Below are 144,179 nucleotides of genomic sequence, written 5' to 3'. Positions count from 1 at the left end.
GAAATGTATCTGCTACCAAAGTACATTTCCAAACATTAGAATTCGAACTTGCAAAAGTAGAAGGCGCCATCCACATGAGCAACCATTTTGGTGAACGGTATGCAAGTGAATGGGTTCTCTCACTTACAGTCATGAAAATTGTCCCTCAGAAAAATCCACCCACACAAGCATATTGTTTTCTGAATAGTCTAATTTGCTTTAAGTTGTTATCTGTAATCTGTTATCTGTCCAATAGCAGAAATTATTCACAGGTCACTCCTGCAAAATAGTACTGATTAAGTTATTTTTAGTATTCAATTTTTTAAAGATCGAGACAATTATCCGTTACTCAAATTTAATTTAAGAATTATAATTTTCACCAGAATACTAACATTACTCAAATGTGATAAACTTTCTGAACTTTGATAAAACCAGTGAATTGTCTTTTGAAATGCATATGATGAATGAGCAAATATCAGTTACTGATAGCTCTGCTAAAATAAGATGTTTAAGTTCGAATATAATGTAAAAATATTACAGTTTATCTTCCGCAAAAAAGGGACATTTTCTGCACATTACACACAACTGTGTTGGAGGATCCAACATTCGGCTTTGATGAATGACGGGAAAGATAAACTAACTCATCGCTAGCTCTACTGTGATGTGACGTCACTAAGCAGTCCACTGAAAGCATATTCATTATATGGCCATTAATATACTATCAATAAACCTCTAATCTCAATTGTCGAAACGTATAAAGTGTACTATTAGGTGATAATTATAGAATCAACCAATGCACCCTGTATCCATCACTCAAGCTGCTCAAAAGGGGAATTATCTAAATGTAATATTAGCATGTCGAAAGAAACAAGATTTACGACAGTTAAATCTTTAAAATAATTTGACCTCCACCGCATAGGTGGCCAGCCGTTTATCGGTGTGTTCCACTACAACCGGTAAAGAACATCGAATTAATTTTGTGTCTTTAATATTTGCGACAATAAATTGATGATTAATTGCTCGAAATTTAAGACCCATTACCATTAGCTGATCTTACCATTAGCAAAACTAATTACTACAAACATCATTAGCTGCAATGCATTAAACATTTGCCAATACTCTTTAGTTATAGTACACAACGGTTACGAACGCTATTACTCAAATCTACCTTGTCAGCTGAACTTGTTCGGTTAGCCAAGAAGACAAACTTCCTAATTTTAGTTACATTAGCTGTACAGAGGAGATTTATGCTCCGCGTAATAAAAATAAATTTCCTTTACGAACAGAAGCGATCAAAGCGCGCATTTGAATGAATATCAAACAATATTTAGCTTCTATTCTCTGCTCAACAATAAATCCTTCAGGGAGACATTAAAACACGATCTACAACTTTTTTTATCTATTTAGAATTCAATAACTGGGAAACGAACTTTAATAATACTGCTTCGCCACGTGATAAGACAAGTGTACAAATGTATTCTTAGGAAATCGAATTGACATAACATATATGGAAAATAGTGACACTAAATGATTAAACAGTCCTAGTTGCACACGGACGATATCAAAATTTGAGTTATGCCGAGGACTAAGAGGTTGAAATGCTACCTATCTGTTTCGCATGCATTTCAAAGTTTTTTTTTGTGTGTGTACGTGTGTGTGTGAGTGGGTGGGTGAAGGAACTTGAATTTCAGTATCCACAAGAGAAATACTCAAACACCCGGTTGTAAAGTTGTTTATTGCAAACACAGGATAAATAAATAAAAGATAAAGAGATCAGTGGTTAGCGTATACATTTTCCAACCAACAGGCACTGCGGGTTCGACTCCCACATGTAGGACCTGAATGTTTGTGATTATGTAGATGAGAGATGAATTTCATCACTCAGTGAGAGGCCTCCCCAATTGCCCGATTATTAAAGGCCTCAATGGATTGAAAAATTTCCCTGTTTGGTGTTTAGAGCAGAAGTCTCAAACTATGTAAAATATAAATAAAATTAATAAATATAGAAAATATGTTAACCCACAGTATGGATGATGTACTTACTATAGGTTTACAAAAAACTTTCTTGGGTGGGAGCCACATAAAAAAAAAAAACACTGATATATATAGATAGATAGATGTATCAGTGCGTCGCGTGCTCATTTCAGTTGGGTGTGCTGTCGTGTGGGTTGTGCAACCCGCGCTACAAATTTCACGTCAATTTGACCGTATGCACGGGCGTGCGTCCGCAGAAATTTTCCGGGGGGGGGGGGGGACTTGGAGACAAATAATTACATCAATAAATTTTTATAATTATTGATTTAATTAAATAATTACATCAGTATACGTCTTTTAGCTTTTTTTATGTAATTATTTGTCAATGTAAACTATAAATAGATTATATTTTCATTTTGCATCGATTTTAATGATCTTTAATTCTTGGGGGAAAAAAGGTATTCAGAATTAATAGTTTTTAGCACAATTTCATATACAAAAAAATTGAACGGCATATTTTTATTAAAAACCAATTAATTAATTAATCCTAAATTAAATTATTCAGTTTAAATTAAAAAAAAAACGACCAGCATATTTTATTAAAAATCAACTAATTAATTAATCCTAAATTAAATAAATCCAGTTTAAAGGCAAAAAAATCATAAAAATAACAGGTGAAATAATATTAAATTACCCTTACCTTTTAAAAATGTATTTTGCTGTTTAAATTTGTTTCACTATAAATTTACAATTCATACTTCACTCAGTGATTTACTAGACACAGAGAGCAAATTACTCAGTCACTGTTCACAAATCAGAAAAAGATGAACCAAAAACAGGAACACGCGTTTTATTGCTGCGATAAAACACGTGTTGTATGGCTACCCCACCGTGGGGAGGAGGTGATTATTGATTTGATTGGAGATTTAGCATTGCTCGTCTGATTTGATTGAGATTATTCTGATTGTTAGTGAATTAAGTGATTGAGTTTTAGATTATGATTTAGATTGTGATTAGGTAGATGGGATTGGAGTTTAATGTCTAGTGATTAGGGAAAAAGTATAAACAGTGATTACTTCAGGCAGGGCCAAGGATCTCCAAAGAGCAGAGAACTCGAAGAAACATATACTGGTTCCCTGATCGGATCAACCATGTAACCAGAACAATAACAGACCTCCGTGATCAAGGACTAAATGTGTAATGAAAGCATCTACCAAGGTAAGGCTTAATCAATTTAGTTTAAGCTCTATAGAAAGTTCGGAAATTTGCACCAACATCACAGCAGCAAAAATATACACGCGCTAGAAATGTATAGCTTTAACACCATCTAAACATAGATCAAGCACTAGAACTATTTAAATTAATACTTAAAAAATTAGACAAGGAATAGCCAGGCTTCCTAAACTTGTACACACAGACAGATGAACCCGAAGGCATCGAAGACAAAGATGAAGAGATCACAAAAAGAAACAACACGACACTTCCTCACCTGAGAACCACAGACAGACAGACCCCACAGAAGAACACACAAGCAACAGATGCAGAACCGCAGACGACTACATAGAAGACGACTCACCCTCACAAAAAGGGCCTGGAAAAAAGGAAAGTCCCCCGGTAATCCTCTGAGAAAAAGAAAAATGGACCACAGTTGCACAAAACCTGAGAGAACACAGCGTTGACTGTTCCTTGGCCAGAAACACAAAGAAGGGGTAAAAATCCAACCAACAACAGTCAAACTATAGAAAGATAACGAAAATCATGGACAACAACAAACCACAGTATTATCACACCTTCGCACTAAGCAGCGAAAGAAATCTTAAGGTTGTACTCCGAGGTGTCACTGAAGGCATCACCTCCGAGGAGATCGCAGCAGCCCTCACTAGAAAGGCCTAACACCAATCAAGGTCAACAGGATCACTAGATCCGACAAGCGACCAATGCCACTAGTTCTAGTGGAAGTCCCAAACACACAGAAAGAGATTTATGAAATAACCGCCGTCTGTGGTCTCAGAATAACCCCAGGACCACTCAGAAAGAGAGCATCAGCAGGACAATGCCACCGCTGCCAAAAGTTTGGCCATGCCAAAAAACTGTGCAAAGCTGAGTACAGATGTCGTAAATGGGTGAAAATCACCAAACCATCACCCTCCAAACCAAGAACCACACTAGCCAGATCTGCCAACGGCGGTGGACCCCATCCTACCAACTACAAAGGATGCACCAACCAGCATCCTAAAAACTGTGGGGCAACAAGACACCCTTCCCCAGACACCCGCTCCAATTACCACCCGAAGTTCACAGATTGATATTGATCAAATTAAAAATCAAAGAAATCTAAACCAAACAAGTCAGGAAAGACCACGACCCCCTTACCAAAACCTATGCAGAAGCAGCTCTCCCCAAGAATGCAGCACATACCACCCAAACAAGCCTCAACATAACGGCAATTCTGACCACCTCATTAGCCACTATTCTGCAAGAATTTAGTATAACTAACCCATCGCCATCCTCGACGAAGAGATTCCTGTAAGGGACCCACTACATACTAGCAGCCTCAACAATGAGCAAAACTAAAATATAACCAAACTCGCTCCTGATAACCGCCTGGAACGCCAATGGACTCACCAACAAGACACTAGAGCTACAAGAGTTCGCACTCAGACGAAACCCCGACATTATGCTGATCAGCAAGACCCACCTGAGACCTGCTAATAACACAAACGTAAGGAGATACACCATGTACCGAACAGATAGACCGGGTGCCAGCGGGGGAGACACAGCCATCTATATCAAGCCCTACCTCAACCACAATACTATACCCAACCCGCAAACTACCCAGCCAGGAGTAGAAGTGCACACCAAGATTGCTGGAAGTATGAAGATATATCAGCTTACAACCCACCCAGCAAACTCCTATTAATATCAGATCTAGACTCCATCCTTGGCTCTAGAGACTCCATTATCATGGCAAGGGATCTGAATGCTAAGCACACTGCCTGGTCCAGCTCCACAGTTAACACAAGTGGCCACACTCTACACAACTACACAGCAGTCAATTCGGCCATAGTTGCGGAACCTGTCGAGCCTATCCATCACAACCCTATTGGCAGATCGGAAGTACTAGACGTCGTTGTTTTAAAAAAATATCAAATATCAGTACCAGCTGGAAACAGTAAATGAATTGTTTTCAGACCATAATCCTATAGTACTTAAACTATTCACACCAGATTAATTCTCCCCCCCCTCCCCTGCATTCATTCATAGCATGGCACAAACTAGCCAAACTCCTCCCAGGGCACATCGGCCCAGTGCCTATCATACACAAAAAGGAGGAGTTAGACATTGACTCAAAAGCTTAACATACCCCATCAAGAAAGCAATTGCATCAGTCACCAGAACTACACACACACATCCATTCAACCGACAGAATCCCAGAGGAGATAACAAACTGAATCAGGACAAAGATTAAAGCCAGGAAGAGGTACCATGATACTAGGGCCCACAAGACAAAACGATCCTAAACAATCTAAACAAAAGTAAAAGACGCACTACAAAAACATAGAAACCAGGAGTGGGAAAAGAAGCTAACATCCCTAAACCCAGCTGATCATACTATATGAAAATTCTTGAAGATCTTCCATAGAAAAAATCAACCCTTACCCCCCATGCAGACTAAGCAGGAATAACACACTTGGATAGAGATAAAGCTGAGACTCTGGATGCCAGCCTGGAAGAGCAGTGAAGACCTGCGTATATAAACCTGAATATTAGTCACACATACAATATTCATAGTCAAGTCAGGCGTACTTTAAGGCAAACAGAGAACTACCCAGACACATCATTCCTACTCCCCAACAGAAATATATAACATCATCAAGAACTTATTTTCAAAAAAAAGAACCAGATGGAATCACCAATAAAATCATAAAGATTCTTCTCAGAAAGGCCATAGCTCATATAGTCACATAACAAATGCAATAATCACACTACAACATTTTCCTATAGCTTGGAAAATAGTTGACATAACACCTGCAAAAAATCCTGGAAATAATCCGCAACTTCCCTAAAGTTACAGGCCCATCAGTCTACTATTCAGCCTCGGAAAAATCGCACAGAAAATAATCCTCTCTAGACTACAAGATGCAACAGAGAAACTTAGAATCATCCCTAATGAATAATTTGGTTTCCGAAGGAGCACAGTACCGCTCAACAAATACCCTGCCTGGTAGAATACATCGCACTCGGTTTTAATTGGAAACAGCACACTGCAGCCGTAGGTTTGGATCTAACATTTGACAAAGTCTGGCACCAGGAAGGTGCCAGACTTTGTCGAATGTTACCCATAAACATCGTAAGGCTGATCAAATCTTATCTCTCAGACAGATACATGCAGATAAAAATCAATGGAAATGTATCACCCAGAAGAAAAATTCTGATAGGTGCATCTCAGGGCTTTATTCTGCCCCCCCCCCCCCCCACTCTTCTCGATCTACGTAGCTGATATCCCGCAAAAGCCATGAACAACCATCGCTGCCTTATATGCGGATGTTACGGCAATATTGACCAGATCTCTCAGCCCCAAGCTAGCAGTCAAAGATTCCAGGATAGCATCTCCACTCCTGCAAAATGGTTCTCGGATTGGAGGATTCAGGTCAATCCACAGAAAAGCGTACCTATGCTTTTTACCAGAAGAAAAGTGCTCATCAATGAGCACTTCCAACTCTATGGGAAAGACATCCAACTCTACGGGGAAAAGATTCCATGGAAAACAGAAAGCAACTATCTGAGAGTTCAACTGGACAAAAGACTTAGATTCACCAGTCACATTAAATTCATCTGCTGCAAGACATCCAGCGCCATAGCACAGCTTTACCCCATGATCAACCACAGAAGTAAGCTTCGTGTACAAAATAAACTGCTAATATACAAGATGGTAATACGTCCTATAATCATGTATGCCTCCTCAGCGTGGAGCCACACCTCACAGTCTAATATCCTAAAACTCCACATGATTCAAAATAAGTGCCTACGGATGATTTTGGACGCACCGTGGTATGTGAGAAACACCCAGATCCATCTGGAGACCAAAATCCCATACATCGCCCCCTACTACATGATATAGCAGAGATGTTTTTCACCAGAGCAATCACTCATCCTAATCCACTGATCAAACAAGCCTCAGAATACGATGAGACACTCTACAACCAGCACAAAAGACCAAAAGAAATCCTGCGCCCAGCTGAAATCAACTAACTACACTGCCCACAAAGGGAGAGCATAAAGCTCTAAACTAAACCATTCATCAGTTCACCTACCCAGACAAAGGGGAATTTAAAAGCATATTTGCTTCACCTATCCAGTCAGTAACGTTGAACATTGAACGTACCCCCCCCCATGGGCCAACCCATAATAAAATTTCAAGACAGACAAAGCTTCCTAGGGTCGAGGGTGTAGGATTGCATATCTCAATCAATTTTACGGTTACAATTTTTAGAAAATCTTAATCTATCCCAGGGGAAGTTCCCCCCCCCCTGCGGTGCCTATGACCCTGTGATTGCATTTTATCGATGTATGAAAGTGTTGAGAGTGCATAGCGCATCAGCGCTCATCTTAATTGGTACAATGCAATTAATTGCAGGATAACTTTGAATACTTCTGCGTAAAGTGGGGGAACAATCTGTTTTAGGATTTATTAGAAAACAGCAATGAAGGATGTCAATGAATATGTGAATTTATGATGGCGTAATTTAAAAAAAAACAACTTATGAAGAGAGAGAGAGAGAGTGTGTATTGCAGGAATAAATATAGTTTGATGAGCAGCAAATCCTCTCGTAAAATTTGTTGCACATATTACGTGTAACATGTTCTCTGGTTTGTGTATATTTCGCTCCGTTTTCCAAGAATTTTATTTTGTTTACTGAGACTCAGTATACATAACATTCAATCATTATCGAAATTATCCACACTTTCGGGAATCCTAAATTCATTATTTATTTGATTTATTATTATTATTATTATTATTATTAATTTTTTTTTTTTAGTATCAGCGGTTCTTCTGTCTTATCAATCTCACATATGCTGGTAATTTGTTGTAGATCAACAACGTCTTATAATACACACACTATTCATTTTTATTCAGGAATAGATATTTTTTACTGTATGTTGTTTCCAAAGACTAGAACAAAAATGTTTCTATACCTTTAAAAAACTTTGCAACCTCAACAAATGCTATACTGCACAAGCAAAAGAAAAAACAATTAGCATTTTTTTCCTAACATCCACTTTCAAATTTTCAGTTCCAGAAAACATGCATAATAACTGTTTGTAATACAGTCATCGGATACGAAAAGCGCTCAACTCCTGACAAGTGACAACGTTCAATTGGATTGGTTGACACAATAACTAATCACAGACGTTAGGTGCTGGATGAGTTCAAAATGTTAGTTCACCTAGCCCCGCCTTCTCAGTGGTTTAAAAATATTAGAAAGCTAAGAATTTGACCCGCTGCGCCCTCTTTACATATTGTCGAAGGGCTCAAAAGTGTATGCATTTCAAAAGAACACCCGAGCTATTAACGTGAATATGACGCAATATTTAAGCTGCGAAAAGTTCCCTCTTCATTAAGCATTAATGCTTTATTACTTTCATGAAGAGGACAATGAAGCATTATTATATTGTGTTCAATTTTAAGTCTGCAAACAATTAGGGGAGTCTTTAACGGGAATAAAAGCAAAATATAATATCGGTGATACTGATATTTCGTGAATGAGCACCGCACACCTAGTACACCCCCGGAATATTCGTCCCTGAAATTCCCTGTATGTATTGGAATCTGCAACCGTTCAGCAGTTACATATAACTGGATAGTTATCAAGGGCCACTTGTCATTTTAATCTTCGCAGACATATAGTAATAATAATATGTTAATATTATTAGTTTAAGCATCGAAATCTCTTAACAGAGGAGGGGGGGTTCGAGTATGACTAGTTTATCATCAAGAAGTTGCGCAATGAAATTAAAAAGGAGAGATCATGTAAAGAGAAATAACGATGTGGAAGTACGAACAGTCTTTCGGTATTGTTGATGTCGTTATGAATAACCGGTGTCTATCAATCAGAGCGACTTTTGATATTCTTAACCTTTCTTACCATGAGCGCTGTAATAAGATATAATGAATTAGGAATGAGTTAAATGTCAGCAAACTGAAGGAAAATACTCCTATCTGATCTCAAGTTCGGCTCGGTAAGACAAGGCGTGGATCTTCGCAAAAGTTTGCAAAAGTTAGATCCAAACAAATTGAGAAATTTGTTTGCGGCAGCCACGCATGAGCCTACATGAATCAGTTGAACCTCGAAATTAAATTACGGTGCAAACACTTCCATATTCCCATATCGTCATCGGAACATTTCGGTTATCATATTTTTGTCTGAAATAGATTTATAAGTTTAGTACTAATTGCATTAGCGAGTAATCCTACCAAAGTACATATGTTGTTGTCATAATTGGAATTTTATAACAGTGAGTATTCTGTTTCTAGATTCTGAGTTTAAATATTTTGTGTAATAAATCATAGCGTTTAAGTAAAATATGTTAGTTCTTTGTTTCCACCAGAATCGCATAAAATTTGATGGGATAAACTAATAAAGAGGGTAAATATGTACATACGATTTCATACGAAGAATATTAGTACTGTTATACTCTCAGAAGCCAAAATATTTATCGCCATACTGAATGAGAACCAGTAGTAATACACGTCTGACAATATGTTCCGGACTAACGGAGAGATATAATGCAGCATTTCCCAAAGTATGGTCCACCGCCTGATACCAGTCCGTGGAGAAATATAATTTTTTTTAAATATCAAATTTGTAAATCTTACAACATAAATAAATATATTATGAAAAAATACAAAAGAATGATAATGTTTTAAATTATCCCATGTAATTCAGAATGTCAGCTTATTGAACATGTTCTAAACACATTTGAGAACTATTTGTTTGGAGTTACCGTTCAAGCAGCTGAGACCAGTTTACTTCTTGTTTGTTCTTTCTGACCGGCTTAATAGAGAGCAAAGTTTAATAAAAACTGAAAGACTAATAGACAGCAAAGGAATAATCTGGTTTTGAAAGTTAATTTTTATCTGTATGATTGATTACTGGGGAATACGTTTGACTTCTAGGATAGTAATTCATTAAAAATTTTCCTCTCCTCTTCTCTACTAGCGACTGCATTCAGTCATCCGGAAGGATGACTGAATGAAAGAAAGGAGAATAATTGCATTCTGTTGTCAATGTCTTTATCACCGGTATTATTATCTTCAAAACCCAGAAGTAAATATTAAATGCATAGTTAAATTCCAGTTATAATAGTGTTCAGAAAGACTTGCTATTTGCAGGATCAATAAATAATGTAACGATAATTTTATGGCATTGAAAAACTATAGTCGTATAAAATACACTTTACGAAACATGAAAGCTGTCTCTTCGACATTAAACTATAAATAAAGAAATTACTCTTAAGGCATTCCTTATGTCAAACAAATCCATTAAATTAGATTTCTCGTGTTTAGAGTACCAGATATTTACACCAACAGAAAAAAGTGGTGTAAATATACATTAATAACCTTGTTACTTGTGAAGGTATGTAGTAAATTGCTTAGTGTCACAATTGTTGAAAATCATTCTCACTGATCACATAGTACATCTAATGTATGTTTCCATTCATAGCATCTAGTTACGGACTGAACATAAATCAGTAGTTGCCATAAGCAATAAGATATCGTCTTGGATGAAATATTTATGATAAACAATTCGCCATGTAGTAATTATGAAGAGAAATCACGAAGAAATCAATAAGCACTGCAATTTCTTAGTAATGCTTATAAACATGCTGACACACATGAAATTTCGTTGAGATTCTTGCCATTAAATGCTTGAAGCCCTATTTTCTGCATATTTTCTGGAGAGAATATCATGTAATGGTCTATTTTTCATCGAAAATACTTCTCGTGAAAAGTGTTGCGTAATGCATTCATGACATGGAAAGCCTGTTAAAGATAATTTCTTTGTTGTAATGATTTCGTTTGATAATTTGTGTCAATGCCTTACGAATGAGAGGTTCTGCCTTCCAAGGTGTGTTTATAGACTTTGTAGTGTTTGTAATTTCAAAACTTTAAAATATCTGCCTTTTCTTGTGGATAATTAACAGTTAAGAAATTAAAAGAATGAAATCAAAATTATTTAAAATCGAAACTCCTTGCATATATAAAGATTTAAGAGACTGGACTCTGGTTAATGGTACTTAAACAATCGTTTAGCGATTCGCATGATAAAAGCCAAATTGCTATTGAAAGATATCTAGGAAAATACACATCGAAAGGCAGCTGTTGATTTTATTATAACAGCCATTAGTTTCTGCATTGGTAGATGTGAAGAGTAGCGCGGTTTGCTATTCGTATCTTTCTAATGGACTTTTTAGTACTGCTAATGACATCGGAAAGTAAATAAGGGAATGTATTCCATATTTGAAGCGCATTTTTCTCGTTAATGGCTTCATATTGCCCTAATGGAATTATAGTTTGTTGATTCCAGTTGCAGGTATCTAAATTGAGGTAAGTTTGCAGAAATAATTAGTTAGCACAAGTAAAATCTCAAAACAGCAAGATGTTGCCACATGCTTTGTCAAAGCTGTTCCATATTTACCTTTTTGAAAAGCCACTAACCATGTGGTTTTAAAACACATAAATACTAGTGCTAACTAAGGAATTACATTACTAGTTTAACAAGCATTTCGATTAGTTTTTTCACAGAAACATTGCTTTAATAGTTTCATTGAAAACAGTGTGGAAATTATTCTAGAAATCTTACGTAGTTTCATAGTAGCAGAGTTGTTGATTGCACTGTTCATTACACCAACAACATAGAACTGTTTCAGCCAAGTTTCCTAAATGCATAAAACCTGTTAGATTTGTTTTCTCAGTTAATACGAAAGATATTAACTGAGAAAATTAAAGGATTCCTGCAGAAGATTTCTATAAACTGTATTTGGAATTCTTACAAAAATGTATCTTTTTTAGTCCCTCCAAATCTTTGATGATTCATCCTGAACACAGCTGTAGCGACTAAACATGTTGCTTTTTTTTCAGGCAACTTCAACCCTCCAGTACGTGGAGTGGTAGTTGCAGGCTTACCAAAGAAAATCATGCACCATCAAAATATTTTCAAGAGCATCCAGGTTCTTAAGCCTGATAGCTGCAGATTAGCAGATGATATTTGCTCATCCAACTAAGCTATCATATTACAATAACTTAGCTCTGCCTGAACGGAATTTAATAAAATTAATATTTTCATAAAGAAGTTGTTTTATCAGGAGAACCTTAGACATTAAAGACAAAACGTTGGTGACGTAGTTCAGTTTTGCTTTCAGTCGAATCACTTTTACTGACAAAACGTTTCGGCTTTTACTATTTCTTGGCTGGTAGCGCCTTCATAGCTCAGCCACGAGGACGAAACATTTCACCTGAATTTACCTGGATTCGTATCCCATCTAGATGAAGGCCTTCGTAATGGATTTTCATAATAAAGGTAAGTTAACGGACCTCATACATTGGTGAAGGAGTTATTCTCCTAGAAATTTTTTTTAATCTCCCAAAACAGACAATAACACATTCCCTTAATAAACATAATATTAGCCTTAATTAACAAGCCTTAGCTTCTGCAGTTTTTCCAGTCAAACCAAATCGCTGAATGGAAATTAAGCCAATTTAAATGCCAAGTTCTATCCTATTTGAGATGGCTATTAAAATTTGTTAAATTATTTTTCATAACCGAACCATTTTTTTAAAATAAAACTATTCGAAATCATATTAATAATAGTTTCCTACCTTTGTAGATCTAATCCTATTTGATATTTATTTGAAAATGTTCAAGAATCCCACATATCAAATTATCGAGATGGACATCCGAAAAAAAAAATAAATAAAACGAATTTAAATTATATGAAGCATTTGCGTGGTAAGCATTTTGCGAAACAACACACCTATAAAAAAAATGAATATGAAAATAAGTATTAAATATAAATAAACAAAGGTAGTAGCAGCTGCCTCTCACATTGAAGACAAATTTATCCCATCTTTTTTTACGACTAAGAACATGGTTCTCACGGCTAAGTTTATCAGCTTCTTAGAAATCTGATAGTACACGTACCTTCCAATGAATTAGAAATCTTTATACACGTAAATGGTGCTTTATGTACGTTATGAATTTTATGTATGTAAATTCACTTACACATATGACCATATGCTTCACAACTTGTTCTAGGAAACTATTTAAGAATGTTGCTTGTCAGTATTCATCAAAAGTGTTGATTACAATGGGAAAACAAAGTTTGATATAGGGTTTGTTTGTGGTTGGAGCAACGATTTTGAAAACAGCAGAGCTCACTAGTTTCTGAAAAAATGAGATATCCCAGGTGTTTAATCAATGGAATATTTTACCTCTGATTATCTAAGATCCACATTGCTTGTCTACGAGGCGTAACTGTTGTCCTAAGATAGGCTGTCAGGAACGAGATCGCCGTCATCTGAGAAGGCTTGTACGGACAAACAGAACTTCCTGTGTGCAGAAATTTACCGAAGCATTTAATGAAGACTGTTCCCGATCCATATCCCAACGAACTATGCGCAGGTTATTTGAAGAAGATTCGCATTGGCAGTCGCATGTCTATACGGAAACCACGTTATTAAATTAAAGTTTCTAATTCAGTAATCGGTATGTCTACTTATGATAGGGTAGATAATACTAACTACATCTTTTGCTATGGCTAAACTGCGTGTGTGTGTGTGTGTGTGTGTGTGTGTGTGTGTGTGTGTGTGTGTGTGTGTGTGTGTGTGTGTGTGTGTGTGTGTGTGTGTGTGTGTGTGTGTGTGTGTGTGTGTGTGTGTGTGTGAAATACAGAGTTTACAGAAAGTGGAAATCTTGCTGCCTACGTATGAAACCGACTAACGCACCTTTATTTGAAAAGTCGTTATGACTGTTCTTGGCCTCCTAGATGGGATTCAAAGATAGGTCTTTCCAACTAAAGTGTTCTGTCTATAAAACAAATTTATACCTCCTGGAAAGAATTTTGAATTCATTATTTCTATCATTACAGTTCGCCATAACCTTTAACACTTAATAGCACAAAATTACACTGCTGTAAATATGGAGTATTTTGTCTAAGAGATTATGAGAAAATGCTGTACTTGGCGTGTATATCACACAGAGGAAAAGCCTGCAAGAGTAAATTGAACTCTTCTGACACGTTTAGCTCTTGCTGTTGGTGAGCTCTAATTAAAGAGATTTTTTTTGTTTTCTAGGAATTATCGTTAACAAATTGTACTAGAGTCAGAAGCTTCAGAATGACAGCAGAAGTTATTTTTCCAGGAGGTTTTCGTCTGATTTTATTTCCTACAGTACCAGAGTGGTACGGAATTTTTTCTCAAGGAAAGAAAGCTTACGAGAAAGCTGGTATGTGTAGATGCCGTTTTCAGGAGGAAGTTTTAACCCCTTTCGCCCAAGAAACTTTATTACACTGGATTGAGCACGATCCCAGCACAAAATTGTCTTAATATTTTCAAATTATGTTCAATTTCAAATTATTTGAAATTATATTTTCAAATTATATATATATATATATAGCTGAATACTTTCAGACAAAGCTCAACAATAAAATTAAACCTGAAAACTTCAGTGGACACAATAATTATTTTAAATTTGCGTCTTTTTGCTTATACTCGTATAAGCAAAATTCTGGAAATATTCTGGAAATAATATTACTGCAGGATATGTTACCGGGAATGTCGTAGAAACATTATTAGAGTATTCAAAAATAGCAAGGCTGAAGTCGTTTAATTGAGCTTATTGCTGATATAAAATATCCATTAGCAAGTTTTTATTTATTATTTTTATTTTTAATATCAATGAGGAATCAAGTAGAGAAATAATATGAAATGCTAGTTATGAACCCTCTTATCGGAATCTTACTCCTGAATCTAACTCAATTAGATCAGGATTTTTTCTGGTTCTCCGTTCTGAATTAGACAAGTTCTTTATACATCGAAAAGCCAGATCAAAGGGGATGAATGTTGCAGCTTGGAGTTTTGTTTTTGGACTGCTTCTTCCATTTTCATATATAACAGTATATAGCTAGCTGTCGGAAACATTCTTCGTTCTCTAAGTTATTACGACGTTAGATAACCAGAAAAGCATTCTCTCTCTCTCTCTCTCTCTCTCTCTCTCTCTGTATATGCTATAGAAAGCATGATTTCACTATATAGTTAATACTTGCAAACATGGCTTTCATCTGACTTCGTGAGTTCATGTGTCGAGAAATAATGGATTAGGAAACAACAGCACGTAAAAACACGTAGCTAGCACATTTTCCTCTTTCTAAACTTGGCAACGGTCCAAAGAGAGAGAGAGAGAGAGAGAGAGAAAAAACAGTTCTTTTTCAGTGGTTTATTCTTTCTCTTCACCCTCCCCTCCCAGGAGAGCAGGGTCCATCTCTGGTACTAGATATGCCCTTTCCAACGATGGCAGAATGAAACCTCTCTCACTTCCGTAGCTCAAGGCGAAAAAGATATGGGCTTTTATGGCCGTGTTTATCTTGACCTTCGACGTGTTGAGGCGCAGAAATCCCAAGCCAATTCTTTCTGTCATCATCCTATTTCGAAGGTATATTTAAAACGTAACAATGAAAAACAGCGAAGGCAATGGAGAGAGGGACAGGAAAAAATGAGGGCGACCGTCCGTTGTTTCTTAGCCGGAGTCCCCAAGGCGTGCGTACACATACTCACGTGAACAGATTCAACGCCTCGAACCCTGCTTGGAGGTTGTGCACATTACTACCATCCTGATGAAATGCTACTACGTAGCTCGCCATTTTATCCCAAATAGACATTTCATAGGCGTCCCTAGGCAGCAGTGAAGGCTAGATGGCAGACAGCAAGTGTAAAGGAGGACGGAAAATATCGTATGTGATAGACTTTATTTTTTTGTGCTCATATATTGACGACATGAAAACTATATGTCGTCACAGCAACGAACTCCCCACCCCCCCACACACAGTGAAATCCCGTCTCTGATCAAGATGGATGGAGTTTGAGGGAAACCACATCTCCATCCGAAGCACAGTTTGCAGATATCACCACCGGTAAATATGGAATGAACTATTCCCCAGCGGCTCTATCAATGCCTCTCACTGCTCGTGCTAGGCGTTCGTGCGTGGCTTTTACTTTAAAAGAATTCTTTCAACTGTGCCTAGAATGCTTTGTTCGTGTAATATACTTTCGTAGGCACGGCCTGTCTCCAATCTTAGGTTTCTAGACGCTCTTGTTTGTGCGTATTTTATGGTCCTGTTTTTCTCTCCCCCTACTACTCCCAAATCTCACCCTACCCGCCTCTTTCGTTTACCGTCCTTACTAAACTTTGAAAACTCGCTTTCTTCGGTTTCAGACAGTGATGTGAATATTAAGTTTGAGCGAAAACAAAGATATTTTTCGCGCCTTGCTGGCTCGAAATCAGGCGTGATTTCAAAAAAGGTATGCATCCTTGGACGTCGTTTGTACACAGTATCCAATTCATCCAAAGGGAGCTGTATTTATGGCATCGGTGGTGATTCAAGTAAATTAAATGAACGATTGCTCATATTTTAAAAAGAAATGTTGAGCAAGTTAGTCATATAGATTTTTTGATTGTCTGCACAATATAAAATAAAGATTCCCTTTGAATGTTTCTTTTGAGAATGTGAACCAAAGTTTGTTGGACACCTCTGGCTCCTGAAATATGCTACACGTTCCACATTTTGTTTAATAATTCATTTCTAAACACAAACAGACCTTTGATCGTAGGTTCTGTAATTCCCAGCTTTTTTTCGTGTTAAAAATTAAATAAATAACTTAAACAAACAATACCGAAGCAACGCCAGTCAAACAATCTACCTAAATATTCAGTTCAAAAATCGGTTTCATGTTAAACAGCTCCTAAAGATGTCTCACTTGCCTTTGGACGAAGAATTGTCATTAAACACTTGCTAAATTCACTCGACATTCGATGTGGTTATCCTGTCAGTTACTCAATGGATAATTAATTTTAATTTATTGCAAATTAATAGTCTTGAAAGTAGGATTTATTGGTTCACATTAACGCCCTGTCTTCTTTAGGAGAGAAATCGTATTGGAAGTTTCATAATATTGAAGTAAATATGCATTGGCTGTAAATATGTCATTAACCACTTGACAACAAGGCTGGCAGTCCATGTGAAATGATGATACTTCCTTATAAGATTATATGTATATATCCACTCGAAATACTAAAAGTAACTGAAAATTAAGTCGGCTTGTTAAGACTCGGAATAAGCTCTTGCATAGAAATATGAGAATAAAATTTAAATTTTAAAAATTCGTAGATCACACGCTTAACACCATTTTATTAAATTAATATTCTCGATAAAAATGCTTGAAAGGGATTGTTGATTTTACGCCGAAAATGTTGGATTCGTGAGTAGTATTTATATTTCTAAAAGTATTGATTGCCAATAGGCTTCGGTGGATTTCTGCAATTTTATTACACACACACGCACGCACGCGCGCGCGTCATCTAGTTTAACCATTTATGTTGTTGTTCTTACCTGGTACCGCGCGGTTAGCCTAGTGGCTTTGCGCTTCGCAACCATATGCCTGGGAAAGGAGTGTCCCAGGTTCGATTCCCCTTGTAAACGTGAGGAATTTGAGGATCTTCCTCAGGCATAGCCAAGTTAGCCGGTCTTGGGCGCGGTCAGTAGGGTTTTTTCCGCCAGTTTATCTGGCGTTTTTCATCCCGCAAACTGGCAAACCGGCCCCGTGAACATACGCCTCTACAGCCAAAAATATATCCCCCCCCCCCCAGCGGCAGACCAGGCGACGGGTCGGTTGGGAGTAGTACTAACAAGAAGTCGCATCTAAAAGTAACACGCGGACCCTGCATGGGAAGTGGGAATAACGCGTAGAAGAAGAAGAGAAGAGTTGTTGTTCTTACTTGCCAAAATTTTGTTAAATCATTTGAGATAGGGAGAGAAAGAGATGCAGGATTGGAGTACATCAATAGTAATATTATTTTCAGATTCATTGACTGGTAAACTTTAGAAATAAAATTTCGATCTTAATTCTCACTCTGCTGCTCATGCTCAGTTACCTCCTCTATGTATTTTGCAATAAAGCTGTATAAGTAAAACAAGGAAATGCTTCCATCATTCGTATTTATTTAGTGAGCGAAATATATATATTTTTTATCTTCTAAAATCATGTAAAAGTAATTTGCAATGAAAGTTATAAAACTAATCCGAATTCGACGACACTAACACTTCCGGCGGAGATTCTTTGAAAGAGATTGTTTGTATAACAAACGACAGTAGAGAACAAAACAAATGAGAAATAAAGTCTGTCCAGAAACCATTTTACATGTCTTCTTGATAACACCCGGACTCTGGAGTCAGATTCACTCATTGTAAATGGATTTATACCGAGTTGGAAGTTTGCCAAACGATAATGTAACCTACAAACGCTGGTTTTAATTTCGCACATAAATAACAAATACTGAAGAAATTTATTAGGACCACAATGAATGAATGTCTGTTAGGTTTTGGCATGGGTGTTTCCGTTTCATCATCGCGGTTTCAACAGTAACTTCAATAATGCAGAATTAAGGAAAATTGAGGAACCCTTATACAGTAAACAGGAAGCGTTTCACTTCAATTTAAAGCGGCAAACTTTATCTTCTGGAAGATATTTTCTGAAGCATCAAGTTTACTTCAGTTTTGGTGCAAATTAATTTTTATAAAAATGCTTCACTGCACCGTGTAATTTATTGTATTGGACAGTTTTATAATCTTCACAAACATTCTTATAAACAAGCACCTCAAGAATTTAGGGTAACATTGTCAATTTTAGACATATTTAATAACTGTATATCGAAAATCATATGAATACAGATAAAATTAGTCAGAAAATGAAGTGTTTGTTGCTTTGTTGATCTCACCCACGTACGTTTCTACGCCTACAGCTCTTTTTACTATCAGGAAACTACACGTTAAATATCCAAGTCCTATTCATCTGGACGATACCAAATCTTGTATTTTTTCATGTACTATGTCTGGTTCCATGGTAACAGAAATTAATACTTTTTTTAAAACCACTTCTGGCCTCAAAGCAGCACTGCAGTCTCTCACATTTCCTGAAATACAAAGTAGTTTTCTACAGCACTTATGCAGGAGTTCGAGGAGAAAAACGATGAGAAAAGATACTTTTTACAGCTAGTGATGTTATGATGCATCCCCTTGGATGTGGGAGAAGTGGAAGCATAGATGAAAGATATTAAGAGCATGTATATTGAGAATAGACGCTGAAGGTTTTGAAAAGCCACACAATATGATGATTTCTTTACTCTGTATGATAATAAAACTTATCATTGTAAAAAAATATTATGATTATTATTATTCATTATTACTATTATTAGAGTGCGCTGTGTGGATATACGAATGGGCACACTGTTATATCGCAGTTACTGTTTAAAATGTTATATCGTTTACATAGTTTCAAAGTGATTCTTAGTTTTTAATTTTTTTAAAGTTAATTTTAAAGTTAATTTTTTTAAAGTTAAAATTAAAAATTAACTTTAAAAAAAGTTAATTTTTAATTTTTAAAAGTGGTGCAAAGTAATTCTACTTGTCATACTGAAGACAGTGATATACGAGGGTGGTCTAGAAAGCTCTCGACCATAGATGGCAACGCTACGGGCAAGATTTTTTTTTTCTAAGTTGGTACATCTGTCATAAGCATCCATGTGGAAATGCAAGTCATTCTATCAGTAGTTTGTTTTATACAGCTGTCTGAAGCAAAAGTGTTGTCTTTATCCCTTGAAATGGATGAAATTGAGTATCGTGCGGTTATAAAATTCTTTGTGAAAGAAGGTTTAACGCCAAAAGAAATTCGTTCGAAGTTCATAAAAGTTTATGAGCGCTTCTTTTCCTTCGTTTTCGACAATTAAGAAATGGACTGCAAAGTTTAAACGTGGTAGTACCACTCTTGAAGATGATCCACGTGAAGGACGTCCAAAAAAGTGTAACAATACCAGAAATCATTGATCAAGTGCACGATATGGTATTGGATGACAGGCGAGTCAAAACGCGTGAAATTGCTGAGACTATAGGCATTTCAAAAGAACATGTAGGATATATTTTGCATGAAGAATTTCAAAAGAAAAAGCTTTGCGCAAGATGGGTGCCGCGCCGATTTATTACTATGGATGAGACTTGAATTCAGCATTACACACCAGAATCCAAAAAGCAGTCAAAATGATGGACAGAAGCCGGTTGTTCAGTGCCAAAGAAGACAAAGTCAGTTCCATCAGCAGGAAAGGTCATGGCATCGTTGTTTTGGGATGCTAAAGGCATTTTGTTTATTAATTATCTTGAAAAGAGTAAAACAGTAACCGGGAATATTATTCCTATCTTTTAACCAAACTAGACGAAAATTTTCGTGAAAAAAGACCCAGTTTGCAGAAGAAAAAATCATCTTTCATCAGGACAGTGCACCTGCCCACAATTTTCTCATTCACAAAACACCTTTGTTTTGGCAATGAGAAAATTAAGGGATCTGCACTGTGAATTGTTGGAACATCCACCCTATTCCCCAGATTTGACTCCCTCTAACTTCTGTATCTTCCCAAAAATAAAACTCTTCCTCGCTGGTCTGCGTTTTTCTTCGAATCAAGAGGTGATTGCAGCTGTAGATGGGTATTTTGCTGATCTCACTGAGAACCATTACAGGGATGCAGTAATGGTTCATTGATATAGTGGCATTGGAGCATCGCTGGAATAAATGTATTAGTCTTAAGGGAGATTATGTTAAAAATATAAATAATTTTGAAATTATAAATTCGTTTTTTCATTGTTAGGCCAAGAACTTTTCAGACCACCCTCATATAATTCTCTGAAATAAGCTAAGTAGAATCCAAATTTTGAGCGCAGAAAATTGAATAGACTTCACTATGGTCATCAACGAGCGAAGATCAAATGACATCGCCATCTTCACAACGCTACAGTTACTCAAGGGAAGAAAGCTGAATCATTAAGTGCAAAAAGTGCCTGAAGGATTTATCGACGATGAAAATCATACGACCTGTAGAAAATGCCCAAGGAATCTTCACATTATGTGTTCTGGCTTGTTAAAAACAACCTGGCAGCGTAAATCCAATGCAAAACGAATGGAAGTGCCTATACTGCAGGGAGAACAAAGAAACGCTGCCCCCCCACACACACACACGGTGCAGCCGATGATTACACCGGAGGAAGAATCGACAAACTGAACACAAAAAATGCAGGTGAGTCTTATAATTTGAATTCCGTAAATTTATTACTAGAAAAAAGGTTCAGAGGCTATACAGTTCAGCTTAGTAGATCTTGTACAAGAACTCTTTGATAAGCAGAATGAATAAATAACCAAAATATTAGCGAATATGACGATTTTGTTAGAAGAAGAAGTGGAAGAACTCTTGCAAACGGTAGAAGACATTAAAATCAGTATTAAAGCACTAACTAACAGGCAACACAATTTGATGAAAGAGACATCCGAACTCTGTCAAGAAATTAATTACTTAAACCTACAATACGATCTTTCAAATCAGCAACAACATAAAGAAAATCTTGTCATAAACGGTCTTCCTGAAACTGCTGCCACAGAAAATCTCAGAGACGTAGTTTTAAAGTTAGGCCATGACATCCCACCTACGGCAAAACGTAGGTGGGATGTCAATCAATCTTTCTATCTCAGTATTTAACACCATTCAACCAGAATCTGTTGTATCAATCAAGAAAAGCAAAAAGAGAAAAAAAAAACTACTTTTGTGGATCCTAGACAGCAAAATATACTTGAGGAAGTCAAAAGCGTCAAAGTCGATACAAATCAAAGGCTCCGAAAACATAGATAGGTCCACAGTGAAACACAACACTCCTATTAAGATCAAAAAGAAGATCTCAACACAACAAAAATGAATGTGAACCATCAGAAAAAATGGAATGACACCAGATTACGTCATCATTTGTACTCTTGACTTGCGTGATGCATGGAAACAACACACAGTACAAACAAGAGGTCTCTCCATCCTGCATATTAATATCAGAAGCATTACAAAACATTGGTTAATTCTACAAGCTTATCTGAAGAATTATACCGGTGTTATTCCTATATTGGTCCTAAGAGAAGTATTTGTTAGTAATGATGAAGGATCTGCTTTCCAAATTCCAGACTTTCAAAACAAAGATCATGCCGCCAAACAAAAAGAGATGGTGGACTATTAATATATACCGAACATAACTTAATAGCAAAAGAAACTGTTTATCAGTTTGAGCATGTTAAAACCCTTTGCATCGAAATCATTAATACTGCTAATCTGCAGCATGCCATAATACTAAATTATATTTACAGGTCGCCGAACTTAAACGTGAAAAATGTTTTGCACAAACTCAATTGCTGGCTTTTACGCCAAGAATTATGATCAACCGAATACAAAATGATAATCGGTGATATAAACATACACATTGAAACAAAATCAGAACAACACTCTACAATACTTAGATACGATATCTAAACCTGCACACTAATATCCAAGAAATGCTGCTCATATGAAAAGCAACACAAACTAATAATAGACGAAGAAATAGTCAACAATGAAATAAGAAAAGTCGACTGGGAACACATGGCATCACAGATTCTACAGATATCTTATGTAGCAACATTAAACTCAGGCTGGAGGAAATATAAAATAAAGCTGCAAAGAAAATCAGAATTCGTTCAAAAACAAGCCAAAATCCTTAGATAACGCAAAATTTAATCCTAGATATGCACATAAAGGACATTTTAAGGAAACAATTAAAGTCATATCCAAATAACGCAGCTTTTAAAACTGAATATAAGATAACAAGGAATCGCCTTACAACGCAAATAAGAAATGCAAAAAGAAACTACTACAGAGACAAATTAACCTCTGCATAAAATAACATGAAACAAACCTGGAATCTGATCAACGAGATGCTAGATTGTGCTCCCAATACCACCGCCTCTGAAACCATAAAACACTGATTCATGAAAGACGCAAAATCTATCCAACAACTAGCAAATGACTTTAACTAATACTCTGTAGACTCCATCCAAGAATTACAGAGAAATATCCCTGCAATCACAGAACGTGATCCCCCACTCGGATCACAATCCAAACAGACAATATGATTCACAACCATAAAAGAAGCAGAACTTCTCTCTGTAATACATCAAATCAAACCAAACAAGGGCCCAGTAATTGATGGTATAAGACCTAAAGATATCAAGACACCAGCTAGCATAAGTCCTATCCTACTAAAAATAATAAATAAAATATTTAAAACCGGATAAAGAATCTTTTTAAGACTGCCATAATCACACTCATATACAAACATGGAAAAAGAAATTTATTCAGAAATTACAGACCAATAGCAACACTACCAATTATGAATCAAATTATGGAACGAATCGTATCAAGGAAACTCGCAACATATACAGATAACTCTAATATTATCTCTAAAACACAATAGGGTCTTCACAAAAATAAGTGAACAACATATCTCTTGGAAGCGTTTACAGATATAATTAATACCGCCTTAGATAAAAACAAAATTGCCATTGTAGTCTTTATCGATTTGACTAAAACATTTGACACACTCACACATCAAACCTTATTAGAAAAAATGCTTGAGATATGTTGGAATGGATATGCCTCTGGACAGGTGGTTTATAAACTACCTTCATAATAGAAAACATATCACACGTACCGGGTCAAACCGAAGTAGAAAGCTACCGGTAACCTGTGAAGTGCCATAGGGAGCTCTTCCCAAATTTATTCAACATTTATATGCACCAAATTAACCTTCTACCTCTCAAAGGCAAGATCTTCCAATACGCAGACGGTACAGCGTATCCATCCATAATAATGCATGCATAGCCCAAACAAATATGCAGCATGACTTAAATCTGCTCATTGACTGGCTCACCAAAAACTCCATACACCAAAACTTAGATAAGACAAAGTTAATTATATTCAGAAATCCACTGAGTCGACCAGTTTAAAAAATATATATAACCATCCAACATCCACTCTCCAACATAAAAAACACACAAAACAGTAAAACCCCTACCATCGCTCAGGTTAAAACAATACAATAACTTGGAACTGACTTCGATGCAGATATGAACTGGAATAGCCACATAAATCATCTACACAACAAACTCCGAACAATAACTGGCAAACTCTGCAGGTTAAAATACATAGTTCCCACACGCCTAAAAACACTAATATATTAATATACTAAAACACTATGCCAAAACATACTAAGACACGCTATAACAACGTATGCTTTCTGTATATACCGCAAACTAAATATGTTAATGTCATTACAGTACTAAATGATAAAACTGATCTTTTGAGAACAAAGAGACAATACCGACTTTATATACACTGTAATGTCAGAACACAAAATACTAACAACAAAACACATGTCACTATGCAGCTATGCTGAATGATTCTTTGGATGCCAACTACAGGGCATCCAGAAATATATACCGTACAACAAGACCTCAGGTAACTAATTATATCATATGTAAGTATAATAATCACTATGAAAATGCCACTCGAAGCTTCTACATCCCAGATATGCTAAATAAACTGCCTTTTGAATAGAGGAACCTTACAAACTTCAATAGGCTGAAAAGAGCCCTAAGGACATACTATGAACAAGAAGCACGTGCCCTACACACCTTACAAGCTGAATGAAACACAATATATTATTTGAGGCTTTCCAGTTAGGCGACGCGTCCTGACATTGAAAATTATCGCGTGCGTGCGTGCGTGTGTGTGTGTGTGTGTGTGTGTGTGTGTGTGTGTGTGTGTGTGTGTGTGTGTGTGTGTGTGTGTGTGTGTGCGTGCGTGCGCGCGAATTTCTTAACCTGTAGCGGATACCAGACCTATCAAACATCAGCCTTCTTCAAACTCAGCAATCTAACCGATAAACAATAACTAAACGGTATCTACCTTAGATAAGCTTAATATAAAGGCTTCAGAGATGCGAGCTGAGAAATTACATCTCAACCGAGATCAACAAAAAGGAAAAAAAAAAGAAGAAAGAAATCTATATATTACATTTAAGTGCTGTAGTTACAGCCCTTAAACATATTAAATCAAAAATTGTAAATATATATAACTAATCGTTATTGTATAAATGCTGAAAAATGCAATGTTTATTGAACAGCAACTATAAATTACCAACTACAATTACTATTATTAATACGTACATTATCCAAAAAAAAAATGAAATATTTGTAAGAATTTCATTGTTACAAAAAAAAACAAAAAAAAAAAACAGAATTATATGTGTTGTAAATTTGTAATGATATGTAAATCATGTGTTGTAAATATTTAATCACAATATGTAATCATAATTTTAATAATAATAAAAAATTCATTGAATTAAAGAAATATGTAATCGATGAATGTAACGTAATGTATCTATCATATGTAATGTAAATATGCAATCACAATATGTGATCATAATTTTAATAAAAAATTATTATTATTATAAAAAATTATATTAGTTATTTATTATACAAAAAATCTGTATAATCTTCATTGTGAATATTAGAAGAACATGCGTGTAAATACATAATATAGAGGGAAAAAAGTATCATTAAAATTTTTAATTAAATCCATGTTTAATTAAAAATTAAACACATGCAGCACTTTGAAAAATTATAAGTTTAAATGTCACTCAAGATGATTATTGTATATGTGTAAACATTTTAGAAATCAATAAAAATATACGAAAAATATTATTATTATAATTATCATTATTAAGTCAAGCGTTATTAAGTTATTCCAGAAATCATGGGATGAATTTTACTGAGATTTGATATTTGAAATCCTTGCAAAAATTTCTCGAACCTCCAATTTTCAGTTCAACTATATTCATTTCTACAAAAGGACAAGTGTCGAAATTATACACTGTGCTAGCTTTGCATTAGTAACACTCTCCCCGATTTACATGATCGACACGATAACGAAGTACTACATGGTGCGAATGTCATGTGTGGCTACTGTCAATGGCACACCTATCCGCTGTATGTCATCAATAAACGTTTGCCAGTAATGGGGAAACGTGGCGACGTAAGCAAACTTGACTACAGGCAGATAGTTGGAATCTGAAAAGAGGGTGCCAGTATTTCGGAAGCAGCCGCACTTGTTGGTTGCTCCCGCACTATTGTATCAAGGGTGTACCGGGACTGGATTAACCATGAATAAAACCATGACTAAAACCATGACATCCTGCAGAAGAGAAGACATCCTGCCGCTACTGGTATCTCAGCAAATACGTGCAACAGTCACAAAGCTTCCCCACCAGTAGAACAGCGGGGACGTCGACACATTTCCACATGCACCATGCGCCGAACCTTGTTTTGCCTAGGGTTCCACATCCAGAGACCAGCAAATGTACCCATGATGACGGCCAATCATTGCGAACAATTCCTTGCTGGGGCCAAGAAACGTCGACAATGAACGCTCGACGAAGTGATGAGTCTCATTTCCTGCTGCACAATGTTGATGGACAGGTTCGCATTTGGCATAAACAGCATGAAGCCCTATCCCCTGGTTGCACAGTAGCAAAGCCGCCTCTAGGAATTTTGCCGCCCTATGCAGTAGCATATTTTGCCGCCCCGTGCAAATGCACGTCTTGCACCGTCGGTAGAGCTGGCCCTGCACAGTAGGGGGTGCAATAGGCTGGTGGAGATGGTGTTATGATCTGGAGATCTTCTTCCCTTGGTCAGTTGGTTAGCATCCCACAAGCAATTAATGGTGAACGCTACAGGGACCTGTTAGCCGACCATCTCTATTCATATCTGCAGGAGGTTTACTCCGATCACAGTGCTATCTTTCAACAGGACAACGCCCCTTTTCATCTGGCTCGTACAACTGAGTGCTTGGAGGAGCACGACAAACACCACATTGCCCTGGGACCCAAAATTCCCTGACTGTAACCCAAATGGACATGTGTGGGATATGCTAGAATGGGATATGAGAACTGTTGATTCTTCTCCACGGAATGAGCGTGAACTGACGGAATTGCTGCAGTGAACATGGGTCGAGTTACGCATGGAGGATATTCGATACCGTGTGGAATCTGTTTCTAGGCGTCTGTCAGCCCTGATTGCACAGAGATGCAGGGCACCGAGTTATTACGTGGGTGTTCAAGTCTTTGAGTTGAAGTAATTCGATAAAGTTAAATTCGTCATTTAGTAAATGCACGTTAAGTTGTCTGAAAAATTCAATTTTAGTTACAACTAGTTCAATGGAAATTTTTTGGGAAAGAAATTTCGAAATGATATTAATATCATTTGGATAGATGAATTGTAAATAAATTTGTAGTTATAACTATATTAAAAACCAATTTTTTTTCGATCTGACCATTATTGCTGTGAATTTGTGTAGAGATAAATCACTATCTACAGAATAAAATAGCAGGTATGCTTACAGATTAAAGTTTTAAATTACAACAAAATACTTGTTACAAGTATCAGTGACGCCTACTTCGGTTGTCTTGTCTGCATTTTGGATAATGTTAGGTATTTTCACCGACCACTTTTAAACATGACTTAGAATAAAATTATTCTTTCGATAAATTATGAAAGGACTTCATCGAAAAATTATCGGTGAATTATTTTTCGTTCAATTGCTTTTGCGACTAATTATACGATCAAGTGTTGTTCGATTGACTGCTTATTCGACGAGTTGCTTTTTCGATGAATTGATATTCAGTAATCTGGGTTTCAGCCAACTGTTTTCGATGTATTCTCATTTAGCCTTTTATGATATTTTTGTATAGTGCTAATTTCTAATAAATAGACTGCATTTGGTTTTCCTTGTAGATTAGAAAAGCTTATATGTATACTTGATCATTTAGTTCTTTTAACTGAGATGTAAATTGTGTGTCCTCTGATTTATGAATTATTGCTTAGTGTCATTACCTAAATGAGTTCTTCATTGTTGTGTTTTACCCAATTCCTTTGAAAATGATGACTAAAGATTTTTGCTGTTGCTTCATGAATGGACTGTAACTATCCCCGCCACTAGTTATATACAATTTCTTTTGCGTTCCATCATGCCAAAACATCTTTCCTTTGCTTTCAGGATAGCTTCTATTGTACTTGTCTATACCTGTTCTCTTACTACACCGCATCTACTCACTCGAAATATACCACGCGCTGCCCAGTTCCCAGTTCTAAGTCACCTTCCTATGATTACACGACTGGTAGTAATGAATAACTTATGTGTTGCCGAAGATCTTGTCTTTTTCAATTACTCGATAGCCCGACAGGATCGAGCTTCGGCGACAGCAACGGCAGGGTTATTCCATTTTCGTTGCGAACAAAGGCCTTTATTTACTGTCTCTCTAGGCTAAAACATAGCTGAGGGCTTGAAAAGGCGACCTATCTTGGCGACTCATCGAGGCAAATTGAAACGGGGAATCTGCGAGATAAAAACGACTTTAAATTATTAAAACACACTCTCTTTTGGCGTATATTAGTTTTGAAAACATCAAACTTACTAACATGGACTGTAATGGAAACTAATGATCGTTGAAGGACAAAGACTTACTGCTCACCGGGACCACCGCAGCCTCAAATGCTGGCATTTACTGCCCATATTTCATAGTACTACGTGAAGTTAACTTTTGTTCCCATCGAAGAGCTGAATGCTTAAATATCCCAGCATTAAGAACATAAAGTTTTTAATGGAGCCCTGGGCTTGCTGGAAACCTGTGCTCCGTACTGACCTGCAACACTTGAAAAACTATACGCTCAGGAGAATAGAAGTATCGCAAATCATCAACTAGCTTTGCATCAGCAAGACAATATCGGTTGTTCTGAAGAATGCTTTCTCGGAATTTCATGATACAAAAATCTTTATTAATAAGGAAAATAAAATGAAATAGAAAGTCATTTTCACTCTCTCTGATGTCCACACGCTCAAGAATGAACCTATTAGAAGGACAATAAACGTGATGTCAATATTTTTTCTCTGAATCCATCCAAAAGAGGCTGTAGACTTATACAGTACATCAGTCACCCTTGGTGGAATTCAGCATTATATAATCCGAAAACGCTGACATAGAAACTAAAAATGGATTTTGTTCAAGAAAGAAACAAGATAATGAGTAACACTGGATGTTGAAATTGATCTACCACCAAAATATATTTAAAAAAATAGCCAACCTCAGGATTCTACCAAGCACCTCATAGGTTGGAAAGGAAGCGCTATCCACTCTGGCGACAAGTAGTATTTCCTGCAAACATATCAGTTTTTCCTAATGAATGATATCGATTTGTTTTTATTTGTTTTGAATTATGCCGAAGCAGCTAGGACTTCGAGTCTAGTAAGACCATATTCATTAAGGGTGTGTGTTCGCTACCCAGTTTTCCTCTTTTGCGAAATGAAACATCTGAAATATTTCAACCTTTCATCCAATACCACCATCATTATGAGACTGGCTGAATCACCCTGAATTAAAAACCCTTATAAAAGATTATTCGCGTCCTAAACAGGATTCGAACCCGGTCTTTCCAAAGGGGCTGAACTGATGACAAAGATACTTCTGCACAAGTAATACGGCAGCTCTGACAGATATTCTATATAGAGACGAATCATGAGACAATTAAGTGTGTTTCCGTTCTCAATATATATCAGTCGTTTATCTGGAAATGTTTGATTCATTTATTTCTTGTTCAAACTTTTGCTTAGATGGAGATTCCATCCAATACCACCAAACCTGTAGTGATTCCATCCAATACCACCAAACCTGTAGTGATTCCATCCAATACAACGGATTTTCATTCATTTGGTTGAATAACATCCGGGACTTCTTTTTAAACAATTTTTTTGCGTTCAGTATTAAAAGAATGAACATAATTTCTTTACTGATTAATAATTGCATGGGGAAATCATTGGAGTAATAATTTCGAGCACGCACGCACACACACACACACACACACACACACACACACACACACACACACACACACACACACACACACACACACACACACACACACACACACACACACACACACACACACACACACACACACACACACACACACACACACCAGGTATCACCTTCTCCAGATCAATCTAAAGATGCCACTTAATCATTTCAATCCACCAGTACGACCGGATCTCTAATCATTTTAACAGAAAAATCATCTCTTAAAGGGGATTTTTCATTTTCTTCTTCCTTAATGCTTCTTCAACTGCTGCCAGATTTTTTTCTTATTATCTCTTTCATCAATATATACTCATTACAGTTTATTTCAATGTATTACATCTTTGTTTAAGAGATCTCCTAATTAATTGCCACATCATCCAAATCTCTCTTCCGCTAGTCTCAGAATTTCCATTTATCATAAAACCTGGTTTCTTCATTGCTATTTTTTTATGTTGTTCATTAATCCACATAGCACTTTATTATTCCCATTAATATCCTCTTCTGATTTATGTGTAAATTCAAACCAGCGTTTTATCTTCTCATTTTCAATTTTTTTGCATGTCTCTTTCTCTGATTATGAACAATTCTATCATAATTTGTTCTTTATCTGTCTTATTTCTACCATTGCATCTCGAAACTGTTTTCCATTCCTCGTATTCATTATCGCTAATTAACTCATGGAAATCAAATGGAGAATATGTTTAGGAACTGCATGCACAACTTATGTCATTTTCTTTTCACAGTTAAAGATATTTATTCCTTACATTGATTTAAGCAGAACAGACTTATTTTATTTTTCTTGGGCTAGTATTGCATTATTCTTGAAAGAATCTCTCTAGTATTCTTCAGCTTTGTCTTGGGCGGGAGAGGTTTATGCAAGTACTAAGACATTTTTAAGTGCGCTCTCTATCACTTCGGTCATTTCATTTCTGTAATTAGTTCAGTCCTTTTCTTTCCACAGTTATGTGAAAAGGAATGAACTAACTACCGAATTTAGTCTTCATTGAAGATTTTAATATATGTGGTATACACATAGTAACTAGTAATCAGGTTAGTTTTCTGTAATTATTTCTTCAAATGGATAGCCGAAGTATTGGTTTGAAAAGTCCATGTTTTCTCCATGGGAAGGTAACTTATCTTTCTATACACATTGTAACTTCAATGTAATTTTATCCACCCTAATCTTTCGCGCCACTAATTATATAAGGCACAAATATTTAAGAGGACACTCAGCAGCGAAACGGATTCTTGCAGAATTGTTCATTTAAGTCTCAAAATGAAGAAACTTGTTTAACGATTATAAAAATTTGGAAACACTCACAATCCTTCCATAATTTCTTTATTCAGCTATTTGTTAGCTTTAAAGTGTGTCATTTGAAGCAAAAATGTAGTTCTGCTTAACAAAATAGTATCTTGGCGTTGTGTGCATAATCCCAGTGTACCCGCAATTCTCACAATTCTCACACTGCAACGTATCTGCATAGCTTTATTCTAAGAGGCTGTTTATTTATTCATCGCGAATCATATTACTTTATGCTGCTAAAACCACTAGAACTTTTGTTTTTAATATTCATGGAAATTTCGTAGATTTCTATTTATTAATGGTTTATAACAATCCATCTTTGTTATGTTCAGTGCTACCATTCATCAATTTAAAGAGAATAAGCAGAATTGTTTCTAAGCACAAAAAAATAACTTGTACGACGAGGCGAACATTCTTCGGTTGATGCATAGAAGTTAAGGAACCACAAGAATAATTGAAATGTCACCCCCCCAATAATGCTCTTACACGTACTTTTATGAAATTATAATTCCGTACCTTAAAACTTCTAGCAATGTTGTTTATCTTTTCCCTTAATAACTCTTGTTTTATTATGTAGCATGCATTGCTACCAGCCCCAGGTGGGATTTCATTAATAATTTATGTCGGCATTATCTAAATAATGTAGACTTTGAGTTTCTTCCGTTATTCCCAAAGCAGTTTCCATGTTTGCATATAATCTCGGAGAGGAACACATGTGTTTACTTGTTCAGTGTAGGTTGAAAACTGATCTTGATAAGATTTTTTAAAAACGAAAATAATGTCACTGATTTCAAAGGCAGGTAGTTGTTTGTGTTCAAGGGTTGTTTGTCGAACTAAGCACGCCTGAAAGACCGCAACAACATTTTCGACAATATTAGGATCCTAATTGTTTCCCGGGGTAATGATTTCACGTACTTCACCTGTTAAATTTAAAGAAAGTGTGATTTTGTTTGTTTAGATAAGATGCTATCTAAATCAAGAGTCAACCCTTAATAAAGGAATAATTAGCGATTCAACTTCACCCTGGTGCTCGTTGCAAATAGGCTTGCATTCGAGAATTTATTGAAAACACAATTCTTGTCATCTTTTGAAAGAATATTCTTTATTATTTTTTGCCGACATTTTTTTCGAATTTTCATATTCAGATATTTGTTTAACTTTCAGTTCTCTGTATGATTTGATTTGTATCATAGTATTTTAATATACATTATTTATTCAACTATCCCTCACCACACACACACACACACACACTTGCGATCTAACTTTTCAAGGCGGCATTTGTCATATTCATATTTGAAGTTTCTGACTAAATTTAGAAATTAAGTCTCATTGCAGATTTAAAAGTTGCAACGTTTTTTTTTTCAAGAATTCACTTCGAATAATAAACCATTTATGACGTTATTTAAGAGTTAAGAATTAAAGATTCAAGTAACTGAAAACATAGATTTTAAACACTCCAGTAGAAAAGCCTGGTCGCTACTTAAAAAGCTTGGCTCAAGCCCCTCTGTACCAAAGAAATCTCCTCTCGTCGATCCGAATCAGATAGCTGCTCATATTGTTTCTCTTTCTAGAGCTCCGATAGATAAAGAACATACTAAAGAGGTAAAACGCAAACTAAAGGCTATGAAGTATGTAACTCAAAAGAATTAACAATTCTCTTTGCCTTTTTCCCGTGAGGAAATATCCTCTGTGCTTCAAAACATCAAAATGGGTAAGGCTCCGGGATTTGACAATATTCATAATGAATTCCTGACCCACTGTGGACCTTATGCAAGATCGTGGCTGGCTAAGTTCTTTAACGATATACGTGAAAGTGGCTGCGTTCCTAAAGAATTTAAAAGGGCAAAAAGCATTTCTGTGTTAAAACCAGGTAAGCCAGCAGACAGAACTGAAAGATATCGCCCCATAGCCCTTTTAGGTGCAACCTACAAATTATTGGAGAGACTAATATTGAACTGGATCAGTGATAAAATTTTGGAACGTGTTCCAATAGAACATGCAGGGTTCAGAAGAGATCGCAGCTGCACAGATCAAGTTCTCAGCTTAACAACCTACATTGAAGCAGGATTTCAAAGATGCCTGAAGACTACTGCGGTCTTTATTGACTTAACAGCGGCTTACAATACTGTTTGGAGGTAGGGACTCATATATAAATTTCTTAAGGTCATCTCATAAAAAATATTGGGTCGTCTCCTAAACAGGTCGTTTCCTGTGTGATCGATATTTCAGAGTAGTCACCAGAGGAATATCAGTAAACAGAGAGTGTTTAAGAATGGATTATTCAGGGCTCAGGGCTCGCACTACTGCTTTTTAGCCTTTACATCGCAGATATTCCTGAAACAGCCAGCAGGAAGTTTGCTTATGCAGATGATCCAGCTTTGGCTATCAGCGACAGGTCTATCAAAAGAACTGAAGAAATATTGACAAATGATCTCTCGGCTTTATGGCAGTTCTATAAAAAATGGAGATTAACACCAAATTCTGGTAAAACCGAATGCTCTTGCTTTCACCTCAACAATAGACTTGTAAATCAAAAACCAGAGATATATGCTGATGGAACATTAATTTCGTTTAATCCAACACCTAAATATCTGGAAATAACTATGGATAGAACTCGACATATAAACAGCATATGATTAATATCGCTGCTAAAGTTCTCACCAGAAATAACATAGTTCAGAAGCTTTGTGGTACTATATGGGGCTCAAGTGCCACAAATCTGCGGTGCACTGCAATGGGTCTAGTTTACAGTGCAGCAGAGTATGGTGCTCCTGTCTGGCTCAATATTTACCATGTCAATAAACTAGATATCTCAACTTAACTCCACTCTGCGTTTAATAACAGGTTGGATTAGGAGTACACCCTTACAATGGCTCTCCACTTTGAGCCATATTGCTCCTCCGGAACTGCGACGACAGGAAGCCTTGCTTCGTGAATATAAAAGAATTTTAAATAACCAAAATCTCCCAATACATGAATTTATTCCAGATGCGTTATCTAATAGGCTAAAATCCAGAAGACCTACCATAAAAACCGGCCGTAATCTTCTTAGCCAGAATGACAGTATGGTGAGTAGGTTGGATGTACTGTGGTCCCAAGCAGTATCACCTGAAGTTCGTAATCATATAAACATCTTACAAAAACCATCTAGATTTGATCTGCCCAGGAATATATAGACGACGGCTAACAGGATTTGTACAGGCCATGGTGTATGTGGAGACTCACTTTCAAAGATACCAAATCCGCAATGTCCCTGTGGAGCCGAGACACAAACCATTCACAATATAGTACAGGAATGCGAGCTGACAGCATATCCAGGTGACTTTAAGGATATGATTGACCTATCCCCCCAGAGGCGATTAACTGGATTAAAAACCTAAATGTTAAAATATGACTAATCTTCTGTCTGATGCTTGTCATAAATTTCATATTTGTATTTTCCTGAATTTGGACGTTTTTTTTATCATATATGTGTATCTTATCTATATTAGTGTGTATTATATCTTATTGTCTTTTAACCATGTGTACAATCCATAAAATAAATAAATAAATTAAGAGTTAACAGTGCATTGAATAAAGAGGAGTGTCAACTACTTTCCCTCTGTGCACAAGAGATTCACAAACGGTTCATCATCTGCACAGCGCAGCTGTTTGAACTGCATGGCTCTATGGTTGGAAATACCTCCGTATAAATCTGTCAAAGACACGGGACCGCTCTAGAGGCTTTTCAACTAAAAATTATATTAACTGGTCTCGGCGGATGGCAAACTATATTAACATGGCGGATGGCAAAGTTTGTCTTTGTAATAATAGTGTTTTAATTTTGCAAAACAGAGAACTCGGCCGAGGCTTGATACACAAGGCTGATAATAATACATTCTCTCACAATGCTAGTTGCTTTGGCATTATTCTAGCTCAGTGTTTCTCGACCTGTGGTCCGCGACGATGGGACAGGTGGTCCGCAGGCAGACTTAAATTATTTAAAAGCTATATATATATTTTTTAGTTATCCAAACAAATTAAAATTGAATAAGTAAGTAAAAATTATTGAAATCAAATGGAGACTTAAAAAAACAACAAATAGCGTCAGAAAGTTCAAAGGCGAAAGTAATAAAACTATATTGTTGTTCACTTCGCCCTACTCTTCATTCTGGAGTTACAATAATTTGTAGCAGCAGAATGACGAATAATAAGAGGGGTGAAGTGAACAACAATATAGTTTTATTGCTTCCGCCTTCCCTTGCTGTTTTGTCAGATTTTAAGTGAACATGTGTTATCCACATTTCAACCAATTGCTTGTTGTTTATTGATTTTTATTGCTCAAGGTGTTCCAAGGTTCTCCTTTAACCAAGGCTCAGTATACCTTCAGAAGTGCTAAATGATACTTGGACAAAGTGTGTCGTGAATTAACACCAGTATTTATATATTTTTCGGAAACCTTTTTAAATAATGCAAAAGTGGCTTAGAACTAGGACTTTGAAAAGAAGAGCAAATAAAACATGTGATGCTAACCCTTATTTTGATACACGTGTTGTAACGGCGAGTAAATCTGATACTATTAAAGTAGAAGAAACAAGCAGTTCAAAGAAAAAATACAGCAGGAAATATAACAGTTCATATTTGGAATTCGGGTTTACTTGGTGTAGAGATGAAAGTGAACAGAAACCTTAGTGTGTTTTGTGTTATGAAATGTTGTCGAACTAGTGCATGAAACCTGCGAAACTCCAGAAACTTTTAGAAACTGTTAGAAACTAAACATTGTGATGTAAAAAATAAGCAAATTGAAAAAAAAAAAGCCAATTTCAGCGACGCTTAGCGACATTAAATCATGGGAAAGATGTAGTTTCGACCATGGGTTCGATTAATAGCAAGGCAGTGGAAACATCTATCTCTTAAGTTTGCGCATAGCGAAAACAGGGAAACCTCATTCTATCGGGGAAAATTTACTACTTTCATCTATAAAAGATGTGGTAAAATTATGTTTTGCAACAAGTTACTAAAAGATGTTGATTTACCTCCTATTTCAATGACACCGTAGGTCGCAGAATTAATGATATGGCAGGTGATGTAGAATCTCAGTTAATCGAAAGAGTTAAGAAGAGCCCTTATTATGCGTTAGAAATAGACGAGACTATCGATGTTACAGATGATGCGCAGTTAATATGCTACGTAAGATATGCATATGATAACAACATTCATAATGATATTCTGATTTGTAGAACTTTTTCATCCTGAACAACCGGAACAGAAAATTTCACACTCTCAATAATTACATAATACACAAAAGGATCCAGTGAGGAAAATGCATGGGCTTCTGTTCGGATGGAGCTCGCGCCCTTACTGGCAGGCGTAGTTGGGGGTTGTTTCTATGGTCAAGGAAGTGGCTCCGGATATGAATCGGGTATATTGTTTCATTCATAGGGTAAGGTTGGCCTCCAAAGGAATGCCACCAGAATTTAAAACTGTGCTATAAAACGCTGTAAAGCTACTTAATTTTATTAAGGCTCGACCATTAAATAACAGATTATTTTCAGTACTCTGCGATGAAATGGGCAGTGAATATATACAACTTTTGCTTCATTCTGAAATTCGCTGGCTTTCCATGGGCAAAGTACTAACAAGATCATTTCAACTAAGGCATGAAGTTTTATTTACAGTTAAATTCTTTAACTGTTCTTGATGCCTACGACAAAATAAAGGCATTCAAGAAACAAAAAACTGGTGTTGTGCATTAATTATGTAAAAGACAGATAATTTGCACCTTTTCCAACACTGGAATCATTTCTAGTGGAAAATGATATTTTTGTTGATTCTGAGTTTCTGGAAAGGGTTTGTGACTACCTCAAAACTCTGAAAAGAATTTTAAAACATATTTTTCGAATAACTTTTATAAGAAATTTCTGTGGATTTGAGATCTATTTCAGGCTTATAGTCACGAGAACGACCTTTCGTTATCGAAAAAACAATTAATTGAGCTTTCAAGTGATAGCGAGCTTAAAATGCAATTTCGTGATGTTGGTTTGGCTCGATTCTGGATCTCACCTTCAGTGAGAAGTAAATTTCCCGAATTATCTGAAGAACATTGAAAATTGACATGCAGTTTTCTACAATTTTGTGAGAAAGGATTTTCATCGCTCCTTCAAATAAAAACAAAATACAGAAATCGTCTTAGTGTGTGTGTGTGTATGTGCCGATCTCCGACTGAAGTTGACCAATATTGAGCCAAATATCCAGCAACTCTGCAAAGGCCGAGAAGCTGAACCATCTCATTAAAAGTAAGTAGTAACATAATTATATAATATTATTTATTTGGACTACAGTTTCCGATTATTCTCGTTACTGGTTTTGGAATTAATCCATTTCCAAAATCGGATAAAATCGGGCATGAAACGAAAGTTACGCAAAATGACGTCACGATGAGGATGGCGACGAGGAGAGCTGCCTGCATCCCGTTTAGCGAAGTTCCGTATCTTGTACGGCCACTTGCGGGCATATGCAGCCGAGCACATCGAATCCGTCGCATGCAGACAACAACATCCGTGCGATCATGAATTGTACAGAAACACACATCACAACGTAATGAATACAAGCAGCACACAGGACGGATATAAATAAAACCATCACATAATTAATGAATCTGCCAGATTTACGACGACCACTTTTGTGCCTCTGGATAGAACAGGACGGATATAATTAAAACCACCATCATAACACGATTAGTACAAATCACATGCGTACGGTATATACGGCATATGGTCGCTGGCTGGAAAATGCGCGCAACCATGTGGATGGCACTTTGTGACTGACATCGTAGGTTGGACTGTTTACAGAACCTCACGTAACAGGATGTCTTGAATTTTTTTTGCTGGTCATGGAAAACTCATCAGGGAAATAAGGCGATTCGTATCGGCTGGAAGTGTGTGTGTGTGTGGATGGGGGACATTAATGGCTTTGGGATGTTCTGAGGGGATGGGTTGGACAGGACAAGGGATGTCATCCATGATGGAATCCATGGATGTCAAGTTCGTATTCAGCATTATGATGAATGGAGTAAGATAAGAAACCTTTCCCCCTTGTCTCACAACGCACTTTGCGAATGGAACAGTTTACATGTTGCAGGTCGAATCAGAGAGTGCCTGAAGAAAACATTTGTTATGGGGCCAGCTTAATGACTATGGGTAGATGAATGAGGATAACATATAAAATATAAAAGTTGCTGTGGGCAGATGAATGGGGATTAAAGATAAACGTCGTTGTGGGCAGATGAATGAAAGTATCAGCGCTACGGCGCTGAAATTCCCATTCATTTGCCCATTGCGCCAACGGAGCTAAAAACGTTGTTGTGGGGTAAACTTAATGAGTGGGGCAGATGAATGGGGTTACCTCGGGACGGCGCTGATATATCCATTCATTTTCCCACAGCAAATCCGAAACTGATACCTTTATTTGTTTAATAAAAATTAAAACTTTGTCCAGTGATGATACACTTTTAATCGTTTACTTCCAATTAATTATGTAACCATAAGTATTCAAAACATGCTTTTAGATTTATTATTATAAAAGGCACAGTTTTTCAAAAATGTTGGTAATGCCCACATACATTAAAAAATAGATAACTTAGTGGTCCGTAGAATTGTTTTAGGCATTTTACTGGTCCTTGGGCTTAGAAAGGTTGAGAAACGCTGTTCGAGATGATTCTGAACCCTTTCATTCCCTAGTCATTCATTAACATAAATTGACCTTGCGAACTAAGATCTCTAAACTTTGCTACATTTTTTGTTTTCTAATATGGATGATATTTTGGCTAAATATTGTGCGTACAAAAGAAAACTTAAATAAGACTGAGTAGCCTACTTCACTTATTGTTATCAAAGAAATCGTGTAAATATGAAATTTTATCAATTTACTAGAATGTATAATATACATATGTAAATAATCAGCAATAAAGATTGATATTAAAGATATTATCATCGAATACCCAACCAAAATGTTTTCATAATTATTGCTGTTTGTGCGATGGCACTAGATGAACTTCTTTCTGTAGTTGTATATTTTATATATTAAGAAGCAGCTGATTGGTTGCAGTATTTATTGTCTGTCATAATTTAACTTCAGTCTGGAGATATTCCTATAAAATTCATAATTTTCGTTTTCTTTACTGATATTTCCTTTCAAATTTTTTTGGAATCATGTTTAAGGAATTGGGTCTTTGAAATTCATCATCACTATTTGCATGGTGATTAGGTTATCGGTGGTGGTGGTGATGTATTACGTATAGTTCCACGATCCACTTGAAATGCTAATTTTTATATTTCTTCCATTTTTTTTTATTATTTCTGGTACTTTATGTGACTCAAACCCAAGAAAGGTTGTAAATCTGTAGAGCATTAGTACCGTGAAAGAACTAAGGATATTTTCTGTTTTTTTACTAATTATACCTTTTTGTATTTTAATTTTTTCTAAAATCCAGAAATCCTGCTCTAGAGATCAACATGATACTTTTATAACCACTTCAGGCCTCCGGTAACCGCGACAATAGTCTCACAGTCTAGATGATGGAATTCATCTCCTACCGAAGAACAATCATATTCACGGCGGTATTTGAAACTTTAACCTGTGGGATGGAGTGGATGCGTGAAACAATCGGCCAACGAGACTGACAACAACAGTGGTGACAATTAGTATCCTAGCGCCTCTGTTCATCTGTTTCCTTTCCATGACCTTTCATTGACTCTTATATCTATTTGGTTGTTTTAGTACATGTTTCTTACTGCTGAGACTAGCTTATTTCGGATGTTTAAATTCTTGAGTATTAGCCAAAATGCTTTCCTTGTTATGTTTTCACTGCCTATAAGGTAATTTGCAAATGTTATATGTGCTTTTTGCGTTGATTTCACAACGATTTTCCATTAGAATTGTTTAGGTAAAAGTTGACTCAGTGCATGAGCATCCTTTTCGGAGTATACACTGCTTAGAAAGAAGTTTAAGGGACACTATAGTGTGAAGAACAAACAAACAAACGAAGTCGTTACATCTCACGATGTAACTTGCCCATGGGCCTGTCCGTTGACTTTTTTCCAAGCAGTATATTTTACTCTTCATAAAGTTTTCTTTTATGTACTGCTTGGATAGAAGTCAACGGACATCCCCATAGGCAAGGTGCATCGTTCCACGTAACGAGTCACGTGTTTGTAGCCGGTATAAATATGAGGAATATGATGCTCCCAAATCAATGCAAACACACGGCAATGTCCAGTTGAATGACTGCGGGAAGAAACTGATGGAGTTTGAAAGAGGTGTTGTAATAGGATGCCATGTTGCCGGCCTATATGTTCGGCAAATTGTTGACAAATCGGAGCATCCGAGTTCAACAGTCAGTGATAGCACACTGATATTGAAGTGCAGGGAGTCAACTGAAAGTGCTATCAGCAGTGAACGATTCAATTCACTCACTGAACGTGACCGTAGGGTGCTACGAAGGATATGTAAAAAAAAAAAAAAAAAATCACTATTCTTCTGCCGTTGAACTTCATATTCAGCGTAACTTCATATTCAACGTCAAGACGTTGAATATGAAGTTACGCTCATCGACTGGATCATTAATATGTGCAAACTTATTCAGAACCGGGTCTCACAACTTGGGTTTCCATGATAAGACCGCAATATGCAAGTTCGCATTACCTGAACAAACATACAGACTCGTGTCAGTGGAGCAAAGAGCGTGTACAGTGGGATGAGGAATCTTGGAAAGCTGTGTGATGAAGGAACGAATATGCTACACCGTATACCGAGCAGATGGACTTGTGTGTTGGGGGGGGGGGCAGCAGATATCCATTGAATATCTCTTATCAGAGTGCGTAACCCCCAACTATGAAAACCAAAGGTTGCGGTGTGATGATATGGTCCTGTTTTTCCTGGTTTGGCTTCTGACCTCTGTTTGTGGTGCTACGAACATTGAACTATGAGAGGTATCTTAACATTCTGGACAATGCAATATTTCCTGCTTTGTGGCGTTTCTACGGAACTGACCATTGTCTCTTTCAGAAAGATAATGCAATGTGTCATAACACTGCTGCTGCTGCTGTAACTGCGTGGTTTGTGGGCATGAATGTTACTACACCTGACTGGTATCTGTGGGATGAATTGGAGCTTGGGGACGTCTACCCCACAACAATCCAAGACTTCATTACATGCCTACAGGAAGAATGGTACACAATTCCCATTGATCTCTATCGAGCACTTGTGGAAACTATGGCCCGTAGAATTGCTGCAGTCATCGCAGCGAAAGAAGTTCCCACATCTTATTAAGGTGGGTGCCATGGCTGTTTGTTCCTCACAGTCCGACGACTTCTTTCCAAGCAGTACATATACATTGAGTTTCAAAGTTATTCGTGTGCAGCTTATAACCAATATTTAGGAAACTTCCTCTTTTATAGGTTAAGCAGTTATACTTATTGAAAGTATGTAAATTGGAATAATAATGATGTTAAAAATTCTTAGTTGACTTGTGAACGCTGACATTTGCCTAAGTTAAATGTCTTTTTTTTATATGAAAGAAACGTTAGCTAAATATTAACACACAACCGAAAATAGAAAGAAGACTATGAGTAGGTTCTTTCACTTTCTGTTTTCACGGATGTTGATTCCTCTCCGTTTAGACTATCAACTAGCACCGCCTTTAACTATCAGTTATGAATAATTTGTGATTGTGAATATTTGTATTTCAAAGGGTAATTCGCAAACTCGATTATATTGTTTTCTGAACTACCTCATTATGGTGGCTTGAACACTCAATGGATAGCGCAGATAATTGATTTATTCATGCTTATTTCTTTTTATACGTTAGTGATTTATGACGAAAAATGAATTTCATTGGGTGTGCAATGATATATTATAGCTAACAACATAAAAGATATTTTCATCTGAAGGTGAGTTAGCTAGTCTGATGCCGCGGTGGAGGATTTATCCTGAAGAAAACTGAGGTTTCTCAGTTTTCGTCAGGTTTCTGAGGTTTCTCATCCAGCAAAAGAGGCAAACTGACCAGAAGAGCACATGCAGTTTACAGATAAAGTACACTAGGCCTCATATTTAAATCAAATCAGGGCAGTAAATAAAAACACACACACACATAACGTAATCATCTAAAATATTCAATTCATTTCAAACATTCTGAAATTAAACAAATTGCCTGAATTTTAGAAAGGTGTTGCTCTGAGGAGGGTACAAACCGCTAAAATTTTATCAAAAGGTCTTCTGGTATGGTAAGATTTAGTGCATTCTAACTTTTAATTGTGCATTAATGTACATTTCAATTATACATTACAAAATGAATAAGTTCTGTGTTTATTAAATAACGTAATTGGATATTCATTTAAATATTAATTTTAATTATAAATTAACTCTGTTTAACTATAATTTTAATTCTTAAGAAGGAAGAACATCAAATTTAATTCAACTTTCCAAGGCTGCGCAGTTGAAAATTTTGTAAGTCTGGTTTAAGTTAAAAACCGGATCATTCATCGTAAACAAAAGGAAACTCTTTTGCAAAACAGATATCTGTCTCTTACTTTAACCAAATTACCATTTAATAAAAGCAATGAGCGGTATATACATCAATGTATAAAGTTTATAAAGTTATAAACTCAGTTAAAAAAAAAGATAAACAAAAACCGAGAGTATAATGCATAGAATACTAATTACAGGATTTCATCCATTATGGCATCCTGAAATAAATAAAACAATCGATGCACAATCTGCAACCAGTTTAAATTTAAACTATAACTATTGTAGTTTAAACAACAATTATTGTGCTTAAACTGCAAACGCTGTAGTTTAAATATACTCGCGTGGATATCCTTAATCTTAAATATACCAATGAGTAATCATAAATCTTCCTATTTGCATAATTCAGGTTAACACACATTTTTGAAAAATCGCCAAAGATTAGCTAGTCAATCATAGTTCTGAAAATTACCTCAACGAAGTAATAAGATAGAAATCCCATGTGTAGATTCAGACCTTGAATTTCATTACTTAAATCAGATATCTTTTTAAATAGGCATTAGATGTAAGAGGCATTTATCGGTTTTACGGTTTACAGTTTGAAGAAGAGGTCATCAAGTACATTATATGTTCGTTGCCTTGCGGAAAGAGAGAAATGGTTGCTTGGCGAGTACTTTCAATATTGCTCATAAGAACCCAATTTGCATTCGACGATTTCTGGGAATAGGCATAGATTACACACTTATATAAAAAGCAAGCAGAGGTCTGGGGGAAGTAGAATGCCAGTGTCTAATGTCTCTCTTGAAATCTTTATCGTACAAATCATCATTGAAAATTACTGACTTATTCTAATATCTTCCATTCACGAAATCAGCACCCGCCCTGATAGAAAGGATTAATAGTGTAACCTAATTAGAAAGTAATAGATCATTCTGTCCTTACCCATCTCTCTCTCTCTCTCTCTCTCTCTCTCTCTCTCTCTCGATGTCTCTTAGTAAGATAAATTATCCAGAAATGTCGAGTTGGGAAAGTTATATAATTAAGTTAGTTTCCATAAAACTATTTTTATAATACTATGTAAATGTAGAAACGTAACAGCTTCATTACTCTCCCTTCCAACGCACATTTCAGTTTTCGTACATCGTCTGCATTGCTCCATATATCAATGTATTTCATTATTGTAATCAGATGCCGCTATATTTATTAACGTTTTGGACTCTATCAAGATGAAAAATATATACATAATGTGGCCTTTGTTATAATATTTTCATTAAAATATTCTTCCGAATTCAGATTAGGAAGAGAGAGAGAGAGAGAGAGAGAGAGAGAGCACTTCCACCTAAAGGAAAACGGGTAGAGGGTAGAAACTTCGAACCTCAAGCTAATCCTCATGTTCTCATGGTGCACCCTCTTATTAGATCCTTCTGAGTTTCTGAGTAGTATTTAATAAGCAGATGGATATGGAGCGAATAAGAACACGCTTTCATTATGGAATTTAGCCGACTAATTTGTATTCTGTATTAACTTAAAACTACAGACAAGTATGATAGGTCAGTATGAACGAATATAGTGTAGGATAGAATGTGGCACAATTAAATAAAGTTCCTCTATTTTCCTCAGGGTAACAATGCGAGAATCGAATCGGTTGCTATTGAAAAAACTGCAAATGAACACCAAAATAAATAAATAAATAGCGAAAAAGTAACAAAAGTACACAAAATTCCATACAAAAAATACATATTTGCTTTCTGAACATTTCTTGACCTAAACTTAACACGCTTAATGCGCTTACAAACTATAGACAAGATGACTTACTGACATCCATTATCAGACTTAATCACTTACCGACATCCACTTCCAACCTTTTCTCAAAACACAGCTTTATTCAACGAGTTACCTTTCTTTTCCAACTTCACTGACCAAGATTAGTGATTCTACAGAAGTATTTGCTATTAGCAGTGAACAAATGCAACTATTCTACTAATTCATCAGAATTTTCATCACCGCCTTCCTAACTGTTAGACATTTTACCATTCTTCACAGTTTACTATAGCTATTATCTCTCCTCTTGAAAAGTAAGATCAAGAGTTTCGTGAAGCTTCCTTTGCAACTGAATACCTTTCCTCGGCCGCTTTGTTTTCTATTATTTAGCACAATAGTGACAAGCAGAAATGAACGAGTTTTGCAAGATTTCTTTTCCGTAGTTCCGCTTCTACTATTCTGATCCAAATGCTTGTTCTTATCAAGTTATATCAATAATTCATTTGGGTTGAAGCTTCCCATCTTTCATTTTACTTAAATTTCCACCTAACTATCTACATTTATTCTTCAAGAAGTATGCTAAGCAAACAAAGAAGGCAAAAATTTTGGAAGTGTCATGTGACAAAAGTTCCAGCTTCACATTCAGCCCTTCAATGAAGCCTGCTACATCTGCAAAAATAAACTATCAAAAGATCCCATCTAACTTAAAAAAAAGTAAAAGACACTGAACTCGCCTCTTTCTTAAACGACAACCAGTGAGTTTTGCCTACTGATCCTTCGGCATGGCAAATGGCACGACTATTGTCTTTCCATGTTTATACCTCTCGCATCCGGAAAGTATTATTGCAATGACCGAAAGAGAAGTCTGATCTCCTAGCATATTTCCACGCAATTCCCTTCCTATCACTTCCAACATATCATTTCCTATCATAAAGTACACCTCATGCTTTGTTTTTTCCTCAACCCACATCACCCAACATGGTCCGATATAGAGAAAGGTGTATAAATTTTCTTTGATATTTCCAATGTCTTCCATAGAGACTAACTTAGAACACGGTCATGAAATAACTTCCACCCTTCATTTCGCAGTGTTCAAAGGATTCAGATCTTCACTCACACTCTTTCCTCTGTAAGTAAATGACAGCCTCTTTTAAAAACAAGTCGAATTCTATCAATGGCATGACGCTATTCAGAAATATTCAATTCGGTTAACCTGATTAGCTGGCTAAAGGAAAACTAATTATTTTTATCTCAAATATTTCCTACCGCTTCTAACCTTTTCTACAGGTACCTCTATGGAAATTGTTGTTCTTCTAAGATCCCTTTTTTTAATTTTTTAACTTTTTGTCGTTCACGTACTGCAATTTGTTTTTTATTTGTATTTTGTATTAGATTGTTTTAGTTTTAGATTGTAAAAACTAAATTCCACTGCAATTTGTTTTATGCAACCTATTCTGTGTGATTAATATACGTATAAAAATACATGAAATGCATAACTATAAGGACTTAGAGTTAAGTTTAACCAGTTCATTGAGTCATCCTTAAATTCTACTGCTCTTTTAAAAAATTCAAACCTTAGAAATATGTGGAAAGAGGCGACAATTTTTTATGGTGATCTCAACTATCAGCGGCTATCCTATATATTTACTATAGTCGTGATTAGGCAGAAAGTTAAGATAAAGTGTGTTAATATTAGATTTGAAAATATGAAAATCTTTCTTTTTGAGAAATAGAAACGACGGATTGTTTCAATACTAAAAGCATATTATTGAATACAGGGAAAAAAATTAAAAATTAAAAATATAAAAATAAGTAATTTCGAGTTGAACGGTGCTAGTTTTTAACAGATTTAGAAGATAATAGAAATATTACTGATGAGCACCAATGAACTATTTTGTTAAAGATAGGAGTGAATCTAACAGTGAAAAATTCAGTAATCAACCTAATTACTCCAGTAATGAGCCAAGGATTTTAGAGATTTTTAGGAGCACAGATAGAACACGGTCATTTTACCAGCGGAAGAGAATGGTATCTTAAATTTATAAACGGTTACTCACTGTTGTTCTCTACAGGATCTTCAGAGTTGGGTAAGCATCTACTGCGGTTGGCTAAATTTGTGATTTGTATATGATCAACAGATTAAACTTAAAAGAGAAAAAGTTTCTTGAAAAATATGACAGGTTCGTGACTAGAAATTTGATAACAAGTAATTTAAATCAGTGCCGAAGATCGGCTCTAGAGACGAGACTTTGTTACTTTCAATTAATGAAATTCAGTTTATTATTCATTATAAATACCATAGTCGAAAAAAACTTTTAGCATTTCTCTTCTTGCTGCACATATAGACAAGTTTTTAATTAATATCTTCACGTTAAAACTGACTTCTCATTTAGATTTATAAAGAAAATGATTGTTTAGGATATGGGAAGGAAGAGTATGAATATGTGAACTAATGTTAGAAGCGATCTGACAAGCGAAAAGACATGCCTCTTGCTAGGCAACTAGTGTGAAAGTTTTATACTTTCGAGAATGGTATCTTAAATTTATAAACGGTTACTCACTGTTGTTCTCTACAGGATCTTCAGAGTTGGGTAGAGTTATGTTTTTTTGTTTTTTTTAATGCACTTTTCTCGTGCTTGTTCGTCACACCACTCAGAACCTAGCACGCAACATTGAAACGATAATGAAAGAAGAAAGCAAGAAAAACGTTAAACATATAACTATGTCTTTTATAATAATCATTGAATTTTTACCAGCGGAAGTCGGCAGTCTCTTTCCTGCCCATTATACTCGGAACAAGTTCATTAGTTTGGCGGCGAGGTTCCCATATTTTTACTCCTTTCTGTTATATATCATCTTCCAGTGTTAATTATCCCGTATCTGTAGGAACATCGTACGCCTGGCTGCGAGTAATTCACTCGCGAAGTAGACAAACAACAGTTTCTTAATTTCGAAAGACGTTTGGTTTCGTATTTTAATTTAGCCCATAAAAAATGTGTGGCATCCTATAGAAGAGGCGTGACCCATCTAAGTAAACATTATGGGGAGGGGGATTTCTGACGCCGCGAGTGTGTGTGCGTGCACGACAGTGTAATGAACTTTGACAAAAACTTATTGATCTCTGTAAGTGAAAGCGAGAAAGGAATCATGGGTAATGAGATATCAGACAGTGCTACGTTATTTCATAATTACATCATTCTTTACCCGAAACGTTAGCCCAGAAAATGTGTAATGACTTTTGGGCAAGTCTCATGCCGTTTCCATCACACGGAAAGCGAGAGATGTTTCCTTTACCACGCCATGACGGCAAAACAAAGTTTTGACATGTTGCGAATACATTTTAAAATGTAGCTTACAAAGAACAGACGCACACAATATCAATATCTTCTGTCTCTTTTCATTATCATTATATTTTCATCAAATTTAGAATACCGTTATCCTCCGATATTATTTGTTCATCTTATCAGAATATGAATGGTCGTCAATCCTTTTTCACAAGATCAGTTAAGATTTTCAATATTTTTCACAAGCTTATATTGCAAATCATTTGAAAATTAATTACACTGTTAATTTCATATTCTTAGAAACGTACTGTTTTAATAAAAGTCCTGGGATTTTTAGATATAAACAAAACATAACTTTTCATAGTGATTTTCTTCCTTGACTACTTGTATAATAACTAAAACACTTTTTTGAATGTTAGTCAAGGGGGTTTTAATTTATTGTCCTACATGTTTCGCCGATTTTTGCTATCGGCATCTTCAGGGATTACAATTGGTAAGCTATATGAAGGTAACAGAACTAGGTTTTAACTGACAAAATTCATACAAAATTAGTATTGTGCGAGACAATGCGCGTGTCTCGGGAACATGATTTATTTGTTAAGAGACATAATGTAAATGGCGTGAAAGTTAATTTCTTGATGTTTAGTGATCTGATTAAAGCTTTCCAAATTTCCGGTAGGATTAGACCATGATTCTTAGTTAGGTTTCCTGTTGAACGGGCTACCGTAGCAGCCTCCTTGAAGGTTCTGGAATGGTAGTTCTCTTCTATATAGGGAATATGACTCTTATCCCTCTCAATGAGATGGTTGGTAGAGGCAAGAAAGGCCTGAAATATCTTGTCTGTTGTTTCTGACATATCCTATGTGTTCTTTCTGTCTCGTTTCGAAGCTTCTAGAGGTCTGACCAACTAACGCCACAGGAGCAAGGTATATTATATAAAAACAAACATTCCAGTTGTGGAAGTCATCAAAATCTTAGACAACATGTTCTCAAGAAACATCAAAACATTGTTCAATAATTGTATAACTTCGAACTATTTCATTTGGCAAAAACAGTCTACAAACAACTTACCGGATTAGCCATGGGTAGCCCCCTCTCTCCTTCTTGTGCTGACTTATTCATGGAAGACCTAGAGGATAAAATCTTATCCCAAATTACCCCAAAACCGAAAACTTGGTACAGATATGTTGATGACATATTTATCATTTGGAATCATACAAAAGAAGAACTAATGGATTATCTCAACCAAAGCAATAGTTTCCACCATACCATTAAATTCACATTAGAAATTGAAAAAGATGAAAAACTTCCATTTCCAGACATCTTAATAAAAAAACAATCCAATAACAGTATCAACCTGTCTGTGTATAGAAAACTTACGAATACTGGACGTTACCTCCATTTCAACTCGTCTCATCATATACTCGTCTCATCCCAGAAACTTAGCATTATCCATATGCTTAAGAAAAGAGCTATACATTACACAACATACCAATATGACTTAGAAAAAGAATTAACTACAATATCCAGAGAGCTATCCTAAAATGGTTATCCACAAAGACTCTGCAACAATATCCTCTTTTCGGATATACCACAAAGACAACGTGATAACTATTCCATTTGTCAGCAGTATTTCCAAAAAATTGGCTATCCTTCTAAAACCACACAATATTAGAGTAGCATTCAAGCCAGTCGGAAATTTTTAAGATCACCGAAAGACCCTCATCCATTCTACAAGTACTCTGGAGTATATAATATACCTTGCTCCTGTGGTGTTAGTTACGTTGGTCAGACCTCTAGAAGCTTCGAAACGAGACAGAAAGAACACATAGGATATGTCAGAAACAACAGACAAGATATTTCAGGCCTTTCTGGCCACTTTGCCTCTACCAACCATCTCACTGAGAGGGATAAGGGTCATATGCCCTATATAGAAGAGAACTACCATTCCAGAACCTTCAAGGAGGCTGCTACGGTAGCCCGTTCAACAGGAAACCTAAATAAGAATCGAGGTCTAATCCTACCGGAAATTTGGAAAGCTTTAATCAGATCACTAAACATCAAAGAAATTAACTTTAACGCCAATTACATTTTATCTCTTAACAAATAAATCATGTTCCCGAGACACGCGCATTGTCTCGCACAATACTAATTTTGTATGAATTAGAACTGTCAGTTAAAAGCTAGTCTGTTACCTTCATATAGCTTACCAATTGTATTTCCTGAAGATGCCGATAGCAAAAATCGACGAAGCATGTAGGACAATAAACCCAATTGACTAACATTCAAAAAAAGTGTTTTAGTTAAAACATAACTTTATTGACAAAATTATTAATGTGTTTTCCGCCTTTGGCAGGAATGACTGCTGCAATATATCGTGCAAGCTGCCTACTAATTTCGGTCAGACAGTGTTATTATGCTTCCCTTCTACTTTAAAGCATTCATACGCTCTACAATCGAACAGGACTGTATATTCTGTGCCGTCCTAATTCTGCTTTCAGGGTTATGTGTTGGCCAGTAAAATTCCCCAATGTGTTTTTTATTCAGGCCACTTGTTTACGAGTACAGTCATTGTTTTTGGATGTAAGGTGTTGTTTTGGAACGCGTAAGGGTAAATACCATAGACTTTTACAATGTGGGACATTCAGTTGTTCAGAAGATAGATTATGGTATGTGGTAAAGCAACGAAAGTCAAAGACAAGTATTAAATACGTATTAATTATAGAATAGATAACGATTATGTGTTGTCCGTTCCAAAACTCTCCTTCCTTTGAAAACACCTCATAATGGTTCCTCACAAAGGATATGAGGAACCACTAATGGCATTCTAACTATATCTTGTCAACAGAAGAGCAACTGTTATATTGTTTTATGAAACTTCGATAATATGACTGTCCAGAATGTCAATATATTTGTGCGATGATCCATGCCTTTGTTCAAAGTATTACACTGAAAACAGCCTCACTCCATCGCACTTTTATCACTAACTTTATCGTCAGATGGTAACATTTCGATAAAAAGCCCAGGTTATGTTTACTCCAGCTTATGCCATTCGACAATACATATATATATATTGTTAACAAATGAAACCATCATTATGGATTGTAGTGAACGATCGGAGTGAAAAACTGGAGATTCAGTGAGAAAGTATCAAAGTTTAATAATAATTAGAAAACTTGGGAGTAGCCGCCGCTATAAAAAACCGATTAAATGCCACAGAAGTTTCAGTTGCGAAAACATGTTTACCAAAACATTTCCTTTGCTTTATGTTGAAAACGTAAGATTGGCTAGAAAATCTGCGGTACAGCGAGAGTGACTGACTTCCGAAAAGTGAAAATGTTGGCCGTTGGTAACATCCTCCACTATTTTTGAGAGGAGTGAATATTCATAAGTGGAATAGGATGATAGTGAGATGGGAAAGATGTATATTGGCTGACTTTGATGTTGTTGGATAGATTCCAGACGAGTACAACAGCTTCGTAAGACAATCTGAAATTGGTGATAATTCTGCATCTCAAAATTTTATCAGAGTTTTACGCGCAATAGTCATCCGAGGTTTGAGATTTGCTGGTGTCCAAACAATCAAAAATACTTTTGATATCTTTCTAAAATAATTCGGAGAGGCATACAAAGGGCTTCTTGGTATAGTGATCTACATTGGTTGTTCATACAAGATATTCAAGAAAATATCGAGAGGAGGAAGTCAGTCTTAACTCAAGGTGATGCTGCAAAAATATACCGTTTTATGTGTTAGAGAGACAGAGATTTAAATCTGGATGATGAGAAGTTGTTCCTAAATATCTTTGTCGAGGGACAAAGATATTTAGGAACTTTAAGATCATATCACTGATCTTAAAGTAGGAAGACGCATGTTCTCTGCATTTTGTATATTTCAAAGATTCAATTTTTATTTCATTATTTCTTCAATACCTTCAATAGGCTAAAAAAAGGATATGCTAAGCGCGAGATTGTTATTTTGACTTAAGGTATTTAAGATTTGTCAAATTTTATCACACACGCTGGCACGTTTGTTGGAGAACCAACGTTTGGACTGTTGTAGATAGTTGTGGATATAATGAAATGAAGATCCCATTCTAGAATGATTATTTCATATATTTGTTTGGAGAAAGTTTGTATCAGGGAAGCGAGACTAGTAATCATATCACTAAACACAGATGCAATACACTATTCCCTATATATTGCTCTAACTGATCAACAGTTTGATTTTCAGGTATAATTGTACACCTTACAATTCAAACTAAATGCTATCGATTTCGTTTTTATAATATCATATAATTAAAATATAATTGAAATTAAAATATCTTCGTAATGCATTTTCATCACTACATTGTCCGCGCGGTTAGGCCTAGTGGCTTTGCGCTTTGCAACCATATGCCTGGGGAAGGAGTGTCCTGGATTCGATTCCCGTCGCCGACGTGAGGAGCGTAAGGATCTTCCCCAGTCATAGCCAAGTTAGCTGGTCTTGGGCGTGGACAGCAGGGTCCCCCCCCCACAGTTTATCTGGGGTTTTTCATTACGCAAGCAGGCAAACCGGCCCCGTGAACACACACGGATCTACAGACATAAATACTTAATCCCCCATGAGGGGCTCAAATCGCCACAATAGGGACGGGGGATAAAAGTGCGGAAACTCCATATGAATAAATAAATAAATCACTACATTAAATCACTTGGTCATCTGCAAACGCAAGAAGATGCAATGTTGTGAAAACCACATTTTGAGTAAAAACAAATCAAACTATGGCTAGTTTTGACATCTGGTCAAAACGCCTTAATGCACATGTCACTCTTTCTAATCAGTGAATAACTTAAAGTGTACACTATCTACCAATTAGTCCGAACATTTTAGCAATTTACAATTGATACCAGCAAGCGAATCCTAATATCAAGTATATCCACCTTTGGTACTGATCACCTCCTCCAACTCTTGAGGGAAGCTTTCGACCAATGTGCGAAGGCATCAGGTGGTAATTGTCTCATTTCCTCCATCACAACAGCACTGAGTTCAGCGACCGATCGAAGACGTGCTGCTCTGGACCTCAATCGCCGCTCCAATTACGTCCTTAACCCCCATCGAACAATTACGTGTTCGATGGGGGTTAAGGTCAGGACTCTGCGCAGGCCAGGACAATCGTTTAACACCCATCTCTTCATACCATTCCATAACAGCTGCAGCTTTGTGGCATGGGGCATTGTCGTCTTTAGAGTAACACGGGTCCGTTCCATAAAAACTCCACAGTGTAGGCAACACGTTATTATCCAGAATATCAAGGCACTGAGCTGCCGTCATGGAATCACGGACAACGATCATTGGTCAAATTCCAAACCAGCTGAATGCACCCCACAAAATTACTCCTCCATCACCAAACTTTACTGTGGATAGAACATACTTTGGTAACAAGCATTCATCAGGCTGCCTCCACACTCACACCTTATCATTAGACTGAAACAGGTGAACCTTGATTCATTGAGTTGATATAAGAATATTCTTAAGAATACTCTTAAGAATAAGAGTGCCTTTTCCACTGGTTCCGTTCACACACTCTTTGTACTAGGCTACACAAGTCGCCTTGTTCGTTGTCGTGATGTTCGATTTTTTGTGTGATGCTGCCCTTAGTGGAAACCCAGTAAATGGAGTTCTTTTCTTACAGTATTAATGATCACCATGGTGTTATTACTGGCGCTCTGGAACATATCACGGATGGTGTGTGCCGATTACACCCTCCTGTCTCTGTCAGTAATTTTCGGCAGCCGCCCTGGTTGTTTTCTTGCACTACTGATGCCAGAATGTCTCCGTTTGTTGATCACATCGCCAACAGTTGCTTTTCTGGATGCTCCAGTTGAGCGGTCATGGGATGTATGAACATGCCACCAATGGACAGCCCACAATGGCACCTTTCTCGGAGTCACTGAGTTCACGTCGTCAAATACTTCCTATTATCTGTACGCCGGTTTTTATGTTATTAACTAACCCGCAATATTCTATAACTTCAAAGAACAGGGGTGTCCGGACAATTATTTGTAGATAGTATACTTTCGGAGTGAGTGAGATTTGGTATTATACGTAGTTTTTCAGAAGTGAAATAAAGAACAAAATACGAAGTGCTCTTTGTTTATTTTATACATGTATTTACGTCAAAAGTATAATAATAACAAATTCATAAATAAATAAAAATAAGTAGTCACACATTTCCAAAAGTACACTCTTAATTTTTTCCGATAGATGATTTTTCGCAAATCGTTTAAGAATTTTAAGACGATTTACAAACAAATTCTTAGAAATATTTTCGATATTATTGGCCTCCAATTATCAAATCAGTATACATTTCGTATTTAAAATCTTTGGGACATATATATCTTTGAAATGCTGTTGATTTATCCAGTGCGTGTGCTTTTGAAACAAAGAATTAATTTCGTGAATTGGATTTGCAGCCGACCTTACACGTTTTATTGATATAAGAATAAGAAATGTTAGTGTATAACTGCGTAACTAAAGTCAAAAGACAAGCATATCCTTTATACAGTATTATTCGTGGGTGTTAATACCTTTTTAGAGGAGCTGTGTTTCTTTTGAGGAAAAAAAGAAATACTATCGCGTTTATGAGAATACAGAAGAAGACGAGAAAAGAGGTACATGAATATAATCCTCAGGTATTTTCAGCGAGTGTTCGATACTTAAATTAGTTATGCAGTTTAAAAAAAAATTCGTTGTGTATTTGCTTCTAAATAGTTTAAAACATCGTTCCGTTTTAACAATGAATAATTAGGGTTATTGATAGATTGATTTAGATTTTCGTTAACATTTCATATTAACGTTTCATTTTTTATCATTTCATATTTCATTTCGTATTAACATTTCATATCCAGCGTATTTTCATTAATTTCAGAAAGTCAAGAAGAATGCGCTGTATGATAAACTGTTTTAGCAAAATGTACACAATTACTTCTTTCTATGCTTTATTTTCATACGGTACTCATTATACTACAATGTCTAATAGGATATTCTTCCGGATACTCAAAATTTCATCTGAACAACAGAGAAAGTATACATGCAATTAACAGACATAATACACTGAACTCATCGACTTAGCTAATTAGTTTGATTAAAGCCACGCCGAAACTTGAAGGGAGAAAACGAAATATGTATTGCATCTTTCAATTATTTTAATGAAGTTTTCTCCAAAAAGCTACGTGTAAAGGGATTTTCAGACTTAGTAGAATGAAGTAATTTTTGTTATTTTATTATATTTTAAACAGTATAAACGAGGAAACTTCCTTACAGACAAAAAGAGAACTTCGCAAAAAGAAGAAAATTAAGATTTATGCATAGCTAATCTGCAGGCAACATACTTCGAATCTATTCGAGTGAAACAGACAAAGTACACGGTCATTATCACCGATACATGCACATGGTTATCCTCTCTCTCCCTCTCGTTGGCTGGATGGATGCATGCGCTCATACACGCATGCAAACGCTAGCTGTTGGGTTTCATTCCCTGCTTACTCAATACCCGATTTGTGATGATCAAGTAATATTCCAATGTAATAAACAACAGTTAAGAAAAAGTTCTTCGGGAAATTCTTTTTCCCATGTTTTAAATAGGTTGCAAAGAATTCTTCCTGACGTCAAATTCTTTAGCAATTTACCCTCTCTCAGCGTCAGCACGCGAGCATCGGTGAAACGTTTTATGGCCGATCACTACTTTCTAGATGCTGACGAGCGCCGTCGGGCAGTTTAGACTTGCACTTGACTCGTTTTCACCAATAGACCGGCGAGCAGAATGCACGTTACCTCACTGCGTATAAGCATAGGTGTCTCAAGACGCTATTTCTACGACGGTATCATCCTAGAGGGAATGAGGAGAAATAGGCTGATCTCTCTCAGAAAATGTATTTTCGGGGAGATCATAGACAGGAATGGCCTCCGTACCCCATTTCGACGATTCCGAGTATTAGGAACGATGTACAAAATCCCTAAGATGTGTCGCCTTGTCATTTGCTTCTGACGTCAACACTCCGCAAGGAACGCTAGAGACGCTCAAGAGTCGATCGCTTCCGTCAGTGGTTCGTGCGTAGCAACATAAAACAACACCCTCCAAACTACAAGAATGACACATTAGAGCAAAAATGATTTAGGATCTTGGAAGATGTTATTTGGATTTTTACCATATTTGCGTTATATATTAGCATCCTCTTGTCTTCTTATTCCTACCCTTAACTGCGACTACTTTCAGAAGAAGCGGAAAACGATCAGGTGACGGAAATGAAGAAATTAGAATGCAGCACCACTGCCTCACTCCTTTTCGTTGTTGCGGTTTTTACGAATAAAACGGGAGCTCCTTCTATCACTCGTTTTTCCGATTAGCTGAACAAGAATTAACGAATGCAAAATTTATTCTACTTAAGGGGAAAAAAATACAAAAAAAAGAATTCATTAAAATTATTTAGTGAGAACTCTTTTAATACTTTTTACGCAGTTTTTCTCCGTTACTTATTGATATATGGATATAACGTATTTCTTGGTTTTTTTTTCTCAAGTTCAAACTACAAGCGCATTTTGACTTTATAGTAATTATATCTTATAATGAATTGTAATAAAATGGAATTTTATTATAGTTCATTATGCGCATTTATTATTGTTGTCTTTATTAATTTATTTGGTCAGAAAACGATTCTAACTTTAATATTCTATTAGGAGACATAAGTTCTTTGTGTGTGTGTGTGTGACTTCGATTTAAAGAGATTTTTCCATTAAAATACAGCTCGTTTTTGTGGTTTTTGCTAAGTTTGGGTTGGCTAGACAATTGTCAAAGCTTTATGAAAATGTAAGTATTTATTAATTTTAAAAAAGAAGTTACTTGTCTATTCGTCATAGACAGAAAATCGAAAAGCTGCAGATTACTATATATATATATATATATATATTAAAAACAGCTACTTCGCTTCTAGAAATTGCATAAAAGGAACCGATTTGCAAAAACGAATTCAAAATTAACGGAATTAACTGACACATTTGAGCAGATTTACATGCAAAGACCGAGCAAAAATAAGTACTTTCAGCGAACATACTCAGGCACTAATATGATATTGACCGAGTTTCCTCCTCGAGTATTGCTCAGACGCTTCTAAGCATATGCTACGAACAAACATTGGAATGCGTACAACTCGCTGTCCTGACCGCTGCCGCCACCTAGTAACAATTCACATGACTAAAATATCCCAATATGAAACGCCGATGTAAAAATAACTTTACAAATGCAAACTTTCCTTTGTCAGCCTGCTGTTTTAATGAAATCCAATGGCTTCCGCTTTCATGCACATCCTGTTAACGGTAACACAAGAAAACCGTTTGTCAATAATCCTATTATTTAAAGTGCTAAGCCATTTGTGTCGCAATGCTCGAAAGTAATTCTTTCAAGAATTTTCAGAATGGATTCTTTCCCTGCTACGTCACGCTAAAAGAATAGTAACAAGAAGAAAAACATAGTGCAGATAAGATTGTTGAAAGGGGAGGGCAAGTACATTTCCAAATTAAAACACAATGAAGTGATTTAAATCAGGGCCATCCGTCTTGCGTGCTGGTTGAAAATGTCACTCGGTATCGGCCCGCAAACTTAGGAATGATGGGAGATAAATGTCTCTACTATTCCAAAAAACAAATCGTCTCCAGTTGGGCATGTAAGGTTGTTTTGCCGATCGCCAACGTTATGTCGCATCTACATTTCTCTCCGTTTCAATTTCTTGTCGTCGATCAAGTGCTAGCTTGACTGATGAGCTTTCTCGTATTGAATTACCTTAGAGTGGTCTGCGATAACGTCGGGCTCTTCTAGAACGCTAGCAAAACAGGTAAGCGAAATTTCGCTGCAACATCATACGGGTAGCTAAAGTGAGGATGGCATCGAGGACTTTAACATTTGTTACTGTGCAGAATATGAACGTGCGAGTCACCGCCACTTGTTATACTGCCTTGCAAATTTTTTCCCTTTGCGTTACTTATACAGCCGTCTGCTCGGAACAAATGCTAGAAACAAGAGACGACAATCATGCGAATATCTAGTTTCATCCAAATCCCATCGTCGGTAAATCTGCTTGTGATCTTCATCGTAGTAGGCGACCGAAGGGAAAGAGAGTGATCGATCCGAAATCAATCTGTCTCACGTCTTTACTCTGTTCGCTGCTGGAGTGACTATGCGACCGACATCGTCAAGAATTCGGCAATTCATTCCCGAACGCTTATTGCAAACTGTACGTTAGTCTATGACGAAGGGCAACCGATAGTGTTTAATTCCAATAGTTTTAAACACTAGCTATTGTTATCCTTTTCCTGCCTCCCCTCCTGCTTCAAAATCTTTTTTTTTCTTCTTTTCACAATGTATTGATTCACGATCCTTCTGGAATCGGATGTTTCGTACAGAAGTTATCAATCGATAGCCAAATAGTGGTTCGACTAGCAAGAGAAGTGGTAAACTCTCAGTCTCGCGTTCGATATATGTCCGTAAGTATGAAATGACAAACATGTCTTCAGCACACCTGTCACCACCAATTCACAGAGTCTCTTCTTACGATGCGGTAACAAAGGAGATCAATCCTACAAGGAGAAGTCATGACACATGCTAGAAGCAAACTCACAGGATCACCATAAAGAGGAAGAGAAAAGATAAAAGTGTGTTTTATGGTTCATTTTTTGAATGCGAAACCATTTGAAAGAAAAGAAACAGGAATAATTTTTGCGGGTTTCTAAGCAAAAAAAAAAGAGAAAAACTTGGAGGCATAATGCACCTTGCAGTGCAGCTGGAATGTTTTTACGAGACTTTTTTTTTTTCATAACACGTTGTTCTTATAAAGTATGTATAATTTATTATCTAGAGATTCGTCTGCCATATCAGAAAGAGCAGCTGACTACTTATAAAGTTTAAGACCAAAAAAAAAAAAAAACACCGAGAACTTCTTATAGTTGTTCGAGAGTTTTCATAAGTACGAAAAGTTTACTTAATTATCGTACTATACTTTGGGGAGCTGAAACAGTACAAAAAGGGTCTAATAGAGAAAAAGCGTTACAGCTCAAGATACCATATTTTTATTTTTCTTAAATTGAACAACCTCTTTCCTCACGTATCTAGAGTGCTTATGATAGCGATGCTTGAAATTCTTGAAGTTTTGTTATTCATCAGTCTGAAGACTTTTATACAAGTAAACGAAATATCTTCATCTTACTGGTATTTCCATATCTTCAGAATATATGGACATATATTATTTAAAAACCATAACCTCCCCATCATATTTGGCTTGCATTTTATTGTTGTTTTACATTCTTCCATTTACAAGTTCGCTGCAACAACTATAATGCCGCTCAAATTCAGTTCATCTTTTCTAGTAAGAAGCAAATGTAGTTTTCTTTCTTTAATTAAATAGGAGAATTATAATAGTGGAAACAGATGTAGTTTTCTGAATTACGGAACATTCCATTCCTATTTTTTTTCCTTGACTAACAGAAGCGACTAACATGTAGGTACGCCCTACATGTTAGTCGCTGGAGTACTAGAGTACATGGTGTCAGTCTAGCATTAATGAATTCTTCTGCAACCCCCCCCCCCTTCCATTTTGAAGAAGAAAGATACTATTAGTACTTTGAAAGAGGATACATATGTGTCATTCTGTTTTTCTTATTACATTAACTGCAAAGCTGATTTCATCTAGTCAGGTGATGCTATTACGTAATCGTAGCGTCTGATAAGTCTGCTAATGTTGTACTAAGCAAATAAATTTACAACTCTGCACGAAAAAAAGAAAAAAAAAGAAAGGGACTTTCACGATTTCGTAACTTTTTCTTATTTCATCCATAGTTTTCAAATCTATATATGTTTCATGAATTTTTAAATTGTTGAAATATCGACTGTTTAAATTAAAAAAAAAAAAAAAGATTTAGCACTTTCTTGAAAGCAAAGAAGTAAAGTAGAGTAGAGTAGAGTAGTAAAATGTATTATTATCTTCGTTGTTTTTTTTAAGTTATAACAATGATTTTGTTTTTCTGTATTATCTTTTTTTTGATATATTTTATATATATTTTTGATCTATATTATCAATATTGAGTATATTTAGAAAAGTGAGCAAGTAATACTGCTACTGTATTATTTAACTGGGTCAGAAATGAACTAAGCCAAGTGCAATAATTATTTAATAGAGATGCTGGACTTCATTGCAGTTCCGCCATTTGTCCCGTATTGGAATAGATCGACGGATCCCTTTGGAAACAACTCGTTTCGCTTGTACCACATACTCAAACGAAGTAAGATTCAAGAGAAGTATGACACAATCAATCATCATCATGCCCATAGCAACTATCAGCATCTTGGGAAGTGCATAATATGCTTTTAGAAGTAACTGTTACTAGATGGATAAAAATTAGGGCTGCAGTAATATATCTATGATTCAATAGTGTTCGAGGAGGCAGTGCCATTCAAACATCACCATTGGAATCAGGGAAATTAATGTGTGCATCATCCCTACACCGTAGCATTACAACACAGTCTGACTACTGATTCATGCTGCCATCACCATCCTGATCAGTCCAAGCTGACAGCATTGGCTAATATTAGCATGGCTTAATGAGAATTACGGAATTTCTATAACCACCAATATTCCTATTGGCACATGTTAAATTTCTATATTGATACTAAACTCAATGGCCTATCACATCCAAGAAACTTAGTATCATATAAACCTAATTAATGCTATGACAGGGAGGATTAAGTTTAACTCGTGCATTTTCACGTCTGTCAGATCTTACGTGTGTTCCTTATCTAGTTTGCCTGTTTTGCGAGTTAAAATAAGTTTCTAAAAGAAAAATTCTTACTGCCTCTCTATGGGACGGAATAAACTCACCTTCCGATGATAAGACATTTTAAATGTCACTTTTAAAGCTTCTTCGTGTCTATACTAGATTCAAACCAAGATCTTTGCAACCAGAGGATTTCGTCCTTACCAAGAGAACTAAGGAGGTTTAGCTTTTGATTATTTTTTTTTAAATTAATTTTTCATTTAGTACTAACCCTTGAGGGATTTAGCTTTTGAAAATAAAAATATTTTTCCGAAATATAATAAGTATTACTACGGATTGTAATTTCTCTGGACTGCTGTCTAGTTTTAGTATTATAGTTATTTAAGCTAAGTAATCGCTAGAGTATTAATATTCACCAATGTTGAAAAGACTGCCACTTTAAATTCCCTAATTAAATAGACAAAGTGAAAAAGTACTTTTTTGCATGATTATTAAAGTAAAGCAGTATTATTAATAATAGTAATAATAATAATAATAATAATAATAATAATAATAATAATAAGAGAATGAAAAATACAACAAAAACACTGCCATACATTTGATCTAATTGATAGTATTGTAAAAATAAAAAATAAAAAAATGCTCACATTATATTTCTTCAAGATGCCACTTAAACAAGAAAATATAACGGCTCTCTCACTTGATCACGAGATTTTACGAGCAGTTGAGCTTTGCTATCGTTATCTTGGAAATCAATGGTTACAGCGGTTTTTTGACAGGACATATCTTCTTTGCCTAGTATGTGTCGAATTTCAATTGCCGTTTCCTTGTTTTCATTAAAATCTTCCCCCATTTTTTTCACCATGATGATTTTGGATTGGATTCGTACAGTCGCAGAAGTTTCTTAAAGACCACCCGAACTGGGGGAACCATAAAAGCGATGGGCAATCGGAATGTAACATTTTTTATTGTAAATTGTACCATGAAAGATCGAAAAGCTGTCATAGATTATATATCCCCGTTAGGCTAAAGTTAGATAATCCAGAAAAACATGTTATTTTTTTCCAAAATATTTCAGGCGTCCAATATACAATGATGATGGCTCATACCACACGAGTAACATCCCTTACTTCTAAAGACATTGACAAACCCATCACATTGTAGGATTCGAATCACAGTATGATGGGTTTGAGAGCGGTGACAATATAAATTCGCAACCAACCAAAGAACATAAATGTATACACAATGCTAAATGGATATTAATTTAAATGCTCTTAGGATTCTATATGTGCTTAAATTTCAGGTTTTTCTAATCAAATTGCATGGTGTCATTCTTTCAACGGATATGCCCTTTTCTATTCTTAGGGAAAAACTCGCCACATTCTAGTGACTAATTCAACAAGACCTATCGGCCGTATAAAATAGAAAACACTAACAGTTTTTTTTTTGAGATATGTGAAGAACATCAGAACTAAAAGAAATACATTTGGACCTGTGTTTAATTTCTCTCATTCAACCAGAACTCTGTTCTATTATTCACACTTTTTAATAGGTAGACACTACGTTATTTGGGCATTAGAAATTTGAAACATTAATTTGCAGTTCACACATGAGTAGTATACCGGCCACTAGTGACAAGATCAAGTTCAAGATAAGATACGGAATCGTGACGTCATTAGGGAATAAGATCATTGACGTCATTGTGTGTGATTTTGTGCTTAACATCATGAGTGTGGAATGTTTGGAATTTCCCTGGGGGAGAATGTGTCATCGACGTCACGTCGTGTGTTTTAGTTCGTGTATGGAATTGTGGCTGATGGTTCGAGATAAGACAGAGTATTGAATCCTTGGAATTTTGCAGGGTGACACACATCCGTCATTGACGTCACGTTGTGTCTGTTTTTGTTCGCTTATGGGATTGTGAGTGATGGTTAGAAATAAGATCGAGTATGGAATCCTTGGAATTTCGCTGGGGGGGGCTCATCTACCATTGACGTTACGTTTAGAGTCACGAGTGGGCATCAGCATTTAGACATTTTCTATATAATTAATTACTGGGTATCAAAAGTGTCCCCACACTACCTTCAAGCACACACACACACATACACTCACACACTTGTTTTTTCCATATAATATAACTCATCCGAATATTTTGATTCGTCTAAATTTTTAAGATCTTAAACTTCATTACTTTTCCAATTAAATATTATCTTTAATTACAAAGTCTAAGCAAAATAACTGAGCAAAAAAATAAATAAATTGTGTGTGAATTCGCTGTGATTTCAAACATGTATGTGGTCTTACTTAAATTTGAATAACACAACAACGACACCAAGTTGTTGATTTAAGTTTACACATTTTATTTGACTAAAATATTATTAACAATATTGTATTTTCTGAATCTAACATACAAAAATTAAATAAAGTGAAAAATACACTCTATTTTTTGTTCCTTAATCTTCTTATTTTTAACGCGTTTTTGTTGTGGGTATGTGTGACTTCCTGTTTTTGAAATTCTGGGTGATGGTTACAGTATGGAATTCTGACAAGTGAAATGTGCTTCTTTTTTTTTTACTTTACGGGATGCACAACACAGTACAGTACAGTACAACACACACACACACACACACACACACACACACACACACACACACACACACACACACACACACACACCTTTCTTTAATTTCTTGTTCACAATTTCTAAAATAATTAACTACTGGAATCTTAGATGAAAAGCCAAACGGCTATTTTTTTTATCCCCTATTATTTTTATCCCCTTTACTTACTGGAATCTTAGTTAGAAATTCTAAGCAGAATAAATATTCTTTAATATGAATAACACATCAACGATACCTTAATTGTTCATTTAAGTTTACAAATACACATTTATTTGACTGAAAAAATTTTACAAGTATATACACAATGAAAATTAGAACATATAATTACCTAGAAATATTTTACAAGATTTGTCTTTATTGCTATTTTCCTGAAGAAAGAAAAATTCCAAAGGGTTTTGGGTTCGCTCATTTTTTTTTTTTTTTTTACTTTATGTGATACACAAAACAGCACGACACACACATACACAAGGCCTGAAAGAACGAATTGCTGTAGATAACCTGAAAATGCATTTGACTCTTGTTCCTTAGCACAAAATCTTTGCTTATGTTCCCAATAACAATTATAAGAATTGCACGATATGTTTTCACGTTTTGGGCAACAAATATCATTTAAATCAAGAACAGGTCTTGTTCATGATACAGAGAATGAATATTAGCTCTCTAAAGAGCTAATATTCATTTGAAATAATAAAGAAAAACCTATTTATTTTTGCTGGCAAAAGACGTTTCTAATAAGAAATCACTAACGGTGAGTTCCAAAACCTTGTTTGTCTGATTTCCTTTACTTAAACTTACTAATGCTCAAGAAAAAACTAAAATAAAATTTCAGTTACAGAAGTAGGTTTGAAGCACAAGGAATCAAAGGTAAAATTAATAGTCAAAGAAGGACAGCCAGTTCATCATAGTTTTGTAAGAAAAAGCAGTTTGTGTATAGTAACTAAGGAAACATAAAAACTAGATTTTGAAAAACATATTTTGAATTTTTAAAAGTAAAATAGCGAAAAATAACCAATCAGATTGAAAAAAAAAAAAAAAAAATATATATATATATAGAACCATATCAAAAGTCCGCATCGAGAGATACGAATTTTCGGGTCGCCGGAGGGAGGATAAGAGTCATGATTAGACAAGTTGAGTTTTACGCTCACCTAAACATATCACTATAGTCTAAAGTTTTAAATGTTTGGAACTTTTAAGGAACCTAGCAATTATGGGTTTTTTAATGAATAGAATACAAAATAAATTAAATGGTGACAATTTTGTTACTATATTAGATCTGTCCATCAGATTAGAATAGAAAAAGCAAAAGAAATATTAATTATTTTCGAAAATGTGAACATGAAAGAAAAAAAAATGTCATTACCACAATAGATGCCACCATATAAAGATCAAAAGGGAAGAGAAAAATCAAAAACATTAACGAGGTTAATAGGCAGACCTGTTCTTGATTTAAATGATATTGGTTGCCCAAAACATGAAAAAATACCATGCAATTCTTATAATTGTTATTGGAAACAAAAGCAATATTTCTTTCTTCATGAAAATAGCAAGAACGACAAATCTTGTGAAATGTTTCTAGGTAATTATATGTTCTAATTTTCATTGTGAACATACTTGTAAATAATATTTCAGTCAAATAAATGTGCACTTGCAAACAATTAAGGTATTGTTGATGTGTTCTCCATATTTAAGAATATTTATTTTGCTTGGAATTTCTAACTGAGATTTCAGTAGTTAATTAGTGTTTTTAAAATGTCTAACTACAACCTATTGACAAGAGAAACGTGAAAGAAAAAAAAAGCAGTAAAACTGAGATTCCAGTAGTTAATTATTTTGGAAAATGTGAACAAGAAAGAAAGAAAAAAAAACGTGTGTATATGTGTGTGTGTGTTGTACTGTACTGTTTTGTGTATCGCGTAAAGCAAAAAAAAACTCATTTCACTTGTCAGAATTCCATACTCTAACCATCACCCAGAATTCCAAAAACAGGAAGTCACACATACCCACAACAAAAGCACATTTCCACTTCATCTCTATGATGTCACTTTGGACAGAAACCTATAAGGAATAATAATTGAGTGCATTTTCCGTTTCCACGATCGCAAGTGAATATTTACTGCAATTCGTTCTATCACCCTGCAAATCATCGTGTGTGTGTGTGCGCGCGTGCGTGTGCGTGTGTGTTGTGAATATATGGTTATAATTTAACTATTTTGTAATATCTATTTGCATTCAAGATGAGCCATTCTGGAGAGAAAGTAAGTTAATGTTTCTTTTGTGTAGTTTAAACATAACAATGGTCATTTGAAAATATTAATATCAGTTGAGATTTTTACTTTATCATATACACCCAAAACAGACAATATTTATTGAGTGCAGTTACTTTATATGATATTTATAATTTCAAATGACCACTGCTTGTATGATTTTGGTAAGCACAATTGGTGAGGGGAAACCAATGATAGCCTGTAAATAATTGTTACGAATATATCTAAATGTATCTCTTGACTCTTAACTAAAAATTCCAATAGCCAAAAACTTTGTAATAAGGATGAGATTTAATTAGAAAAAAGTAATGGACTTTAAGATCTTAAAATTTTAGACAAATCAAAATATTCGGATAAGTTATGCAATATGGGAAAGAAACATAACCAAACATTTTGTGCATATATCAATGCTCAAAAATATATGTATTGGTTTTAAAAAAAATAAAAATATAAGCCTTAATTTTACTACAGTAACAAATTCTTACGATCACAAATGAATAAACGTTCGCAGATGAGGGTCACATTGTAGAAAGTCACGTGAAAGTCACTTCGGCAATCATTGGAAAGCATCCACAACAGTAGGAAATCATCCACTTTGAACAACAGCACAAATTTAACAATAAGAAGATTTAGGAACAAAAATAGAGTATATTTTTCACTTTATTTAATTTCTGTAGGTTAGATTCAGAAAATGCAATATTGTTAATAATATTTCAGTCAAATAAAATGTGTCAACTTAAATCAACAACTTGGTGATGTGTTATGTAAATTTAATTAAGACCACATATATTTTTGAAATCACAGCGAATTCACACACAATTTATAATTATTTTTTTGCTCGGTTATTCTTCTTATACTTTTTAATTAAAGATAACATTTAATTGGAAAAGTAATGAAGTTTAAGATCTTAAATATTTAGACAAATTAAAATATTCGGATGAGTTATGTATATGGATAAAAAAGCGTGAGTGTGTGTACTTGAGGGTAGTGTAGGGACAACTTTGATACCTAGTAATTAATTATTTAGAAAATGTCTAAATGCTGATGCCCACTCTTGATTCTAAACCTGACGTCAATGACAGATGGGGATCCCAGCGAAATTCCAAGGATTCCATACTCAATCTTATCTCTAAGTCATCGCCCACAATTCCATACGCGAACAAAATCACACTACGTGACGTCTATGACAGATTTGGCCCCATAGAAATTCCAAACATTCTATACTCTATCTTATCTCTAACCATCACACACAATCCCATACACGAACAAAAACGCACAACGTGACGTCAATGACAGATGTGTGTCACCCTGCAAAATTCCAAGGAATCAATACTCTATCTTATCTCTAACCATCTCCCACAATTCCAAGGGCGAACAAAAACACAAGATATGACGTCACTGACACATGTTCCTCCCCAGGGAAATTCCGAACATTCCACACTCATGATGCCACATACAGAATCACACACAATGACGTCAGTGATCTTATCACACAATGACGTCACGATTCCTTATCTTATCTTGATCTTGTCACTAGTGGCTTGTATGTTACTTACATGAAGTTACAGAAACATTTTACACGAAGTTGACCTGGTATTGTACTTGGTATAAGTAAATAAATATATACCACGTACAATATCAAGTCAACTTCATGAGTGTTCATGTAACTTCATGTATGCTCCGTAAATTTTCTTTGAATATTCAAACCACTTGCTTTCAAATCCATGGAACATGGATTTGAAAAAATATAGCTTCCATGAATGTCTTCTCCTCCTTCTGCCATCCCTATAAAATAAAACTTCTATCCACTGGTATTCTGTATGATCTTTTAAAAATTTGTCTCAGTCTTTCTCTGTTTGCTAGTACCTACAATCCACAAATTCTCAATCTATTTTCCTATTTTTCATTGCACAATAATTATACCATCTTTAACACTCTCCACTGTATCAGAATCACCACAGAAACCAAGAGACCAAACCTGCACACAATAGTCCAATGATATCATGACCTTGTAAAGAGGCAAATATGACTTCCTTATCCTTTGATGTTATGGTTCGTTTCAGGATTGCAATTATCCTCTGAGTTGTATTCGCAAACTTTGATATATGGTCCTTCAATTTATTATCTACTAAAACTCCAAGATCCCCTAGCCTAATTTTTTTTTCTTGCATAATCCCACCAGTATAATACATATATTGGATATCTCATTACAACAAATTGCATGACTTTACATTTAACTAAGTCATTTTTAATTGAATTGATAGCCATTTTATAACCACACTTCGTCCATTGAATAACAGTGGATCAGCAGTGGTGTACCCTGTGATACACCAACGGTGGTTTTAAATATTGCAGACGCATAGCCACCATATACAACTTTTTTTATATCTCTCAGTCAGTTACCCTCTAATCGACGATAATATTTTATAAATCTATTTCCATATTCTCCAATTTATGCAACAGTCTCTCATGATGTATCCTGTTCAAAGCCTTAACAAAGTCTAAAAGTATCACAGTATGCTCATTCCTCATGTCTAACTCAAGTGTAGCATTATTATAAAATGTGAACAAGTTGTTCAAACATGACCTGTCTTATTAAACCCAGACTGTCCATTGAAAAATATTGATTCTTTGTAAAACTATTTTCTGTATATAGACATTATATAACTTTTTACCACCACTCCATAGATATTGTCTATGGAGTGGTGGTAAACAAGTTGATAGTTGGACACACTGCACCACCCTTATGCGATGATATTATCATTGTATTATGATACATTCCTTCAGGTTCTGTGGAATGTTCACTGTTCTGGGTCTCAAATTATATAGCTTGGTCAACTGAACCCTCTTTTAGCATCCGTGCTGATATCCCACCAACTCGTATTTCCGAATTTTTACTGAGTTTGTATAACAGCTGCAGTACCTCCTCCTCATATACCCGAGTTCCTTCATCCAGTGAAAAGATAGCAGCGATCTCAATGTTATATATACCAGATTGGCAGCTTTTAACTAAACGGGCACTCATTAAATGACATAATTGCTATACACACAACACACACAGCATTCCTTCTACATCCTGTTTTTTTTTTTTTAAGAATCACTTGCTTAATCAGATTAAACATATATAGACATTTTATTAATTCATTTGATTAAGAGCTTCCACGACCTTACAATAGACACATTTATAAACATTCTATAAATGATTTATAAATGTTTATAAATCATCATTTCGCATAAGAATGGCTTAAATATTGAAATTCACTACGATATTGTGGTCCCAAAAGTGTTATAAACTATACATTTGAACATTTCTTTCTTACTGTAAGTCACTCAACAGGAGGCAGCATCGTAAACTTGTTTGCACTCACCGCTGTGCAGCGTTAGTGCACCGATGAGCGTGTTTCTCTCAACACCAAAATACGCTAGGTATGTTTATTGAAATCTAGCTCGCTTTTTTTTATTGTGTGTGTGTGTGTGTGTGTGTGTGTGTGTGTGTGTGTGTGTGTGTGTGTGTGTGTGTGTTTGCGTGCGCGTCACATAACTTTTACGTAGCTGATTCTTCTTGGAATATCGTGATGCAATTTCCGTACTATACATGATTGAAATCAAAGGGGCATACGATTCTACAACTTAAAAAAAAAAGAAATTATGTCAAACAAAGGGAGTAAATAAAAGCAGTCGGAAGAAATCAATAATAATTTAATTTTAAATATATAAAACCCTCTCGATATTGAGCTAATTAATAGTACCATACTTTGGTTGAAAAAAAGTCCTAGAAAAATAAAAGAAAAGAAAAAGAAAGATAACCTCTTAAGAGATATAAAACCTTTTACCCGTATGAAATTTTTGCCTCTAACTGAAATTTTCTTTAAAGTTTAGCATGAGAACAGAGCACTCACAAAGACAGTAATAATGAATTTTTAGACAAATTAAAGAATTCATTAATTTACAAATGTTCGTATGCAGTTTGCATATCTCCATGCTGCATGTTTGCACGTATGCAGATATGCATATCTGCATTCACAGTTATGTAACTTGAATATCTCTGAATGCTGAAAACAAAACTAAACGAATAGAAGCAATGTTTTTAGGAGCAATGATCAGTTCTTTTGAATATGCTGCTCATGCTGGACTCTTTTAAACTTATAATTAATGTGAAAGAGTCAAATAAAGGCACGCTCATTTGTTTCCTTTTTTGTATCTTTTCCAATAAACGTTGCTGCAATAAACTGAAAAGAACACATCTTTCGTAAAGGTAAAGTTTTCGTGAAACATTCTTGCTTTTAGATATCATTACACCTGTTTTCATACTACAATTTGATATACATTATTGAAATCTAATTATGAAACCAAACGAACTACTTGCTTACCACAAAACTGAAGACAAAAGATTACCCTGGTATCTGCATTTTAGGGATAAACTGAAAGAGTGTTCTGAGAAGTTTTGAGCACTTTTGGCATCTGTTAACTGAATTCTGCAATTCTTCTCTTAGGTATAATCTAGTCTTTTCTCACGACACAAAATATCATCTCTCACCTAGTCCACAATCTGGAGAGAAAAACTATGATTTGAAATGATTGAGCTATTTCAGTCCGTTTTTGACATTGTCTGAGAGATAAAAAATGGGAGGGGATAATAAATATGAAATGTCAGTGTCGGTGATTTATGGCAGTAGCTGCGAAGGTACCTAAAAACTTAGTTCTCTCTGTAAAAGTATTGATGGCCCAGATTGATAGACGACCGATTATGTCAATACTAGTAATAGTACAGATATCGATTGCAAGTCATCTTTGAACAAGTGGTCTTTACTACATTCTAATATAATCTTCGGAAAAGAAGAAATATACAGAACTTCCCGAGCTCCCCATCACCAAACTACAGTAATTACAATTTTAAGAAACCTTTCAGAAACCCCCCTTCTCTTTTCTGTTCCTTATTACAGTAATTGCAGCTAAACAATAAAAAAATGAGAAGAATATTTATAATGATTCACAAAATATTAAATCAGTTTCTCTATTACCTTGATTCAAAATGACAATCTAAATTGTCACTATGTTAATTGCTACTATGTTATATATCGCATAATATAGTAAACATAATGCAATTACGTCGTGCTTTAAGCTTCAAGAAAATTCCCGCTTCACTTAATTTCAATCCTACGGCCATTTTGTCGTTAATAAAATCAAAATGTTTCTTTTCTAGGAAAGAATATTTTAGAAATATTGTTCGAAAGTGAAATAAAATCGTTTCACTTAAATGAGACATTAAAGGTTTAAGTTTTTTTTATTATATTGCAACCTGTATTTGTCCATTGCATAGCATTTCACTGATAAAACTTTGCGATGACTCCTCACAAATTTCTGAAATAACGAGGATTCATTATTACCATCATTTTAATTTGCATCCAAAAATGATAACTATAAGTGATTTTGTTGAGAAAGTCTTTCCATCATGATGGAAACCATCGTGATGAGTTCCAGAGTGCCAGTAATATGCTGATACTGTACGAAATACTGTAGGAAAAGGACTCCATTTACTGGGTTTCTACGGAAGAGCAGCGACACACACACACACACACACACACACAAGCCGAATAACAACGAACAAGCTCCTCTGGCCTGGTGTAAAGAGCGTGTGAACTGGACAATTGACCAGTGGAAAACGGTACTGTGGAGCGATAAATCAAGGTTCACCTGTTACTAGTCTTATGGCAGGGTGTGGTTGTGGAGGCAGCCTGGTGAACGTTTTTTACCACAATATGCTGTACCCACAGTAAAGTTTGGTAGTGTAGAAATCATGATGTGGGGCGCATTCAGCTTCCCCACATCCTTCATGTTAACCATGGATAACATTCCTTATCCGTGGTTACATGAAGGCAGGGCATTACCTTGATATTCTGGATAATCAGGTACTGCCTACACTGTGGAGTTTTTATTGAACGGAACGGTGTTGCTATAAAGACGACAATTCCCCATGCCACAATGGGAGCTGCAGCTGTTATGGAATGCTATGAAGAGATGTGTGTTAAATGACTGCCCTGGTCTGTGCAGAGTCCTGACCTCAACTCCATCGAACACCTGTGGGAAGAATTAGAGCGATGATTGAGGTCCAGAGCAGCACGTCCACGATCTTTCGCTGAACTCAGTGCTGCTTTGATGGAGGAATGGAGACAGATTCCATCTGATGTCTACCGTACATTGGTGGAAAGGCTTCCTGAAAGGATGCAGAAGGTGATCAAAGCCAAAGGTGGACATATCCGATATTAGGGTTCGACTGCTGGTATCAATTGTAAATTGCTAAAATATCCTGACAATTATTTGGTAGATGGCTTATATATACAGTATATAATTTTTTTTTTTTTTTTTTTTTTTTTTTTGCTAAGCAGTATTTTCCACTTGTCAGCAGCTGCTAGTTATCAGATTTCGTTCTCTAAGATTTTCCAATCCCCAGCTCCTATGTCTCTTTTCTCCTTAGTTCTCAAAATCATCTCTCTCTCTCTCTCTCTCTCTCTCTCTCTCTCTCTCTCTCTCTTGCTCTCTCTCTTTCTCTCTCTCTCCACGTATCTCTTCGTCTTCCTTTTCATCATTTCAGGAGGATAACCAAATCAAAATTCTCGATGACCATCGTTCTTCTCTCATTTTTGGATGCGTTAATATCATTGTAAATAATTGCCTCCATCCTCTCCATGATAGATTCTTCTATTTCCATCTCTGTTCGCATATATGCATTCCGCAGGTGATCCATATGGTGGCTCTTATATTTTGTCTAAAGCAATATATCTTCACAACTTCTACTTGTTTCCTTCAGCTGTTAGTGAGGGTCTAACACTCATATTCGTGAGCCGTTATACTTTCTGTAATCACCCGATACAGAATCTTCTGCTTTACGTTGAAACCTTATCTTCTTCTTACTCTGCGTGTTTCCAGCTTCCATTGCAGGGTCCGCGTGTTACGTAGATACGACTCTTGTTAGTACAATCCCCAGCCGGCCTGTCGCCGAGCCTGCCGCTGAGGGGAAATGTACTTTTGACTGTAGCAGCGTCTGTCCACGGGGCCGGTTTGCCTACTTACGGGATAAAATCCTGCTGTCCATGCCCAAGACCGGCTAACTTGGCTATGGTTGAGAAAGATCCTTAAGCTCCTCACGTCTTCGACGAGAATGGAACCTACGACACTCCTTCCCCAGGCATATGGTTGCAAAGCGCACAGCCAATAGGCTAACTGCGCGGACTATATTGAAACCTTATAATTCCATAAAAAGGCATTCATGTTTCTAATAGCTGCTTATGCCTGTCTCTTCGTAATGCTATATTTACTTCATATTGGCTAGACTTACTCATCATAGAGATCATATACTTGAAAGCATTCCTGATTTTATGGTTCCTATCTCTGACTCAAGTCATAAAAGTACCACTGTCATAAAAGTATTTCGCTTCTTAGATGTAATATCAGGACACACAATCACACTATTACTATAAAATGATCTACCACACATTTAGCTTCACCAAAGAAACATTCTCGCATATTACATTTCTTTTCTCTTGTCGGACTATCACCAGATATATTATTGATTCCAGACCACTAGTTGGTTGGAATCCATGTAAACGAATGTATATCTTTGTGTTCATAATTGCCACTTCGTATCTGATACTTCTCATTTTCACACATCTAGATCAACGATCGCCAGTTGCCATTAATACGATCTTCACCATGATGCTGCAACACAATGATTAACACTCCCCCAACTGGACTATCAAAGTCTCCTTACATTAATAATTCCTTGCGTCTAACTGTTGATTCAGTCACTTCAATCTTCTTCTTAATACTCTTCCTTTTCATCATGTGAGGCATCTTCACACGTGGTATAATTTCCAATAAGTAAAAATTCCAATCCATGTACTTGAACAATTACTTTTATGAACCTTTTATCTACTTCTTCTCAACTTCTAACATCGTTCTTCACATTTGCTTCTTATAAAGATACACACCCCTGGTTAAGCCCTTCTGCTGTTCATTTACTCCATTACAAATGTACAGATACTTATTTAGTTTTTCAAAACGTTTGTCTATTTTCTTTGTTTCTGTTATGACCATACCATTCACTTTTCCTACTTTCTGAAAGACTTCATGATATTTAGCATTTAGACTTCGTACATTCCATGTCCTAAAAAACGAACCATTGACATAACTTTGTCTAATTTTGCCATTAAAACATTCTGACTGCAAGGAGCTCCCAAGTTTTCATCGGAATCCTGAATACCACAGTTCATTAAATTCCATCGGGCCAGTTTGGAATTATTACTATCATTTTGAACTTTTGAATACAAATTTTTCAATGAAAATTATGTTGAAACGGCAGTTGAAACCGTGGACATATTCTACTTTATAATCCAAATACTAAATATTACCCAATTCCATTAATCTGGAGACAAGTTATTATTATATATTTTCGAAATATTTATGCCAGTAGTAGGGGTGGCACTTTGAACAAGATCAAGATCAAGATAAGATAACGAATCGTGACGTGATTGTTTGTTCAACTGATGACGTCATTGTGTGTCTGTATCGTACTGTGTGCAGAAACCAAAAATACAAATTTTGGGGAATGAGAAAACAGGATAAAGAAGAAATAGACAGAAAACACTTATGCTGTTTCCAAAAATAAAGAGAAGGTACATTTTTTCCCCACACAACTGTAGATGATAAAAGTTAAAATCTAGTGACTTGAGTACGAGTCGAAACTTATTTCACAACTTTACCACCCATACTATTTTAGTGTTGGGAAATTAAAAACAGAGGTCATAGCAAATAACAGGCAGTCGAAATTTTTTTTTTTTCAAAACTTAACACATAATATTCCATTAGGGGAACGGAAAAAAAGTGGGGAAACTGATACTAACGAAACTGAAACTGGTACGAAATACTAACGGCACGACTGTTAGATTTTTGTGATTTTAAAGCGAGACAGTGTATATTTTAACCCATCACATTACTAAAACTCTTAAAAAGTTTGGCACAGAAAAAAAAGGTATCGTACTCTGTCGGAATGTGTGTTGCCGGAGGAACATATGGTTTTGCTTGACACCACCCCCATCGCTAACGTGTTAAAACTAAGAAATATATAGTGAATGTGTTTCAGATATTATGGAATTCGGTTGAAGGAAATTAGCATCTCAACTCAACTGTTGAAATGCTAATTTGTCTATGGTTCGCGCGATCTTTTGTTAATAATCATATGCAGTTCTTCACTACTCTACGTATCTCAAGTCTTGTAAATTACTGGTAATTTTTGCTTGAAATAATGGGAAAGAAGATGACGCTATTTGGGTAGATGACTTTGATAATACACACAAAGAAACTGTTCTCGATGCCAAAAGTAGTGACAGCGAGTAGAAGCTTCTTGGTAAGTTGCACCATTTTCAGTTTTATTCTGAAAACTTTAGTTTCCGAAAATTCCCCGCACGTATCTCGCAATACGATTTTTTAACTTTAATCTTGGGAAAAAAGTTACAGTTATATTCGAGTAAATACAGTATTTTATTTTAGTTTTCAAATTCTTACGTATGGATCATTGGTTAAAGATCGGATTTGTAAAACCCTCCAAAGAGAGCAATATAGCAAATACAAGTAGCTGTAAACAAAAAGAAAACGTTGATATTGCATCTGCATCAAATGAAATTGATAAGAGTGTGTCGTCTGACATCTCTACAGAACCAAAATTTAAAAATAAATCATATTTTTTGTTTACATGAACATATAAATTCAAATAAAATAGATATTTAATTTTAATTAATTTTTAAATTAATTAAGTAATTTTTAAATTAATTAATTAATTTATTTATTTAAAATGACGTCATCAGCTGAACAAACAATCACATCACGATTCCTTATCTTATCTTGATCTTGTCCAAAGTGCCACCCTACTACTTATGCCTCTTTGAAAAAAATATTTCTCATTTTGTTCATCTTTCAAGAGAGAGCTGCATTTCAACCACTGGACATTTAATCGTGATAACTGCAAAGGGAATTTATCCAGTTAGTCGGAATACAACTTATCCTAAAATTAAACGATCGATGTTTTACTTTCTGCTGGAGATTTAAGCTACAAAATTTATATATCAATCTCAAAGGTTGTAAAATCCACGTACGTACATCAGTGCTCTTTGTAGCAATAAAAATTTTTGACGCATCCTAATCATCAAAATAAATATGAGGTACTTTTAGTATTTATTTCAAGAATAGTAGCAAGATATCCAACATATATAACAACAAAGAACATTGAGAAAATGTCTGTTTTGAATATGGAAAATAATTTGCAAAATTTGTCAATTATTAAGAAATTATTAACTGAGAAAATTTCAGGAATCATAATAGCCTAAAACAAAGCAATTTGCATTTACCAAGGAATGCTATTTAACCCTTCTCTAAATGTGTGATGAATGTTTATGCAATTCGGTGAAAAGAAGTTTGTATGAGATGTGAAAGAAACACCGACTGAAGTTCTAAATAAATAGTTTAATTCAATAACAAACTGGTATATAAATACAATGGTCAAAAACATGAGATCAAAATGAGATTGTCGAAGCGCCTCAAAAAGAAGTGTGATCACTCTTCATCCTAACACAGCACTCACAACGATCTTTCATATTGTTTATAATGGGTCTAGGAGTTCATTTGGTAATAAAAACCATTGCTTCTGCAAAGCTCTCCTAAGTCCCTCAAGGCTTTAAAAAAAGGTTTTCAGAGCACCAATACTTCAACATCGAACATCCCAACCATGCTCAATAGGATTAAGATCTGGAGATCTGGCGATCTAGTCAATACGTACGGTTATCTCATCTTAAAGATATTGGTCCAAGAGCTACGCTCGATGAGGATGAGCATTATCGTCTTGTGAGAAAAATGTCTTCCTATAGCACTCGCATATGGACAGATATAGGAGTCGAGGGAGCTCATCTCTATAAATTGCACCATGAATTTATAGAGTAAGCACATACAGGTCGGTGCGTCCACCAAACGAGATGCCTCCCAAACCATCATACTACATCCGCCATAAGCGTTCTTTCCACGGATATTAAAGAGTTTATACCAGTCCCTAGTTCTATCCATATCACACCAGGGATGGTTTCTCTTTGTAGAGAAAATTGAGACTCGTCGGTAAACAATATCAACTCCCATTTGTGTGTTTAATCCACTTGACGTGGAATCGAAATGACGTGATGTAAACCACAGAGTTGTTGAAGTCTGCAGCAGCAAGAACTAATGCTTCTTTTGTCTTGAGCGGGGCATACACGCTCATGAACCTTGTGATGCAGCTTCGGTACTTTCAGTCTATGGCTAATATCCTCTGCATCCCTTTGGATGTTATGGAAAGCTTCCAAGAGTGGCGCTAGCATCAATGCCGCAACTTTGGCGCTGTATGTGTTGTAACAATGATACACAGTGTTGTTCGATGAGGATACTTATAACTTAATATTTTCATTTCTCTGAAGTGGTGAAAGTGCCTATTGCAGGATCAATAGTCTGATGATCGAAAAGTCATTTAGATAATTATGTTCTATCTTGGTCCTTGATTATTCTTTGTTTTACATATCTGATTAAGGAAAACTTATTCAGATATGTAAATTCGTAGGAAGCAAAAAGTATTCTTCTCCCTGCAGGCCTAATTCAAACTGTGAAAATGAGATTGCCTGGACTTCAGACTCGTGTTTGTTGTTTATAATTTTGATGGTAATTAATTTCACTTCATCCACAACTGCAGCAGTTGTTTAATTGTGATCTCGTGTATCTTTTAATCTTGCTTTGATCGAGTCTTTTGTAGAAGATGGATAGTTTGATTAAGCACACTATTCGTATGAAGCAAAAACGTATTCTTCTCCCTGCAGGTCTGATTCAAACTGTGAACATGAGATTGCCAGGACTTCAGACTCGTGTTTATTGTTTTTAATTTTGATGGTAACTAATTTCAATTAGTTACCATCTCTGACTATAATATTTCGCTCATAGATTTTCTAGTTCTGGACTTCTGTTTCTGTTTTGGTTTCGAAGCTGGATTTTCTTCTTTTCTCTTGGCTACTTTGGATTGTTCTATTGTTGTTCTATTGAAGCTCGGGTGGTTCTTTGATCTTCCTATCCTCAGCATGTATTTCTTTTTGTGTGAGGATCATGGAAAATGTAGGGAGTGTTGTCCTCAGATTCCTCTGTAAACATTTTGCTGGCTAGGTGGTGTCAGTTCTGAAGAAGATGTGATGTAATTACAGCGGATGTGTTTGAATTGACTGACAAGTTGACAGGTGAAGTTACCTTCTTCACTTTTCTGAGTATATTTAAAAACGTTTCTCTCTACTGTCTTTGGTGGAAAGTTCTGGAAAGTCCCTACTCGCACGGTAAATGTGTACAGTGGAAAGCAGGTGATTCGTAGTTCCGAACTGTTGCATATTCTACAGAGACTCGGACACAGGCTGGTGACGTGCTCGACACTGACGCAGTTGAATCATTTCGCTTAGGGTCAGTCATTACCCAGATGTTCGACCAAGCTGTAGACCAGACACTGTCTCTGTATTCCGTGCTGGTTCATCATTACCCTCAATGTAACAATGGTGACGGGATTGGGCATTGGTGAATGCATTTGCATAGTGAATGCCACTTCAATGGGTCTTTTTCGAAATACTCCTCTTAATGCTACCCACCTTATCTCACTTTGAAATTAATACACTGTCTGCGAATTCGATGTACTCTATGGAGAACTTTTCGATTTTAATTGTCCTCATTTGACTTCCAGTTATCATTGGTATAATATGCCTTCATTTTTCAAAACCAGAAAAGAAACAGAAGTCTTTCCAATTCGCCTTGAAAATTTTCATTTCCAAATTGAATGATCCATCATTTATTCTACCAAACAGCTCACCTACTTTCTCTCCACTGAATGTCTTGTAGTAATCGTAAGTCATTTTAGTCAAACTAGTTATATTTGATTTAGTAAGTACAATGCGATGTGATCCTTCTGTGAGAAATCCTCGAGAAGTTGAGCTTTCAAATCAATATTGTTCACGAGAATTAAACATTTTCCTACACAGTATTGCTGAAAGTATAGTTTTCTTGAACACCGATTATTTTCTTAATATTTTAGTGAGAACTCTTTCCCTCATCCCGTGGAACCTCAGTACCGAATTCTGTGGTTATCAGAGAACCGGGGCCATTTTACTTATTATTACTACTCTGCATTGAAAAGATACAAGGGAAAGATTTTTTTATTGTAAACATAACAATATTATGTACAGGATTAACTGGTTTTTGGTTCTATGCAGTCAGGCAGAGAGGATACATGCTCATACTCTTGTTGAGGTATGTTACATCGAAATATCAGTTATAAGGTGAATTACAATTTTTTTTTTTAAATTTAAGCCATTAACAGTTATTTTGACATGATACTGTATAAGAACATAAACTCGGACATGTATGTGGGAGAGCATAACAGTTGCTATAGGACAATATTATCTATTTACATGAGAGTGACAACTGATTAATATTCGCACTGTTAAGCACAAAAAATCTTTCTTCTCCCTTTCTTTGGAGGGAAATGATGTCGCTTCTATGCTGGAAAGTGGCCTATGATGCAGTCGCCCTGCACACCCAGGAGTTGATTCCATGGATTTCAGTCTTGGTGGAAAAGATCTAAAGGTGTTGTTTTGCCTGCGGTGGTGATGCTCGTGTAGGATCCGACTTCTCACCTTTTGTTTGGAGGCTGCAAGGAGATGGTCAGCTGCCTCTCTCTGTGAAGTTGCTGTGCTGTCTGGTCTTGTATGTCTGAGGTAGAAGCTGTATACTACTGCTTTCGCAGTGATGAAGAGGTAATTGCAGAATGAATGATTATTTGACTCTGCATGGACAAGATTGAAATACTCCTCTTCTGTATGAAGACTACCACAGGTGAGAGCTGCCGTTTCCCCAGACAAACTGATTAATTGGCTGTTGACTGGGCATTCGAAGTAGATATGCCGGACTGCTCCTGATCGGTAGCAGAACAGGCAGTTATCTGAGACATCTGAGTTAAATTTTCGTAATATAGTTGGAGTGCGTAATAATACATTGTGCCACATTCTCCACTGAATATCTGCGTCGGGTTTGATGACTCTTGTGCGACAAGCGCCATCAAACGGTAGGTCCCATTGAAATGGTGTTTGGTGGGATGATGCAGAATTTTCCAATAAAGTGCTTTGGTTCGACTGTTGTATTAGAGTGCTGTAGACTTTGTTGGTGTTGCTAGGTGTAAGTTTCTCGAATGAATTATTGTTTTTATCAGAAAGATAAGCATCGGATATTCTGAGTTGAGTTTGGAGGGCTACGCCCCTCTTCCGTTATGCTATCAGGCATAGCGGCTCGAAAAGCGGCTTTACACTGTGTATCTGCTCAGACTGATTCCCGTATTCCAGGTTTTCTAGCGATTTTGGAAAGCACCAGGTGAGGCTCTTTCCTCCATGGAGGAAAGAAAATATCTTTCTCAGTGGTCGGGTTTCTTACCATCGTGTTGTGGAAGATGGGTTCCTTGAGGATTTCAGGAAGGGAGGCTGTCTTCACTGTGTGCTGGAGGTTTAGCTTCTTCCATCTTCTAAAGACATCTTTGTAGAAGTTTGTTAGATGCACTGGCGCACGTGCCAGTGCATCTAGCATAATAGGAAATCCAATAAAATCCATAACAATAGGAGAGCCGGTTTGTGTTGTTCCATATGAATCGATAGATGGTTGACTTTATTTGTTTGATGAATTTCACTGGTGGCGTGAGAATATTTAGTGTATGCCAAAGGATGTTTGGAAAGCACCAGGTGAGAGCTGAAATAGCCACCTCACCTGGTGGCTATTTGGAAGCGTGTTTCCTAGGTAAATCCCCAGGTATTTGTTTCCCTCTTAGGACCAGTGACCAAGCATTGGGGAATCGGTTCGGTGTTTCCATTTGCCACACCACACCACAGTCCTGTGGTTTTATGTGCGTTTAGTTTAGCTCCTGAAGCTGCTTGGTATTGTTGGTATGCTGTTTGTAGGTTAAGGAAATCCCCTTCTTTGCGGGCTATAATTGTAACATCGTCAGCATATGCTGTTAGGGTTATGGTTTGGTAGGAAAGTTTTGGATGAGATGTCCTAAGCAGCATGCTTAACCTACACAAAAAAGGCTCTATGGCAAATGTATAAAGAAGATTGGAAAGTGGACAGCCTTGTTTAATACCTCTGCTGTATAGTACAGTTACGGTAAGTCTGTTGTTTATCTTCATGCAAAAGTGTGCTTTCGCATACAACATCTTGATAGAATGAATGATGCCTGAGCCAAAGCCAAAGACTTTCAAGCAGCTGAATAGGTACAGGTGTTCAATGCGGTCGAAAGCTTTTTCTTGGTCTCGTGTTACAAGACACATTGTTTCATTGTTGCTGTTGGCCATGCTTATGAGATCCCTTATGAGGTGTGAGTTTCCGTGAATAGATCGTCCACGAATGGAATAGCTCTGATGCCTATTTATTATTTCGTTCAGAGCGGGTTTAAGTTTGTTGGCAATGGCGTTTGATATAATTTTACAGTCGGTGTTTATGATAGAGATGGGTCTCCAGTTTCCTAATTTCGTCGCGACTCCTTTCTTTGGAATTAGTTTAATAACAGATGTTGTCATATTGAGTGGGAAGCCATTAGTATTCGCGTCGACATATACTCTGTAGTGGATAGGTCCAAGCCAGAAGGACTGGTAAAATTCAGTGGTGAGCCCATCTATGCCAGGATATTTATCTTTAGGTAAGGAGGTTCAGGCAGTTGTCAAATCGTGTAGAGTGCTGGGGAGTTCTGTGTTACGCCTAGTTGCTGGTGAGAGTCTTTTCACATCGGAGAGAAATATATTCGTGGCATCCATAGATGTTGAGTTTGCTTGGTATAAATTTTTGTCGTACTGCAAGGTATATAAGGGGATTTCGTCATGATTTTCTATGATGTTTCCACTACCTGTTGTTATAGCACATATAGTGTGCACTCTTGTTGGCGCTTCTCCAGTGAGAAGAAATACTTTGTGGGTGCATCTGTGAAGTTAATGTGTTTGCGTCGTGCTCTTATTAGTGCTCCTCTTGCAGAGTGCTCTAGGTGTGAGCGTATGGCTACTTCTAAGGACTGATATTCCTCAGATTCCGGATAATGTAAATGCTGTTGTTGTTGCAGATTTTTAAGGACTGAATGCTGATTCAAATTCCTATGGTGACTATATTTTTGGCTAAATACCATAACTTTGGATTTAAAGAGTGACCACGACTCGAAAATTGATTGCGAAGTAGGTATATCTCTGATGAGAGTTTCGATATAGTTTTTAAAGATTCTGAGATAATCTCTATCCTTTAGTAGGCTGTTATTGAATATCCAGTATGCTTCTCCTTTGTGTCTAGGAATGCAAATACTCAGAAGGATGGAATCATGGTGTGATGCATGAGAAGGATGTATGCGACTCTCCTTACGTAGAGTATTGTGTGCATAGATGTGTAGTATCTATCGAGATAGGGAAATATAGATATTTAAAAAAATTTTTTTTTTATTCAACTTGTTAAAATATACATTAGACGATAGGTAACAAGGACTATTTACATATAAGTATATATATTACAGAGAAAGAATCATTTTTCCTTTCGGGTATACAATAGAGAATGCAATAAATGAATTCAAAATTTACAGTTCAGTTTCAGTCTGAGTTATCTTTCAGATGAAGCGTATTGTCGTCGTCAATCCAGAAGAGGTTCCAGTTGGATTCCACTCCTCTATGAATTTCACGACAGTTCTTGTTTCTTTGAAGTATTCAAGTTCCAATAAAAGCCTGCTTTTTAGTTTCAGACGGAGGATATACATGAGGGTTTGTGCAGTTTCAGTGATGGATGGATGTGTGCTGGTTATTTCTTGTCTGTTTTAGGTAGAAGCTATAGATGACGGTCTTAGCACAGATGAAGAGGAAATTGCATGTTCTGTGTCTAATTTCTTCTGTGTGGACTACATTCCAGTAGTCTTCTTGGCTGTGTGCGTAGTTACAGGTGTTAGAGGCAGTATTCAGGAAGTAGGTGATCATCGCTTTGTTTGGGGGACAGGTCAGATATGTGTGTTCCAAGGTACCTGAGACGTCACAGAATAGACATAGATCCGTTTCTCTTAGCTGAAATTTGTAGAGCTTTGAAGGAGTTGGCAAGATGTTATGCCATAGTCACCACTGTATGTGGGAATCTGGTTTGGCACACTTTGATTTATATGGCAAATCCCACTGAAAACTGAGTGGCATATCCAGCCTTGTAAATGAGAGGGTCAAGGTTTAAAATAAGAAGGGCGAGATTGGAGACACTGACATGAGGAAGTGGTATATTTTCTTGTAGTTGGAGGGAAGAATTGGAAGTGAGGCTGATTGTACAAGATGAAATATCGGCCCCGAGCAGTTTCTAGAAGGAACACGGATTTCCTGAGGTGTAGCGATATCTGGATAGGCTTTTATAATGGAGGCTTGCAGCTGTTGATATTGCTTTTCAGTTTTTCGGTCCTTCATTGGTAGGTTTGGGAATGCTTTCCACTTTAGGGTCTGGGTTAGGAGGTCCCCTATGACTCTTATTCCTGCCCAGTTCCATGTAGGGAAAAGAAAAGGCTGACCAGTTGTGAGACTTGTTATGTTTTTGTTCGAAAATAGTGGTTCTGTAAGTACAGCTGACTCTGTTGATCCTGTAAGTGTGTGATGAAGTCCTGTGTTTTTCCACCGCTGTAGAGCATCTTTGTAAAAATGAGGTAGTTTAGGAGGAGATGGTGCAGGACTGGAAATTTGGAGGATTGTGAAAAGTGTAATTCCTCTGGTGGATGGTTTCGTGATGTAATCGAATGTGGTTACATAAGTGTGATTGCATTGAAGTGTCTTTAGGAGGAGGATTATCCTGAAGGATCTAATCAGGGAAATCAGGTCTTGACCTTCCTTGTGGAGTGGCTTCCAGAGTTGAGGGTATGTTGTCCAGTGAGTTTTGTTCCAGAGGAAACGTTTGATTTCATTTTGAATGTGGTAGAGAAATTCTTCAGGAGGTGTGAGTACTTTGAGAATATGCCATAAGACACTCGCAGCCATAGAGTACTAATTACTAATAGTTAATTAGTACTTTTCCACTCGCAGCCATTCGTGGAAGAGTACTAATTAACTATTAGTACTCTTCCACGAAGTGAAGACATGGAACGTACGCTGTTCCGTTTACCTAGCACCTGTTTAAAACGGTTGTGCAGCAGTGTCCAGTTCAGTGTGTTATATATTTTGGTGTTGCCAAGGTGCACACCTAAGTATCTTTGTCCTTCGCTTGACCAGGTACATTCGATCGGAGAATCATTTCTAGACTTCCATCTGCCTGACCACAAGCCCGTGGTTTTTGAAGAATTTAATTTGGCCTGAAGCTTGTGCATATAGTCTGTGTACTTCCTCGGTTACTATCATTTATTCTTCATTTCAGATTATTAAATGACGTCATTGGCATATGCTTATAGGGTAATTTTTTGATGTGGCCCTATTATGCTGGTTCGTTTGGAGATGATGGTGTCGTGTGCTCTTTTTAACAAGGGGTCTATGGCTAGTGTGTATAATTGACCAGAGAGGGGATACCTTTGCTTGATCCCTCGAGAGTATGACAAAGTGCGAGTGAGCCTGTTGTTGATTTTTAAACAGAAGTGTGCATCTCTGTAAAGCAATTGCACTGTTTCAATGATGAGAGGACCATAGCCAAATGCCTTTAGAACTTCATAAAGGTACTCGTGCTCTACCCTGTCGAAAGCCTTCTTCTGATCAAGGCTGACGAGTGCTAGCTTTTCATGTTGGCTGTTTGCGCTGTGGATGAGATCCCTTATAAAATGGAAGTTATCATGTATTGATCTTCCTGGGACAGAGTACGTTTGATGTTGGCCAATAACTTCAGGCAGTGTTGGCTTTATTCGATTTACTATAACTTTGGAAATGATTTTGCAATCGGTATTAATTAGGGAGATAGGACGCCAGTTTCGAATATCCGTGTGGTCTCCCTTCTTTGGTATCAATCGTGCTACTGAGGTCGTGAAGGATTGCGGGAGGCCATTGATATAGGCTTCTTGCAGTGTTGAGGAGAAGTGGTCTGAGTTGATTCCAGAAGACTTGAAAAAAACTCTGACGCGAGACCATCAAAGCCAGGAGATTTGTTCTTTGGCAAAGATGTACATGCTGTTTTCAGTTCATCTAGCGTGATTTTGTTTTCTAAGTGGTTCCGATCTGTTGCAGATATTTTTTTTGTTTCTTCAGTATTTCGTGAATGGCATGATGGGATATTCCTGCAGTGCTGTATGAATTCTTGTAGTATTTTAGAGGTGATTTTACTTGGATCTTCTGTGATGCTGTCATCTTTAAGTCTGATAGCAGAAATGGAATTTGCTGCTTGGCATTTGTTTTCCAAAGAGAAAAAATATTTTGTGGGGACGTCTGAAATATTTATTTGTGTATGCCGCCATCTAAGCAGGGCACCTTTTGCCGATAATTCTGCCTGTCTTTAGCTTGGAAGGCCGAATGATGTTCAGGGCTTTCTTCTGGGAGATACTTGAGCTGTTCTTCAAGTTATAGGATTCTAATGCTCCTCTGTTGATTTTTATGATGGCTGTAGATCTGTGTAAAGGATTTTATTCGTGATTTTAAGTCGGGCCACTATGTTTTCATTGGTTCTGTATCCACTTTCGAGTGAGTGAGGTCGGTTATTAAAGCCTGAGTGTTTATTATACAAGCTGGATATTTCAGGAGAGTATTGTTGAAGATCCAATAGGCACTTCCTGATTTGGATGCTTCCAAAGATAATGAAAGTTACAGCTTGACGAAGCAACGATCTGAAATGTAGGAAGGGATGTGTGAGATGTTTTTAACTAGAGGCAAGGTGTATTTGGAAATGTAGTATCTGTCCAGTCGTGCTTGGTAGAGTTGCCTATTTGTCGCTGTGATTGCTGACCTCCATGTGTAGGATTTCTCATCAGGATATTGATGCCGAAAGACGCCGATGAGTTCATTATCGTTTATCAGTGTTTAAAGTTTGTTTATTAATTGGCTACGCTGTTCAGCATACTGAAGTCTGTCTTTTTCTTGGTCAAGAGTGCAAGTAAAGTCTCCAGCTATTATGATATGTTCTTGGTCTATACTAGAAAGATGGTTTTGAACGAAATCCAGGATTTGTGATGGCAGAGCATCCCGCTGTGGTATATAGATGTTGAACACATGCAGGGTATTATGGTTGGGTGCTATTATGTGAGCATACCAGGCATATCCTGGTATATCAGTAATCACTTTTAGTTTGTAGGGAGATCTATGATGTACACCTCAGCTAACTCCTGCTCCATGATGTTGCTGGGTTGCAGAGTGCTGTAAGTAATAAGGCAACTCTTCCCATCTTCTGGATAAATTGGATGAGGAGCTGATGTTTGTTTCTTGCAGAAGTATTAGGTCTATATGATATTTTTGTACCTGGTCAAGGACTATTCTGTTGCGTAGAGCAGAGGCACATCCTCTTGAATTGAGAGAGAAAAGGCTTATAGACATTATGATTTATGAAAGTTTGATTGTAAGTTTAATCTAATATTGGTCCTGGTACTGTATTTGTAGCCTATTAATTAGGTAATAGATTCGCTTACTCCTGTTAACCTCTGCCCTTTTTACATTTCAGTTTCGAGGGTAGGTCCTGAAGTTGAGATATTAGTTCCAGGATTCTTGTGGTGTATTTAAGGTCTATAGTAGTTTGTGAGGAGAGCCTTGCACTTTCTGTATGAAGGGCGACAGCTGCTTCATGGTTAGGGGACCCTCAGTGTGGGGAAGTTCGCCCTCAGCTTCCTCTTCTTCTAGGTCGTCGTGTGGAAATACAGTTTCCTCATCGTCTGGGAACTCTGTTTCTCCTTGGCTGGCTGCAGGTGATGAAAGGCCATTTTGAGTAGTTTCTTCCATAAGATGTTTTGAATTAATGGGAGGCTGGGTTGGTGATTCTGGTTGCTGGGTCTGGGGATTGCTTTTAATTAGTTCGTACTTGTCATCTCTGTTGGGAGGATCTGTGTTTTCGTGCACTGAGACTTCGTTATCAGAGCCTTGGATCTCATTACTTGGCAGGCGTTCAAGAGCGACATGAGCGCTGTCTTTTCCAGTTCTGGATTTTCTTTCCTCTGAAGTTCGTGATGGGGAGAGAATTTTTGGTTTACTTTTTCCTATGCTTTGATTTTCTTCATGTACGATGTTAATCTGTTCAACTGGTTTGCTATTCTGGGCAGCGATGTTTGTTGATGAACTGTTGGTAATATAGGGACACTGTTTCCTAATGTGATCATCTTCATGACAGAAGAAGCACGGTGATGAAGAAGATAAGTAGAAAGTGTAGGTTACTCCATTTATGTCCGTGTTGATTAATTTGGGGAGGTCGTGTAGTTCATTGTTTGGAAAGTGCATTAATGCCTGTCTTCGAAAGCTTTTGAAATGGGCAAATTCGGGCCTCTTCGTGGCTGCTGACAATGTCCGTATTTTTCCTGCGACAGAACCGTATCTTGATAACATGGATCTGATGAGTTGATGAGGAATTTCAGGGGGAACATTTGATATTGTTACTTTTGTCGGGGCCAGTGCTATTGGGGCTGCTTCGAAGTGATAATCGCAGATATCGACGCCTTTTTGCAGTACCGTTTGTGCCCATGAGATATGGCTAAAATATACCTGCACAGTTCCAGATACGCGGGAAACCTCAGTAATATTTTTTGCGGGTACAATTTTGGCGATCGCGGTCAGATAATCTTCGAATGTGATGTTCTTATTTTGGTGGCGAAAATAACAATTTCATTTTCTCGGGAAATGGCGTTGGTAACAGTGGTAGTTATTTTTGCCAGCAGAAAACCGATTAACGCTTTTTGCGTTAATCGGTTTTCTGCTGGCTGATGTGGCATTCGTGTGTGAAATCAGTGTTTTGGGAGACGATAGGATATTTGCATCAGATACAACATTAGCGTAAGATTTTGAATTGACTGACCTGTTTTCCATGTACATAACTCAGGTGAACTTTGCTCTTCCTTCCGGGTCCGAAGTCGTAGGGGATCTTTGAATTGCTAAATCCTTGGTAGTACATGAATGTGCAGTTGCCATGGCGGGTAATCCTTCGCCGGCTATAGCCTCAGGTGAGGGGTGCAGGTGTCGGAGAAGGAATTATGGCGTCGAAATTGAAAATAAATAGGAACTCTTACACCAGGAGAAGAACACTGTCATAAATCACTTATCACTAAACTTACACGTACACGACTAGTATGAGTAGATAGCTCTCAGATTGGAGAATATACCTATATAAAAAAGTAAGTCCTTCCTTGCGGATAAACGTATAAAAGGTGGGGGAAGGCAGGAGCGGAATGAACGCATGTGCAACACCTTGGCCACCATATAGATAGATGAAAGATAGATAGATAGAGAGAGAGAATTTTCGAAGATAAATCTTCCATTCCAAATATTTGTATCTCTTATCCTTACTAAGAGATACTTAAAATACCGTAGTTGTATCTAAAGCAATTTAAAGGATACCTGTAATATTTGAAAATAACTGTTTCACTAGCGCCAGCAAAGTTAGTAAACGATATGTAAAACATTAGGGTTGTATAGCAAATTTAGTAAGCGACAAACGTTTCAGAAAGAAACGTTCAGTAGAGAGGCTGCCGATACTTGAGCTACCCCCCCCCCCCACGTCCTGTGTTTTCATGTCTTCTCCCTCTCTTTCTGCTGTTAACGAGGGCTGTTATATACCTTAATATTTGCATGATGTAGCAATTTTGCGCCACAAGTCATGACATGTTACTGAACGATCTTGGCAGTTTGAGAGAATTAAGTTGTGAGTGATTTTCTCTCCCATAAATGAATTCTAAGGCGGCGGGACTATGAATTGTTAGGCGATCATAATATTTTGATTGGACTATGTACTTTAATACATGATAAACTTTGAACTCAGAGGAGTATTCTCTCATGTGTAATACATATTATAGAAATTCAGTGTATTCAAATACATACCATAAGTATTCAGCAGCCATAAAAGGAAAAGTTATTTCTTAATAATTTGAGAGGAATATATTATCTTAGCAATATTTTCAAGATTTTGGGTATGATAAATAACTGGGTTATTTAAGAATAGTGAATCGTTTAAAATTAAAATTCTATAAATTACTGTTACTATCAAAGGTCTATAAATTACTATTGTAATTTATAGAACTGTCTAGTAATAAACGTCTAAGAAAAAAAATCTAGTAATAAATTACTAGAATTTTTTGTTCTGCTGCCTCCTTTCATAGGAGCAGAAGAAATCCAAGAGTAACTCACTATTTGAGCAAGGGCAAACTCAAAACTGCACACTATAAAAGGACCTGGGAATTACTGTGAAGCCCATCGTTCTGAACAATGTGGTAAAATAGCCTTGCAGAAACTTTACTAGTAGGCGAAAAGTTAAAATTACTGGAGTGTCTATCTCAGGAAAGATATTGACGTGTTGAAGAAAGATTGCTAGAGAACGATTGATATCTACAGTAACTTTTAGGTTACTTTTATGAAGAAACTCGATTATGTAGGCTTTCAGTTGTCTAAGGTTTTAGAGATAAACCGAATGCAGTATATTTGACTGAAGTATATGAAACGGTTAAAGGAGCAAACAAGTTGAATTATATGGATATTTTTTCTTTTACATTTTCCCAGGAATTGGAAAATGTAAAGAATATCGTTGTTTTTACACAAGAATTATCATGGGAGGGACGCCAGAAACATTTTGTTCTTCATTAGTGGTTCCCAAAGTGGGCTAAGGCGCCCGGAGGCGCCCAAAAATTTGATTTGATTGTTCAAAATATGCACTTAGTTAATATTATTTACATAAATTGTTTGTGAATTTGCAATGCATATTTCATTTATTTTTTTAACTTCGCTAAAAGAAAATAAATATCTATATTTATTTGATTGATATCTGCAGTTATTAAATTACTAAATATATATAAAATGTATTTAAGTAATTTAATAAAATAATTAGCATATTTACATTGCATTATCTCTCTCTGTCTCTTACACACAAAGAGAGAGGGGGAGAGAGAGTGAAAAAAAAAATGAAAATATCACGCGACATTCATAGACTATTTTAAGCTACCAACAGTTGAATATTCTCTGATGCTGCATAACTGGATGTACTGATAATCATAATTCTGTTTTCATTTCCAAAATTGCTTTTCAAGTTTCCCCCTACTTCGTTTTCCATTTTAGTTTAATAATTATGAATTCTGAGAGATAAATGATATTTTCTCATTGCAGTCATCCCTCGACTTACGTCCGTTTGACTTACCTCCTTTCAAAAATACGTCCTTGATCCCATAATGGAATAAATAACATTTTATACTACACTTTCGAACAAGACACAAGCGAGCATAAAGTAAAAGGCTTTAGTAGTAGGGTAGGCGCTTTTAACAAGATCAAGATAAAGATAAGATAAGGACTCATGACGTGATTGGTTGTTCAGATGATGATGTCATTTTGTGTGACGTCATGTGTTTGGAATTTTTATAAGGCCATCTGTGTGTATGACGTCACGTTGTTTGTTTTGTTCGCGTATGGAATTGTGGGTGGGTAGGTAATAAGGATTCGTGTCGTGATTGCTGGAGCACTCTGAACAAGATCAAGATAAGATAAGGAATCATGTCATAGATGTGTGTTGTTATCAGATGATGATAAGTGGCGTCAGTTGTTCGTTGTAAATAAGTGACGTTATTGTTTTGAATGGAAAAGGAAGATATATTAGTGGATATGGATTCGTGGTATGATTGGTGGGACAATTTAAACCAAACAGGGGTAGGGTGAATGGAGGAGCATCGTCCGTGTCATGGATGTGTGTTGTTATGAGTTGTAGATAAGGAATCGTGACGTTATGTGTTTGGAAATTTCTGGGGAACATATGTCTCTCTGAAATAATGTGATGTTTTGTTTTTCCTATGGAATTGTGGGCGATGTTTTTGAGTTTAGATATCTTGGAATTTTCCCAGGGTGACACACACATCTGTCATTGTCTTCAAGTTTAGTGTTTGGTTGCCTATAGATGGAAGTACTAATTTTCCAATATAGTTTGGGGTATTTCTTTCCTGTTGAATAATATGGGAATTCATAGAGTAGAGTAGAGTATAGTAGAGTATAAATGGCAGCAGCATTTAGCCTTTTCTGAATTTAATTATATACTGGTGTCCCTCACACACACACACTTTTTTCTCATATACATAACTCATCCGAATATTTTGATTTGTCTACATTAAGATCTTAAACTTCATTACTTTTGCTAATTAAAGTTATCTTTTTCTACAAATGTTTTGACTATTGGTATTTTTAGTTTACAGTCAAGAGATTTTTAAATACCAAACGGTATTTAAAAAATAAATTAAAATAAACGGAGACTTAAATTGATAACGTTTGTATGTAGTCTAGAAATTGTAATGATAATTTAAATTACTTACAGTCTTTCCGGAATGGGGACATCTTGGAACTATCGAGGTTTTCTGACGATTCGAAATTGTTGATTTTAACATATATTCACAGCACAAAACACAAAAGCACAAGGTCTGAAATGCACTTGACTCTTTTCCCTTATAGGTTAATATGTGCTTCATTTCTTTCCTTCACTCATGGTAGCGCCGTGTCATTTCCCTTAGCCAATTTGTTGTCCTTACTTTTGAACTTTTCTGACTGGGGGGTTGGAATTCTCATGGTCTTATTTGAGAATTTGATAATACTTCCCAAATGACAATCCAAACTTCACCTTTTTCATGACTCACATCCCCCTTTGATGTTTTGCGTAGTATTATCAGTTTGGGGTTTGAGTATGTGAACGAAATGTTTATAGATAACTCAAAGATTGTGAATAGGTAGCATTAGAAAATTTTTTTAAAAATTAATTACAGGATATCAGTTTCCCCAGTTTTTTGTTTTTTGTTGACTAATGCAACATACATGACTAATATAACATACAGAAAGTAAATAAAGTGAAAACTACAATTTATTCTGTGTTCCTTAATCTTCTTATTGTTAAATTTGCACTGTTGTTCAAAGGTTCTTCCCATGCTAGCAGAATTGTCATCATGTTGTTTTTGACAATGTGACTCTCATCTGAAAGTTTATTTACATTTTGTGATCACTGAGAATTTGTTACTGTATGGCACCACAAATAAACAGTTATTTCTTATATTTATTATTTCACTGATTATTAGCTCTCATCTTATATTTTATGTTAACTTTCTGTTACAAAATTATAAACAATTAGAACTTTTCACAAAGAAACTTTCAAATAATTTTGTAGCTCACCCATTATTTTTACTTAAAATCGATCTTTGTTTAGGAAGAGTAGAGAAACAGGTTTTTATGTTGAACTATCGTAAAATTCTTCTTAGTTTTGTGGAGACCGAGCTGATGTATGGTAAGGAGATATAAACGTTGGGATTGTCTTTTGTTTCTGAGTTGTTTTGATGGTGGTGGATAGATGCTTATTAATAGTTTTCGACAAGTAGCAAATACAAACAAGCTCACAACCATCTACAATTCCCAGGAGTGTACAAAATCACATGTAACTGCGGGAAGCAATACTATGGCCAAACTGAAAAATCCATCCTCCTATGTCTGGAAGAACACCAGAGGGACATTGTCTACAAAAGAACTAGAGCAAGTGCCCTGTCAAGCCATGTACTGTTTTCAGTAAACACAAATGATGAAGGCCGTCAACATGAGATAAACTGGACAACAACCTCAAACTTTCATATATGTCGTGACAAGGTGGAGCGCCGCATAGTCAAGTCTAAGGAAATTGTTATGGACCTTCATCACATAAATAATAACCTTAGCTATAATCTACCAGACTCTTTCAGCTCTGCTATCTGATATTGGCACACTCGTGAAATGAAACGCAGGCAACTGCGTAACAACAGAACTTCAACACGGATTATAGCTACAGTTCAAAGCTAACTGAATTTTATAATAGTCGTTTGTTTTGATATATGATGTTTCTTATAGTGTTTATTTGCTTTCCATATTCCCAAGCCTGAAGAAGTCAGACAATCCGATGGAACATGTTGGATTTTGAATATAAATTTAATTGTTATTCTAGTCTCGGTTATAGTCAGTAGTCAGTATATATAAATATGAACATATCCCAATACGAAGTTAATACTACAAATTGCTATATATATATATATATATGAAATATATATATATATATATAAAATATATATAAAATATATATATATATATATGAGAAAGTAGTTTTTTAAAGTCTGATTTTGAGGGCTGATGTTTAGTAAAATTGTGTTGGTGACATCATTGCATAGTGTTAGAAGTGCAAAAACACTTGAAAATATTTCAAACTGTTTTTGTTTTAAGTGAAAATAGCATTAGTCATTATATTTTTATATTTTTATTTATTTTTTTGCTTGTTTTGCTTGTTAGTGATTGGAGAAAGATACTGAGGGCTAATGTTTAGTAAAATAGTGTTAGTAAAACATCATGATGTAGTGTTGAAATCACAAAATTACCTTATGATTTTTTATTTCTGAACAATATTTCTGAAATCTAGATAGTAATTTTTTTTAATAGCGATCATCTGTTATTCGTTTTGTTGATGGGGATGGGAATATTTTTTTGTAGAGGTTGATTTGACAGGAGAAAATGGTGGAGAAAATGAATAAAGCACAGGTGTTAATCCTCATGTAACAATCGCTGGTGTGGTTGGAGGAAGTCATGACCCCCCAAAAATTTATATAATTTACATTCAGTTTCTGGATGTGAAACTAAAGTCTCTACTTCTACTATTGACCCCACACTGTACAGGGATTTTTATAATGTTTTGTTGTGCTGGTCATGGTTCTCTATCAAATATCAAACTCATCAAATGGAGTACCAAGTTAGATTTCGTGATCTTGAACTCCACCCACCAGAGTGTTTTTCTAATTTTTTCGAGATATGCTTAATGAGATCATTCAGAGTTTAGGAACTTTTTCTCACATTTGGTTGGGCATTAGTGCATCCAGTTTAGAAAGCAACATTAACTTACCATTCATATTACTTTCTGAACTAAGTATCCAAAGCATAGTTGATGCTTTTTATGCTGTTGCCCAATTGAAACGTGAGTTTCTTTTTGCAAATGATCTTGTCTTCGATGTTGTACTGATTAACATCTGTAACAATGGTGGTGGAATAACCAATGTTAAAAGAAGAACGCTGCTTAGCCTGGATGAATTTGTGAAAATAAAAAAGCTATTGTGAAAATTACCAACAAAGACAATCTTTGCATGGCCCAAGCACTTGTTCTGGGTGTTTCTGCACTCACTGATGATGCCCAAACATACAGACAAGTGCAGTTATATCATAAATGTTACAAACAAAGAGGGCTTTAACTCTCCACAAAATTGCAGGGGTTCTGCTCATTTCTTGTGGTATTCCAGAAGCAGATCTCTTTCAAAAGCATTTGACTCCAGAATACCAAATCGTAAGTTTTTCAGCAGATGCTGATTTTTCAGTGGTATTTTGTGGTCCAAATGCAAGTAAATAGATCTGTCTTTTGTACCGCAGCTCTCATTATGATTTTGTGCATAGTATGCCAGCTCTGTTTGCAGGTTTCTATTATTGCCCCAGCTGCTTAAAAACATTCAAAGAATAAATCCATATGCAAATGCATAGATGTAAAAATGTGTGTACCTGATGCCACACAAATGCTAATCAGTGTGCAGAACCTTCTTTTGTGTGAGTGATGCAATAGATTTTTCTAGGGCGACGAATGTCTGAATTTGCACATAATAATATTTGTTCAAAATTCCGTCGTCGTGGACAGTGTTGGGTACTTTCTCTACAGATAAAAGCCACGTCTGCCCACCTAAAAATTTCTGCAGTCACTGCAAGTTAGTTCACCCAAAACAAATGTGTTTTGTACAAAAATTGGAGGTTTTGTACAAAAATCTGAAATAAGGAGATTTTTATGATTTTTTGACACAGAGACTATTGCTAAAAATCATTGTAATGTTCCGGTATTATGTATAGCTGATTTTGGTAGTCACGAAAGCAAGTTCTGTGGTGAAAACTGTGTGGATCAGTTTCTAGATGAGTTGTTTTCTGTCAAAAATATCATGAAACGAGGACAAGATGACAGGATCCTTCAGACTGTCAAACCAAAATACGAAAATGCCAGTGTGATTGCACACAATTTTCGTGGTTTTGACAGGTACTTTATTTTGGAATATATTTTCAAAAAATTTCTAACCCCGTGTAGTGTTTGACAGATTGAAGATACTTGCTATCTATTATGACCCATTAAACATATTTCTTTACAGTTTTTCCTACATTAGTGTTGCTTTTAGTAAACTACAAGCCATGTTCGATCTCCCAGAAGTTCGTAAGGGTTTCTTTCCTCATAAGTTTCACACATCCGATTCTTTGGATTATCATGGAGTCATCCGCAAAAAATCTTATTTCCAGCCGGAATTTATGAACAAAGAAACTCGTACAGAGTTCGAGACTTGGTACGAAAATCGGCTAGACACTAAATACTGTCTGAAAGCGGAACTTTTAGCTTATACGAAAGATGACGTGCATGTTTTGCATGACAGTTGCCATACTTTTTGCACTCTCTTCATACAGCTCACCCAGATTGATCCCTTTCTCCATGACATCACAGTTGCAGTAGTATGTTTGATAGTATTTCTCCAAAACATTTTGAAACCTAACACATTGGCCATGCTTCCTGCTTGGGGCTACATAAGGGCAAACGTGCAAAGTCGAAAGGGTTTGGTTTAGCTCAAGAACAACAGAACCACATAACCATACAACATGCACGATCTGTGGGAGGGGTCTGCATCGGACCTTATTTTGTCGATGGGAAATGTGGAAGCTTAATTTATGAATATTACGATTGCTTCTTCCATGGGTGTCAAAATTGCTATAGAGCAAAAACTTACCAACCACACAGAAATACAAACATGATAACCCTTTTTGAGCAAACAAAGGATCGCAAAAACTATTTTCATAACCAAGGATTCGATGTGATCTCAATTTGGGAATGTCAGTTTAATACAGAAATTTCTGAAAACACAGCCTTGAAAAACTTTATTGCTGTTCTTAATATTCCAGATCCCATTTAACCTCACAGTGCTCTGCATGGTGGCAGAACCGACTGCTACAAAATGTATCACAAAATTCAGTCAAAAGGGGAAGTTATTCGCTATTTGGACTTCAATAGCCTTTATCCATGGGTAATGAAATACCATGTATTTCCTATGGGGCATCCCGAAGTTATTCTCGATAATTTTGACTATTCCCCTGGGGAATACTTTGGTATTTGCCATGCAAAAGTGGAAGCACCTATCGATCTCTTTTTACTGGTTTTGCCCATCACAGTTAACGAAAAATTTATCTTCCCCCTGTGTGGAAAGTGTGCATCTGAAATGGCCCCATTGTGCTCTCATACGGACTGATCTTTTACAGGTTATTGGTGCACTCCAGAATTAGATTTAGCACGTGCTCGCGGTTATAAAGTTATAGAATTTTACGAGGTGTGGCATTTTTCTCAAAAATTTGAATGGGAAGAAAACTTCTTTGCTCACTACATTGATACCTTTCTGAAGCTGAAACAGGAAGCAGCTGGATGGCCTGAAGGTCAAAACTGACAGGCTCATCTGGACGAGATTTTGCTAAGGGAAGGTGTTATGTTAAATAGTGAACACGTTAGTAAAAACCCTGGTAAACGTTCACTTGTTAAGCTTTGTTTGAACTCTCTATGGGGAAGGCTTGGCATGAGAATGTTAAGAACTCAGACCCAGGTGATTTCCTCTTATGAAGACCTCATAGAACTTTTTTTAGATAACAGCAAAGTTATCCAAGATGCCAGGTTAGGTTCAGAAGAGCAGACGTTGGTTGCCTACTCTCCTATTGAAGGCAATGAGCCTGAAAATAGGAAAGGGAATGCTGTGATCTCCTCATTTGTAGCTGCCTACGGAAGGATAAAGTTATATGAGGTCATGGAGCCTTTGCAAAGATGGATTTATACACAGATACCGATTCTGTCATTTTCAGTGAAAAACGGGCGATTACTCACCGTCCACTGGTGAGACGGTGAGTAAATAACCTCGGGGAGCTAGGTGACGAACTCGATGGTGACTTTATAGTTGAGTTTGTTACCACGGGCCCCAAATTTTTCTTTTTTTCTTCGAATTTAAAAGAAAAAATTCGTCTTGGCATGATCACTTGGTGACTGTGATATAAAAAAAAATCTTGAAGGGGAGATTTTTTGATATTAAAATCAATTATATATTTGTTTTTATATGATCTCTGATTATATAAAAATAATCACAGTCTAATTATGTTATGATTTTCGATATGTTCACAGATCTATTTACATGCATTATTTCTAGAGCCACTCGGTCTGGAAAAACAACATTCGCGTTGCTCTCATAGAACATTGTAATCAACTAATCAAACCACCACCAGAGCGAATCGTTTACTGTTACAATGAAAAACAGGATAAATTTAAAAAATTTACCAACATAAAATTCGTGAATGGTTTGAAGTTACCTGAATTTGTTTCTAATCAGAGAAATTTACTCATAGTCGATGATTTGGTTCACGAGGCTAAGGACAGCACGGAAATAGCTGATGTTTTTATAAAAGGTTCACATCACCGTAACCTTGGTGTCATTCTGCTGAAACAAAATTTATTGTGTAAGGGTACACATTTTCGTACAATTTCTCTCAATAGTCATTATGTTATTGCTTTTAAAAATCCCCGAGACTCTTTACAGTTTTCTCATTTAGCTTCCCAAGAATTTCCATGACAAACGAACGTTTTAGTTCAGATTTATAAAGATGCAACACAGGAACCAAACTCATATTTACTTTTAGACTTTAGACAGGAAACACCTGATATTTTACGCTTAAGGTCACGGATTTTGCCAGGAGAAGAACCCAATACAGTATTTATCCCTGAATGGCTGATAGACATAAACGCTATGAATATCTCATCAAGTACTTATCTCATTCCTCTCCAAAACAAGCAAATGATGCTTTAACACTTTCATTGCCAAGCTGAAAATTGGAATTTCGTGTGGTGGCCAAATTTTTTTTATTTTTTTTTATTTAGTTAGCGACGTCCACGCGATAACGCGTGATCGGCAACGAACATGTTAAAACACTGCACTTCCAATCAAATCACCACACTCTGTCAAATCTGCAAAAATGTTTTATGTTGAAATATTCCACTAAAACATAATCAGAAGTCAAGCCTACGAAGGAAAAAAAAAATTATAAGAGCACTAAGTAACAAATCGCTTCTCTTCATTACTAGAAGAAAACTAGTTTTACAGCACGAGGGAGCACTGTTCCCATTATTAGGCAGTATCATTGTTCCTTTATTGAGTTCGCTTATTAGAAAATGAATATGTTTAAAAAATTTACACTACTCCATTCACCAGGGGAGCGTGAACTGTACACATTAAAAGATGAAATGAGTGCCATTTTAAAAATAAGAAATAAACATGCAGATGAAAAAGTAAAAGCATATTTAAATGTTCTGCAAAAGTATTTCGATTTGAAAAAAACAGTTGGCTCACACAGAAGGTGAGCAACAGGAACATAGACTGCCACGTCCAGAACTTTCTCTGAACAAACCGAATACCCAGAACCATTCCCATCAACCATCAACATCAGCCAGTCCGAGTGAGGAAAATGCTTCCACTCCAATCCCTGCCCGCAAGAGAGCTCTAAGAAGTACCAAATTCATCTCTTTATCTCCTCGAAAGCAGCGTGGGAATAAGAAACTGGTACGGAAAAAATGGTAAGTGAAAAAAAAAATTGTTTTTATTTGTTTTTTATTTTCAGTAAATGATATGTAACGGCATAAGTTACTACAATATCATTTAACCACAAATCCTTAGAATAACATTTGCTAATAATATTTTCCATAGAATGACCACGACATCTCAATATTAAAAAATATTCACAATGCAAAGCACCCGCGATAGATTCCTTAGCTTGTACAGCTACAGAATTATAATGCCATTTATTAGTGTTGATATTCAGAAAGTTAACAATATCGTTTTCAGGTGGACGACCGAAGCTATCGAAAAAATCACCGTGTTTGTCTTTAATATAGATAGCTTGTCAATGTTGTCCTGGCAACCAGGTCGGATCTGTGTTCACGACGAACATCGACTGTTGTTTTCTGATCGAATGTTGTAGCAATTCATCACGAGCACAAACTCCTAAACCCACTTTTCTTGTGGTGGGTTCTAACTCTAGTATGCTTACTAATTGTTCAGTGTTCATAGTCCAGTAACACAGAACGATCCTTTGTTACGGATAACGTACACTCAAATTCTGCATAAAGAACCACTGTGATGTTTTCAGGAAGAGGTTGAGCAAATTTGACTTCGAGTCGCACACTTCCTCTTCTTAATAGGCTGACATTGGGGGGATAACTGCATTTTGATCTGGCGATAAGTCAGATCCATATAGAACGTTTCCCTTTACGTATTCCTCATAAGTTCCATCTGTTTACATTAGCGATGTGAACAGTGACATGTAACATCTTTGTTTGTAACATGCCTTTCTTTGAAGTTCGGAGTCAAAGGTTGTGAGAGATACTGAATGCCGGCAGCTGTCACTAATAGAAAATTCAGATTGAAATGATGAAAATTAAATGGATTTCTGTTGAAAGTGCCATTAAATCCATCACTAGCGACCAGTCCAATAATTAATCTACATGGTATTTCACCTAGATACGGATTGTCTCGTGTGGTATCAGACATATCCTTGGGAATCGAAAAATAAGACACTTCCACACGATTGATGGGATATATCATGTTTGACTTGTCTAACACAGACAGGTGAGCCAGTTGAATCTTTGGATTTATTTTGATTTTGGTACCAAAAGTGTAGCCTCTTCAATTTGCATTTTAGCCTTAGATCAGCATTTGCAGTCAGTAAACAAAATTCGGAGGAGAACTGCGAACCATACGAACACGAACAGTACCGTTGTTGATCAAGTACCGGTCTTGATGCATGATGCCAGCGTGTATTCGCCGAAGCATCTCGACACTTTTCGATTGGTTAATTCGAGCTTGTCGTCTACGCTTCCCACATTCACTTTTGGTAAACATATCACTAACATTAGCCACATCATCTTTAACAAATAGTTCATTTATCAGTTGACTGTTTTTAGCATCCCTCTCATAATTTAGTAGGTTTTCAATATAAGCCATATAAGGATAGGTGTCTGATGCCACATTCACTAGTTTATCTTGGAGAAAAAAGTCAATTTGACTGAACAGGAAATGGAAAAAATTATTCACAACACCAACTGAAGAATCTTCGATAGGTTTATCATTGTCATTGTCAGTCATGCGCACACGAACGCGTAGGTATGATTTTCCCAAATCCAAGTATTCTTCAGATATACCTGGTATGCAAAACTCCACAGGACCTCCACTGTCAGTACTGGATATTGGTTGGTAGGTGACATAAGAACTTCTTTCCACATACATGTTGACACGAGGGTGGGAAAAAAGATCTAACTCTGACATCATATCCTCAGCAAAAGATGTCATCTCGCTTGCGCTTTTTAGTATTCGTTTTTTTTTCTTGCTTCCTTGACCTCTCTGAAATAATCGGCTCTGAGCGTTTACAGCAATGGTTTTCCCAGCTTCTGATGCTCTGTTTATAAAGGCTCGACGTACAGGTACCCCTTCCAATACATCTCCTATCATACGCTGACCGGCTTTTAAGGCTTGACGACCAACAAATTCAGCTGCAGGTTTTAAAAGTGGACTTAGAAAGGAGAAGGCACTTCTGAAAATGCTACCTAATCCGTACCCACGCTGTATTTGGGGGCCCGTGAACATTTAATCCCCACCTGCCTTCATTGTGTAATACATGAGATAATCAGTCATCCTTCACTTGTCGGAACTGTAATTTAACTATTGTCTTGCCGCCACGAAAGTGGAACAACTCGCCGCTGTCAGAACGAATTTCAATGCTAATTGACTGAAATGTTTATTTTCGTAACGGATAATAATCAGGTTGAGCAAAAACAAAGGAACACTTGGTGCTGCACTGAACAACTCGTATCAATGGTGCACATGTATCACCAACTACCTGTTCTTGGATTAAATCAGAATAAACAAAATATGCGGCTTCACCTCTCTTTATATCAACTGGATATTTCCCTGTGATTGTACCTTTCTGTTTAACACCAATCTGATTAAAACGCAGTAGAAGGCCCAAACCTGAGGCCTCCTTGGGAAACAACAAGTTGTAATCTTTTGGGACTGTCAGAGAAATGATGTTGTTTGGGTCCTTTTTTTCCAGTAATCACAGAACTCACATCAAATACTGTTTGAAGAAGTTCAGAGGGTGAATTGTAACTGCCGGGAATCTTGCACGCTTTGTAAAATCATTCTTTAAACTTTTCGAAAACTTTATTTCCTGTGATGTTTTTGTAGTCGATATTGTTGACTCCTCCTCGTCCTCCAACTGCACGTATCATATGAACCTCATCGTAACCGGAATCGATGTTATTAAATTTTCCCGGAAAATGAATTTCGACAAGAGCAACTTCCCATTTACCTTTACGTCTGATCTCGTGTGGTAATTCCACTTGAAATTTCGTTTGCGTGTTTGTAGGAAACATTTTCATACTGGCGTTACTGGGAAGGATTAAGTAAAACATCTTCGCTACGAACCCAAGAATTATACGATGAGGGATAACCGAGCCACTTAACAAAAAAATTAAGCTTTCCTTTCTGTTTGCAGTGTTTAAGTACTTGTTTGATTAGATACACATCTTCCGGAAGTTCATTGGGTGTATCAGCCTTTTGCAGTTGAAGTTCATAGAAAGTTCACTCCACTATCTCTCCGTCCCGACTGCGAACTCTTTATACTACAGGGTTTCTATTAATAACCTGAGAAAGAGTGAACAATTCTCGTATCCAGTTACCCCAATACCCCTTTCTAAATTTGTAGGTATCACCACTTAAAACGAAACTATCACCTACTTGAAATTTTGGTTTCGTAGTCTCCTCTTGGATTTCGTACAAATATTTCCAAACACGATCCTCGTTGTGAAGGTTAACTTCCGAAGGAGCCATACCGATAGTGCGGTGTTGTGTGAGGTTATAAGTATGTACAAGGGTCGGCAAAACCTTTGTATAACTTTTGCTTTGAGTATACGTCATCCATTTGTAGATCTTTGTTTTCAATGTTCTGATAAATCTTTCTGCAATGAGTGCTTTCATTTCGCTCCTGGTCATGTAGAAATGAATACTATGGTTCTTAAACAATGCACGAACTTTCTTGTTGCAAAACTCTTTTCCTTGATCAGTGTTTAGCTAACATGGCACTTCCTCTTTAAAAATAGACTCGAAAGCATTAAGAATAGCGTCTGCTGATTTCTTCTTCACTGTTCGAACCCACGCAAATCGGGAAAAACAATCAATACACACAAGAAGGAAATACACCCCCCCATTCTCTTTTGCATGGGATGACATATCTGCCAAATCACATTGAAAAGTGTGTAAAAGTGTCGGGACTTTGATTTGATTGGTTTAAACTTTCTTCTAATGGGTTTATGTCTCACATACGTAGGCTGTGTTGCTAACCAACTTTTCACAGTTTCATGTGGCAAATTTATGTTTCTGTAAAGTTTTGATACTTCCAAAACTAACTGCTGTATTAAGATTATAGTAATCTGCTAACTTTTTCATTACTATCAATGATTTTTTTCCTTGCAGGTGAAAATCAAGAACCATCGCAAAAGTGGCAGATACTTGCGTTTATAGCAGTACTGCTAATATTAGTGTACGCGGAAATTTCGATAATCATCTGGGAAGCAGTATCAAAATCAGGAAATCAAACATGCCTCATCAAAAAAATGTTACGACAAGAAAAACACCATATGCATTTGTGATATCTGTAAATTCCTATTTCTGCATATTGCATTGTAAATAATATCTGTGAAACAAATATGTGAACTTAAAAGAACAAACAGTGTCGTTGATGCGTTATGTATGTTTAAGTAAGATCACTTCTGAAATCACCTTGAATTCACACAAGATTTATTTATTTATTGAACTTTAAGATCTTAATTTTAGAGAAATCAAAATATTCGGATGAATTATGAATAAATATGAATTTGAATTAGAATATGAATGTAGAAGAAAATATGGATGAGCTATGGAAGAAAAAAAAGTGTGTGTTTGAGGGACACCAGTATATAATTAAATAATTCAGAAAAGCGAAACACTGCCGCCATCACAACTTACTCTAAGAATTCCCACTCTTTAACAGGAAAGAAATACCCCAAAATTTATTGGAAAATTAGTACAGCCATCTATAGAAGAAAAAAAAACTGCATGTTTAAGGGACACCAGCATATAATTAAATTATTCAAAAAATCCTAAACACGGCCGCCATCACGACTCTACTCTACTCTAAAAATTCCCACCCTTTAACAGGAAAGAAATGCCCCAAAATGTATAGAGGGTGGGGACCAGGAGATGTTGAGACAGTTGAGTGTGGCAAGTGCAAGAATAATGATTATTATGGGAGATTTTAACTACAGTATATATTGGGGCGAGGAACATGCATGTAGCAATAAATGAATGGAATTTCTAGAATTATTGAGGGACAAATGTCTTAGGCAACATGTAACAGAGGGAACAAGAGGTTCAACAGTTTTGGATTTGGTCATAGCATCAGAAGAGTTGATAATAACTGAGTTATATGGTTTTGACATGGAAGATGAATAGACATGCAGGAGTATCAAAGAGACGGGGAGTATTGGAAAATTAGTACAGCCATCTATAGATAACCAAAGACAAAACATGACGACAATGAGGGATGTGTGTCACCCTGGGAAAATTCCAGGATATGTTATCTCAAAAACATCGCCCGCAATTCCATAGCCAAACCAAAACACCATGTGATATTACAGAGAGACATATGGTCCCCAGAAATTTCCAAACACAACGTCACGATTCTTATATCTCTAAATAACACCCACAATGCTTTAAACGAACCAAACACACGACGTGATGTCCCTGACAGATGAGGGCCCCAGCGAAATTCCAAACATTCCAAACTTTATAACAACAAACATTCACGTCATGATTCCTTATCTTATCTTGATCTTGATCTGATCAGAAGTGTCCCACCAATCACGACACAATTCCTTATCCAGTAATATATCTCCCTTTTCCATTCAAAACAATAACGTCACTTATTTACAACTAACAAATGACGTCACTTATCTTCGTCTGATAATAACACACACCTACGACTCGATTCCTTATCTTATCTTGATCTTGATCTGGTTCAATGTGTCCCACCAATCACAACACGAATCCTTATCTGTACCATCACCCATAATTCCATACGCGAACCAAAACAAAGGAACTTACGTCACTGACACATATGGCCTCAGGGAAATTCCTAACATTCCAATCTCATGACGTCACGCCCACAATGACGTGATCATCTCAACAACCAATCACGTGTGGTTTAAAGTGACCCACATCCTACTATTGTTAAATATTTTGTGCAACTTGGCCCCTACACGCCCAATTAAAAAACCTAGTGAAGAATCACAAAAAAAGAACGAGCAATTAATCTTGAAACGAAGTTGCAAGTTCAACGATAGTGACGAAGTAACTACAAGGTCTTATCAGTGACTGGAAAAGCTACTTCCATCATGCATAGAGGACCTGAACCAAAAGCGCATACCCCTTAGCACTATGACCATAACCGCTAAGGCCCTAAGTCTCTTCAACATGTTGAAGGAAAAAGCAGGTCCAATTACGACTACGAATTTAACCCTTCTTCCTGTTGGTTCACGAGATTCGAGCAGAGTTTTGCGCTGCGATATAATGTGAAAATGAATTGGAGTCTGCAAGTGCCGTGAAGTTTGTGGAGAAATTTGATAAAATTATTACGGAGGAAATTTATTTGCCACAGCATATATTTAATAGATGACACGTTGCTTTGGAGAAACAAATGCCCCACCGGACATTTATCCACAAAAAACTAAAGTCTATGCCTGGTTTCAAAGCTCTTAAAGACCGTGTTATGATTCCGTTAGGGGCTAATGTAGCTGGATATAAACTAAAACCATTCGTGATATGGCACATGGACCCCAATGTTGAACGCTACGTATTAGTAGAAAGGAAAGTACATGATGCATTTCCTTGCTATAAATAAATTTATCATGAAAAGAAGAAGAGGAATAAGCAAAGAACATTGGATATTTTCATAAAAAAAAAAAAAGTTACACCAGAAGAGCCGCAGCCTTGTCCTTCACATAGGGAAGATAATGAAGATATGATTGTGGAGGAAGATTTGGGTGATTTCTCCTATTTTATAATGGCAATAATACATAGTACAGTTTTATAAGGCTTAAAAATTAAAATGACAGTATACTTATTACGGTTAAGTCCCTAACCCCTATAACTGTGTTTGTTTAATGTATCGACTTACGTCCTTCCTGATGGAACGGAACTCCGACGTAAGTCGAGGGATGACTGTATTTCAAGTTGTTCTCGTTTACTAAGTCTCAACGCCACCCAGTTTTTAAAACGATCCCTTCATGAGTATCTTAAGATGTTATGGAACGGGATATTTCAAAGCAGGTGATTGAGTCATGTTATTTTCGGCTTAGGCTAATTCTCGAACCAATCAAGTAATAGTGTTATACTAGTTGCATAATGAAGTTTAAATTTAGTCTTTAATGAAAGAGGAGATTTCCCTATAGGACCATAATTTATCATTAAATATAATGGCTAATTTTCTTCTAATTTTGCCGTAGTTTTGTTTCTAGATTCTAAGATATTTGGAAACTCTTCAACAGTTTGTAGGATTTGATTAATGAGAGGTTGATGCTTTCAAAATCTACAAATATTATTTCGGAATTGTTGGTATTCGTATCACATTCACATGCATGTCACCTTCTATAACTCCGGTATATGCGATAAACAAATCGTTTGTTATCAGAGATTCTAGCATTGCATGTGGGATCTTGAATTAATTTACTCGTCAGGATGCATGTAATTAATCAAGTTATCCTTTTAATCAATAAAATACAGTATGAATTATAGATTTATCTCTCGATCTACTTCTGTGAGTCTTTAGTCATAGAGGAAGATCGATAAAGAAAATTTAAAAATTTTAATTAGTGTAAATTTAAACCCTTTTAAAATCATCTGCTGTACTTTCAGCAAGGATAATAAATGACTTTCAGTTCTATTAAAAAGCTGTCTCTAAGCTAGCAAATGTTTTCTTTTAAAAGTAATGAAGCGTACTAGTTCTTATTTCACCCAAGCCTGGGGAAATAATTATGATACATATACGGAAATATTACTTCTACCATTGTATTATTCTCACTCTCATTTATTATCGACGATTCTGTTTGATTATGAAAGACAAGTCGAGGAAGGGAATAATTTTCATAAGGGTTTTTCATATGATGAGTTAGTCAGCCATATGGTGGTTGTAGGGTTTTTTCCTCCTTCAATTTCGGTTTTTCATCTTGCAGTACAGAAAAACCAGTTGGTAAAACACAACGTTTTCACACCATATTGAAGGATGGCGTGTAGTCCAGCGTTTAGAGCACTCAGTGTAAGTGATCTTGAAGCATGATATGTTTGAGCACTGACAGATTTGTCGTGTGGGTAGGATGAGTTGCGAGTGTTATTTATGTTATTTATCAGAAAAACTGCTGATGGGATTTGAGGTCAGTGAAAAAAAGGTCTTTTATATATATGAAATGGAAGGTGGTTGAAATAGCAGAATTTTGAGGAATACCAGCATTAATCGGAAAATACAAAGAAAGAGAGCGAGAGAGAGAGAAACATTCTCTTCTGCAAGATACTTGATTCTACTGCAAGGCAACACTGCTCCGAACCTGAGTTGTACTCAACAGCAGGCAAGAGGCCCGCACCACTCTACAGAAGCTCAACTCTGCATGGTGCTGGATATAATCCCACATTAATCGCCCTCTGGGAGATTAAGGATCATTCCTAATAAGAGGTCATGTTATTATCAATGGAATAGTACTGATAATAACAACAAATAAGTCTTGTGATAATATTCTTACTATCGATGAACGCTGTATTCCTGGAGACAATGAGATTAGACTACTGCCGAAGCAACTAAAACTATGAGGCCATTTTATTATGTCTGTTAAATGTGTATGTTTTTTGCTGCTCTGTCTGTACAGGAGGATGAAAAACTCTACCACTCCGTATGAAACTATCAAATTAGCTTCAAATGAAAAAAAAAACATCAAAGTCCTTCCCGAAATCCGGTTTGAAGGACATGCGTGCAATTTCACTCTCAGGCGATTATTTGAATTAATTTGAAATTAATTGAATGGAAGAAGCCATATTTCAATATACAAGTAACATAATGATGTATCCTTATGATAAAAGAACTCAGAATTAGAGAAAATGCCGCATGTTTTTTTCCTGCTAGGCAGTAATTTTAATGGACAAGAAATGCTATTCTGCTCATCCTCATTTTTCCTAAGTGAAAAGAAACAAAAATTTGCACATGAATATTTTCACAAATAACCACTTGAATATGTTTGCAGGCAACATCCAGTTTCCTAGTAGAATCGCAAAATACGCAGCAATATAAGACATGGATGTGCATTACGTATTATCCCATAAGAAATATTATACACTCCCTTATTTGGTATATAAAATGTCATGCATTTTTGAAGAGTAACTTCCTATATCAATCTCGATCTTTATTTCTACTGTTCGAGCTATGGTTGATGAAAATTCAATAATGGTAATAATGTAGAGAGTGTTTATTCGAGACAAAGAGATTCGGAGTGATAATGTACGACTAAGTACAATCAGTAATTTGCACGGAACAGTCTAACAGTTGAACCAACTATCCTGAATAATTAGATAGAGTGATCAGATGGATAATTTCATCCGACTCTTACAGAACCATGATAGAATTCTTTGAACTTTTTAAAATCCTGAAAAATTGTTTCAACTTATTAAAGGATCTTGTAGTGATCCTTCTCATAATGCATAGTATTGCAAATGTGCGATAAGGTAGTGTGCAGTTTAGTCGAATGATATGGAAGTCAACTGCTTCTTTATACAAGTAGTGAAAATATTTCCCAATCAAACTTTGGCCGACTCACTCTTGGAAAAAAATATGCATGAAAAGAACCTAATTTATTATAAAGTATAACTTAGACCAGTTTTATTTTTGAACGATACCATTGCTGATGAAAACAGAAGTATTCCTCTAATTTTCCAATTTCTTTAGGTACTTTCTTTGAAATAGGGACAAATGAAAATGTGTCCTTGATTACTGAGCTAGACAGTGAAGGATTCCAAATCAGTTTGTTAGTTTATGTAAAATTAAGATGATTTTGACAAAGCCACGAGGTATCTGAAAATTCATAATTTCTTAGGTTCATTCTTATAAGGAAAAGATCGAAAAATGGAAAGAGACTTTCTCTTTTCATTTGCCTTAGAGACTTCTCTATGAAAACCATCTCAGTACTCCTTCACCGAAAATCGCTTAGAAAATTTCCACTGTAACGAAAGAGAGTGGTGGTGCATAAAGGAAGCGAATTAAGTTGTTAAGCGTGAAGGAATGAAGACGTCAGTTTATGAGAAAATCAAGGGCATTCTTGAAGGTTTACGGACAACATTCAAGCACATATGTTCCCACTTTTTTACGAATTTCAGATTCATTTGTAACAATGTATATTGTAATAATTTGTAATAATATATCGCCTATAGTCCTTTAAAGACTTACTCTAGAATATCAGAGCATCCTTGTATATTACAAATAGCGCGTCTCTCCAGTTTTCTCATTTTTTCTTATGTTATCTTTAAATGCGATGTGAAAGCTGGTTTTCTGTATAAATAAATAAGCCAATGACGATGTGTATGGCATGGATTTCGGGTAGACAGTTTCATCCTTTGTTAATTAGTCGTTTCATTAAAAGACCAATGTATCTGCTTGGAGGTGCTCAATTTCACATAATATGTTTGTTTAGAATGACAAATATATAATAACAGAACTCACGTTCATTAGCGGAACTAACGACAGCGATTTCTACCTTAGCCTGTTAACATTCCATTGTGTACTGATATAAACTGGCGCTTCTGCAAAGATGACACATATTAAAGGATTTTAGTTGACGCATACACACACACTAGTTTGTGAGCTGTGATTCAGCAGAAAAGAAGATCCAAAACGTCAAGGAAATAAGAAAATCAGTTCTGTTCTTATGTGAAACCGCTTGATTATTCATAAGAAAGTACAGACACAGCATTCCACAAATGACGGTATGACAGACGTGAGATTCTGTGGTGCCGCTCCCACCGACGTGCTTGTTTGACTTAGCTGACAGTACGTTGCCTGCGGCCATTCTCAGAAGAATTTCTTGAAAGATATGCTGAGGTTTTCTGAACACTGCCTTTTCACTGTTTGCTGTAGAGTGGCAATCAGAGTGGGCGCATGCATCTGAATCGATAGGTGCTGCACTAGTGCCGATATTTCGACCCTTCCCTCAGCGACAACATTACCCAACACTTCACTGGGCGAGGAAAACGTTCTTAATTCTCTGAAGTAGGGCTGATTGTGATGAACTGACTGCGAAGACAGGACAGCTCGCTAAGGAAGCTTATTCACTAATATTATAAAATGTTTTGATCAAATTCGCACTCTTCTTGATCAAATCTGCAGTACTTGAATATCGGCTTGAAATAAAGGCGTTAAAATATGCGCTAATTAAGTTTTATATACTAAGCTGTTTAACTGCAGTTTTATTAAATTAGAATATTTCTGGAAAATACACATATCAGTTATCATTGACGACGGATAAAAAGGTTTCACCAAAAGAGAAAAAAGAAATCTACGGTAAAATTTATGTTACTTCACTGGCCTTCCTTCAATGTAAAATATTCTACTTTTATTTTATAATTTTTTTTATGAGGAACCGATCCTCGTGAGGGTGGTCACTAGTACTGGTACCATGGATGAGAAAGAAGGAACATGTCCACATTTATCTTTAAGAGCTGTAGATTGTATTCCTTGCGAAACACATAAGACAGCTGACTGTTCCAGTGGGAAGCAGTGGAAAGGATGAGCGAAGAGGAGAAGAAATTTGTTCTGTTAGTTTAAAGATGCACTGTAAGGGAGTGTTGGTTAGTTACCGCACGCGTTTGAACTGCTTTGACAGAGTGTGGGGATATTATTAATGCTAAATCTGTTGAACAGTGGCCATAGACGTTTTTGTAGAAGATGAGAGCAGAGAAAACTGAGAGCCTGTGTGAAAATGAGTGAAGTGTATTAGTCAGTGAGGGGCGATTGATCCGTGTGTCATTTTCTGTACAGAGTCCAGTATCTTTAGGAAGCTCTTAGGGGCACCACCCCAGGTATGGGAGCAATATTCAATAGTCCGACGGATATGTGAATTCTATAAAGTAAGCTGTTGTTTGGTATTAAAGTAACGCCTCGAGCGAAAACGAAAACTATTTTTTGGAGTCAGAGGAGGAAATATTTGTAATATGTTTGTGATAAGAGAGTATTAAGGTTAGTGAATTTTTACCCCCATCTGTCTTATTACTACTTCATTTAACCAGCAGCCTATTTTAATGCAAGTCAAAATTAGTGGACGAGTTAATGAAAATCACACACGTCTATAAGATCCTGTGCTTTTTGTTTTTCATGTAGATTATTTTAGTAACGAAATTATAAGTTCAACAGCAGAATAATTATTAAGCGAAAAAAGAATTTGAGAACATTGTTCAAATTATAACAGCAGTTTGAAGCAGTTAAAATGCCGTTTAACCATAACTATTTAAATTATGTTCATTGACAATCCATAACATAATAATGTTTCCGTATTTAGTGAAAGTAAAACGGTAATTATTTCATGCTTAATTAGTGAAGGCTAATTAAAACGAACGATGCGAAATATTCATACATTTGTAGCACTAAATATTTCATGTACTAATGAAAAATTTCACAAGATCTATTAAGTAAATGTTCCAACTGACTTGACACAGCAATTTCGAAGTGAATGGTTTTACTTTTTGAAGTCAGATTCTTTAGTTGCTTAGCGAACGCCAGGTGATGAAGTCACGAGGTATGAGTATTACGTCAAACAGTGGGATTGGTCTACCAACCTGTTTGCCTAGCTCAGGAATTAAAAACTCGAACTACTATGAAGAAGATTATTTTCCAAATTTTTGAGCATTTTTCGGATTTCTTCTGCACTGCCTTTGTGGCAACTCAGCAGAAATCTTTGTTCAGAATCAGGATCAGACAATCGCAAAAAGAACTACGTATTCTCCATTTAGCACACATGAGAATCTTTGTCTATCTTCACACCCTCATTATTCGATGTTCTGGAGAAGTTTAGAAATTTCGATGTGTTGCACTTGACATTGCCCGGAAAGACCAGTGTTCAAATCCCATCGATCGTAAACAAGCCTACACAGTGGCTACTTAGATGAAGATGAATGTGCCAGCCTCATATGGATGGAACAGAATTTTTCCATGAGAATAGATAAACCGACCAGAAAGATCGCACGCAATAAAGACCTAATATACCGCCGTTACAGCCTTAGTTTACGTGAGCCGTAACTTTGCACAACCCAAGCCAGCTTTTGACATTTTGGATCTCTTTCTCTCTCTCTCTTCTTTCTCTAACTAAATCACTGTGGGTCTCTCATAGATCATAATGGGGGATTTTCAACTTAAAAGAGAGTACCCGGTCTCATACGTGGCGATAGGTTTTTCCTTCTGGAAAGTTCTTTTTTTTTTTTTTTCCCCTCTTCATTTTATTTAACCCATGTAACCATGTAACCAAGTGATAAGTCCTACATAAATAACAGTGAGAAATGAAATCAAAAAGGACTACAACATACAAACCTTCTCGATTTTGGTTTTTGGTTTACGAATTGGTCGATTTGGGTTCCAACTTCTTGCTAATTTAACTGTTCTTTTTAAATCTTTGAATTCATTATAATGCTTTAAGTTGAAGGGATATCATTCAAACAAAAAGACTTTATTTATTTATTTTTTTATTTTTGGAACTAAACTAAGATTTTTTTTTCTTTCTGATGTCTTTGTAGCAAAAGACAGACGGGCGAATGAATTGTTGGCGGAATTACCATATCAACATGTCAACATGTTATTTTCTTTTGTCTTGCGATTTTATGAAGCAGTGCAGTTACCAAGTTAATATGACCATTAACAGTATTTCAGTGTCGATTTCGATGAGACTGTCTGTTTGTTATTGATTTATACTTTCTTCCACTTATGCCCTTGTTTGTTTACGACTTTGCCTGTTTTCTCTCTTTCTTAAATAAACCTATGCACTCTTTACGACACTTAATTACTTTTATGTCTGTTTTCAACATGAAACTAACAATTCTTCAATAAACAGAAGGGAGAATGAGAAACGCGAGTTTTGACCTATTCTATTCTCAGTGTCCTTGTGTCCTCCTTTAACGGTGGTCAGCAGTGATGTTTGACTTCGATCTACAAGGTTTCTTCAGCAACCTGCCGCGTTAATTACCCTGGCTCATTGGAAATCGACAATGTAATTATCGGAACGCTAATGGGTGGCTTACAACCGTGGCGAGGGACTTAACTGACGGTGTAACACAATGTCAGGAATATGGCGTCAGTGGCGTCACCAGCTGCTATCAACAGCTCCAGCTTCATCACGCTTACATTGGTATTCACTCGCTCCTGCTTCCATTGTTGCTAATTGTTTATTCCCTGTTTGTGCTAACGTCACCAGTAATTATTGCAGACAGGATGGGAGGTAATAGAGCGCGGAAGGATATAAGTTATCGGTAATAATTGCGTATAGCCTATAATTGTTCGGAAATGTGGTCGCATTATTAATACTCATGATCACTGAAAGTGCGCCACTCTTCTCTTGTATACAACTGGGAAAGGTATGCGATCTTTCTCTGTCTGCAGAAAATAGGATTGTAGCATTTCAGGTTTCTCATTACAAAGTATAGGAAAGATAAGCATTATTGTTCTAGAATTTGATCATCCCTGGGTCGATGGAAATCACTGTTATTAGTTAAGCAAATGCATTTGAGAACGTACTTGTTGGTGAGTTTAAAAGAATAACTGATTTCAAATTGGATGAAAAGGAGGCACATTCTAAGTGAAAAGATACGCGATCTGTTTAAGTATATAATTAGATCCGCTCTATAAAACAAGTTGAGCTGTAGTTTCTGTTAAAAATGTCAAAGATCCACAGAACAAGAACATCGTTATCACAGAGAGAAGAAAACTAAGCTAATTGTCGGTTAAAAGTTTGAAGTTTTTAGTACATTCATGTCAGGCCTTTTTTGAGTTGTGCAAAAAATGCCAACGCGCTATTGAGTAGTTTTGCCTTTTGCAAAGTACTATTAAGTGGTTTTGACCGTTCATGCATAACTTATACCAGGATTCTGTTAAGAGTGATTCTCTCCTATTTAGTATTCGGAATCTATAAATTTGTTCCAGCTTTTATTGCTTCCTGATTATTTGAAGGAGCACAAAGCGACAAATCGTGTGAAAATGGTATATCTATACTCTAATATACCTCAATGCAGTTTGATAATATTTGATATTTAGAACGCACGAAAAATGATATCCCTGTGATCAGTTTGTTTCAATATGATCTTATTGCCAAAACTTGGCAAAGTGATTCGAACTGACTATAATTTGGTACTGGCTTGGCGGAATTTAATGAAATTTGGTACTCGGGATCTCTATTAAAATTCCTCAAACCACTTCAGTTTTGGATTCAATCGGACCAGTAACAGAAATATTAATATTAGGGAAAACAAACTGAATACGGTATATAAACCAAAAATGGATAGATTTGATAAAATGCTTTGAACTTTTTACACGTCTTTTTTTTAAGCATCCCTAATGAGTTCATTGAATAATTAAATTTCTTGTAAGTAACATGATAGTTCGCAAAAGGGAAAACATCAACAATCGAAAATTCACTTCTTAACACTTTAAGTAAAAAAGTCCAAGAGATGTCTAATCATAATTCATAATGCTCATTTAACATAATGTGATAAAGAATTTTTAGAGCCAATATATATATATATATAGGGTCCTTATAGTCCTTATAAGGACTGGCTTAAAAGGGCGAAGCAAGAATGCTTTTCATATTCCCCGTTATCTGTAGAGGACAGTGTAGGGATAAGATGTTATTGAGCTATTAAAGCTCTGATCATGGCAGGAAGGTAACAGCAATAGCCGAGCCTCAGTTAGAACTTCATTGGCTACAGCATTGCCATCCATTACCCTCCAAGGGATTATCTCACTCACAATCAACCATATATAAGGTTAATTGGTGATGAATATGTCGTCCGCATCCTTTATTAATTGCTAATGTTCCCATAATATCTGATATAAAGAAATAGGAAGCAACTTTTGAGAGAATAAGCGCCCAGATAGCATTTAAAAGAATTATGAGTTTATGCGAACCTTATTTTGTATTCAGGAATATACTACATAGTTGTTACTGAAAATTCTTAGGAACTTTCTTCTCAAAGAAGCAATATTTACATGAATACCGCTATTAAGTCTGCAAACAGTTATACCTCGCCTGACACAAAAACTTCGTATAGTCATGTATATGAGAAATAACAAATTCACCAAAGCAAATTATTGGTGCACGACACCTCAGGGTTGATGAGCAGAATGTTGCTAATATTATACATTCGGAAATAACAAATACATTTTTGTACTGAAGCTTCCCATTACATCTAAGAATATTCAACACGCTGTCACGTGTTTGTTTTTCTTATAGTCAGAAACCTTTTTATTATTTATTTATTTATTTTTGCTTTTATGTTTTACAAGTGCTATTATCCGTTGTCAGCAGATTAACAGAATCAACGAAAAGAACCTGAGGAAGCACTAAATAATTCAACTTCAACACGATAAAAACTCATTCCAAAAAACAAACAAATGCGACTCTTTTGGTTTGACCTCAACTCAGGAGGTACGATTTTTCTCTCCTTTCCTCCTGCAGCCCCCCTTTCACTAGAAGTCTCCATTCAGCATATATACTAATGGCCTTTAGTGGTTCCCTTACTTTCGGACAGGAAGTGGCCGGAAGTTGAATCTGCGTCTTTCAGTTGTGGGCGGAAGTTTTACTTCCACTACAACTCTCTCGGTTGTAAACATCCAAAAAGGCCTCCGAAAGAAAAATAATTCACATGTTTTTTTTTTTTTTCTTTCGATTGGCGTCCTTAATGACTTGGCATCCTTAAAACAAACTTTATGCTGCCTTCAAATAACTCTCTAGCGTGATGAAAGCAACGATTTGGTCTAAGATTAATAAAACTTTGTTTTTCACAAGGCCAATCCTAATTGTTATTCCAGTAAACTTGTTAATAATGACTAATTAAAGTGTAAATTAAAAGTCCTGCCTGAGTTAGGACGAAGTTATCTATGGAAATTGCCTTCAAATATCTTTGTCAATAAAAAATCTTAGATACGAGGTTTTCTGAATGTACACTCATGCTGGACTTGCGAGATGTATATTTCTTCTGATTAAGAATACAAAGAAAGTACTTATTATTGCTCTTCATCTACCATAATGCAACTGACAAAATAATATTATTCCAAGCCATTAGCTTGGTTTTGAAGAACTTCAATAGTTTTAATAAAATTTCACATCCTATTGCATAATAACTCAAAGAGTTATAGGAATGAGAAATATTTTCCCTGACAGAAGATGGGAATGATATTATTTAAATACGTAAGCGCGTTATCAGCACACCCCTTCTTCCAGACTCAATTTTAATTTATATATTAATTTATTCTAATTCAACATATTCTCGTTGATATATTCCTATAAGCAAAACTGGAATTGGTACTGCTTCCATTTCGAAAATAAATCTTAAAAAATCCTGATTCTAACAAAAGGATAGAACGAGAATAACCCTCCTTCGGATTTTATAAATATATTTAATCCCTTTTCTGTAAATTTACTGTCTTATTTCTATAATGCTTAATCTATTTATTAATGTAGCCACAATAGTTGAATTTCGAATTTGAAGTAACATTCTGCGTTTTAATCAAAAACTGGGCTACTCTGCTTGGGAAAAAATTAATTAAATAAAATTAAACAAAGATATTCATAAAAAGAATATTAATATTTCTCTTAAGACTAAACTAATATTCCTAATATTCCTTTTGGGATTATTAATTTAGTCCTGAAAGAAATAATATTTCTTTTAGGACTAAAGGATTGCATTAGTACACCAGACAAGACAAAAACAAGCCTGATTTTGAAAAGATTTTATTTCTCAAAAAAAGAAAATAGCATATAATTGATGCTCCAAAGTTAGATGTTCTATACAGAAGAAATTTATTGTTATTATACATCTACCAGTCACTGAATAAGAAACTTTTATTTAATACCGTGATAGACCACCTTTCACCAGACTTATGCGATTTGGCACATAGAGTCTACAACACACGGAGTTCAGCAGAAAGTCCTTTAAGTGGCTCAGATTTCACAAAAGAGGACTTTGCTCCCAGATCGGTTTTTCGAACATGCTCGGTACATTTCCAATGGGGTTCAGATCAGGGCCTTGTGATAGCTATGACAGATGGTGGAAGTCGAAATCATGCTCGCTGATCCACTGTTAAACAATTGTTGAGCGATGGACTGTAACAGTAGCATGTCGTACATGAATCACTGTCACCTGCTGGATAAAAAGCTAACATTGTAAGATGGACTTCATCGGCCAAAATGTTCAGATATTTTTTGGAGGACATCCAATGTTCTACCAATATCAGGGGACCTGTTTTGTATCAACAGAACATGCCCCACACCATGACACCACCTCCAGAACCTTGAGTTGTGTTTACGAGACAAGCTGACTTCATTGTTTCATGCTGCTCCCGCCAAATTTTCTATCTGCCATCGGCACAGAACAAGGTGTATCGTTACTCGTTGAGTAACGATACCACATGAGATTTTTCCAGTCTTGCAGTGTCCAGTCACGATGTTCCTCACACCACTGTAGGTGAACTTTCTGGTTCTTCGAAAAAATCAGTGGTTTATTTACACGCATGCGACTGCCAATACGCATTCTCTTCAATTTACTGCGCGCAAAAAACACTGACTTTTGCGAGGTTCGGTGAGATATGAGTCGAGAAAAGTCTTCATTAAATGCTTCGATCAAGTTCTCCACACAGAATGTTCTGTTTGTCTGTACAAGCCTTCTAAGAGACGACAGTGATCTAGTTCTTTACAGACTTTAGGACCACAGTTAGACAAGCGATGAGGAATTTTTTCTACTGATTAAACACCAGGAATACCTCACCTTTTGAGAAACCAATCAGCTCTGCTGTTTTCAAAATGTGGCTGCAACCAGACGGCCACTAACGTTTTATCGACCGTCCGAAAGATTCTTTGTTTTTTCATTTGCGATCAATATTATTGACGATTACTGACCAGCAGGATTCTTAAATACAACACGTAGTGACGTACATGAACAAGTATTTTGCATATACGCTGCGTTAGTGACGTTTCCGTACATCTACATAAAGGTTTCTAATTCAATGGATGCCTTTGGCAGGTTTTTTTTGCCTCACTTAATGAAGACTAAGTGTGGTCCATCTTCATAGGCCAACGCAACATGATAACGGAACGGACTTGAATGATAAAGAAAGTCATTTCCATCTTTTATTATTCAAAACAGTATATAAATCGAAGCGAAAGGAATATATAAAAAATAAGTATGCCAGGTATGATTTTCTGCCGATAGATATTGTTTTGTGTTTTTTGCTTCATATATATTTCGTAAAATGCTATAAGTGAAATGGACGACTTCTGATATGTTAGTTGATAATTGGAGCTTCTAGGCTAAAGAAATTAAACCCTCCCCTCCCCATTTTTCTTGCTTAGATTTTCATTACATGTTAAAATAACTCATAAATAAAGACTTTTACTAGTTGTAAGGGAGAATGTGGACACAACGTCACAAAAATATATTCCCATCAGAGAGAGAAGAGTTCCATTTTTTAGCCTGAATACCAGCGACTCATCATGTCGTTCAGGCTAAAAAAATGGAGCTAAAAAAACACTAAAAACAGAGATATAAAAAGATAAAATGTGAATCATCATAGCAAATTTCACCGTGGAATGTAACTATTCACTATACCACAACTTCTTCTTAAAAAGTTCGATTCCTCGATCACACATAAATTCGATTCTCTTAGAATGTATATGACAACAACAAAATTTTATTACAATTAGTACAATTTTAGCCAGCCGGAGCACAATTTCGACATTCCGCGCGTACGAATTATAATTACATATAGTGTAACTCTATTCAGAAAAGGAATGAATCCTTTAACTCCTGCCTTGTTATCCCCGTATATCTTGCGCAAGGAATCAATAGTTTAAATTGCTCTCGCAAGATACTCAACACTGACAGAAGTAGTCCTCTTTAATGTGAACCGCCTTTTCTTTAGTCATAATTGACGATCGTCCACTCTTTTATCAAGATTCAGTATTGTTATCAAGTTCTTTCGGTTCTTAGAAGATTTTCTTCATCGATTTCATAATATTTCGGCATCTTGATTGCTCTGTTTGAAGTGCAATAAAGAGATTTTTATTTTCGGGATGTGTGTTGAGCCTATTCTCTTCTTTTTTTTTTTTTTTACCGAACTTCATAACTGTCCAACATGTCAGTGTAACAGACAGGTAGGTGATAACTTTTTTCTTTGTCCACTTCAAAGCCATTAAAGTAGCTTTTGTTTCAACAGAAGCCGTTACAATATTAAGCGAAGTGGAAAGAAACACTTGCAGTTATGAAGGTATTAGACATGGAAGGGCGAGCAACACAACCAGGAGCTTTAAATGTGTTGTCATAAAAGTCTCTTTCCTGTGGATGAGTGTGCGTGTGGGAGGAAGAAAGATATTAGTTTAATTTCTGTTATCTGCTATTACACTATTTTTTCACTTCACATATTGGCATCTTAGTAATTTTATTTTCTTCAAAAATGAATTTAAGCAGTAGATACTCTTTTTAGAGTAGAAAAGGGAAATTCTCTAAAGAAATAGCCATTATATAGATTAGAATCTAAAAAAACTTTCCTTGCACCTAAATGTGAAGTGAGGTGAGACAGCTGAGAGAAAATGACTTTTTTTTAATTTTTTAAAAACAATTTTAGGAAACACAACGAAAAACTTCGAAACTGTATATTTTTAAATACAAACATTTCACGTATAATATGTCTAAACAAACATTTTGAATACTGATAAAAATTTACAATTTGTTAAGAAGTGGGCTTTTTCTCTGAACGAAGAAGAAAGAAGGAAAGAGAGTAATTTCTTGTTGTTTCACTAGTAGTTCTATTGTTTAAAGCATGGCATATGGTAACATTTGATTTCAATATTTGTATATCTCGTTGTTAAAAATGCCGAGCTAGATCACTTTCTAATTTAGGGGTATATCGTATGCTTAATACTACATTGAAGTCATGTAAGAATTCGTGTGATTGATAATTTGATTGGCAGATAACAGTCCCACTGATTACTGTAGTTTCGAGTTTCTTGTAACACCAATATTACAAAAAAAAAAAGCTGCAACGTACTGGTGAACGTTTTCTTGTATCACTGGTGATATGATATAAGAAGTGATTGAACTGCATGTAAAATTAAAATTAAACTACAATTGACAGTAAATGCCGATATTGACCTACGGAATTCTACACAACAAATGCGATTAATGAACTACCTTACTATAAAATAAATGTAATCATCATAATTTCCCATATGTGGCCTCCAAAACATGATGGTCTATTATGTTTTCCTTTTTGCCCCTTTCCATCACAATTTTCTTCTACAAAATTCGGCTTTAGAAGAAACCGGTTACTTTCCAATACTCTAAAAAATATCTCGCATCCAAGAATATCAAGTTCCTTTATTTGAGCTATGTGCTAAGTATGTGCTAACTACCACAGTTCGTTCAGATCTTATCCTCCTCTGAGTATTTTTCTGTTATTTTCCATCAACTTATTTTATTATGCTGTCCTCTCCAATTTCGTTTATGTGAATATATCACCTTAGATTAACACTGTTTACACGCGGATTTTTTTATGTGAACCATACCCCAAAAAAGATTAGAAACTTTTATGGCATTTAATAGGCTTATAAGGCATGTTTGATTAAAGGTGAGATCTTTTAGAAACTTTTTAACGCCTTTAAATAAGAAGGCTGTGCTCTCACATCAGGTGATAGAATTCATCTATCACAAATATATTCCTAAAAATCATTACCACAGTGAGTTTTGGAACTCACAACCTGAAGATAGGAAGCGTTATCCACTCTGCCAAGTAGCGTTCTCCAGAGTTTTTCCACAAATATAAATTAAAAGTTTAAATTGGATCTCGTATACTGTTAGTCTAAGGATGGTGTAAGTTAGGTGTAGCGATGTATTAATCTTTATTGGTATAAGGTGACTAAAAATGATACCCGAAGGACAAGTCTCTACTTTAGTTCCAAACGACATTTTATTTCCGAAAAGCTGATAATTATGTATAAATTAAAATCAGTCCATTCACTGGGTAATTTATATTTGTATTGCGCTCTTTAACAATTCTTGACCCGGTATATAAAACTACAAATAGGTTGATCACTGGTATCTCTACCCGATTCATTCTCTTTCATATAAGTCTTCAGTTTCTGCTGCTGCTTTTTTTTTTTTTTGGTAAATATTTCCATAGTCATTGTTCACCAGAGGTGGTATTGGCAATATTCTCACCCTATATTTAATCTGATTCATTCTGAACCATGATCACCTTAAACATTGCTGTCAACATCCTGTTTATTTCTGCCTTGTGTTATATAATCGGTTGTAATCCAGATAAATCAATCGGTTGTAATCCAGACCTCACTATCAACTTTAGTTTCTTCATACACTCTTCTGAATTTCTTAACATGTAATGGCTGCTTTCGGTTCCACTCCAAATTCGCATACTAAAATCTTCTATGTCTTCGTTCATTTACTCCTTGCTGTACATTATGAACCTTGTTCGTATTTGTATCCTCAAAGCGGAGCAGTTTACGGATTTCTGCATTATTCAGGTGAGGAAGTAGTATAAGAATTTATTCTGATGATATTATATATTTGGAGGTTAAGAAAAGTAATTTAACATAACTACAACGGAACATTTTTGAACATGACCAGTTCGTTTTACTAATTATATTTCAAAAACTTCACCGAAGGTAGCTGATACCAGCTGTAATTGAAGTCCAGTCAGCATAGCCAGAAATCTTCTTGGAATGGACTCAATTAAGTTTTGAATAGTTTCTAGTGGAATTTTATACCACTCATCTTGAATGGGTGGTACAAAATTTGATATTCTTGAAGATATTCTTTAAGAATATCTTGATGAATATCTGATAGTCTCCAAAACTGACCAGAGTGGTTCAGTAATGTTAATATTTTGTGATTGTGCTGAGCAGAGAAAATGTTGAAGTTCCCTTTATGCTCTTCAAACCACAGCTGTACATTACAAGCTGTGTCAATGGTAAAAGAGAAAAGCGTTCAGCTGAACTGGCTATTCCTATGACCAGGCTATATAATTCGAGTCTGAACACAGGAAAAATATCGCAGATACTAGCAAACAGGAGAAAGAATGGATATGATTGAAATGTCAGAACGTATGGTAATTCCATTGCACAAGGGTGGTGAAAAGATCGATGTATGCGACTATTAGCCAATCAACATCACAGTAGTGGAGGCGAAGATTTTGGAAGAAATTAGTTAGGGCTCGCATTCAGAAATGAGTTCACACTGAATCTGCGTTTTGTAATGAACAGCATGGGTTTATTAAGGTCATGTTTTATCAACTTGCGCATATTCTATAATAATATTACAATTGAGCTAGACAAGGGGAATGGATACACAGTGATATGTTTGAGTTTTTCTAAGGCTTTTGACAGGAACAGCATGGAAGACTGTTGCACAAATTTGAGAATATGGATTTGGATTATAAAATATTAGTGTGTTTAAAACAGTGGCTGACTGACAGATATCTGGGCATGAAAGTCTGCAAGATTTAAGGTAACTAGTAGTGTACCACAAGGATCAGTCCTTGGTAAATTGTTATTCGATCTGTACATTAATGATATTGAAAAGGATTTTGCAGGCGGCATACAGCTATTTGCTGATGATGATGCAAAAGTAGGTAGACTAATCAGGAATGCTGCTAATGAGTAGTACTTGCAGAATGATTTGAATATGATGAAATTTTGGAAATGGGCAAACCGATGTCAATTTAATGTCAGTAAATGTCAAATGATGCACTTTGGCATGATTAGATATCCAATATCGTATTATATGTGGGATTATGCTAGAAGAAACTGATTAGGCTAGGGATCGTGGAGTGTTAATATATAGTAAGTTGAAGTTCAGGGCCCATGTAGAAAAGTTTGCGAATACAACTCAAAAGATAACTGCAATGCTGAAACGAAGTTTAACATGGAAAAATAAGAATATAATTTTGCTTCTTTACAAGGCCATGATAAGATCTTACTTGGACTAATGTGCGCAGGTCTAGTTTCCTAGTTTCCGTTGTGATTCTAATACAGTGGAGAGAGTGCAAAGGAGAGTGTTAAAATAACATCAGGATTGTGGAATTCTGATTATGAACACAGATTGAGAATTTGTAGACTGCAGATACTAGCAAACAGAAGAATGAATAGCGATATGATTGAGACGTACAAACTTCTGAAAGGGTCATACACGATTTCAGTTGATGGAATTTTTCATCTTATCGAGGGTTGGGAAAGGAAAGGAGGGCATCCTTGGAAGCTGAGAATGAATGGCGCTAAGAAGGGGATGAGGGCTAGATTTTTCTCATATAGGATGTGCGTGATTGGAATGGATTGCCATTGGTGGTTGTGAGTGCAAGCAGTGTCAATGAATTCAAGAATAAGTTAATGGCTGGTACGTGTAGCATGTGGCCTCCCTCGATGAGTTCCTGACTCCCTGGAAGTCACTCTTATTTTTTTAAAATTAAAATTATACTTACATATTTTGATTACATATTTACATTACATTTGATTACATGTGATACATACATAAATGCATACATACATACATACATATATTACATTACATTACATACATTTGATTACATATATTTGTTTAATTCAATGCTTTTTATTATTAAAATTATGATTAAATATTTACAATACATATGATTTACATATGATTCCATATTTACAACACATAGTTCTAGTTTTTTTTTTTTTGTAACAATGTAGTTGTTACAAATTTTTCTTTTTTTCTGTATAATGTATTAATAAGAGTTACTATATGATAAGCTTTTTTATTAAGCTTATCTGAGGATGACACCAGTTAGTTATTGTTTATTGGTTTGATTGCTGTGTTGGAAGCAGGCTGATGTTTGATAGTTTTGATATCCATTACGGCTGTTGGTAGAGAAATTCATTCACACGCACACAAGCATACACACGATAATTTTTGAAATGTCGTGAAATGTCCTTATGTCCTCAGGTCTCTTTTCTGGCTATTGTCCTTTGTAAGGTTCAGTATTCAAAAGGTAGTTTATTTAGCATGTCGACGATGTAGAAGCATCGGGTGGCCTTGCCGTAGTGATTATTATATTTATATGTGATGTAATTAGTTATCTAAGCTCTTGTTATACGGTATATGTTTCTAGCTGTCCTGTAGTTGGCATCGAAATAAAGTTTTAGCATAGTTTCATAGTGACATACGAGTAAGTGTTTCACTGTTAGTATTTTGTGTTCTGACATTGCAGTGTATATAAAGTCGGAAGTGTCTCTTTTTTCCCAAAAGATCAGTTTTGCACTGTAAGGATATTAATCTGTTTAGTTTGTAGGGTACACAGAAAGCATACGTAGTTATAGCGTAATCTTAGTATATTTTGGCAGAGTGCTTTGTATATTAGTGTTTTTAGGCGTGTGGGAACTATGTCTTTTAACCTGTAGAATTTGCCACTTATTGTTTGGAATTTGTTTTGTAGATAGTTTATGTGGCTATTCCAGTTGATATCTGCATCATAGTAAATTCCAAGGTCTTGTATTGTTTCAACCTGAGTGATGGTAGTGGTTTACTGTTCTGTGTGTTTTTTGTGTTGGAGAGTGGATGTTGGATGGTTATATATATATATATTATCAACTGGTCGAGTCAGTGGATTTCTGAACATAATTAACTTTGTCTTATCTGAGTTTAGGTGTATGAAGTTTTTGGTGAGTCAGTCAGTGAGAAGATTTAATGTCATGCTGCATATATGTTTGGGCTATGCATGCATTATTATGGATAAATATTATAGCTGTATCGTCTGTGTATTGGACAATCTTGCCTTTGAGAGGTAGAAGATTAATACGGTGCATATAAATGTTGAATATACTTGGGGAGAGAGAACAGCTCCCTATGGTATTTCACATGTTACTGGTAGCTCTCTACCTCAGTTTGACCCGGTATGTGTGATATGTTTTCTATTTTGAAGTTAGTTTATAAACCACCTGTGCAGAGGTGTATCTATTCTAACCTATCTCAGCCTTTCTAATAAGGTTTGATGAGTGAGTGTGTCAAAGGGTTTAGTCAAATCGATAAAGACTACCATGGCAATGTTCTTTTTATCTAAGGCGGCATTAATTACATCCGTAAACTCTTCCAAGGCACATGTTGTTCACTTATTTTTCTTAAAACCCTGTTGTGTTTTAGGGATAATATGAAAGTTCTCTGTATGTTGCGAGTTTCCTTAGTACGATTTGCTCCATAATTTGATTCATAATTGGTAGTTTTGCTATGGGTCTGTAATTTCTGATTAAATTTCTTTTTCCATGTTTGTATATGAGTATGATTATGGCAGTCTTTAACATATTGGTATTTATCCATTTTAACTATTTTATTTATTAATATTAGTAGGAGAGTGCCGACGCTAGCTGCGTGTAGGTCTTATACCATCAATTCCTGGGCCTTTGTTTGGTTTGATTTAGTGTATTACAGACAGAAGTTATGTTTCTTTTATAGTTGTGAATCATAATGTCTGTTTAGATTGGGGTCCGAGTGGGGGATCACATTTTGTGATTGGAGGAATATTTCTCTGTATTTCTTGAATGAAGTCTACAAAGTATTCGGTTAAAGGCATTTGTTTAAAGTCATTTGCTGGTTTTTGGTTAGATTTTTCGTCTTTCATGAATCAGTGTTTAAGGGTTTCAGAGGGGTTGTATCGGGAGCATAATCTAGCATCTCGTTGATCAGATGCCAGGTTTGTTCCATGTTGTTTTGTGCAGAGGTTAATTTGTCTCTGTAGTAGTTTCCTTTTGCATTTCTTATTTGCGTCTTAAGGCGATTGCTGGTTCTTATATTCGGTTTTTAAAGCCGTATTAATTGCTTCAGTTGTTTCCATGGAATGTCCTTTCTATATATATCTAGGATTAAGTTTTGCGTTATCCAAGGATTTTGGCTTCTTTTTGAAAGAATTTTGACTTTCTTTACAGCTTTCTCCAGTGTGAGTTTAATGCTGTTGTATAAGATATCTGTTGAATCTGGTGATGCCATGTGTTCCCAGTCGATTTTTCTTACTTCGTGGTTGACTATCTCTTCGTCTATTATTGTTTTGTGTTGCTTTTCATATATTGGGTATTGCATGGATATTGTCTTAGTGTGCAGGTTTAGAACCCAGAAGTAATGGTCTGCTTGTACAGTGTTGTTATGGTTTTCGTTTGCAATATTTATGTTTATATCACCGATTATCATTATGTATTAGGTTGAGCATAATTATTGACTGAAAGCCAGTAATTGAGTTTGTGCAAAAATGTTTTCACGTTTAAGTTTGGCGGCCTGTAAATAAAATTCAGTATCATGGGATGCTGTCGATTGGCGGTATTAACGATTTCGATGCAAAGGATTTCAGCATTCTCAAACGTATGAACAGTTTCTTTTGCTATTAATTTATGTTCGGTAAATATTAACAGTCCACCATCTCTTTTTGTTTGGCGGCATGATCTATGTTGCTGAAGCCTGGAATTTGGAAAGCAATTGCTTCCTCATTAGTAACAGATACTTCTGTTAGGACCAGTATATCAATAATACCGGTGTAATTTTTCGGATAAGTTTGTAACATTAACGAATGTTTTCTGATGCTTCTGATATTAATGTGCAGGACGGAGTGACATCTTGTTTGTACTGTGTGTTTTTTCCATACATCCAGGGAGTCAATAGTACAATTGCTGATGTATTCTGCTGTTATTATAGCTGTCTGATGGTTCAGATTCATTTCTTGTTGTGTTGAGGTCTTCTTTTTGTCTAATTATGAGTCTTTGTTTCACTGTGACAACTTTACTATGTTTTCCGAGCTTTTGATTTGTATCGAATTTGAACATTCTGACTTCCTCAAGAAGTACGTCTCTGAGATATTCTGTGGAAACAGTTTCAGGAAGATCATTTATGACAAGATCTGCTTTAAGTTGTTGCTGGTTTAAAAGTTCGTATTGTAGGTTTAGGTAATTAAGTTCTTGACGGAGTTCGGATGTCTCTTTCATCAAGTTGTGTTGCCTGTCAGTTAGTACATTAATACTGATTTTAATGTATTTTACCTTTATTATGTCTTATTATGTCTGATCTACAAAAATATTTATATATTTTTCTCTGATTTTGCTTTTCTTGCTTGTAACAACAGATCCTGGTTAAATGTTAAATATTCAGAGAGAAAGATTGGTATATTGTCTTATGATGGGTTCAACTCCTTGGCAACTGGTTTTTTCACTCTGCTTGCTTTTATGAAATTGTCTCTTATGGACTTGCTTGTATGACAAACTGTGACTGCTGCAGGTCGTGGCAAGCCTTGTTTTTTTTTTGTTCTTCCTGGGAATCCGATTTACGGTCTGAATGTCGTTATGCTGTAGGTGGGATGTCGATTACATGGCCTAACTTTAAAAGTACGTCTCTGAGATATTCTGTGGAAGCAGTTTCAGGAAGACCATTTATGACAAGATCTTCTTTAAGTTGTTGCTGGTTTAAAAGTTCGTATTGTAGGTTTAGGTAATTAAGTTCTTGACGGAGTTCGGATGTCTCTATCATCAAGTTATGTTGCCTGTCAGTTAGTAGATTAATGCTGATTTTAATGTATTTTACCTTTTGTAAGACTTCTTACACTGCTGAACTATTATATTTAACAAAATCCTCATATTCGCTAAATTTTTTGGTTATTTGTTCGTTCTGCTTATCAAAGAGTTCTTGGACAAGATCTACTAAGCTGGCTTTTATCGTCTCTAAACACCTTTTTCTACGGAAAGTGTTATAATTTGAATTCCTAAATTTACGGAATTCAAATTATAACACTCACCTGCATTTTTCGTCTGTTCAGTTTATCGTCTGGTTCTTCCTCCGGTGTAATCGGCTGCACCGTGGGAGGCAGCGTTTCTTTGTTCTCCCTGCAGTATTGGCACTTCCATTCGTTTTGCATTGGATTTACGCTGCCAGGTTGTTTTTAACAAGCCGGAACACATAATGTGAAGATTCCTTGGACATTTTCTACAGGTCGTATGATTTTCGTCGTCGATAAATCCTTCAGGCAATTTTTGCACTTAATGATTCAGCTTTCTTCCCTTGAGTAACTGTAGCGTGATTGTAAAGATGGCGATGTCATTTGATCTTCGCTCGTTGGTGACCATGGTGCACTCTGTTCAATTTTCGGCACTCAAAATTAGGATTCTACTTAGCTGATTTCCGTGAATTATATATCATTGTGTTCAACGTGACATGTAGAATTACAGTGCAACACTTTTTTAAATTAAAAACAGGAGTTAGATCCACTTTAAAACTATAAAACGGGAGCAACGATATCACCGGTGCTAAATAATAATAATAATAATAATAATAATAATAATAATAATACCAAAAACGAGAAGAAAATAACAACTTCCTCAATTATACATCGATATTAAATCAGTGGGCAAGAAATGAAAACCAGTGGACATCCTTTAAAGGAAGAAAATGAACTGTCGTTTAAGGCAACCTAGAAAATTGCAAGCTAAATTGAAGCATGCCCACATTTTTCATCCATCTTGTTTTGTCCGGTGTATTTCCAATCTAATTTTTGGCAGTTTCAGCTTCTGTCATTCAGTATTGATTCTAATAGTTTGTGGCAGTGAGATATTAATACCACATCGTTGGAGAATAATAGGATATTTACCGTTTCACCATCAATGTTTATTACACCTTTCATATCAGTTTTTTGAATGATGCTGTCCAGAGTAGACTTGAAGAGATTAGATGATAAGATATTGCCCTGACGTACTCCTGTACTTACAATAAGTTAATTTTAATGGAGTGATTGAAAAGAGTGATATTTGTTGTGCCTTCTTTGTAGATATCTTTTATGATCTGGATATATATGCGATTTATACTCTTTGTTCTATTAAAGCTTGAAATACTGCATTATGTTCAACAATGTCAAATGCCTTTTTAAAATCTATAAAAAGAAGACAAAATGGAATCTGGTATTCTCTGATTCTTTCTATTAGTTGAGTAATAGTTTGAATATATGGTCTATTGTCGAAAAGCCTTTTTTGAAACCGGTTTGTTCTTTGCAGCTATTTTCGTTGATGGAGGTTTGCGTTCTGTTTAGGATGACTGGCGAATATTTTATGTGTGTGTGTGATAATAGACAGATTGGTCTGTAATTACTTATGACTTCCTTATTGCCTTTTTTTATGCAGAATTATGGTCTTTGATGTTTTCCATTCAGTAGGTGCTTAACTTAATTGTATATATCGAGTAAATCTTTCTTTTCTGCTATAGCTTTAAAGAGTACTTGTCCACGTATTTTTAATTCATCGGATTTTATACCGTCAATTCCTCGTGATCGCTCATTTTTCATATGGTGGATAGCCATTTTTACTTCTTCAGGTAGGATAGATGGTATTTCCAAATTTTTATCTGGTACTGGCGCTGTGACTAACTGTTTAGATGAGTAAAGGTTCTCATAAAACGATTTTATTATTTTTCCCATCTCACCTCTGTTTGTGTGTCTCTTTCCTTGATTGTCTATGAAGGTTGATGGTAGTGGTTGCTTTAGATTTACTTCTTTTACTACTTTTTTAGGCTACTACGGAGCCTAGTTGCTTCTGCCAATTTTTCATTCTATATATATTATAGTCGTCTTTGATGTTCTGCCTCAGTTGTTTACAGATAATTTTATATTCTAAACGGTCTATCTTTCAGTACTTTTCTTTTCTTCAATAGTTCTTGCTGATAGGTGTTCCCTGGTCTTAGGAGGAAGTTCATAGGGGGCTCTTTCTTTGCAGTTCAATAAATGATTATTAAAGTTTGTTAAATCTTCGTCGATGTCGATTTTTAATTTCCAGTCGGTTTCTTCCACATTTTTTCTACATTCTTCTGGATTTATCTGTTTTGAACGTTTTTAATCGTTGGACTGTGCTCGTGTGCGTTCTTCATTTTTTTATATATTTTGAGCGTGGCTCTTATTAGGAGGTGGTCTGAATGAATATCGCAGTACGTTTTTCCAATGACTTCAATATTTTTTATTATTTGTTTGCAATTTGTTAGAATGTAATCAATTTCATTTCTTGTCTCTCCATTTGGGGATTGTCAAGTCCATCTTTTTCCAGTTCTCTTTTTAAAGAAACTATTCATAATGTAAAGCCTTTCTGCTTCAATAAATTCTGCCAGGAGTTCACCTCGTTAATTTCTTTCCCCTTTCCCCCACGGTCTAATGTATTTTTCTTAAATAGATCCTGTACAAATCTTTGCATTGAAATCCCCACACACTATAGTGTATGTTGTTGTTTTTTTCTGTAATGTTTCTCACAGGTGTTCATATGACTGCATTCTATCCAAACGATTATGACATATCAAATAATAGGAAAGAAAGTAAAAAATGCCAAATCCAATACCGAGATAGATAATATTACCTTACGATTAACCAACCAATCAAACAAGACTAAGACTGACAATGTTTTTGAATTACACTGTGCAAATATCATATTTAAAAATTAAGAAAAATAAATTCTGGAACCACGGGATCATTATATTTAAACGATTATTTAAAGAAAATGTATAGTTAATGCTGCAGGAAAGACTCGCTGCAAATTGTGATCTATGCATGTGGTCTAGAGAGGTTCGAATTGCTTTTGCGCCTCTACACAGAGAGAGGAGCAAAAATTATTATTATTTTTTTAATTAATAGAGTTTCCTAATGTACATGCTCCTACCTGTTTATTAGATACCGTGAAATTAAGTTGCACTATCTCTGGGCGTCTGCCTTGACAATACCGAGGTACTGCAAAGCTACAAAAAACAAAAAGAAACGGTTTCTTGTGCTAGATAGATAGATATTTTATTTTATTTTTTATTTTTATTGTAAGCATAACAATCTTCTGTACAGGATTAACCGGTTTTTGGTTCTCTGCAGTCAGGCAGAGAGGTTACATGCTCATACTCTTGTTGAGGTATGGTACAATGAAATATCAGTTATAAGGTGAATTACATTTTTTTTTTTTAATTTAAGCCATTAACAGTTTGACATGATAGCGTATAAGAAACTAGAATCTGACATGTATGTGGAAGAACATAACAGTTGCAATAGGACAATATTATCTATTTACATGAGAGTGAGAGCTGATTAATATTCGCACTGTTAAGCACAAACATCGTTCTTCCTCCTTTCTGTTTTTGGGGGAGTTGGGGAATGATGTCACTTGTATGCTGGAAAGTGGACTATGATGCAGTCTCCCTGCTCAGCCAGTAGTTGATTCCGTGGATTCCAGTCTTGGTGGAAAAGATCTAAGGTGTTGTTTTGCCTGTGGTGGTGATGCTCGTGTAGGATCCGAATTCTCACCTTTTGTTTGAAGGCTGCAAGGATTGTTCATCTGCCTCGCTCTGTGAAGTTGCTGCGCTCTCTGATCTTGTATGTCTGAGGTAGAAGTTTACCGCTTTCACAGTGATGAAGAGGTAGTTGCAGAATGAATGATTATTTGGCTCTGCATGGACGAGATTGAAATACTCCTCTACTGTATGAAGACTACCACAGGTGAGAGCTGCCATTTCCAAACTGATTAATTGGGCGTTGACTGGGCATTCCAAGTAGATATGCCGAACTGATCCTGATCGGTAGCAGAACAGGCAGTTATCTGAGACATCTGAGTTAAATTTTCGTAATATAGTTGGAGTGCGTAATAATACATTGTGCCACATTCTCCACTGAATATCTGCGTCGGGTTTGATGGCTCTTGTGCGATACGGTAGGTCCCATTGAAATGGTGGTTGGTGGGATGATGCAGGATTTTCCAATACTGTGCTTTGGTTCGCCTGTTGCGTTAAAGTGCTGAAGATTTTGTTAGTATTGTTGGGTGTAAGTTTCTCCTATGAATTATTAGTTTTTATCAGAAAGATATGCACCGGATCTTCTGAGTTAGGAGGGCTAATCCACTCTTCCCTTATGCTATCAGGCATAGCAGCTTGAAAAGCGGCCTTTACAGTGTGTATCTTCTCAGCCTGATTCCCATATTCTAGGTTTTCGAGCGATTTTTGAAAGCGCGGTGAGGCTCGGAGAAAGAATGTCACCCCAGATCAATCACTCAATGTCACTGGAGAAAGAATATCACCCACGCCTCGCCAGCTCGATGGAGGAAAGAAAATCTCTTTCTGAGTGATAGGGCTTCTTACCATCGTGTTATGGAAGATGGTTCCATGAGAATTTCAGGTAGGGATGCTATCTTCACTGTGTGCTGGAGGTTTAGCTTCTTCCATCGTCGAAGGGCATCTTTGTAGAAGTTTGTTAAGTTTACTGGCACTTGAGCTGTTATCATTCTTAAGGTTGTGGAGAGAGACAGTCATCTAGTGGCAGAAGCGAAAATATATTCAGTGGTGCATTTGTGTGATATTTCCTGTTGTAGGGTATTAATGAGAAATCGAGCGCGGAACGTTGTTATCCTATTGTCAATGGAGGTCAAATTTTGTCCTCCATCTTTGAGAGAAGTACATAGCTTGGAGTATGAAAGCCAGTTTGTTTTGTTCCATATGAATCGATATATGATTGACTTTATTTGAAAGAAAAAAAATATATATATGAGAAGATAGATAGATCGATAGATATATACAGGGTGTTCGGGATAAATTTGACAGTTTCGTAAGGAAAAAGAAAATCTTCTTTGTATCTATTAAATTTAATGAATTGACAAAAAAACATTACAGGCAGAGTTAATTACAATACTATCAACAAGATTTACTCAAAATAACTACCATTAGCATCGATCACAGCTTCAATTCTGCTTCGGAACCTCGAACAACCTGATGCTACAGTCTCCCTGGGAAGGGCCGCAAAAACTGTTTTAATTTTATCCATTAACTGGGCTTTTGTATTACTGGAAGTGCGATTGGTGTCTTTTTCAACTGCGCCCCATACAAAATAATCCATGGGGTTAAGGTCTGGGGAGTTTGGAGGCCAACCATTTGGACTGGTGAAGTCGTAGAAATTTTCAGACAACCATTTTTGACTTTTCCCAGAGGTGTGGCAAGGGGCCGAATCCTGCTGCCATACATACGGCCTACCATTGGCTACCCTTGTTATCCAGGGCTTGACTACAGTTAGCAACTCCACGAACAAAGCCCGAATTCCAATGCCAGGGTTCTTCAACACCTGTTCCTGCAGATTTGCGAGGAATTCTGCTGTACGAACGCAATCAGATCGTCTGCTAGGGATCTTTCTTCTTGCTACATCCTCGTAGTCACCATTGCAAGTCTCTAGTTCATGCCTGATTGTTTTTACTGTATTCAGGGAGCATTGGGCAGCAGTCGTAATATCCTTATTTTGATGGCGGGCACGAATCATCATGATACAAGTTATTCTCTTCCATGATTCAGGTGGGTTCCAGCTATCCATCCTTTCTGACATCTTGTATATGAATGAAGAAGGGTCCAAACTTTTAAATGAAGAGAAGTGTGTGTTAATACATGTAACTTACGGAAAAATATAATTAATTATAAATATGTCAAATTTATCCCGAACACCCTGTAGATAGATAGATAGATAGATAGAGAGAGAGAGAGAGAGAGAGAGAGAGAGAGAGTAAATAAAAAATCTTAATGCGAAAATATTCTGCACGCAACATTCATTTAAGAAACAGTATTCAAGGGTCGCACCGGTAGTTCTGTAATGTCGAAACTAGCTAGCTACACTGGGGACCATAGTAAAAATCAAACTTTACAGGAAATAATATGTATTTTCTCTTAAGAAAACCATTTTCGATCGAGAAACAGGTCTAGATAGCTTACCCTTTCTCCATAAGTCATACATCTTAGACCCCAGAGAAAGAAGTGCGCTGTATATTATGGGCTACATGCGGCAAGGATGGGAGGTCAACGGCTCTCTTCGAAGATATTTCACTCCCACACTTTTGATAGTACGCTTAAAATAAGGATGAAATAGAAATATAATAATCTATGCTCCTACATTTTGTTTCCGTCAATTTTATTTTCTTAAAACATGGTCAGATTTAAACGAAACTTTACTCAAAAATTCTAGCAAAGATCCCCAACACTAAACTTCAAACACAGACGCCTTTAACTAGAGCAGTGGAATAACATGCGATCGCGAGATCAAATGAATAGTTGTATCACATTCGGCGAGACGTACCTTAAAATGAAATATTACTGGAGACATTTTATTTCTCCTAAGTTAGCTTTTGTTTCTCTTTTCTTTCTGTTCTCGCGAAGTAGTCGGGCCATAAAATTTAAAATAATAATAATAATAATAAAACCTTTCTCCTGAATCATTGCCGACCGCTGTCCTTGTTACCACTATAGTAAAGTGTACCATGCTACCAGCCCGTTACAATAGCACTACTGCTAGGACCCAGTAAAATATATCAAGAGGTTTAATTAGCGTAAATATAACAATCGAAATTAGATTGAAGAAGAATGCGAGTTCGTGCAAATATGCGTTTACATTCATATAGCGGACAGATACGAACGTTAAGACTCCTGAACAATATTCGTTTAGGAGTTGAAAATCTTATAGTTCTTATAGGAGTTGAAAGTGTCAACACCCTGTGCTTGGAATGGCTTTTCATCTTAGTATGTACGTATAGGTGATAGAATTTTCCTTTAGAAATCTTGTAGTTCTTTATCCCACAAAAGCCACAAACAGACTAGAGCAGCACTTCCCAAACTGTGGGCCGTAGGTTTTGTTGAGGGGGGCCGTGAAATAATGAAAACAAATTTAAAATGTTTTAAGACTAAGTAGATTTTTTTTATTTTAAAAGAAACGTATTTAACTTTTAATATTTATTATTTCTTTTTTGTTATTTTTTATATTTTAATGAAAAAATTCACACATTGGTGTTGGTTCACAAACTTTGCTTCCTGGGCGCTTAATGCATATTAGTAAATATCGCTTATTCATATGTTTCATTTCAAAGCAGTGGTTAATTGTATTTACTTCGAATGCTCTCCAAGGAAGCTCCAAATCTTCCTGTCCCTTTCATCAAAACTCGTTTTATATTATCACTGTCATCCGAGCTAGTTTTCTGTTACCAATAAAAGTTTCGCATATACTTCACACATGAAAAAAAGCTTAAACAAGTTCATGTGGGGAGATAGTAACTCGCTTGCAGTGGTAAACAACATGCCCTCCCTAACTGCCACTATACTGCAGAGGCAATAAAAACAAGTACTTTTATTATGCCAGTGAATAAGGTATGAGCAGTCTGTGTAATATATTTCTCAACAAATGGTGCAATTAGAGACAACTGGGATAAAAACACACTAATTAATGAATCACATGTCCCCTCATACAGAAACTATGCTATATAGACTGCAACAAAACCATATGTTGCATGGGCAAACACAGTATCTAACTAAAAACTATTGTTATTAATTAGATGTGTGTTAGTTCGATTTCGCAAGGCAGCAATAAAATTCAACCAAACGTGTTAAAATTTGTAAACGTGTTAAAACCAAGAAATATATAGTGAATGTTATGGCAGTTTCACATATGGAATTCGGTTGAAGAGAGTTAGCATTTCAACTCAATTGCCAGCTATGCTTTTATCTTTCGGTTGCGCGATCTTTTGTTAATACCGCACCAATCATATGCAAGTTTTAATAACCTGCCTTTGCTGTCTGTTTCACGTTAGGCTTAATTACCTTAAAGGGAGAAAAGTCACAAAAGAGAAAAATGTTCCTGGTCTGGGGATTCCCTTATTTAGGTTTATATTCATTAATTTCATGTTATCAGTCTGTGGTGTGCCAGTATTGGTAAGTGGTGATATTATTTGATCTATTCTACGTTAAAAAATTTAACCCTGAGATGGATAAGTGGCTGATAAAAAATAAAAAAAAATTCCCGCGAACAATCAGAAGAAGCAGAAACAGACTCAAAAAAAAAGGACAGTATTTCATATTTTACCAGAACAGCCCGCATCGTCTTCAGAACCAAACGGTAAGAGGCAAAAAATGTAATATATGCATTTGATTTTTGCAATATTCGCTGTGTATGTTTTGTATTGAATATAAATACAATAAATATAATAATAATATATCTCTCTATTACGATTTTTTTTCGAGGGGGGCCGTGAAATATTTTAATTTTTGTAAAGGGGGCCCTGACATCCAGAAGTTTGGGAAGCACTGGACTAGAGAACAAAAGTAACTCACAGATATTCTACGTTCGAACACAGTAATTGTTTTGGTGTAACCTAACCGACCTAATATGATTGCAATATTTAACTCCGATTTCTTGAAATTCCTGCATTTTAACTTCCGAAAGCTGTTTCCCCTTATTGATTACGAAGTCCGACTAACATTTTATAGCTTCAAGTGTCCTGCCTTTAGTGGTGCCTGCTCTGTTCTACATTTCTTGATTCCACTCGGATTAACCGTTAGCATTGGATGCATTAAAGGGTAACTAATCCTACGAATAAATACACGTTACCCTTTTCCTCGATCTTCACAGTAACCTTTGTTCCTCACTCAAATGAGAAACGAACTCCTAGCGTGACCGGAATAAAAATATATTCGTTACTCCCCTTTGCGCTTTCCAAGCACGGTACTTCTCTGGGATAAAAACGAAAACAAACGGAAAAGTTGATTATCCACTAAAGATAACAGGAATCTCGTCCTCGATCAGCCTGCTAGCGTCTATTAACTAGACAGCACAAGAGTGGTTGATTATTCAGTGAAGATTATCCACTAACAAGTGGAGAGCACATAGTGCGAGTGGGCGCACAGACAAACTGGCGATCACCGAAAACCATGAGTTTAATCTGCTACGCTCTCTCTCTCTCTCTCTCTCTCTCTCTCTGAAGTTTAATGAATAAACGTCCAAATCAGAGTGGATGTTCTAATCTAGCTTGGAATCTCCGGAGAGCACTAAAGAGGATTAGACTGTAATAGAAGCAAGACGGAGTATGAAAGAAGAAAGAAAAAAAAAGGTGGGGAAGGAACAAGCGACAAAAGCGGGAAAAACAAGAATTAAGAGTTCGCTGCTAAAGAAATAAACCGGAAATAACGTTCTAATCCAGTAGACAGAATTATCTGGAGATTACTTCTTGGAAATGATCTTCATTGTTCTCGTAAATGCATCGGCCGAATGCTGTGTTTACTTCTTATTTACAATAGGATCTGCTTCTACACAGCAACAAAATCGGTAACTCAGGTTTTATTAGATCTCACCCCACAATTCATGCAAGAAAGAAAAAACGAAAATACGACTATCGCACACCATCGAAAGAAATACAGTTGATTACAAGTTTGCATGCTTTCTTCTCTAACGCAAAATTTTAAGAAGTCAATTGTCTTGTTTGTAACATTAAGTTTCCGGTAAAAGAAAACTGCCGTTAACAAAATTATTTTAAACCTTACAAGGAATCATGTGATAGAATAAGTTAAAGGCTGATAAATGACAGTTTAATATCGCGATTACGAAGTTCGACTAAGATTTTATAGCTTAAAGTGTCCTGCTCTTTATGAAGAAATGGCAACATGCTTCACGCTCACATGAAGAATGCTAAAAATTACTAATATTATGGGAAAAGGGGGAAAATATTAGTCCGATCTCATTGTATCATATTTATCATATGATATTTACACAGTACTTTAAAATGCTAAGACACGCCTACCTACTTGCCGAATGGATAGCGTATTCGCTCTCGAACCAAAGCTGTGGATTCGAATTTCTCCGTTGATGTTTGTTATTTTACTTATTATTTGTGGAAAGAGTTGCTATCCTTTTATACTTTCTATTAGAAACTTAGCTTCTAAAATCTTATGTCGTACCTATGGGGTAAGACAGTGATCATACCACGTACAAAGAAATAAAAACATGCTTAAAAAAAAAAAAAAACGCTAATACAAGTGATAGTGAAAGGGAGTGGAGTGAAGGGAAAATATTACATTTAATTCAATTCTGCAAGAAGAAAGATATGCAAGATCCATACCATCCCCGATACAATAACAAAATGTTGAAAAAATATGGGGTGATCAGAGCCAGCTTCTGAAATTGGAGAATCAATTATTAGAAATAAACGAACTACTTTAGTACATGCATTGGTTTTGCCATTATCGTATTTTTTTAAAAAATTCTTTTTATTAAATGTATAAATATACAGAATATGCAGCAGAGACATAGACATACATGTAAGAAGACTATTTTGCCCCTTGGAGTGTCACTGATTATATAACTTACGTAGTGATATATGCGTGAGAGTTATTAAATAGTTGAATCTGTTTTGTAATTGTCTCCTGTTTGTTTTTAATCTGTTTTCTGTTTGGAAAAGTTCGGCAGCTTTCACTTTTAGTTGTTTCCGACCGTAGGTGACATTGTAGGCATTGCCCACGAAGTATTTTCCTGGTGAGATTTTTACAGGGTAGTTCCTCATTGCTTTCCCCAACCCACAATTTTTATCAGGGCTCAGGACTGGCATATGACTGGGACGTATTCATGACTGTAATCCATGTGTTCACGGAGCCGGTTTGCTTGTTCTAGGAGACGAAAAACCCGAGTTTCCGGGTGAAAAAATCCCCTACCTCCGTATGAGACCGGCAAGCCCACCTGTCGAAAGAGACCAGATAAAGGTTCCTCACGTCACTGACGGGAATCGAACCCAGGTCTTTCCGACCAAAGGGTTTCGTCTATACTGACTAAGCTACGGAGGCTCGTTTACCTATAAACCACCCCTTTTTTCATGATAGTTCATCCGAAAATTCAAATGATATCCATGATTTAACTTTGTCTGCAGACCATGGAATTCGTCAATTATAACTGACAAATTGCAATGACGAATTGTGCACAAAAATGACCTTAATAATTATTAGGGCCGTTTTTGTGCATAGTAATAAATATAAAATTTATCTGCACGCAATAATTAACTAAGAAATACCCATATATAAGTCGCTCTTTATTTTTTTTAACCCCCTCCATAAAATGAGTTCATTAGATGAAATTGGAAATGGGGAACAGAACCTTCGATACCTCCCTCAAACTAGTAGAGACACATTCCATTAATTATCGGGGAAAAATCCATAATGTTTATAAGAACAACGCTTAAACCTGCAGTTGTCAAGACTGATCACTTTACAAAATAAACTGTTAATTATGCAATATTTTGAGAATACTTTAAGTACCTGCAGCTGTACTTTCAGAACGAATGTGCTTAATTATTGTGTTTATTATTATTATTTCGACTTCACCTAATATATTTAGCTGACAAAAATTCATATTAAAGTCAATTCAATGACAATTAACCAGTTGGGAAAATTAATTCATATTCTTAGGTTTAAACGTACGAGATTTGAAAGGCCGGGAAGACGGGGAAATGGAACTTATAATCATTAACCAATTGACACAGCGTACAATAAGTTCACGAGTACTGACCCTATCGTGAAAGCAGAAGAAGCCGTAAGCGTAAACCAAGGTCATAAACATTGACGTTTGCTAATTTAAGTTTGTTAAGGGCTAATTAGATGTATAAGAAAATGTTGACTATTCCATGAAAGTCATAATAAAGTCATGCAGTCATTGGAATACTTTACTTTGGCACAAGTATACCATGACTTTAAACAGTAATAAGTGTACAGGAAAACCTCGCTTAACGCGAATTCGATATGCGAGATAATTAGTTAGCGCGATTAAGTGAAATGATACTATTTCCCGCTTTAAGCGAGTGATTATTCAGTTAACGATTTTTTTACGTTATGAGAAATTTTTTGTTGCCAATCTGCAGCGAGCGGAAAAGCGATGAATGCGCGAGATCTGGGATACAGCGAGTCTACAGTTTGAATTATATTACATAAGAGCAAAGAATTCAAAGAACAAGAAAAAGTTTTTGTTTCTACTGCCTCTTTAAGATCATCCGAAATAGAAGCCATTTAATAATCGATATGGAGCGTCTTCATCACTCTGGAATATAACCAAAAAGAATACCTGTTAGTATAGGGAATATTCAGGCAAAAGCTCTAAAAATTTTACCTAGTCGAAAGCGACCAAATTTCAAAGGGAATATGAACGCTTTGTTGCGAGTTTAGGATGATTTGACCGTTTTAAAAATCGCCCTGGACTACACAACTTAAGAATAACTGGGAAATCTGCTAGTGCTGACAAAGATTCTCTGGCCAAGTTTCCTGAAGAATTGCAAAGTATAATTCAGGAGGGTGATTATGACGATCGGATAATATTCAATGTCAACGAAATTGGTCCCTTCTGGAAGCGCATGCCAACAAAAACTTTCCTAGCTAAAACTGAAGCATCTCAACTAGGATACAAATTATCTAAAGATCGTCTTACGCTTTCATTAAGAGTCAATGCTGAAGGCGACTTTAAACTCAAGCCTATGTTAATTTATCGTGCGCAAAATTCAAGAGCTAACATTATTTAAAGAAATCAGCACAATTGGACAAGAATTTAATGAACTTGGATTTAATGAACTGGATAATGAAGATGCGAGAAACTTGCTCGATTCCCATTCAGAACAGTTAAGCGATAATGATCGCCTTCATCTAGAAGAATAGCGTGCATATGAAGAAGAAGATAAGGAGTGCGAGCAAGAAGAGAATGTTACGACTATCACATTGAGTATGCCAAGGAAATTTTGTTTGATGATGATCCTGATATGGAACGAAGACTGAATTCTTGATAAAGCGATCGCCAGCTATCGCAAATTGCATGACAAAATGAAAAAGTCGAGCATGATTCAAATATCTTTACTTAATTTTTTTTTTCTAAAAAAGTAGCTTAATCAAATGTTAAGACATTAAATAAAAATTTAAGCAATTGATTTTTATTAACTTTGATACTTTTATCCTCTAACATAGCTTATATTGTAATTTTATTTTCAAAATTTATGCTAACTGATGGATGGGTTATAATTATTCCTATTGTTTATTGTATTCGCTTAACGTGGCTTCGCTTAGCGTGCATTAATTGCTGGATTAATTAATCGCATTAAGCGAGGTTTTCCTGTATTTGTTATATTTTTCCTATTGAGGAAACTAAATTTGATTCAATGTAGTGATGCGTATAACAAAACAAAAAAATCGACTGAAAAATTATGTAATGTATTAAAAAAAATTTAAATTAAAGTTAAAAATTACATCATGATTTCAACGCAAAGATGACAGGCAGAAACAAATTTTCCACTTGAGGACTGCTTGATGCTCAGACTGTCCGACGGCTTATCATACGAAATACAGCATTTCTTATTATTCAAGGAAATAAAATGAATAACATTAAATCGTAATCTTACGTCTTAATTATTTTCCAAGAGGCACGTGACATTATTAACATCGATTAAACTTCATGAAGTATTAACCATGCAGAATGTCAGATACCTGAATGTTTTGGTGGTTATCTTGACGATTACGTTTTGTGCTTGGTGTGGGACACACGCAATATTCTGTACTAGAAGACTCAAATCCAGTTAATAATACATTAGTGATTTGAAATACTATTAAGAACTAGACTGGCTTTGCTTTAAACAATAAACAGGGAGACCTCGTTGTTTAAGGAACGTTGCTACTCGAACTCTCAATAGAAACCGATTAACTACAAGATACTTTTTTTTTTTGCTTAATAATCACGATTAGGATGATGTCATTGTTTTGTACTGCAGAATAGAAATTTGGCGTAATGTTCCCTCATTAAGACATCGTTAATAGATATTATAATATCCATTCCTTTATCCTACACTGCATAGAAATATGAAAGTATTAGTTTCAGGTGAAAGTTAATCATTTGCTGACATAAAGCAAGAGGTAAGGAGAAATAATATTAATGATGGACTTTTTTTTTTTTTGTAAAATTGCTAATTCTTTTTCAGTCTTATTAACAGAGTGGATATTGTGCATACTCTCCAATTAACAGAAGATGCAAATTATTAGGCTGTAGTTTCGAAACCCGTTGTATGGATGCTTTACATGTCATTGGGTTACGGATGAAAATCATCTCCAGTGTGAAACCACTTCCTCCGCTTATTGACAAATTTAAATTACTTAAAAACTTAACATTTAGTCTCCAGAGCAGGGTTTGCAGATTATTTAACCTTCAACTCAGTTAAGGTTCTAATCCTAACGTGCTATATATTTACAACTTTTCTTCGGTGGGATTCACATAAAAAAATGTTGTGAGTGCCAACTGTTTGCCTGGTCGTTCGGGTGAACAGCATCTCACTCTTATGGCAGGTAGTGATTTGAAACAGTTCCATGTGTGCTCTCTACGGGAAAGTCTCTGAATAATTTTTAACTTTTAGCATACTCATGGTACAAGTGCCTTTCGTGAGCAGGGTTCACGTTAACAACTTCACGAATGTTTTCATCTTAATGGATTTCCTATGCACAACGGAAACAAGGTTACTATCCCTCATCATGATCAAAATATTTTGCGGTGATAGAGGAGCAAGCGTTGTCTGAAGAGAAAAGTATTGGTAGATTTAAGGTTTGGGTACGATATTAAATTCTCGTACTTTCATAAAAAATCCAGAAAAAGATAAACAGACGTAACAATCTGATTATATGATCCATTCCTTTCAAATGAATAGCACTCCAGAAGTCACAGATCGATCTTTTCCGTGAATGCATTGGATCAAATGCATTCATTTGATGCATTTGATCCAATAATGAAGAGGGATAATGAAGAGCGCACTTTTTATCTTAGTTAACCATTTCAGAGCCAGAGTAAAGAACGAATGCAATGCCAACCACACTAGAGACGAGTCGCTGCTAAATATTAGTCACGAAAAATATACATAACAAAAAGAATCAATGCTTAGTTTGCAGTGTCTAACTTTCAAATGTAATATAAAAGTGAATTAAAGTAACGAGAGATTGAAAACCATTGCATAGTGATATCCAGAAACGCTTTCATAATGGTAGTTTGCACATATGAGTATTATTGTTGCATATAATTCTTTCAGCAATAGGTCGTTGAAACTTTTCATGTAGAAGCTCTGGGTTAGGATATCTCCTGTTCTTATTCTGAACCAAGTTCTCACTTCTTTCCCAAGTACGAAAAGAAGGTGTTTGCCAGCAAAATGTAATCTTTTCCTGTCTGAAAACGAAAAGAAGCAAGTCCATTTGATTATACCGATTCAGTCAGTGTGGGATAAGGTCATGTACTTCGCGAACGTAATCAATGATCTGAGTAGAATGAAGATAGTTTGGAATGCGAATGATGTGCTGACCACTTGAAGAATAGTACACTGCTCGACAAAATTAACAGAACAAATTATTTTTCGTTGAAATTGTATTTTAACAGTATATCTGAAGGCGAATATTTGATATAAATAGGCATTCTGGAATGCAAATTCCGAGTATAAATAGAAACTTATTAGGTCCGCAAACATAGCAAATTATTCATTCCTAAAAAAACCAGGACTGTGGAACCGCAAGAAAATGTTGCGGCTTCATCTGCTGCTCCTTTAGTTCATCAAATATTTGGCTCCAACTTCTGATCCGTTTTTAATTAGTTAAATTTCAAAATTAAAATAATGCATTTGCACAAACAATCAACCACATTTTCCGAAAGAATGGTTCAGTCATTTTTATAATTGAAAATATCTCTTTAGAGAAATATGTAGGAGCAGTGGCACATGAACCCCCCCAATATATATATAATGTTCCACAGGTCACTAAGTCTCCAAATACGGCACAGTGAACGTGGTCCGACTCTCCGCCAGGTCCACATCAAAAACTTTAGAAGAGAGGCTTTGTATTTTGGCGACAAACAAACAGCTATATACCGAAAATAAGATATAGAGAAATAGACGGAGTAGCTTACACCTTTTTACATCACTGAAGCTGCTTAGTGTTTCGACTGCCACGAAGAAGGCCATATAAGTAAATCATTCCCATATATTCTCAAGCGCCAGTAACCAGCTGACAATATCACTAATGCTTTAACTACAACCAAACACAATCAGTTAACCACCACATTTGAAAATCTAACTGAGATATACAATCTACGATGCCACGAAACCTTTACTGAAAGAAGCAGCTGACCTGCTTGCAACCTTCAGGCAGAAGAAAGTGAGAAGCTGTCTAATGCAGGAACGTCATCAGGAAAACACCTCAGGGAGAACAGCTCACGACTTTTTTCACCGACTCCTGACTGATCAGGAAAACGGTACCACCATCCGCTTGATGAATTAGCTGCGTTACCAGCAAAATTTGGTTTTCGTGCAAAACGTATCTCTCATTTATTCCATTATGTGTTCCATAAATAAGGCCTTAACTATGTATTTTTTCCCACTTATGTAATAATTTGTCTACAATATACACTAAAGAAACGCTTCATAGAAGTAGAGAAATATGTAAGGATTAATGCCGGATGATCTTTGTATATTATATTTATAAACTAATAAAATTTTAATAGAAACAATAAATAAATAAATTTCATTACAAAACCAGATGTGTCCCAATACTTATTTCAGCATAGTATAATTCATATTCTGGTTTCTTTATATCGTTTTGGCGACAAACTCAATTCAATAAAAGGAAAAAAACTGAAGATCTGGAATGATACAATCAAAGAAATAATCAAAAAGAAAAAAGAAGCCTATCAAAAATGGTTAAGCAGTAAAAGATTAGAAGATGAAATAGAATATAAAAGAATAAGAGCCATAGCTAAAAAAAGTCAGAAAAAGACATAGAGAATCATGGAACAAATTTGTTTCTAATTTAGAACATGATTTATATAAAATAAGACCCAATGTATATAAGATTTTGAAACACTTAAATGCAGATACCAAAGAAAACATAAACTTAAACACTGAATTGAAATTAGAAGAATTTCTAAATGACTGCACAGAATTGTGGACAGACAGATATTTTAAAAAAGACAACTGACAAACAATTAACGAAAATGAAAAGGAAATAACTAAAGAAGAATCAGAAATCAGCCTGAAAGAAACAAGAAACGGAAAATCACCTGG

This window comes from Typopeltis vanoorti, chromosome 5 (assembly GCF_054136105.1).
Source record: "Typopeltis vanoorti isolate ZY-2024b chromosome 5, IOZ_Tvanoo_1.0, whole genome shotgun sequence".
Taxonomy (NCBI): Eukaryota; Metazoa; Arthropoda; class Arachnida; order Uropygi; family Thelyphonidae; genus Typopeltis; species Typopeltis vanoorti.
Note: the sequence above shows the minus strand (reverse complement) of the source record.